The 142,766-nt window shown below is 33.4% G+C and overlaps 3 protein-coding genes and 1 long non-coding RNA gene across 4 annotated transcripts; 2 read left to right on the plus strand and 2 right to left on the minus strand.

Annotated features, from left to right (window-relative positions):
* Window positions 1-46,191: 46,191 nt before the first annotated feature.
* Window positions 46,192-54,987, plus strand: LOC123545572 (uncharacterized). Its single transcript, XM_045331899.2, has 2 exons — window positions 46,192-47,044; window positions 53,883-54,987. The coding sequence occupies exons 1-2, from the start codon at window positions 46,363-46,365 to the stop codon at window positions 54,410-54,412; spliced, it is 1,212 nt and encodes a 403-aa protein (XP_045187834.2). The 5' UTR covers window positions 46,192-46,362; the 3' UTR covers window positions 54,413-54,987.
* Window positions 54,988-62,335: 7,348 nt separating this feature from the next.
* LOC128555226 (uncharacterized) lies at window positions 62,336-68,229 on the minus strand. Its single transcript, XR_008369890.1, has 3 exons — window positions 66,764-68,229; window positions 65,206-65,328; window positions 62,336-63,285 (listed from the first exon to the last, which is right to left on the minus strand). It is a non-coding gene; the product is annotated as an uncharacterized LOC128555226 (long non-coding RNA).
* Window positions 68,230-68,365: 136 nt separating this feature from the next.
* On the minus strand, window positions 68,366-100,474 carry LOC123537242 (uncharacterized). The gene is made up of 9 exons (XM_045320899.2): window positions 99,534-100,474; window positions 90,582-90,619; window positions 89,912-90,112; window positions 85,001-85,141; window positions 84,512-84,677; window positions 82,502-82,765; window positions 71,822-71,877; window positions 71,196-71,417; window positions 68,366-69,760 (listed from the first exon to the last, which is right to left on the minus strand). The coding sequence occupies exons 1-9, from the start codon at window positions 100,111-100,113 to the stop codon at window positions 69,578-69,580; spliced, it is 1,851 nt and encodes a 616-aa protein (XP_045176834.2). The 5' UTR covers window positions 100,114-100,474; the 3' UTR covers window positions 68,366-69,577.
* A 745-nt stretch (window positions 100,475-101,219) lies between these two features.
* LOC123566456 (uncharacterized) lies at window positions 101,220-108,968 on the plus strand. The gene is made up of 4 exons (XM_053548033.1): window positions 101,220-103,998; window positions 105,136-105,370; window positions 105,776-105,988; window positions 107,600-108,968. Exons 1-4 carry the CDS (start codon window positions 103,963-103,965, stop codon window positions 107,827-107,829), a joined length of 714 nt encoding a protein of 237 aa, XP_053404008.1. The 5' UTR covers window positions 101,220-103,962; the 3' UTR covers window positions 107,830-108,968.
* Window positions 108,969-142,766: the final 33,798 nt, after the last annotated feature.

Here is a 142,766-nt window from a genome sequence, read left to right on the forward strand (position 1 = left end):
AATAACATGATGGAGATTTCCCTATGAAACATTTCTGTGTAATAATTTTGAAATCAACACAATTTTCTTGAAAACATTATTTCAAGTAAAATACATTTTAATAAACTTTCAATAAAATCATATCAAGAAATAGAAATTTTTATATGCGCAACCGAGATAATATTTCACAATTTTCACTCTAAATCATTTCCTAGGTAAATGTTTATGAAATGAGTAACCGCTGCATTGTTTCAAAAACCCCAGTAAAAACATTCCAAAAGAAAAGGTATTATAACATCATGACAGCAGACGGGTTGGGCTATAAGCTATTCAAGAGTTACATTTGGCCATACATGGCTGTAGACGATTCCTTATAATGGGTGTCTTCACCAGACTTTACAATGAAATATGTAAATTGCATGCCACAGGGCTAACATATATCAACATCCGGCGTATGTTCGTTCTGTTTTATTTTCCGTAATATAAAAAGTCTAAAACATAATAAGGATGAAATTAGCAATCGTGATCAAATAAAGATAAAATAATACAAAACTTGCACAAATAATAACTCACGCGCTATGTAAAGAAATACAAACTATAAATATTAACGATATTTCAAAATATACCTTACCACAGCGACTGGTGAATTAATTGAAGTAATCGAATTATTTTTATTTGGGTTCTACGGCGCACTAACACAGTATAGGAAGAATTCTAAATGGTTTTTATTAAGTTTTCTCTGGCTTTTACCGTCTTACTCGTAAGTGTACATTAACTTTTCTGAGGGCAGAATGAATTTGGCGGTAAAAAGAGCTAAGAGATTAAAAAGAACACACCAGTGTATTTCTTTCTCTCATTCATTACCGTAAGACAACCAAGAAGATTGGTCATACATGACAAGAATTCACAAACACTGTACGGACAAGTACATGGATGAAATGCCTCAGAAATCTCGGTTAATATTCGTGATATAACGTACATTACCGAGGATATCCGATTCAATTAAACAGCAGACGATACAAGCATAATAAAACCGGGTGCTGTCGGAAATTTGGTTTCGCGAGGGAAAAGTATTAGTTTCCCGCTCAGAAAATGACTTAATGCACGGCGCACGTCACTATAAAGTTTAAAACAGTACATAAAATGTTACGACCCGTGACATACACATTATAATTTCTACATGTTTTCTATGTTTATATTTAAGCTTATCTATATTCGTCACCGGTAAATGATTTGGGCGGATATATATATGTTAGCAATTTCATTGGAAAAATCCTGCAAGATACAGAGGACGCTCCGCTTCAAGAATCTTCCTTACTTCTTTACTGTTCCAGATGTAAAGCACCAATGCACGACACTCTTATCCAAATGTTAGTTACTTTAATTAAAGGAGCAGGGTATCGAACTAAAACCCTGGTTTCGTAGTTAGACAATGGAGCACTGTGTCCGCTCTAAGTTTGGTTTGTCTGCATTTAAATTTATTTGTATAGTCGCCAATAGTAATTCTTCGGAATGACTCTTTAGCGTGTGGTATGTAAAACACACAAACAAACAAATGACCATTCAATATAAATGACAAATTGCAAAATAAAAAAATGTTATGCAATTTGAATTACAAAACAATAAAGTGACTGGAATCTTCATTTTTAAAGACAATACCAATCTGTTGTGAGAAAATGAATCTCAGTACTGTATATATCTGCAGTGAGCAGTTCTAAGAAATTGCAGGCCCTTTACATCTATTCAGCAACCACTTACTAAGTATTAAAATGATAAGAGTAACGTTCCAATATACTTTCATTTTGAATCGTGAACTGCAGACCAGTTTGCAGTTCGCAATTCGAATCGGGGACTAGCCAGCAGTTTGCAATTCTTATGGAGGGGAGGGAGTGCAGACTCATATCCCCTACTTAATAACCACTAACTTAGTACTTAAATTATAAGGAAAACGTTCACATATACTTTCATTTTGAATCGTAAACTACAGACCTGTTTGCAGTTCGCAATTCGAATCGTGAACTGCAAACTGCGAACTACAGAGCAGTTTGCAATTCGCAATTCGAATCGGAAACTGAAAACCGCAGACTAGCCGTGCCTGCAATTCTAATCGAGGCAGAGGGAATGCAGGCCCTTAACCTCTATTTAGCAAGCACAAACTAAGTACGTAAATTATAAGAGTAGCTTTCCAATAAACTTTCACTTTGAATCGTGAACTGCAGACCAGTTTGCAGTTCGCAATTCGAAACGTAAACTGCGAACTGCAGACCAGTTTGCAGTTCGCAATTCGAATTGGAAACTAAGAACCGCTGACTAGCCTCAAGTTTGCCATTGTAATTGAGAGAGAGGGCGTGCATACCTATAACCTCAATCTAGCCACCGCTTACTAAGTACTTGAAATATAGTAGTAACATTCCTTGTACTTTTATTTTGAATCGTGAACTGCAGACCAATTTGCAGTTTGCAGTTCGAACCGTGAAAAGCGAACTTCGAACTGCAGACCAGTTTGCAGTTCGCAATTCGAATCGTGAACGAACTTCAAACTGCAAACCTGTTTGCAGTTCGCAATTCGAATAAAAAAAACCGCAGACTAGCCGGCACTTTGCAATTCTAATGGGGGGTAGGGAGTGCAGACCCTTAACCTCTATTTAGCAAGCATTAACTTAGTATTGAAATTATTAGCGTAACTTTCCAATAAACTTTCATTTTGAATCGTGAACTGCAGACCAGTTTGCAGTTCGCAATTCGAATCGTGAACTGCGAACTGCAGACCAGTTTGCAGTTCGCAATTCGAATTGGAAAATGAGAATCGCTGATCAGCCTCATGTTTGTAATGAAGAGGAAGGGAGTGCACATCTATAACCTCAATCTAGCCACCGCTTACTAAGTACTTGAACTATAGTAGTAAAATTCCTTTTACTTTTATTTTGAATCGTGAACTGCAGACCAATTTGAAGTTCGCATTTCGAACCGTGAACTGCGAACTTCGAACTGCAGACCAGTTTGCAGTTCGCAATTCGAATCGCGAACTGCAAACTTCGAACTGCAGACCAGTTTGCAGTTCGCAGTTCGAATGAAAAACTAAAATCCGCAGACTAGCCGGCACTTTGCAATTCTATTGGAGGGAAGGGAGTGCAGACCCTTAACCTCTATTTAGCAAGCACTAACTTAGTACATAATTATTAGAGTAACATTCCAATAAACTTATATTTTGAGTCGTGAACTGCAGACCAGTTTGCAGTTCGAAATTCGAATCGTGAACTGCGAACTGCAGACCGCTCTGCAGTTCGCAATTCGAACCGGAAACTAAGAACTGCAGACTAGCCGGCAGTTTGCAATTCTAATAGAGACTGCGGGGAAGTGCAGACACGTAAACATTTTTAGCAACCATTTTCTAGGTATTAAAAGGTTAGCGTAGCGTTCCAATATACTTTATTCTGTATCGTGAACGCAGACCAGTTTTCAGACCAATCTGCAATTTGCAATTCGATTCCAAAGCTATGGGCTTCGAATTGTGAATTGCATTCTAGTCCGCAGTTTGCAAGGCATTGCTGATCAGTCTGCACTTTGAAATTTGCAATCGTAAACTGCGGATCAGTTTGAAATTCGCAATTTGAATCGCGGACTGAGAACTGCGAATTGCAGAGCAGTTTACAGTTCGCAAATGGAAACGCGAAATGCGAACTGCAAACTGCAGACCAACTTAACTCAAATTATGATTTTTCATGTTCGGGCCTCTTTTACCTTAACCATTTACAGATTGACCTCAAAATCAAAAGGGTCATCTACTTTGCATGACCAGTCTTCCTATGAAGTTTCAACTCGAGTGGTTCCCAAATTATTGATCGGAAATGGTTTTCCATGTTCAGGCCCCTGTGAACTTAACCTTTGATATAGTAGTCCTTAAAACAACAGGGGGCGTCGACTTTATTAGCCCTGCCACCCTATGAAGTTTGAAGGTTCTAGGTCAGATGGTTCTTTAGTTATTGATCGGAAATGTATTGTGACGTACGGAAGGACGGACGGACAGGGCAAAACAATATGTTTCCCTCAGTTGGCTCTTGTGCTCTTTGACTTCTGACAGTGACCTTTACCTATGTTTATGACAATGGGTAGGGTAAGAGACATTGTCTCATTATGGAATACATTTGTGCTAAGTAATACTAGTAGTAGATGCCTACAGTGTTGACAGAGTTATGGATCATATAGACAAAATTGACCTTCGAGCTCCAAGTCTAACTTTGACCTTTGAGCTAAGAATCTCGGTGATGAGCACGATACATTGTCTTATTATGGGGTACATTCGTAATTTTAAATGGTCTTTACGATTTGTCGACCGGACAGAGAAAAGCCCTGTAGACGTTTGACTTCCAAGCGTGACTTTGCCCTTTCAGGTAAATATCTGGGTTTCAGGCACGACACGTTGTCCCATACAGGGAAATATTTGTACATCTGATTTTTTAAATCCTTTTTTGAATGATAAAAAACCTATTGATCTTTGATTTCTAACTGTGACATTGTGGCCTTTAAGCTAGGGTTTTGTTTTTGGTGTTTTGCTTGATTCGACTGATTATGGGGAGCATTTATGCCATGTAATACTGTAAGTCCTTAATTGATGACAGAGTTATTGATAATACAGAAATAAAAAACCTATCGCCCTTTGACCTCCAACTGTAACCTTTACCTCTATGCTAAGGATCAGTGTTTTAAGTATGATACATTATCTTATCATAGGATACATATGTGCAAGGTAATATCAAAATCGCTGAAAGGATCGTTGAGTTACAGACTGGACAGGGAAAAACACTTGTTGATCTTTTACTTCCTAGTGTGACATTGACCTTTCGGCTAAGGCCCGGCTTTTGCATCTGGCATGTTGTCTCGATCAGGGGAATATTTGTGCCAAGTAATACTTAAGTCCATTTTTCATGACAAAGTTATGGACCGGACAGGATAAAAAAACCTCTTGACCCTTGATCTCAAGGTGAGACCTTGAAATTTAAGTAAGTGATGGCGTAATGTCGTTTATCCGGAAAACGTAGAATGAAGCCTGGATTCGGCGTACGGAAATGAAAATCATTTTATAAATCAATCGAAACCTGTGAGTAATTTTATTACAATGGCACTGTTTCTATGTTTCTTAAGTCAAAATATGATGTAAAACACGTAAGACACGTTAAATAATTCAAAACAAGTCAAATGGTTTATCGCGGCCAGAAATTTGTACAAACCGGACAGAAGTTGCGAAATTGTCATTTGTGCAGGAAAGAAGCGTTTACCATAATGTTCAGTACTGGACAGGTATAGTGACCATGCACGGACACAGCCAATTTTCTCAGAGGGGGTCCGATCCCCTGCCCCGCCCCCCCCCCCCCCCACCACCACCCTGGAAATTTTGAAATTTAGCACTTCATTTTTTGCATTCTGGGACAGTTTTATGGACTAACCTGTTAAATTTGGGAAAATGATAAAATCAATCTTTCTTGAAGGTAAAATTCTTAGTTTCTTTTAGATAAATAATATGAATTATGTCGGGTTCGTATGTAGCAGCCCCCCCCCCCCCTGGATCCGCGCATGGTGACATATTATGCGTTCTGTTTATGCAGGTAAACTTGTGTTTGGTTAAATTTCAACAGAGCACAATTGTCTGAACAGTGTACAAACTCATTACTGTTTTTCAGGCAAGGGTGGAAAAAAGTGGTAGACAATGAAAGCAGTAACATTTTTATTTAAAAAAAAAAATAAACAATGAGACAAACATTTCCAACATCTTTGGACGGTTCAAAAATCCCATGTTAAACATACGATAAAGCCCGAAACGCGTGAAAATGTTCCGAATGTAAATCGGGTGAAGTAAGCGCTCTATGTATTTAGTTAGATTATGCGTCTAGATTGATTAAACTGGGCGAGTCTACTTACTTATTACTTGAGGATGAAAAAAACGTGTTTTTTAAATGTTGCTCTTAAACAAGGGTGGCGGTTGAACTACGAAAAGTACAACAACAGTTAATTCACAACAAATCGTACGGTATGTTTTATAATCAGTAGAAGCTAGTCGTATTTACGCTTATGAGACCTGTTTTACCCACAAGTAAAGAATTCACAGGTCCATCATGAAATATTTTCCCTAGCGCGCATATACTTGTCCTATTCAATATGATCGCGGCCTCATCGGCCGCGATCAATAATGTCTTGAAATCAGCGTGAAATCTCCGGTTAACTTTAGTCATGGTTGAATATCTCGAAAGTAAGCACACGGACCCATACATTTTATTTCACCAAATTATAGGCCATGTCTTTATTTACAACTGTGAGAAGTTTCATCAAAATCTAAATTTCTAATACAGATGCTGGTTGGGCTTAGAGGATTAACAATCAAAAATTACCATACCCGACAAGCCGATTTAGTAAGGCTATAATAAACAAATGTTAAAAAATATAATGGAAATTGTAACAAAACCGGCTAATAACCTACATGCTATTCTGTAATAAATAGACCTTGAACTATTTTGCGCGCGCACAATGTTTGGTTATTACATTTATACACTGAAAGTAAAGTTTTTTTCAATGAAAGTCTATATGAAACTCATGTCGTGACCCCTTTCACTGGAGGATATTTAGAAAGTCAAATGCTGCGGCGTTGCACACAGTGGTAATTTATGTGTGAAGAAAATGCCTCTCCGCCAAACGTTAGTTGAAGTAATTTGTTTAAGAATCGAATTAATAAGGTTTTAAACAAGGTTAATCATAGAATTACCCTCGTTTGTCGTCTTTATGCGTAGAAATATATCACCCAGGCCGTCGACCATCGTGATATATTTATTTGCATAAGAACTCAAAACTCGAGTTATTCTACGATTAACCTAATTGAATTTGATACTTTATTATTTCTTTTTCATACAAAAACTAAGATTCTCTTGAACATTAAATGAGTGGAAACATTTTCTCATTACTCAGTCTTCTTCATTTTTGCTGGAGCTTGAATACTGATGTGAGTACCATCCAGTACTCCTACTATATGAGGAATTCCTACAGGAGTAAAAACTAGGATACAAGTGAAAGTTGAGTCATATAATTATTGGAAAATTTGGTATTGAGATATAGTTTCAATTTCATTAAAGCTTTAGGGCCGTAAAGGTTTGTTTGAAATATGTTTATATGTTTCACATATATTATATGTCTAAAAAAGACGTTAACTATTATCAGTATACAATGATGCAAAGATCATAGTGAATGGATTCGAATAACAAAATGCAGTATATTGCAGCCATGTGGTGACTCAATTTCATAAAATCATGCTATTTGTGGGAAAAGCTTCATACTTGGTAAAAATGTTACTGGGTATTATCTATTTAACAAAACGAAAGGAAATTGCTGTAATATCCAAGATGGCTATTTTAAACATGGCCACCAAAGTCCAATATTCCTACATTTCTAGAAAAAAACAACAAAAAAAACAGAATACTTAATATTTACACAGTATGATATTTAGGGCTGCATTCATGAACCCAACCATCATTATACTGCAAATTAAGAACATATTGATTATGAAAAAGATAGATTATAAAGACACAAAACAATCTTAAACAGCATATTTCAGCCACAGGCTACACAGGCTATAAGTTTTTCAGCCGTTGCCATAATAACGATCTCATTGGCAAATAGCTCTACATAGCATTACTGCCTTTCAGATATAGTTCCCTTTTCAAGAGCATGTTCAAAATATAAAGACTTTAAACATCAAACCATACTTTTCTTCATATCGCAAATCTACTGTTTTCATTTAGCAAGCGCACATAGGGTTTGACCACAAACTATTATAACTACAGGTGTGTTTCCGGTGTGTGTGCAGTAATCTTTGTTATCAAATTAACAACATGTCATAACACTATTTTTTATGTACAGGTCACCATTTAAATTCACCCATTACTTCTTACTATTTAATGGGATTTTCATGACCATAGTTTCAATGCCATATATTAAAAAGCCATGAAATAAGTATATTAAAACCCCGGTAAAATATACATTGTTAAAATGACTTTTATGGCCATGAAAAGCTGCTTAAAATAAACCATTAAAATAAGTTAATTGGCTCCTTAAAACTCCATGAAAATTTTTAATTGGCATGAAATTAATGTGCCATTAAAAAATACCCCTTAATTCCACATTAATTAGTAAATACTAATTGGGCTATTAATATTTTAATACTCTGTTGATGGGCGTTAATAATTAAAACTTGATAAATGGTCTCATTTAATATGTCAGATTTAATTTTAATGAGTTCGTAATATTTTAATGGTATATCAAAATAAGGGCCATGAAAATTTTCCATCAGATTTAGACATCTTAAGATAATCAACTTCATATCGATATTTCCCGTATTGATTTAAACTACGTATTACTACACATGTAATAGTGTCTATACATATGTACTGTTTTGTAAAATACTAGAAGAATATTTGATTCTTCTTTTTTCTCTCATTATTTTATAATGTAAACACATGTAATAGCCTCGTACAAACATTTGTCATATTGTGTCCTCATTCTGCCATATGTTCATGTGAAATGAGAAAATAAATGGATATGGTATTGTATTGTGTTGTACTGAGAAGGGTTTAAAAGTACCGGTTTAATAGATCAAGTGACCATGTGGGTAGTTTTAACTGTTCAACATTTTTATCTTGACAATCATTCTGACCAATTTTATTGGTACAGACATTAGGCGTAAGGTGTATTCAAAAAGCAACTGTTGATGACAATGTCAGCGCACAATGGGCGATCACAATTTAGCTCTCCTTCAGTACTTTGTGCTTAGGTGCATGCACTTAAACAGCTAAGAGCAAATGTTTGAGGGATTGCATCAGAAATAGCTCCCCCTAATCAAGCGTACCACACTCTTTGATTCATTGAAACGAAGAAGCCATTGATCTGCCCATGCCCCAAATGAATTTAAATTAGACTGTAAATCTTCACAATCATGTGTACTGTTCAATTCTCCATAAACCTTAGTTTCTACTCAAGAATTGGAACATTTAAAAATCTAAACTGGTCTGAACACATTTCATAATGTAAATTCCTTTCATCTGAACAGGAAAAACAAAAAACAGAAAAAGTGGCATGCATCAGTACGTATTTACCCTTACCAAAATAATGTAGATTGATGTTATCAAATAAATCAAAATGTTTTCATCCGACTTTCATTGAAATAAATCCGATTTCTTGTAGGAACACAATCTGACAAACATTTGAAAAAGGTGGCGTAACTGCATCAAGGGGAAATGACTTCAATGCAACTAAATATAACATCATGATATACTATAGACGATTTGTGCGTTGTATGTATTTATTATGATTGAAGTCCTATTTTAGAACAATTAGGGACTGGAATTATAAGCATTCAATGGGACGAGTGCAAGCCAAAAAATAAATCTGCTTCTGAAAATATACGAATCACATTTTACAGAATGTAGGCTTTAATGGGCATCACATTGCTGTTGAGGGCCATTAATTTTACTCTTAAATGAAATTTTACAATACCTTAACATTTAATGGGCATTAAATCGAAGTTAAGGGCCATGAATTATCCTATTAAATGCAAAATTTAGAGAATTTTATTATTTTTAAAAAAACATTAACATTTTAGCTACCAAATCAAATTTTAACGGCATGATTCATGGTCAAAAATGGGTGTTTTAATGTTATTTTAACATGTAACCCATTAATATTGTAAAACCTGTTTAATAAAGTGATGCAAGAATTAATGGGGTTAATTAACAGTTTTTCCTATTTTATGGATATTACTTGGTTTTGAACCATGTTTAATGGTATGTGCATCCAGTAGTGATATGATCTGAAGATTTTTGGAGGTATTTTCAGTTGGGGGCTGTAAGGTTTCATATATCTATTCTTTGTATATAACACATAAAGTAATGCTTGGAATGTTGTATGGGTGGCTGCATTCTAGGTAATGCATTAGTATGTATACTCATGTTTAAAGCAATATATACCTTATATTCAAATCATTCTATACATATTTTGTTAGTAGTATAGATTATGAGGGTACCAGTACACTTTAACCCCAAATTGACCCTAACCCTCAGTCCAAAGTGACCAATGCTGACTAATTCAAAAACCACTACTGTGTAAACAATTGGTTTTTGAAAAAGTACTGAAAAAAATATATTTAACTTTCAGAATATCTTAAAAACCTTTACCAAAACTTTACACACGGACTGAAAAACAATTTACAGAATAGTTTTTAACTCTTTTTATTAAAGTTAACTTATAATTGTTTGTTCATTTTGTTTTCCATTGTTAACTTTTAGTATGTTATACAATAAATCATGAATGTTTATACCATCTTGTAACTTTTTAATAAAAAATAAACAATAATAACCACATAATACACTTGTATTTTCTTGATATTGTATTTTATTGTATTTTACATCCGGAATGTAATTGATTACTTCTTTTGGCGGAGGAAGTCCATATGGATCAAAGTACAAAGTACTATGAAGAAAACCCTTGGTTTGATCAAAGAATATTTTATTTACATAACAAACCCAGTGTGTTCCAGACCAAACAGTCATTTGAATTGATTATTCCACACTTGTTTATTATTGATGTTTTTGGTAGATTATTTCTACTAAATACACCTCTAAAGTTCTTAATTTTCAATTGTTTTGCCCATTGTTCAATTTCAAAGCTAGAGATTGGTTTGTTTATAAATTTTGTTTTTTTTTAACAGTAGGAATTCGTCTGTAAGGTCTTCTTTGAGAATATATTTGTATACCTTTACCACTTAATAGGGATGTAATCAAAGGTATCCCTAGACTAGCCGCCAGCACACCTAGAAACCCTACGTCTTGTTTTTGTTTTTGTGTTAATTCAATTACTCCAGATCCCACTAATTGTTTTCTTTGATTAGGTGTAATATATGGTGATATCATATTTCTCTTATCATTAGCTACCGAAATCATACCATTTCCAAGTAACTTACTGACACCAGTACTGGCAAGACCAGAAAGAGCACCAACGCCTAACGGCCCTAATAATTTTGGAGCTATTTTTGCAGCTACCGGAAGTACTGTCCGACTGAACAAACCAGCCAAAGCTCCCAAAAATCCGCCATTTTGACCTTGACTGGACATTTGTTTCTTCGAAATTGTAATTTCTAACCCCTTCTTATTTCTAATAGACTTTTCAGTCTGATTAATCTGTGTTTTTGTTAAAAGTAAAGGGAAGTTTCCACGTAATTGTTCATGTTTTCAAGTATATGGGATCTTGTTGTTATAGGCTTGTGCTAATTTTTTTTTTCTGTCCGTCTGTTAAATTTACTTTATATTTAATATAATTTGATGTAATTATATATTATATATATATATATTTTATTTAAACAATAACAAGTTCATTTCTAACAGTATTTATTTAACTGTTTCTTTATACAATACAATTGCGTAAACACGGATATTAGCTGCTGGCGGAATATTTAATTCTGAGTTAAAATGAACAAATTTAATCTATTTAAGAGACTCCCAGTGGTTTTATTAATTTGTTTATAAGAATAATTAAGAACATCATCATAAATTCTTGATATACTTTCATATTCCGTTTCGGGATAAAAAAAAACACCATTACCAACTTCAAGACGGCAAGATTCCAACGTACAATTATTATTTGCTGCATATATTACTCTGTTGTGTATCCGTTGATTGTGTTATCATTTCTCTTAGGTATTTCCACCTTGCATTTGTATATCTTTCAGAAATTAAATTAAGTCCATAATCATTGAAAATTAAACGCTGAACCCACAAAATTAATTTAGTTACAATTACCCTACCTGCATCAGCAGCATTAGCTCTGTGAATTAATTCATCATCATTAGCTATTTGGGGTGTTATTTGTATTTGACTTGGTGGTAGCATGTTTTGTTCCAAACCCTGAAAAAAACGAATAATTATTTAACGGAATTTTAGCATTTACATTATTAGCACCCTTGATTAATACCTTTCTAAAAGCAAAACCTTTATTATATCCAGCTTGGTCATCCCTACTTTCAGCACTAGCGGTATTATCTAAATAAATAAATTCATTTGTTCCAGTTGATTCTGCATAATCCTTAGATAGTTCAACTAAATTTTTTACATTTATTATCTTGTATAAATTATTACAATCATAAACAATTTTTCCATTTTGTTTAACTATTAGCTGATCAATTATTGAAGCTGCATTATTAATTAAAGCAATTTGATCTCCATCAGCATAATTATCATCATTAGCAAGTTTATTAACTTTAAAACTTACTTCAAAATAACCATTAAACCAATCAAAATATGAACTTCTATCATTAATTGTAAAATGATATCCGCATTTTTGTTGTTTAACATTATTTCCCAGGACAGATATTAAAGCTGTATCTAATTGAATAGGAGTTAGTTCGTATCTTTCACAAGACTGTTTTTTTTCTAAACATATATATTATATATTATTTTATTTTTTATAGATTAATCCGTTAATACGTTTACGCTGAACTGAAGCCCCAGACCCTGATAATATTTTATTCAGTTTTATTAATATCCTCCTCCTCATTATTTGAATTTGCTTTTTGTAATTCCTTAGCAATTAAATTACCAACAGCAGTTTTGTAACACCAGTACGAGCGTCCACAGCGGGTTTTTTAAAACTTATGATTTTTTCTGTAATTTTATTAGCAGCTAAATTCCCGACTTCCGTTCCAATCTTTTTTGTTCCACTTTCAAGCGCGGATTTTCCTGCAGTTTCGAGGGCTTTTTTTCCAGCAAAGCTAATTAAAGATGCAACAGAAGATGAAAACAATTTTGTTAAAGTGTCAAAGATACCTGTACCAGAGATAGAATCTCCGGAGACCACAGGTCTACCTTGTATAATTTCTTCTCCAGTTTGAGTATCAACATAAATAAATATTCCTTTATTTTTATCATAAAGTTTTTTATACATTACATTAAACTAAATTTTATAATTTCAGAATTTATATTTCTTTTAAAATTAGTGTAAAACTTGTTTCAACCTCATTAAGATTAATAATTCTACCAAATACAACTGTAATATATATTCTAATTGAATTTATAACATTTTTATTAAGTTCAAAATATCCGACTCTGTTTGGCTCTTTTGTAAACGGATAAGCTCTTGTTAAATCTACAGTACTTAAAGCATAGATAATATCACAAAAATTACCATCAACGAGTGAATTATCAATAAGATCACAATGAATGTAAATTGTATTCACAGAGTTAGTTATATTTTGTGTTGTAGTTCCCCATTCGGTATTTCTCAAAGCTTTTTTCTCAAATCCAAGCAATGTATGAAAATTTGACATTCTTAAATCCAATATAAAATTATCATGAATTGAAATTAATATCTTAAAACTACTTAAATCAAATTCTAAACTTATTGGAGCAATGTCTGATTTATTAAATTCAAAATCACCATTACTTATTAGTGTTTCTCTGATATAATTATTAATGTCTCTATAACTGTAAGAACCATTTGTAAATATGATATCTTTCCAATCTTTACCATTATTATAACGAATTCTTTTATTATCGTATTCATCACAAATATTATGCCAAGAGTAAGTCATAGTGTTAATACTATCCAAACAAACAACGTAAGTTTTGTTTTTATCTAAAATTAAAGAACGACTGAATCTGACTGTAAAATCGCTTGGAGTATTTTTATTACCGTTTTTAACTGCTTCAGAACGTAATACTATTTTTGTTCCACTTATATATTCAAAAAAAATACTTTTATATAACATTTCATGTTGTTCTGGTAACAATTTATTCATTTTTAATAGTTCATCAATTATGCTAATACCTTCATTTTTTAGTTCTTCATTATTATTTCAAGCTTCAGTTGAACCACAAATAAGTTCTAAGTTACTAACCAGTTCTTCTGAATTGCATGGACAAACGTTATAACCTTGACTGCCGGAGGCATTGATGGAATCACCCCTAATTACTTTTTTAAATTTCATAGATCTTTTATTGATAGGTAATCCTGATTTTTCTTTGAATTTTTCCTAGAAAGTATTGAATGATTTTTATTACTGTTATATCTTTTATTAATCAAATCAATTAAATCATTATATACCTTAACGTTAATTACTTCTTTTCCAGTTCTTTGATCCTTAGCAATCAATTTGTTTTGACTATAAAGTTTATTTAAGTCAATAATTAAATTACCATATTGTCCATTCGGTGAAACTTTATACTTTGTCTTTGGTCCTTTAAGAAAACTTTGTTTTTGATTATGATGTCTTATTCCTTTTCCCACATATTTTTCTGTCACAAGAATATCATGGAGCGTTTTTCTATATGCTTTTAAATTTTCCTTTTTGGCTATAATTGCTTCTCTCTGCTTTAGATCGAGATTTGTGGGGTTTTTCATTCTCTTTATTGTGCCAGAATCTTGGCCTATTTTTTTTATATCCTCCGTTGCATTTTCTATGATATACTCTAACTTTTTCCTAGTAATTTCTGGATCTTTAGATTTGCTGTAAAAAAAGTTAAATACTTTTTGTGGTGTGTTATATTTTTCATCTAAAAGTTCTAAATCAACATCTTTATTATAATTAACTTTAAATTCTTTTGACCTTGCCCCAAATTCTTCTTTTGATTCTTTTGACCTTGCCACCAATTCTTTTTCATAATCTTCCAGTGTTTTTTCAACTTCCTCTTCAGTAGGTTCTTTGCTTATTTCCCTGTATTTTTATATTCTCTCGCCAGTTCTTCAGGAGATCATGTAATTGGTTGCGGCTCTTGGAATAGCTGCGGTAAACCTTGATATGTGTGTATGTTTTTTATTTCATCACCGAGCGACTCTAATTGCTCTTTAATTCCAGGTAATGCTTTTAACTGGCTTGATAATTGTTCTTTTTGACCTTCTATTCCTTCTGTAATTGGTTTATAAATTTCAGTATACATTTCTCGATCAGTAGCTTTTCTGATTTATTTTTCTCTCATTATTTCATCTCTCTTAGCTATTACCTTTTGCCCGACTAAGTTTTTTCTTATTCTTATTTCATTAAGTTTTGATTGCATTTATATAATAATGTAAGATAATGTAAGATAATGTAATGTTATTATATAATGGAAATTCCTAATTATGATACAAAAACGATAAATCTAATAACTTTAAGCAATTTTATCCTTTTATGCCAGATTCATGTTTTAGAATGTTAACATGTGGATCTTCCGGATCAGAAAAACAAATACATTAATGCATATGCTTCGAAAACCTTCTATATTTTATGATAAATTATACCTATATGTTAAAAACCTAGAACAATTTAAATATCAGGATTTAATTATTTTTTTAAATAAATTGCAAAAATAATTAAAGTAGATCCAAATGAAATACTTTAATATTCGGCTGATCCCAGCCAAATTGAACCTTGCGATAGTCTTGAACCAGAAAAACAAAAAGTAGTAATATTTGATGATTTTATTTGTGAAGAAAAAAGGTTCAAAATGAAATAACAAAATATTTTATTCAAGGACTTCACAAAAACTGTTCTGTTATTTATTTCAGCCAGTCTTACTTTAAAACACCAAAAGATATCCGAATTAACTGTTCACACTATATTTTATTTGAAAGTCCAGGTAAAAGAGAAAATGATATGATTTGTAATGAACGAAATATAGATTACAACTCTTTTGCTAATGCAACAAAACAAAAATATGATTTCTTATATGTTGACAAACCAAGGAAGCTTGTAAGAAAAAACTTTACAGGAATTATATAATTATTATATAATGGGAGTTTTTAATGATGTAAAACAAATAAGTGAACCTGACAGTATAAGTAAAGTTAAATTTGATACTGATTTAAGCGATTATGCCACTAGAAAACAATTCAAAAAGCTTAAAAAGGACATGGAATCGTATCTTCATAAAAATAAAGAACTTGATAACACAATGAACAGAGCATTAGATATGGGAGGTAATGAAATAATCAACCTAGGAAATCCAGATAGACCAGTGATGCAGTTTCAAGACGGTTTGTGTTTAAAAAAATTCAAAGTGTAGTAGAAGACTATAAACTTGAAGATATCAAAGGTATAAAACAGACACTAGAAGCAGAAGTAAAGAATATTGAAGAATAAGAAAAAGATTTTAAAAACAATTCATTATTAATAGTTGAATTACAAGGTAAAATTGAAAAAGAAATGAAAGCTATGGTTGACTCTATTAAAGAACTTGAAGAGAAATCTGATTTGACAGATATTCAGATGAAAGAAGTATTCTGAACCAATTTTGAAATAATATACAATCAAGTTCAGGAATTAAAAGATAGTATGATTAAACATAAAGAACTAAAAGACAAGATTATTGAAGCTGAGAAAAAGTTACAAAATATGTATCAGTTAGAAATTAGAACACAAATAAATAAACTAAATACTGAAATGGTAAAAATCAATCAAGATTTGTTGGATACATTTTCAAATAAATTTGCAGAATATAAATCTGAACTTGAAAATGCAGCTTCACAAAGAGGTGATGATCATGACACAGCGTAAGATAACCTTAAAAAAGAGTTTAATTATAACATAGAAAATTTTAAGAAACAACTTCGGATCTTGATTAGTACTGTTGACACACGTCACGATTAAAAGTACGCAGTCTTAAATACACTTACAGAAATATTACAAAAAGATACAGCGCAGCTTAATGCTAAAGTTGAAAAAAATAAAAATGAACTGAACTTTGTAGCTGAAAAATCAGTTAAACAAGGAGAATCAATTACTGCTAATGCCAAAGCAATTTCAACTAATGCTGAAACAATTACCATTAATGCAGAAGAAAGTACAAAAGTAAAAAATGTTTTCTTAAAACAAGAAACACGATTAGCTAGAACAAAAAATACTGTTGACAATTTTTCTGTTTCTGAACGTGCTACAACAAAACGAGTTGATGATTTAGCTGAAGTAATTCTTGAACATGAAAATAAATATAAAGCAATAGAAGAAGAACTAGAAAAAGTAAGACGTGAAGTATTTCTCTTTGAATATTATAATAGCAGACAACTACATGTAAAGGGTTATTATCTTAAAGGAATAAAATATGATTTTAAAGATTACAACAAAAGTTATTAAATGAAATGATTTTTTTTTTTTTTTTTTTTTTTTGCATTATTTGGAATACGAGCTAATAAGATTACAGATTATCAAAGTTTTATTAAAACAAATCAAAAACAAGCCGAATATCCAGGGAAAAAAAGGAAAAGAGTGGAACTCAAATCCAACAAGATTGGGATTACATAATCGAAATAAATATTATCATTAGCAACTCTGATAAAAATTTGATTCGTTTTTATTTTTCCTGAGAGGGTGTTCATACAAACGGATATGAGAATATAACATCTGAGATTAAAAATACAACACTGGTTTTTAAGAAAAAATTGAAATTAATTTAAACAAAGAAATGACATTTTTTTATTATTCCAAATTCAGACATATTGATAATAGGTAGTAAAGATTATGCTGAATTTACTATAGAACCAGGAAGTTATGTCAGAGTCTATTTGGTTAATTAATTAATTTCCATTTTTTATATAATGGGAATATTTAATAACAGAAATGAAAAAGTAAGTAAAATAGAAAAGCAAATAATAAGAAAATCTCCTTTGTTTTTAACATCTGCAACAGAACATGTTGCTGGATTATTTCAATGGAAAGTTCGTAATGCTAGTCCTGGTTTAGTTTAAAATGGTAATAATGTAACAATTAAACAAAATTGCATCTTAATTTTTCTTATAGATACAATTAAATTAGATAAAGGAGAAGTAAAATTAGAATTAAAAAACAAAGAAAATAAGATTTTTCAAAGTTACAATGCCAAAAATAACAGAAAAAATGAATCTATTTCCATTAATAATGCTGATCATTTTAAAATGAATGATGTAATTTATATAGATGGTTTAAACGTTAAAAATATTCAATTAACAATTTATGGTTCTGTGTAACCGTAAGCTAATGTATCAATACCATTATCAAGAATATATCTTTTATCGTCATAACATGATAAAGATGTTTTATTAATAACATAACTAGAAATATTGTGCTTATCAGAACGAATAGCTTTAAAAGTATGGTTAGTTTTGGTTGAATTAAATAAGGTATCTTTGTAATTTTCATGAACTTTTGTTTTCTTTACAACATGTTTTTTAATTCCTTTACATTTTTAATATTATTTTCGTTTTCTAATAAATATGAATACATTTTACTTCTTAATCCGACAAATTCAACAATGAGAATGCCGGCAGCTTCATCTTTAAATTTTCCAAATACTTTTTTATTATCTTCAAAATAAAACTCTGAATTTGGGTTGTAATCACTATTATCAAACAGGACTGAATCTTCATAAAAATCCTGATATGCGTCTTCAGTATTTATTTCATAACATAATGAATCAGTGTCAGTGAATAAAAGCTTTGCTGAACCTTCATACTTTTCCTTAATGTAATTATAATGAAAATCATACATTAAATATTTTGATAAATCTAGAATGCACATTCCGACATAACAAGGTCTGTTTAATAACAAACTTTCTTTTATTCTATGTATACCAAACAAATTCTTATTAAACATTGTTGCACTAACAAATTAAGGTTTCTTTTTATATTTTAATAAAAGATTTTCATCATGTGTTAATTTAATATTGATTCTTTTACGTAAATTCTCCATCGTCTTACCAAATACACTGTTGTTCATGAGTTTAAAAATGTCTTTTTCGAAAGAATTATTTGCTTTAGATCTTTTTCGAGTATTAAAATCAATACCCATTTTTAAACAAGGACTTTCACCAAATGTTAATACTCTATGTATTTTTGTTACTTTTAACCCTAATTGTGCATATAGTTCAAGATTTTTAAAATGAACAACATAGTTTTGTTTTTTCATTAAAGTTGGAACCATTTTTTTTACATTAATTTTTCCTATTTCAAATTCTTCTTTAATATTTTTACTATAATTTGAAAGCCATTGATCTGGTATTTTAATTTTTTCAGGAGCTAAAGGATAATCATTGTGAAAATCATGTAATTCTTTTGGATATTCAAGATCACATTCAATTATAAAGTAAGTTTTACCTTTTGCAATTAATTTCTTATATTGTTTTTCGGTGACCCATTTAAAATTTCCAGAGGGTAAAGGTCGATACATGGCCCAACCGTAAAGATTATTGGCGTCGAGGTACATAATGTATTTAGATTCTAATTCAGGATCATAATCTTTCATATATTTATTGTTTGCTTTACTATAACGATTAGCTATATAACTAATTCCACCTCTCAGTCCCTTTTCAATAAAAAAATACATATCAATATCAGTTATTAAATCCAGATATATTCCGGTAATTTTTAACATTGCATCCCAAGCTAACCCAGGACTACTAAAGTAATGACAAGGGCCAAGTTTATAATATTCCAAACACAACCTTCTAAAATTTTCAAATACATCAGCTAAAAGTAATACGTCAGTTTTTAAATATAAATCATGATATTCTCCCATTGTTTTAATTTTAAATTTATTCCAAACATTTTTAGCATGCTCATATTCATTGTCAGATATATGTGTTTCGTTTAAAATTGAATAAAACTCTTCTTTAGGAGGTATTTTTTTGTTTCTTTAAATTTATTAAATGAATCCATGTAATCATATGGAAAATACCTTTTGTTTTTAATAAATCAACGTTATTACTATCAAATTCTTGTGATGTGTACTAAAATTCTGGAATATTTTTACTAAGTTATCTAATGATTGAGACATAAATTGAAAACTACCTATAAAAATCAAATCACTTACCATAAATGCCATATATCTTTCCATATTGTTAGGAATTGCGATAATTTCTTTTTTACATTTTCCTATTTGTTGCATAATAAAATGACCAGCATATCCTCTTAAATTATGAATTTTGTGTGTTAATCTAAAATTAATATTACAGTCTTGATGAGCACTTCCTCTAAATTTTCCCGTTATATGACAGTGATCTCTTACTCTAGTTTCATTTTCCTTATATTCTTTTCCACAAATATGACAAAACTTTTGTTTTTTAAATAAAGCTTCATCTTTTTTAGACATTCTCAAATCTTTGTTAAGGTTTTCATTAAATATTTTCTTACAACACTCTTCTTCCTCAAGCATTTTTTCAATAAACTTATAAACTGCATTAGGACCTGTGTAAACTTCTGTTGGTTTAGTATAGTGAGAATCATAACAACAAACAACTTTATAACCGTAACCATAATCTATATGTTTTTGATATGGCTCAGTAAATGAAGATTCCGGTGATGGTAAAGCAGTTGAAACTTGCTTAGTTACTGATTCAAAATCAGCATAAATTACAAAAGGTACGGCTAAACCTTTATGATAATTTTTAAAATGTATTTTACTTCCCTCTTTTGGCATTTTTACAGCTTGAACACCATTAATAGCTAATCAATTTGGAATATGTTCATTTAATATTCTTTTTTGTGAAAAATTTTGTAAACATGATTTGCAAAAAAATGTTTTTTATGTTGATATTTTGTTTTTTCTAAACATTAATCTATTTAAGTCTTTTATCCAAACATAATGTTGGACTACAATCCTTGAGGACTTACAGTCGTCATCAGTTATTTCATTATTACTGATTAACAACATGTCACAGTGTTCTTCATATTGATATTTTGAAATGTACAATGGATAAACATTATTATCTTCATAACCAAATATATTAAAAGAAATATCATGTTGAGTTTTTCTATATGCTTTTTGTAATTTGAAACTCTTTGAGGGTTTTCTTTAACAGGAAGTTTGTAAGCCAAATGACGCCATCTAAAACATTCATTATCATCATTCTTTATATTTAGCAATCCTTTCCTTGAATTCTGCAATTGCTTTGGTAATTCTAAATAACTTGAAGCAGCTAATGGATTATACTTATATTTATTTATATAATGAGCATCAACTGACTCTATTATCCAGCCACTTCCTTCTGAAATCCAATTACCAATCCTATTTATTATTTCATCAAAAGCTTGACGTAAAGTGTTTTTTATTAATTTGTTTATAAAAATAATTAAAGCTTTTGATTGAAAATAAGCTGATTTATATATTGTATCTGTTTGACTCATTTTCGCAAAAGTTATTTTAAAAACAACATTTATTTTTATACCTTTTAAAGTTTTAAGTTCAGATTTAAGAATATCAAAGGAGTCTTCTATAGTTAAATATAATTGATTTTTTGGATCTTCTCTATATGTAATTTCAATTTCAAATTTCTTAATATATTGATTTAAACTCTCAATTTCTCTAACAGGCATCTACATATTATATTTAGAAAAAAAATCGCTAAGCAAAAAAAAAAAAAAAAAAACCAAAAAAAAAAAATAAAGTTTAAGAAGAGATAAAATATTTTAATTTATACTTTCTCCCATTTGTTTTCGATTTTCCACTTTTTACCCGGTTTTTCCCTTCGCAGCACATTTTTATTAACCCAGAATTAATTAAAATCAAGGTCTTGAGATGCTGCGTAAGTGCTTCTATATGTTTTTTCTTCATTAGTGCCACAATCGGTTACAATAACTTTTTTAGGATTGTTTCGATGATTATTTGGTCTGGGGCAATCACATAATCTTACATTATTTTCCTCTTCTAACATTGAACAACCACAACTCCATTTAAATAAATTCTTTTTTAAAAGATACGGATCTATAACATTTTATGATTTATCAATCACATGTTGTTTTATATTCATAGCTAACTATTTGATCAAGTTTTGACTTAATAACGTTTCTTCTTTTTAGTACTTTTTTATATGAACTTTTATAGGAGTTGGAGATAATTTTGGCATAATCATTCTATCTACCTTTCCATTAACCATCTATTATATATACTTATAGAAAAAAGTCTTTAAAAACGCACTTAAAGAAATTATATTGTTTTGAGAATTTGTTTTTATTATCTATATCTTTTGAATACGTTTCTGAGGTTATTTTATCTAAATTGTTATCAATTGTTAATATTTTTATGTTGTTTTTAGCCATTCGACCTAACCATTCTTCATGTAATTTATGTAATGTTTTTAAATAATCTAAACTAACTTTGTTTTCTTCCGTTCTGTTTCTTTTTTGAAGTCTTTTAAGGCATATTTCTGGGTCGGTTATAACATAAACTAATCCATCAATTGGGTTTTTCCGTATGTTTTTATAATATGATCAGTTAAGAAAAGATTATATAACGCCCATTCGGGGTCATTTATAACGCCGTTGTCGTGATATTGTTTTGTAAAAACGTTACTGTTGGTTAAATAACATCGTTCGAGGACAGAAACACCATCAAACTGTCTAGCAGAAGATAACATTTTTATATGACTGTTTAAAGTTGCTAGTTGGAAAGGAAATGAATATTTGGAAGGTTCTTGGGAAGCAAGTTCAAATAGGTTATATGAATTATGACTTGGGTCCATAACATTTTGCCATTCATGGATTGGTTCTGGAATTATATTAAAATTAGGATTAGAATATCTAACAAGAGCTGTCGGAGGACAGCAACGCTCGACTATTCAACAGCCTTGTCAATTGAATTAATACAAAAGTTGAAAAAGGGGCATAATTTTGTAAAATGCAAAGTAGAGGTATTGAACCTCTGTACTGCATGTCATATCATGACAGTGAACAAGTGTGTGAAGTTTCGATCCTTTCCAAAAGTGTGGATACTGAGATACCAGCTTACATACAAAAACTTAACCAAAAACTGCTAAGTCAAAAAAAGAGTTATGGGACTTGCTTAGTGCATGTCAGATCATGACAGTGAACAAGTATGTGAAGTTTCAATCCATTCCCATTATTAAGTACTGAGATACCAGCTTACATACAAAACCTTAACCAAAAATTTCTAAGTCGAAAAAGGGGCATAATTTTGTAAACAAGTAAAATAGAGTTATGGAACCTGTGCAATGTAGGTCAGTTTATCACAGTGAATAAGTGTGTGAAGTTTCAATCCATTCCCACAAGTGGTTACTGAGATACCAGCTTACATACAAAACCTTAACTAAAAATTTCTAAGTCGAAAAAGGGGCATAATTTTGAAGAAAAAAAAGAGCAGAGTTATGGGACTTGCTTAGTGCATGTCAGATCATGACAGTGAACATGTATGTGAAGTTTCAATCCATTCCCATTAGTAAGTACTGAGATACCAGCTTACATACAAAACCTTAACCAAAAATTTCTAAGACGAAAAAGGGGCATAATTTTGTAAAAAAGCAAAATAGAGTTATGGAACCTGTGCAGTGTAGGTCAGTTTATCACAGTGAATAAGTGTGTGAAGTTTCAATCCATTCCCACAAGTGGTTATTGAGATACCAGCTTACATACAAAACCTTAACCAAATCGGGACGCGGACGCCGAAGCGGACGCGGACGCCGACGCATGGGCGAGTCCAATAGCTCTACTATTGTATGAATAGTCGAGCTAAAAACGTGCCTTTTCCTGATGCAATATTACCTTCAACTGATATAATTTTTCTCATTTATATATAATATACTTATAGAAACAAATCTTTAAAAACACACTTAAAAATCAGCAATCTAAATTTAATATAACTCTTCATTTTTATTTCTGTATCCGTTAAGTTTAAATTCCTTCATATACGTTTCAAAAGGCATTGAATAGTTTTTTTCTTTCTGCATTTCTAACAGTATTGTAAAAATATCTTGATTAATTTTATTTGAATCTTCTTTATTTACTTTTCCGATCCGTGCTTTTGTTATTAGTTGTTTTATTTTGTGATGATGTAATTTTAAAATAGCTTTTTTTTGTCTCCAACTTTTAGTCTATTAATAAATATAGTAATTACTGATGGAACAGCGCCAGCAACTGCTACAAATATAGGAATAGCTGGAACAAGTGCTAATGCAGCTGAGCAACCAAAAATACCTGCTGTAATTTGTAATCCTGTTTTTACTCTTCCACAAAATTTATAACTTTTTCTGTAAGCAGTAGCAAGTTTAGTCAAGTGAATAATTAATTGATCTATTGTTTCTATTCCGTTAGAAATTAGATTTTTATTACTCATTTATATAATATATTTTTTTAATTTAAATTTCTTCCGGTTCACTAAACGGAATCCAACTATTAAAGTTTTCAATATAACATTTCCTCTTTACTAAAGCTTGTTTTTTCTTATAGTCTCGTCTGATAACTTTTTCTATTGTAAAAACCTTTTGTTTAGTAGGTAAAAGTTCTTGCTCATAAAATGAACACTGAATTATTTCATTATTCAAATCTTTTATAGTGTATGTTCTGGGATTTGTATTATTAATTCCATAAATTATAAATATCTCCTCTGTCCAGTTTGGTGTATATCCTTTTTCAAAATGTCGTTTAAGATTGCTTAAGCAAACCCGATCACCAATTTTAAATTTTGGTTTACTCTTTGGTATCTTTAAATTACCATATAAATTAAAGTAAACAGTACCTTTATTTAAGTTTTTACTGGCTTCAGTCGGTGTCATTTTTTTACTAGAATGTTTCGTTTTGTTATATTTATCAACCATTTTCTGTAAATTGTCTTAATAAGTGTATGTATTATTTGCTGTAAAATATTTCCACATTATTCTTTTTAAACTTCTATTAAATCTTTCGATTACTACAGCTTTTCCTTCATTAAACGTATAATACATGTTAATCATATTTTTATTTAATAATGATTCAAACTTTTTATTATAAATTTTTTTCCTTCATCTACCTATAAATTTGTAGGTGTTCTACCATTTAAAATTATTTTTTCAAATGCTACTGTAACAGATTCTCCAGTTTTATTCTTTAATGGAATAACCCAAGCATATTTGCTACACACGTCAATAACGGTTAACAAGTATTCTACAACTTTATTATATTTTTAAAAAGCTTGCATATCAACTAAATCAGCAGACCAAGTATCATCAATATCATTAACTATCACTCTTCGTTTAATAAATTTTCGTTTAATTGGTTTATGTAATTCTACTGCTAATTTATCACTCCATGTTATTTCGGCGGTCTATTTGAGTAAGCTTTTAGTTCCTGAGGACTTACGTTCAAGTAAATACTCTACCCCCTTTTCCCGTTTTTTGACTTTTGTTTTTTGTCCAAGTCCAAGTTTGTATTTCATTTTAGTTGCTGGTTTGCAATTGTTACTCCAAATGTTTTTGATTGAGTTTTATTTAATTTGGAAAGCATTTGCCTGTCACATATACCTTTTTGACACCACTGCCGTAGCAAAAGTCATGGGTCTTGCATACTGCGTCCAGTTCATTAACAGGAGGTCCGTTATCCAAAGTTATATCCTGGGAGTGTTAAACCTTTCTTAGGTAATAAAGGTAAGATTGCTTTATGAATATCTAAATTACCCCCTGTACTTTTAATAAACTTTGATTTCATCCTTCCACAAGATGAACAGGCAGCCATTGTCATTTTTCTCCCGTTTTTTGCTGTAACATAACGAGGATTTATATTATCAGTAAATCTTTTTTCTTTCAAACAATATATTTTATTCTGTAAACTCATCTATATGATATGTATTTAAAACTTTTTATTTTTATTGGGTTCAAAACCTGTTGGGTTTTTTAATTCTGGACCTTGTTCCCAGGGACTTACGTCCATCAAACCGGAGGTTATTTTTAATTGACCAAACCGAAAGTTTCTTTAATTGACCAGCATTGGTCAGTTTTAATCAAATGTTAAGGTCAAAATGGGGTCAAACTGTTTTGTTAGCGCTATATATAATACTACTCATGTTGCATTCTGTGTTGGAATTTGATATGTAAGCAGGTTACAAATGATGCACCCCATGGAAATATTCAGTTTCCTGATCTCAATAAATGTAAGCTTTTATCTGTTGAGGTACGATTGTCACTGAGAACGAATGGCTCATCCGGGCTGTCTGTAGCATTTGTCGACCAAACTTCTCACATAAGCATATTCTCTATCACGAAAATAAATCGTCGTCTCGGATTTGTAATTCCAGTTGCAGTTAATTAAAAAAACTATTGTGCCAACCTGAAATAAAATTTGCACGTATTAAAGGGTATATAAATGGACTTTTGCAGTTAACAGATACAGAGAGTTATAATTATTATCTATTAACGCTATAAATGATGTGAAAAAAAAATATTACGAATGAAATGACGTGTGGGCAGGGATGACATCATATAAGTGTACTCATTTCGTTGCGAAAAGAAAATAGATATACAAGTTATTTAAAGACACTGATTCTGGTATGCCTGGTATGTGGCCTATGGAGATAATAAGGTCTGCGTATTGGCGATAAGGGCCAATACACAAGTCAGGACCATTGGTAGACTTGCTTCTGTTTAACATAATAAGCTACTGTATAGCTACTGTGCAGTAAATAAATTGCAGGTGATATTTCTCACCTTTATAGCAAATCAGTTCTCACCTTTATAACGATTTTAGAAAGCTTGATTAAATTAGGGCTAAATAAACAAAGTGATAAGATACAACAGTGTTTTATCATATTTTAATAAAGTAAGTTTTTTAACAGTTACATCTCATTATTGCTGTTTTTTATTATCAAAAACATAAAAAATGCATTCAGGCACATAGCTTTTAGAAGTAATAAATTATTGTGCATTTTGAACAATGATATATCTTTATTGCTGGATTTTATTATACATAAAAGAAAGTTAACATTATTTAGACAACACAAGAGGAATTAAGCATTTTTAATATATAACATCCTTCTGCCTATATACCTTCTTTATCTATTAAAAATGCAACTGAACGCTTCTTTAATTTCTAATAAAATTCAGCAATTATCTTTTTTTTTTCGTTTTTATTTTGTTACTTTTGATAAAAAGATCATAATCATTGAATAAACAAACTTGTAATTTCTCTTATTAAGTTTTGAATAATTATTTTATAGTGAGAAATGCTTTGCTATAAGAGTTATAATTTAATTGGCCAGGACATTACTCAACATGACTGAGCAATCAAAATTAGTATCTTATCAATTAAAATATTTTTGTGTACATGCTGAAAAAAGACTAAAAATAACAACAGAATTTCAATTAATAAAATGCAAAACACAGGAAATAACCAATTTACCTGTAGGCAATAAAATTTATGATTCTCTGACAATAATTAGGCTACATGTCAAGTCTACAGGGGTTTTATTGACCTTTATCAGACTGGACCAGACAGGATCTTGTATATTGGGGATTAAAAAGTCTGGTATTTGGTGGGGGGGTGGGGGTCACTTATATAGGAGATTTTCATTGCCTTTAAAGTGTTTCATGGTTATCTTAGGCTAAAATCTATCTCCTACATTATATTTTATTTATTTATTTGGGTTTTACGGCGCACTTACACAGTATAGGTTATATGGCGCCAAACAGGACTACAAATTTTGGTTTCATATCTCATTTACATCGAAATATAAAAAAATAACAGAATATCAATATAATAAACATTATTTCGGATAAGTGTTACCGAATATTCGATACTATCAGTTCATCAAGGCTATCTTTCAAATTGAGGTTTGGTCATATAACGAACATCAGAATAGGAATTTTTGTTTCTCACTATTTAATAATATCATATCAAGAAAAACAGATGACACCGTCAGGAATCGAACCCGGACCGCCTCGGCAATAAAGAGGTTTTTCGCTGTCGTTACCAATAACGCTGAGGAGGGTTTGGTGTTCAGTGCGCATCAAATATACAAACGCTTTATAAAAAGTAGCTAAACAACTAATTCTCATGTGTTTCTGTTTCTGTCAGTACTTAAGTTTTATAGCATTAATTTTCACAGATCTAAAAAAAAGATTGCCGAACGATCTGGAGGCAAATGCCTTTAATGCCTGCTTTGGTATTCTTTTAATGTTTCGATTAAAAAGTGCGTTATCTTTTTCTCATTTTAGACCCAAGATTGCACACAGTTACTGTTAACATAAACTAATCTAATTGTGCCAGATGTTTAATCACCCTTTAAAGTTCATTGTGTATTACAATATTGCCTAGGGATAAGCAATATCTGGCCAGTGTTGTTTCAAGCTGGGTCATAAAAAATATGAGCCGCGCCATGAGAAAACCAACATAGTGCATTTACGATCCGCGCAGTCTGACCAGGATCCATGCCATAGCGCTGTCTCGTATGTAAGGATCTGTGACGTCACTGACAATGTCTGCTATCTAAAAATAGAACAGGTCTCAATGTGCGGACAAACAATCAGTGCTTCCCTGTATATTAGCATCAGTAATTCACATATTTTGCATTTATCTCCTCGTGTATTTTAAAATTGATGCATATCAAACTAATGTGTTTCAATTTCTATATACTACGCCTAAATACTGAACAGTTGTTCCAATGCAAAGAAATTCTTAAAAATGTTGACAGCACAGTTTTGAATTTTTAAAATCCACGTCAGTAATAACACATCGAGTCGTCATCAGTATATGAAAGGATGATGTTGTTCTACTATTTTTTTACACATTTCCAGTTACGGTCATTTATCAATATAATTATATCTATTTGCTATTTACCTCATTCGCAAGTGCACTATTCTGCGTATTTTGCAAAATGTAAATATATGACATCACATGATCACATCCTAGTAATCCGATTGAAATTTCGAAATGTCATGAACAATATGTATAACTGAAAGTAAGCAATATTTCACAACTTAGATCTATAGTTCTTCATTAAAACAATTAACATCTCTGTGAAATGCATCAGTATAATGATATGTTACAAATGACACCTTAGTGTGACATGTAGATATTTGACTTTTAGCAATGATATTTAGATGTGATCTGATAAAACATGGTGCTAATTTAATTCAACACCATACATTTCTACCTACGTCCTGTCATATATTTTTTCAGTTATGAAGTATTTAATGGACCACGCTTTCAAGCACCTCATTGAGGCTCAGCGCGGTGTTGTGTGAACCAAATGTATGGAAAGAAGCACATGTGTTAATGATTGTGCTGATATATGCTTTGAAAATCATGAATCAAAATTATAATCTTGCACTTACTTTTTCGACCGCCGGTGTTTCTAATCTGAAAATATTGTATATTTGTGATAAAGACTTTAAGCCAGCCCTTCTGATGCTATACTTTATTGATGTAATTTGCAGAATATTGAGTAATTTGTATGCAATGTACTCTACTTTTATTATTTTTTTATTTGAACACATCTTTTTAATGGCCACGGTCTAAGGAAACGCTCAAATAATATATCTGTATATTTCCTACGTTTATTTCAACATATATGCTTATTGATTCCTTTATTTAGCAGGTTTTTCAAGGAATTTTGTGCAGGCAAAGTGAATTTTCCGTATTTTACTTTTTAAATTCTCTTCGAAGTTTACTGAAAGGTTAATATAAAAGTTTAGTATATATACGTTATATATAAACAAATGTCCCTTGTCCGCAATCCGCGCGTTGCATTATGGTATCTCTGCGGTGTGTTCTATTTATAGAATACGAGAGAGCGCTATTCGCTTTCAAAGAGAAACCGTTAGCGAACAGCATGGATTCTGGTTTTCTCATGGTGCGGCTCATATGTTAATGGATGGATCCGTGCTGTCAATCAAACTAATTGTTATCATTGATATTGACCAATAAGATAACGCGGATTATTCAGTGCCCTTACCTTGTTGCTAACCAGCCATTGCTTCCCACAAGCTTTCACTTAGAAACCGTTACTGACTTATTCTTTTAAGTTTGATACATTTTTTTTTCGAAGAAAGTGGTGTTGAGGTGTACGTTAGGAATATGTAATGCCGACGAGCGGTACCCGGAAAGGCTAGAAGGGGGAAGATTTATTTTTTCCGTAAACCAAAGGCCGATTTAGAAAAATGTAAGCGTTGAACGTTAAACGGATCAATAAGCAATCTGCTCAAATGTAATTCTAATAAACTTTATATTGAAACTGCTGTGTGTGTCACTAATGTGCATGGTATAATATGATAGCATACGTAATACATCATGAATCGTCTCTCTCTCTCTTTACTCATTTGTCTGTGATCGGAATTTTAATATGAATTTGCTCACTTTATGTTAATTTAGGCCGATCGCAGAATTATTCAGTTCAAGACATTAAATATATAAGTCATAAATGTATATCTTATTTCATATAAAAGTAACAGTTAACCTTCTTCAGCAATATATTCTCGCAATTGAAAGTATGATCTATATTTTCGCATTTGACTGTATGTTATCTATACTACATAAAATGTTGAATTAAGCGACGGGGTGTTGAATTCTCCATGTGAGGAAGCCATCCAGCTTGCTTACGGAAGGTCGGTGGGGCTACGCAGGTGCCCGCTCGTGATGAAATAATGCACGGAGGGGCACCTGGGGTGTTCCTCCACCAACAAAGCTGGAAAATTGCTATAGGACCTATAATTATGTCCATGTTACACTAAAGCCAACAAAAACACAAAAAAACGACCCAGCCGGACATTAGCAGACCAGGATCAAATTTATCGGTTACTAACTCGCGAAATTCGAGTAAGAATAAAAAATGCGAGTAGAAAGTCATGGCACTAGAATATTTTTGCGTTCATGCTCAAAAATTGTGGAATTTGCTCAAACTAGCCTTCTCTCTTTAAAAAAACTCCTTTGGGGTAGTTGATTTATTATATCATTTATTTTCATAAGTAAAATATCAACACACGTGTTTGGTGTTATATTCTACGGAATGTCATATTTTTTACTGTATAAAACAGGAATAGATAAGTTGACATTTTTTTCTATAATTATTTGAATATGCAGAAAAAAAAGAGTAATTTATACATGCATTTGATTTTTACAATGGCGATGATCCACAAAAGTGTTTATCACTACAAAGAAATAGGGATGAATGATCTTTTTTTCTGAATCGGATATTTAGATTGAATGTAAAAGTAAATCGGAAACGCGCAATATTAGCATTCAGTTTGCTTCATGTGCAAGTTCGAAAACATGCAAAACGTTTGACATTTGAAATGGCCGGAGAATATAATTTTCACTACATATATTGATTGCATGGATTAGTGTTTATAATGATATAAAGTTATTGCTTAATCAATCCTAATTGCTTGTATTGACAAATCGAAAAAATAAACAAACGAGAAGAAAGGATGAATATTCGAGGTCTTTCATTTTATATTTGAGATGGTCCGCGAATGTTTATTTTTCAATTTTTGACGCGCAAGAATAAAGAATTAATTATTCCATGCCTTTGATTTTCCACTTGAATGTGTTTTACTACAAGAAATGCATCTTTTTCTATCAATATTAAAAAGCATCGATTCCAGAGTTTGGCATATATGATCTTTCTTTAAAAATGCAAATTGGTCATATTATGAATATTAGAATAAGTTATTCTGTCTACACATTTTTTATAAAAAGAATGCTAAGCCAAGCAAAAGTCTAATATAGAATATGAATGAAAAATTTAGTAAGAAGCAACTTATTCTTTTGCAAATATCGGGACTGGATTCTTTGTCTGTATACACTGAATGCAAACATTCTGAAAACACGAAGGAATATATATTGTACATTGTAGAAAGTTCTAAACGTGGAAGAAAGGATGAATTAATCAATGTCGTTGATTTTTATACGCCCGGACAATGCGCATAAAGATATGACGCCGGCGTCCATCTGTCCGTTAGCTTTTTCTGCGACCGCTCTGTAACTCTTGAACCCCTTCACGGATTTCGAAGAAATCTTGACACAAATGTTCACCATATCGAGACAACGTTTTTATATCTCGCTTCATATCAAGGTCATACATAGAGGTCAAAAGTTATATGATATTGTTTCGCGTCCGCTCTGTAACTACTCTTGAACTGCTTGAAGGATTTAAAGAAACTTGGTATAAATGTCAACAACATCGAGACGACGTGAAGAGCGCATGTTTCGGATTGCTCGCTTCAAGATCAAGGTCACGCTTGTGCTTTAATAAAGGCAACTGAAATGCACATTTCATTTCAAAGTGAATATAGATTTTCAAAAGCTCTACCATAATGTATATAAAGACAGCAATGTATCTTTAACTCATGAATCTTTGCTGCAATTTTAACCTAACAGTGTCATTTACCACTAGCAAAACTTGGTGAACAGAATTTCCTTTTAATAATTGCTCTAACCTTTTAATGACTAGACCATTATCGTTTGTATTTTTGCAAAACATTTCTAAGTATGATTATATACACATTTCTGAATCTCGTATTTCCGACACATACAGCAAATTCATGGAGTTGTATACCAAGCATATACGGGAAATAAACGTCCCGGGAAATATACGGAGTTGTGTACGAAGAATATACGAGAAATGTAAGTCCCGTATTTTCGAAATATACAAATTATTCATATCCCGTATTTCCAGAATATACGGGAAATATACGGGGTTGTATACGAAGAATATACGGGAAATATAAGTCCCGTATTTTTGAAATATACAAATTATTCATATCCTGTATTTCCAGAATATACGGAAAATATACGGGTTGTATACAAAGAATATACGGAAAATATCAGTCTCGTATTTTCGAAATATACAAATTATTTAAATCCCGTATTTTAGGCATATACGGACAATATACGGAGTTGTAAACGAAGAATATACGGGAAATATAAGTCCCGTATTTTCGAAATATACAAGTTATTTATATCCCGTATTTCCAGAATATACGGGAAATATACGAGGTTGTATACGAAACATATACGGGAAATATACGTCCCGTATTTTCGTAATATACGGGTTAATTTATTCCCGTACACCAGACAAATACGGTAAATATGAAGTGTTGTATACGATCAGAATAACCCTTTTTTTTTAAAATTCCCGTATTTCAATAATATACGGGGTATCGTATGTCAAGAATTCCGTATTTCATAGTAAACGGAAATCCGTATTTTACTAGTATACGGACTTTTAAATATACAAGTCCCGTACACGCCCGTATTTTAGTTTTCTCGTATGTCTTCCCGTATATTGGTAATATACGGAATCCCGTACACTCCCGTATATTAACTCTTTTTTCGCAGTGTAATTTGACTAAATTCTAATTAAATATAGAAATAACGCGGTCAAATGGTTTAAAATATTTGAACTCTGGTTAGATATGGTTTGAAAACCAACCATTAAAAATATTCATCATCAAAATTGTACGTTCTGCCGTTATTGACAGAACAAGGGCAAAAAAAAAAAAAAAGGTCATGAACCGTTGAGCGTACCGATTGCGTCCCAGAGGGTCATATAAAGTGTTAAATAAATAAACTATTTACAAGTTGCATTGCACATGAGTTTTATTAACGTAAACAGCAACAATGAACTCTGTAAACAATTTGACATTTTTTTAATTCCTCTAAAACAAAATCAACGTGAATAGATCTACAGCTATTTTTCCAGTAAAACATATAACTGATCAGTAGAATGTTTACTTTCAGTGTCACATTTGCATTAAACTTGGCATTGTCTTAGAGAAAACAACTTTAAGTTATCCGCTTCATGATTAAAACAAACTCCCTGGTATCTGTTTAATAAACTTTTCTTAAAGGAAAGTGCGACCAAAATTGCGAAGAAAAGTGGAAATGCCATAACTATTTACCGCGCCTGGTGTCGAGCTAATTTTTTTGTTTCTGAAATTGTATATTTTAGGAATCTTGTCTTATCAGCAAAATTTCAGCTTGACACAACATTGTGTGAAAACGGTAAAAATCGTGGACATCAAGTAGGTTTCACTCGTACAAATCAAATTTATAAATTGTTTTTGTATTTCTCAAGAGATTTTATCATTCTAATTATGAAGGGGAGCATTTTTCCTATCTTATCATATATCCGACTCGTCCAAATCGTAAAGATGTACCAGAACGTCATATTAAAAGCACTGACATCCAGATTTTGGCTAAAAATGTTCTTATATACTTGTGAATCTGAAACTGAAACAGAATCATGGAAGTAAAATTTACATAAACAACAACAACAAAGAAGAAGAAGATGGTGATGATAATAATAATAATAATAATAATAATAACAACAACAACAACAACAACAATAATAATAATGATGATGACAATAATAATAATAATAATAAGAAGAAATTGTTTACGAATCGGATCGAAAAATCCGTCCCGATGGCAACTGCGCGAGGCTTGTATAAATATAATATAATGGTTATTGAAAACTAGGAAAATTACATGTATTATCAAAACCTGTCATATTTGACAAATCATGCGCAAAGTGATAAAATACAATTACTTTTATGCCGCCTACTATGAAAATTTCAAAACTTCAAGACCCTCATTTGATGATGGGAGTCAGGACCCGCCTTTTTAGGTTTTGTCCAATGACAGGTTATCAGCAGTTTTGGTCCAATGACCATGGTAGGGGCTGACTTCGCATTTCAAGACCACGTGATTTAAGAGGCGAAGCGATCGAGCGTTTCAGCGACTGGTCAGTTATATGCAAACTATACTGAACAGCAAAAGAAACTATCCAGATGTGTAACGGGTATATTTTGAAATTGAAAATTAATTTTTCAGATTCGAATTGTTTCTTCATACCAAAATTAAACTTGGAGATCTTCCCGTGATAAAGTTTTAAAAATCAATCAACCGTGAAGTCAGTAGTCCCACAATAGCTGTTTGAAAGGCTTTATCTTCTGCGCGTCAGTTGCATCGTAACATCCCAATTGGGTGCTCGCGCTAAATTTGATTCAGTCTTACCGTGCAACCAACAATATTTTTTAAACTTTATGCTGATTTTTGAGTTAGCCAATTATCAATAATTCCAATGATAATAAAATTTAACAAAGAAAATTGTTAATTACCGGCGCACGTGAATGTCGGCCATTGTGGGACTACTGACTTCACGGTTGATTGTTGTTTTTTTTTAAATTTACACGTGAAGTTCTTCAAGTGTGATGTGATATGAAAAACACAAGTGATTTATAAATTAAAGTTTAGTTTTGAAAAAAAAAACCCAGTTATAAAACTGGATAGTTTCTTTTGCTGTTCAGTATATGTATTATACTAACTGTTAACAAAATAAAAGTAAAATATGATTTATTGACGGAACTCGAATACATAAAATGTGTGCTGTATTTTTTGCAAAAACATTATTATATTTCATTATTTTAATCATGTATATGATGATATTATTAAGTAAAAAAAAAGGATGAATTGTGTTTTAATACCATACCTTTTCATTTTACTTTTTAAAGGATTATTACATATGACCATTTGTTTAGTAAGAAAAGCATGTTAAGAATGTCTTGAGTGTTTTCTGGTGTCTGTCTTATAATTATTGAAAATAAATTCAATTCAGTCTTGTCAATTTTATTGAGACTGAATCTAGATAATAATCTGTTAATCATTTGCTTGAGATGTGCGCAAACTGAAATTGAATTGTAAAGAGAAACGTGACATTTACAAACCTAATTGTTTTTTACTGACAGAACAAACCGAGCGCATTTTTCATATTATAAAATGAACCATTACTTTATGTTACTTATTGCTCAAACAAAAAATCCGTATATAGATGAAACACTATTTGTTGATTCTATCTCATTATGTTAAATTCTTTTAACAAAGATTGCATGTTTATGACAAAATCATTTACCCTGTTTTAGCACAAATGTATATAAATATAAGATTACTTTAGTTTAATCATATTTTATTGCTCTCTGTTTCAATATTACACACAATATTACATACATTTTTAACACACAACAAAAAACAAAATGGTTGGGCTACGAGTTATTTCAACATCAGCATACAGCCCTTCCCATAGAAAAAGATCTTATAATATTCTATTCAACAGACTAAATGTGAGCAAGTTACTTGAGAGAGAAAAAAACACCAGAAAGATTACAATAATCAAGAGAGAGAGAGAGAGAGAGAGAGAGAGAGAGAGAGAGAGAGAGAGAGAGAAGAAAACATCAAAGAATACATTTCTGTAATGGAGCTATTATTTTGATTCATGAAGCTGCCTCTGCATCCCGACCGTACCCCCCAAAAAACCATGCTTGATACAAATCCATATTTTGTTCAAGCAAAGAAAAACATAAATAGACAGTTTCATTCATAGCAAAATGTATATAAATTTTCACGTTATTAAATTTATTGTACTTACTTAAACCGATTTGATTGTTGAATAAAAGTTTGTACTGCTAAAAAAATAATACCATTTTCTTCTTCAGTTAGTTCTACTTTTCCAAAGAGTAATATATTTGTGTTTAAAGGATGGAATTGTCTTGTTGATTGAAATAAACGAAGTCTTTCCTCAGAGTATCTTTTACATATAAAAAAAAATAATGTTCTGCATTTTCTTCTCCGCATCAACATTCGCAAAAAGGGTCATTTCGTAAGTGGTTGTTGTAAAGATCGTAGTTAAGAATGCTACATTTATTTCTTAAGCGAGCATGATAAACTGCATATTCTCTTTCTCGAATAAGATAATACTTTGGTACGGTGTGAGCCTTAAATAATTCTTTCAATTTTGCTTTGAAAATGTTTAAAGAGGATGATTCTCTAATTGAATCTAGTTGAATTCTAGTTCATTCCATAACTTAACTGATGATGGTATTACAGATTTTGAAAATATTTCTGTTCGACGTGCTACAGTCACAAAGTTGTCATTATTGCGAAAATTATATGGCGCTGTTTCGTTAACTAAAGGTGGGATAAGGTCATTTAAGTAGATTGGTTGTGTTCCGTGCCTTCCTTTATACATTAAAATTAGTTTCTGTATTTTACGCCGATCGGATAAAGAGACCCAGCCTATTTCTTTTAATAAATTGTGTATTGAAACTGAGCGAGTTAAACCTGTCACTATTCTGGCCGCCTCATATTGTAGTTTTTCAAGTGTTTCTTGTTCATAATGTGTACAGCTATCCCAAACAACTGATGCATATTCAAGTATTGGTCTCATATAAGAAATGTATATTTGCTGAAGAGTTTTTCTAGTTACTTTAAATTTTAATGCTCTCATTGATCCTAATACTTTAGATGCAGATTTAACAATATCTGATATTTGTGTATAAGATTACTTTAACTGGTATTACCGTTTTCATTATTAGGGTGATTTCAGATATTGTCTGCCAATAAACCGAATTATTGAGTTTTCATCTAACCCTTGGTTTATTCATATTATTTTCATAAATCATTACTTTAATATTATTATTCATTTATCATTATTAATTCCTTCTACATTCACTGAATGATTTTTTTTTCAATTCCATTGCACACACTTTTCACGGTCTAGCTGGAATCCCTGGTGTGCTAATTGCACTTCAGTTAGTGTGGGAAATGATTTCATGACGGGATAATAAGCATAAAAATCAGCGTCCTTCTTGCTCTTTTTTCACTAACATTACTATTAGTATCCATTCTCATACATCAGAGGCTCGACAAAATCCTGAGGAATCATGTCATACTTGGAAGCATTTTTAAATTCAATAAAATCGTTATTATACTGTTTATGTTGAAGGAATGAATAATTGTACAACTTTCCCGATAATACCCAGATGAATTAATACTGATATTTATAACTTATTCAAGATTTTTAATTTAATTTAGATGATAACATTAGCAGTCTTCCTTTATCTCGCGAGATCAAACCGAGAGCGTGATTACATGGTATTGCAGTGATATGATAGAAGACATGGATTTATAATAGACATTATTCTTAAATAAAATAATATCACAAAAAGGGGTGGGTGCGTGTGGTAATTAACAGCTTGTTTGTATATTTGTTATTAAGAGGTATTGAATTTATCTTGAGACAGTTTAAAGTTTTCATATATAAAATAAAAATTCTTCTTTGACGGATAAAATTCAGATACTAAACTTGCTACACTTTCTAAAGGAAACCTTTGGGAAATGTCTCGTCGTTAAATAAATGTGTCGTTGTCAAATAGAAAATCGAGAAAGGTTAGAAACGTAGATCGCGCTTTAAGCTACTCGTATTAATTAGATCAGTTAAATAATTGTGTTTTGCAACAAAGTATGACAGAACAAAACATTCTTCAGAACGCAGACAAGGCTATTGTGCGCGTGCAATCATTAAAGCTATAGCTATTACGTACGCACGCGATCGCTAGTGTGGTTAAGATTAATTCATGCGCACACGAAATAACAACCGCGTGCACACGTATAGGCTAATAAGTGCGCACGTAAAATGTTCTGTTAGATCACACAAAGACTAATGCTTAAAAAAATAAAATATATCTTATATGTCAATTCTGTCAATTGTGATCAAATCAACAGACACTTATTAAGATACGTCCAGCACTTAATAATCCAGGCACTTGTTAAAAATGCAGATAGTTTGAATTTCCGGTGACAGATTGTCGGTGTTCTAGGAAGATCAATCTTATCTTACCACCTACTGCGAAACCAGACAGTCTTGTCATCTTGTAAAAAATTAACAGTTGCATTTCTGTTTTAATTGATCCAGTAATCTAGCAAGTTTTGTTATTTTCACAAATCGAACTCTGAATTATTCAGAAAAGTATCTAAAATTATGTTAAATTTTAAAATGTTTCATTGATTTTTTTTTTCAATATTGATGCATTTGGCTAGTACGCATAAGTCGAAAACTACAAGAATAAACTCGTTATGATCACTATAATTTGTTTTTAATTTCATCAGATTCGCAGTCGATAGAGATAATAAAGAACCCTGCTTTTATTAGTTTCAGTGTTCAAAATTACATATTCGTGTTTGTTCACTATTGCCATTTGCGACAGAATGACAATCCACAACTCACTCGGTCAAAATCCCCTCCCCCGCGCAATATTATCAAGACCCGTTTTGATTCTGTTAAACAAAATCTCTAAAAATTATTATTGTAAACCTAAAAAGTTACAATATTTGATATGATCAACACAGATTTTTCAACGGAATGAAATGAAAATTTGGATACAATTAAAAAAAATAGAGATGATCTTATTGCGAAGAGGAATTTTGTTGGAGGAAGTGGGGTAGGTGGGGTGCTGATGGTGGTTGGTTTCGTCCGTATTCCCTTGCGAAAAAAAATTTGATCTGTTATTCACCCGGATAAAAATGTTTTGATCTTACATTTAAAGCAAAAAAATCTCTTTATTTTATGTTTTACGAATTCTACCCATTTTGTTGTTTTCAACTAGTATGAGATTAAATGTAATTTTTTTTTACATACGTAATCACCACAAAATGCTTCGTAGATACCTATTAGTTTTATTATTATATGTTTATATCGTAAAAGTCCTTGTTTTATTATTTCCTTAATTTTATTTGATTATATCTTTCTATTTGTGCATCAGTAATGAATATTTGATTGATATCTAAAAATAAGTTTCAGATCTCATTTAGTAGCACTATGAATACTATTAAATAGAACGATACTGTGTGACTATTAAATCTATTCTATGATTTCATTAAGTTAATTTGAGATACCTTATAATACATTTCATGATATTCTTAAATGAGTTATTGTGTTTTACAATCGATTTCATTATATAATTTAAAAGTAAAAATCGTACAATGACATTACTGACATTTAAAGGTCAAATACTAAGGAAAATGAACATTTTAATTTCTTTTAAAAAGCACAGAAACTATTTCATTTTATTGGAAAATGAAAGTTGGTATGTAGAAATTCGAAATAAATCGCAGTATATGTACAATTATTTTTCTATGAAGTATGAAGAAAGTTAAAAAGACCTGGGGGTCATTCTGTCGATTCATTGAAATTTCAACATAATACACATACATTTCTTTGAGTTCCAAAGACCTTCTGTAAATTTTGACCTGCCAATCTTCATTATTTAGTGTCTTGCAGAAGTCTATGCACTGGCTATGAAAAAAATTGCCAACTCACTTTCCCTTAGTAATGGAACTTTAAATGTCATCAAGGAATTGAACTCATTGTATCAGGACGAAGCCTCAATGGACTACGATGAAGACCTAACGAGCAAGCTACAAAAATCTTCAACATTGGACAAAACTCAAGCACATAACTATAAATAAAACTCTGGTGTTAAATGAAGCGTTGCAAAATTTTCAGTACTTCTCGAACTTAACATTCGTCACAATTAAATGCAGTTCACTAAACATGTATTTATGTATGTAATTTGTTCAAATAAAAGTTGAACACCCCTTCAATTAGTCTGAACAAACTTTTGCACCAATGCCTAATTTGCTGTCAATGGCAGGTATAAATTTTGTTAAATTACCGCTTAAAAGTTTCAAATGACGATCAACCATTCCCTGCTGTGCGTCTGCTGCCTGACAAAGTTTTCTATAATATCCTCATGTCGAGACAAACTTTTCTGTAATTTTAAAAGTAGATAATATTATAAAATTATTATTATTTTATAATTAAGAAAAAATAAGTTTCCAAACGTGGTTTATCGTAGAATAACCCGAGTTCTGAGTTCTTATGCGTAAGAATATATCACAAAGGCCGTAGGCCTGGGTGATATATTGTTTCGCATAAGAACGAAAAACTCGGGTTTTTCTACGATAAATCACACTTGGGAAATACTTATTTCGATTCTAACTCGACATTCTAGTATCAACAATGTTAGAAAAAATGGTAAATACTTTTTACGACCGTGCTACGCACCTGAATCGGATGATGTCATTGCACGCGAGTGATTTATTGCAGAATAACCCGAGATAGATTTTGCTCTACATGTATGTATGTTATTTACTGGTCGTGTTAGAATTATATGTATACGGTACACGTCGTTTGGTAAAGTATTTTACCATTAGATATTTATTTAAATCTAGAAAAGCCTCATCAAATATATCATTAACTTTGCTAAATATATAAACTTACTTTGTATGAAGAGTTGCAATTAGATGTCGTATACAGTCAAACTCGCTTTAAACGAGCTCATCCGGATCTGGAAATTATGTTCGTATAAAACAAAATTCGTATTAATACATGTACGACTCACCGGATATTTTGTCCGAGCAAGTTGGGCAGTATCACCGGTATCATCGGTGAATATATTCCGATATATGGAAGTAATAAATAGTTTTAAACTGATTAAGTTAATTTATTCAGATAATATTGATATTACTAACAAAAGTCATACTTAAACATGTAAAACTGTATGCATCTAAATCTTAATGTGCGGTCGAGGTCCAGAGCGCCAAATTACCTCCACCGCCAACATGGTTTCTATTTCGGAGTTTGTTCTATATAATCATTCTTAGAAGGATAAGAGTTTGTATATTTTGTAAGACACGGCCTACCTGTCCCGACAATAGAACGTCAATAATGTGTTTGAAATAATTTACACCGCTTTAAACATTGACCTGTCAACTAATTAAATTGTTGTGTATTGACATGATACACAAAGGACCGAGTATTTGTTTTTGATTAAGTGTGAACTACTCAATTGTCCTATTTACATGCGGAACATTATTGACAATATTATTATTTTCAACACATTTTTTTTACTTCAATTAAATATCGGAACTGTACAGTTTCAAACTATTAAATAGTCAAGCGTAATACATTGTAAGGGCGAAATGGCCGCGGACTTCTAACATTAATTCATATCAAAAGCTAGGAAATTATAACATATAAGCTAATTGGGACTTCCAAAATGTGTTCGTATTTACCGATTATTCGTAAGAAGCGAGTTCGCAATTACCGAAATAGTTTTACAAGAGAAATAGAAGGACTCGACCGGGAAATCCGATTTTTGTTCGTTTTATCTAAAAATTCGTATTAAGTTGACTCAACTCTAGTTACATTCATATGTTTAAAACACTTCCGGTATCTACCTAAGTTTGGCTGCAGCATTGACTGCCAAAGAGCCTATCATGTGAACATGTGTCACACTATCAGTGGTCGTTTATTAAAACCTAGAAAAGAAGCAACCTTTTCCAGACTACTGATGCGACATCGACATCTGTGGATAGGGATTCCGACACAAATACTTGGTAGAATGTGCGTGCACACGTAGATTTATACGCAATTTCTATACGTGAATGTGTAATATGTAGGTACATGTTAATATGGATGTGCACGTGTAAATTAATGCGTGCATTCATTATGACAAGTGCATGTATATATACACACGCAGGTGCTAGCATTTACATTTTTACGAGTGCATGTATAAAATATACATGTTGACGTGCACGCATATTTTCAAACATGCACTTATATCATGTTATATTTCGAAATATACGAGCAAGCAAACCAAACTTTTGACCCCATACATAACCAAGCACTGTTGAAAACGGGAAGCAAATATTTTTCTAAAATCCGTTTGCGACAATACTTGGACGTTAATTGAGAAATATTATACATTTTTTATCTCGTTTAATCGTTTCAATCACGATACATATTGTATCATGAGACTAGCGTATTGTTACACCCCTAGCAAGCGCCCAGTAGCCCATGATTCCTAGATTTTGGGCTGGGCCACTACATTGTTGGAGAAAATGAACATATACCTAATGTTAAACATTGATTTTTGACAGTCTGGGCCCCTAAATAGAGATAGCTAGTTTATATCCCTGTTACAGATGCTCTAAAGGAATAACCCCCTCATTAATATTTTTTGTACACAAAAATAGTTTCTGAAAGGTCCAAAAAAAAATATGCCTTACAGTATAACTAAATTGTAGTCATACAGGGTATCTTAAATACTGTATGATTTTTAAGACAGGAAAGTGTGCAGTTTGGTAATTATAAAGTTGTTCAAAGTGAAAGTACCATGTATTTGAATGGGACTAAAATTACATTTTCATTTTTTTTATTGGATTGGTGCGTAATCTCTCTATAAATCTACATCTACATCTACGGAATACTCCCAACAATCAATTTCTAATCATATCTGGGAGGTTGGGGCAGGGAAATCTTCAAATAAATTAAATAAATGTAGCAGCAAAAATGCAGTTAGCTGCTGTCACTTTTGCAGAAAAACCTGAAAAAATGTAAGTGTCATAATCTAGGACATTGTCTTTAATACATGTACCCTATAAATCTTTATCACTTAAATTTTATGTCAAAAGCACAATTGATTTGTCATATATACAATTACAAGTGTTCAAAACACAAATTTCATCTTGTAATCAAAACTAGCAGAAAGGTAGTGGTTGTCATTTATCATCAGGAAGTATGTACCAGAAGACAGCGAGTCAAAATTTATAAAGAGGTCTCAATTTGCCCATTATCTGGACTATCATTGGACCTTATAATAAGATGAAATGCCCCCTTGTGCAGGACATTGGAATATGTTTAAAAATAGCTCGCTTTAATAATTGGAAAACCCTTGAACAGCGCCACCTATCGAGTGTAACATAATGTACATGTGTAGTAATTAAATTCGCGCCATAAGTCACATGGTCTATTGTTTACAATTTTCCGTCTTCAAGAACTTCAAATTTATACACATTAAAATTAAAAAAAAGGCAGTGGCTACGATTACGGTACCGTAATCCTAGCCTCCAATTCTAGGATAACGGAAGTTCCGTATTCCTAGACAACCCTCTGAGGATATGCTAGGATTACGGAAGTATTTAATGATGTTGTAAACTTATTATTTCACTTAAAATAGCGATTTTTAATGTCTATCGTATTATTTCGTGCCACGTTTTCATTATCGTAGTTTCGTGATTTCGCGTCATCATCGTACTATCGAGTATCGTGGTTTAGATCAACACATTCAAAGTCGATGGCCCTAACGGAATTCCGTACTTTTATGGTGACTTTCACGATTTGTCATTTTGTTTCCTTTGAGTCAATTTTTAAGCAAAATGAATTTATAATTGATAGAAATATATTTGACAAGCAATAATAAATGACGGGAAGGGGTCCTTTGTAGGTTGAAGAGATGGAAAGCGGGGCGCGAGGGGGTGTGGAGGAGGGGGGGTGGGGTGTGGAGTAGGGGTCGACATTGCTTTCCGTTAAATTTATACACATCTTCTAGAAAGATAAGTTTTATTTCTTTTATTTAAACATAATTATATACAATAAAAAGTCCGTCAATTCAAAATATACTAATAAATTCAATGGAATTATTCTATCCGTTCAACCGGATCTAGTGAACGCCGTTGATCAGTACAGTATATACATGCACCTGTTTTGGTTAAAGTCAGATTTGGTCTGATTTTTAAATTTCCCCGCAATATCTTAGCAGAAAGAATAATACAGATTAATTCCCTGTTTGAAAAGGACTACTGACGAAATCATGGCACTTAGAACTTCTGTTTGACCAATTTGTCGCGTGTCAACCAATATAATTTACTGTTTTGTCCGAAGAGTCATACTTCTTTGCTTTGTCGCATGTTCGAAGTTTTAACGATCTTGCAAATAACGCTCTTTATCTTTTTTCTGTATTTAATGTCTTTCTTTATGGTACAAATACTTTTTCAATGTTATCTCTTTCTATTTGTTATTTTCTCAGCGCCTTTCAGTTTGTATAATTTTTACAGCTGAACAGACAGATGAGTTGGAAGTTTAAACTGTAGGGAACCCCACCACATCTCTTAATTTGATTAGACTTAGGCGGACAAAATTCTTCCAGACTCATCATTCGTTTATGAAAAAAGACGGATTTAGTAAATATTGAAGTTGTACATAAAAAGTTAAACATAAACGAGATCATAAATAAATAATAGTGTAAGTGTTTTCATCAGTCATAGAGACACAATTTTATATCTTGTTTATTTTTTTTAATTTCATTTTCTTTTTAAGAATAACTTCCCTTACTTGTTACTATAAATAACGTATATTAATGTAACTTTTTTATAATTGATCGTCAGGGAAAAACCAAGTCCACTTTTCTGTGGTACAACATAGATGTTAGTTTCAAATTTTAGTTGTATTTTAAGGTATCATTTTAAGGTATCTTTACCTGATAAGGAGTTTTTTGTGGACTTAGAATTTTAACGAAAGAATTCCAATAATTACTACACAACCACAGATTGCAGATGCACGTGCTAGTGTATATTTGCTATGATGGGCGTATATTGTGCCATTCTGGCACTCTTGTTATAAATAAATAGGACCAAGGGTTCTTCTTTTAGTTTGTGAGCATTACCAAGCTTGTGACCTTTCGCTGCGGGGGCATCCGTGTTTGTGATACATTTCTAGTCTTTATCAGATACATGCTAATGTCAAATTCATTTCATTTAAGGATGGATAATCATCATTTTAGACATTATTTTTCATTTATGTTGACATTTGTTTCAACTGTAGTTATAACAAAATCAAAGGTGGAATTTTGTCCGCCTTAAAATGTTTATCAAATTGAGTGTGGGGAGGCGATAAGATTCAGAAGATTGCTTCCTTCTATCAACTTTGCGACGTGTAAAGTAACAACTGGCACCTTAATTCATGGACTCCTACATATGCAGGTGACAAATTTTACTTGACATACATGTTGTACATTTACGCAAATATTTTCGGGTCCTTCAAGATCCGTACTCATGATACACGTGCAATAGGGATTTGGTTCACACCACTTAAGTTCTATTTTGGGATAGTATTTACTCATATGTTTTTGAAGCATATATATCCATGACGAGTAATTCATATTGAACTCAATTCTTGTTTTTGTTACGTCCTTGTATTCTACATAGAGACCTGCATTCTTTTTCAGACATTCGCATAAAGCACAGTCTAAATCTACCAAATAATAATCGTCTCTCAAATTTATATACATGTTCATGTACACAAATGTATGAATCGTCATTTTGGAATATGTAGGGATTATTAATAACATTTTTTTTTTCATTTTAAATGTGTTTTGTCTATGTTGTGACTTTTACTTTATATATATGGCAAGAATGGCTTTTTGAAGTGCTTTTCAAGATGGAACAGAGTGATCTACTTAGTGACTTTTATACATGTTAAAAGTGGTAGAAAGACCACATGTGATCTTCTCCCGTAATTGGTAAAGTGGGAGAAATCCACCCGTGGGACCTCCCATGGGTTAGCAAAAACCCCATGGGAGGAAAAAATACTCCCATGGGAGGACCCACTTTGAAAACCTCCCATGAATTCATTCTTTAACACATAAAGAAGAAAACGACCAATTATTACTCTATGGGATTAGAGCTATCGTTTAATGTCAAAAAATCAGAGAAAAGTCAAAGGCAAAAGGTAGCTGAGTTTGCGAAAATTCCGGATTTGCAAACTAAATCCGGAGACTGTTAAAAGAAGAATGTGACAAAATTTGTGCATATATCAAAGCACGCTCGGACAAGATTGTACATGTCTGGCCTGCGTACAAAGTGAAGACTGGGACAAATATTGTGTTTGTGGTTATTGCTAAAGAAAAGGTAACACTAGATCTGTCTTGGAAATATGAAGTTAGAATTGTTAATCAGTATGCAGCTGAAAGTAAAAGCATGATGTACTGTAAAGACAGTAGTCCACTTCCATCAGCTGTTTCAAGAACGATTGGCGAAATAATTGACAAGAACTCACTTCTATTGATGCAGAATCATGCATATATTTCTGTTATTTCGGCCTCTTCGGTGATATCTAAAGGATATGGAACTAGCAATCATTGTATTATTGCAAAACCGTGTATAGTTTTGTCCGTCCTGGCAAAACACTATATACCGATAAATGAGGAACCGTTTCCAACAGAATTACATGGGATACCAGTTGATGTAAGAGAATGTGAATTTGAATTATGTGGGCGTTCTGCTAAAACTTTTCACGACAAAGTAAAGATGGGTTGTAAAATATCGTCTACATTCCTTCCGCAAAAGCATGGAACACTTGGCGGATTCGTTGAGCATCCAGAGTACGGGCTTTGTGGAATCACATGTGCTCATGTTGTGCTGAGTGATGATTTGAAATTTGAACTTAAAGCAAAAGCGAACGTTAAGGAAAATGAAATGAGCTGTTGTGAAATATTTCAGCCTTTTAATGATCCTCAGAAACAAAATGTAATTGGAAAACAAGTTGAAGTAACATATAAAGAAGGTGGGAACGGTACAGCAGGGGTAGACCTTGCCTTGTTTAAATTGCATCAACGTCAACCCACAGACAGAACCTTCCCTGATTGTAAGAGTGCGAGCAGTAAGTAAAATAAATAACAAGTATGATATTTTAAAGTAAGCGCCACTGGCACCTGATCAGAAAGAAGATGCCTCCGCAGGTGTAACTGGTACACCCTAACCATAATTATTCTATAGAAAGCCATGATCATGGATGGAAAAGTGCACTAACCCATTTCAATCATACATTTCTCACCTAAAATGCGCAGTTCAGTGAATGTGTACCCAGCATATTGAACAAACGGTAATTTATCTTCCATCGTGCACCAGTCACATTGTCTAAATATTTCATATTGCAGAGACACTCCAAATATCTTATGCTTTCGTCAACGTTACAGAAAGAAACGTGCGTGAACTTCCACAGCGTACACGTGTAGCTAAATGAAGACTGAAACTTGCGTGAACCTCCGTAGCGTACACGTGAAGTTAAACGACGACTGACTCACATCAGCCAGTCAGAATGGTAATTTGTAAGCTAGACCGGAACCTCTCCAGGGAAGTTCAACCAAGTCTTTTGTGTAACATTGAAAAAGCTATAAATTAAGCGTTGTTTCTCTAGGATAAGAAATATTTAACTGATGTGGTCAGTACACAATGACAGATAAATTATCACTTGTCCAATATCCATAGTTCACATTTACCGTATGGGTAGTGTATACTAGTTACACGTACGGAGGTATTTTCTTTCTGATCTGGTGCCAGGGGAAAGCGCAGTCAAAAACATTCAAAATGATACATGACACATACAACAGATTTGTTTTTTTTCAATGTAAGACAGAAATATCTACCAAAGAATAAACGGTAGTTATTATGTTTATAAGTTAAAGATATTATTATTTTACATGTTAACAAACAGCTTTTTACATTTTAACTACATTTACCGAATTTACAATTTAAATTGTAATTAAAGTTACCATATTGCATTTGTCTGTAAATACTTTAAATTAAAATGTCTTAAATATAATCTGAACTGGTATCTAATTTTACAATTTACGCCCTACATACTGTGTGTTTCATTAATTCTGAGGTCTTTATCTTTATGTCTGGTTTTATTTTTATTCAGCACAAATGTTCATATATACTTAGCAAAATTTTCAATGACACCTTTCTGAAAGCCACACAAGATTGATGACATGCAAGTTTGGCTTTAAATTTTGTAATTTTTCGGAGAAAAAAACTGGCCTTCAACCTAACGTTCACTTTAATGAATTATACGTGCATTTTATGACAAATCACTGCACGATTTTCGCAAGGCCAAATCAACATTTCTAAATCTCAATTTTAATTTCATGACAAAACTTAGAAAATTATCACAACATTTCGTAACGCCCCTGCTCTTTGGTCTTATAAAGTAGCTTGACAAATAGTTATTGTCTTTCCATTGAAAATATGAATATACATAGCATGGCTTGTCTTTATTATTTGTCATAATGACATCAATGCTTAACAAAATTTATCAAAACGTAAATGAAAGATGCGTTATATAGTAATATTTTGTACGTATTGAATAAATTGATGCAGCCAATATTATACGGAGTCTAGTTAGAAGTTTGTTTCAGAACACATGTTCTTGCATACCAGACGGGGATTTCCGGTATCTTTACCGGTGCTGGAAAAATCCATCTTACACCCATGGATGTAAGATGACTCTCGTTCTGTAAATGACGTATAACGAACTACATATAAGATAAGATAAGATAAGATAAGAAATTTATTTATTATAGTGACATGTGTAACATCAATGATATGATACATACAAACAAGAAACATGAAATTTACACCCGGCCCAATGGACCTATATGTCACCTTGTTTATAACGTAAATATATTTACAATTTTCAAAATTATTTGTACATGAATATCTAAGAATGGCGATTATAAAATTTGTAACAATCGTAGAATAAAACAATGAAATGAAGCTCCCATATGAATAAAGACTTAATTAAATGAATTTTAGTTAACCGTCAGTGATATGGATCAATAAGGCTTAGTATTAGGATAATCAATAGAAAAATGTAGTGTACTTAATTTAAATGAGAAGTTTTATCTGATGAAGTAATACTAGACAGAATATATTTATAGCATTGTTGTAACACCAACGTTAAATTGCAAAAGCGGCTTTCTATATTAAATTATGTCTCTCATCCTTAACTATAGCTATATTACAGTTTATGATTGTAATGATTATTACAAAGCGTACTACCATACATACATGTGCGATTAACTATTTCATTATATGTGTACAATTATCACAAACAGCAACCTTATACGAAACGAAAAGACATATGAATGAGATGTGAAATTGAACTGTTAAAATATATTGTAACAGAAGTGTTGGTCTTCAAACGAAACAAAAATTCAAAAAGAACACTACTAGTTTACAATTACAAGATAAGGTATGGAGTATATCTGGACTATATCTACAGAATTCAAGTCCCTTAATTTTACATGATAATCATAAACTAGTGGATATTTATAAGTTTGCATTTTAACGATATAATAAACTTCTTCGTATTAGGAATGCTTTAACAATATATTTTGCTACTTTTCTAGTAAATGACTGCATTAATTAATAAACGTACTAGATCAGTCTCAGATAAATTGTTCTGTGACGTGTTTATATCATTAAATATATTATTTCTCAAGGTTGTGTATTTATCACAAGATACCAGAAAATGAGTTTCACTTTCAATCTGGTTATTGTCACAAAACAGACACAGTCTTTCCTCCAGACGTTCACCGACGAAACGGCCGGTTCCAATCCTTAAAGGGAGGATTCCTAAACGAAATTGGCACAACAGCGAACGCTCGTACTTTTTTAAGTTCAGTGTTACTCCTCTTTTTTAAACGAGGAATATGAACAGGCGATAAGTTCGTAGCTTATTCACATTTATGATGTCATTTTGCCGTCTGATGTTGTACTTTGTCTTTAAACAATCATTCACAGTTGTTAAGTTAACAGTAGTTTTTGTCGTAAATTCATGATTTAGATGTAAGTAGTTCATAATTGTTTTCACGTCACTGGACCAATTGTTCGTACACCGTTCATAATCGTAGTTAAACACTTTCTTTGTGATTCGGTCGTTGCCCATTTTTTGTAAGCGGTTCCAAAAACGTAGGGTACATAGCTTCCGCTTCTCAGCCGTTGGTAGCCACCCTGAGTCACCGTACATAGCCAGAATTGGAGCGAAGCGGTGGACCCCAAAGAAATACCTTAAATCACGATGCTGAATGTTGTCAATGCTTTGAAACTGCTTAAATCCCCATGTTGAAGCCCCATATACTCTAGAATTGGCACAACACAACTGTTATATAGTTTGTCATATGCATTAAAGCCGACATCTTTCAAGTTGTGTATTTTACTTATCACGGAACCCAGTGCTCGACCTGCTCCTTTTGCCAAGGTTTCACAGTATACAGAAAATGAGTTTTTCTCATCAACGATTACGCCTAAATATTTGTAGTGTTCCACCGTTTCCAATATAATATCACCAACCCTGAACACGTAATCAGTACGACGTGTGCGCCCTTGCCGGAAGTGAACACATTTGGACTTGTTTGTATTTATAAGGACGCGCCATTTCTTGCACCATGAGTGAACCACGTCTAACATTGATTGCAGTTTCTCTTCAGAGTCCGATATAAGAACTATATCATCTGCGTATAGCAGTATCGAAACGTTAACGTTTCCCATATTTAGTCCGAGTTCAAGTTCATTGATTTCTTGCACTAAATCGTTGGCGAACACCGCTCAGAGTGTCGGCGATAACGTGCATCATTGTTTTAGGCCAGAGGCACAATCAAACCAGTCTGTTAACGTGTAACTTTTTGGCAGGTCCTTACTAGAAATTTTTACACAGGCTGAAGAACTAGCATATATGCTTTTAATCGATTCATAATTTTTTCCATCTATGTTGTGCAACAGCAATTTATATAACGTCTGCCAGAAGATTGCTATGCTCTAGGTGTGACGTCACTCTTTTATTGATAAATGACGTGTATAGTTTGTTCACACATGAAAGAAGACTAATACCTCTATAGTTCAATGGCACTCTTTTGTCAGTTGAAGGGTCTTTCAATATGGGAAAGGTAATCGATTTACGCCATACCGAGGGGATAATACTGCAATCGAATATCAACTGAAATAGTCTCTGTAATACAGTAATTACAGTGGGGAACTTTAAAACGTCGTAAGGTATGCGATCAAATCCCTGAGAAGAACCATTCTTTGCGTTCATAATTATACCCGTAATCTCCTCTATTGAAATATTTCTATTCATGATCGCATTGGGTGTATATAATGGATCTTCGAGTCTTTGCTCAAGTAACACTTTATGATTTAAACACTGTCTATAATGATTCTCGTCAAAACCGCACGTGTCCTCGCTGTTATAGATTTTCTCAAAATCATGCTTCCACCTGTTCAAAACAGATTGTTCATTTCTGATTATTTCACCATTTTCATCGACTATTTCTAATGGTATTGAGTTATCTTCCCTTGGGCCGAGTTTCTTTATTTTTCGCCAAAAGTCATTTGGATTTGAGGTGGATATTTCTTCTATATCTAGCGCCTGTGTATATCTATATGTTCTCTCGGATTAGCTCAACAGCTTATCGAAATCATTTCTAGCACTTATGTATTCCCTATGTAGTCTCTGTCTGTTTCTGTTATTTTTCTCACAATTCAATTTTTTTTTTCTTTGACACACATGGCGTTCCATAAAACTTGTAATTCTTCTGTCCAATACGGTTTTAAATGTTTTCGCCCTTTTTTTAGACCGATGGCTGACATTGATTGTTGGAATCTTCTCAGACATTTCATTCAAAATGACCTCACACAAATTGTCGTACAAAGTGTCTATTTGTTCTTGTGTTTCTCTACAGCGATCTATTCTTTCAATAATGTTCAATATGACATTTCTTGCTATATCACTTTCCATAAAGTCACTTGGAATGCGTTTTAAATTAAAACGCTTTTGGTCATTCCCTGCACTATCTGAGTTCACGTTTTTGGGGGACGGTAAATTATCTAATCCATAGTCTATTTCAGTAATCAATACAGAGTGATCAGGTACACGCGACCGTGCACCAATTAATCCGTGAAGATTGAACTGATCAATGATCTCTTGCATGGTTATAACGGCAAACGATCTATATCTTTCGAATGTATCTTGAGGAACACACAGGTAGTCGACGATCGCTCGGCCCCGGGGGGAAATAGAGGTCCAATTATCCTGCGTAACTGTAAAGCGCCATTCAGAACACAAAATTTAGCTTCGTTTAAGAACTCTATGAATGAGTGTCCATGCTGATTACATGTAACAGTATTGTCTAGAATTTTACGTTCCGGCACTGAGTCAAAATATTCCATTACATCCCTTAGGTTCCCTATTCTGGCATTGAAGTCAGCCCCTATGAACATGTGGTCGCTTTTGTCATAGGTGTATATCAGTGATAAAAGATGTGCAAAGAAACCTTGACTATCACGGCCCCAAACGGAGTTCTCCGGAGGCAGGTAACATGAGAATACAATCAGCTCAGAGTCGGTTTCGCGGTGCGTAAGTTTAAGTGCTAAAATTCCGTCGTAAATTCGGTCTATCACATTAATTTCAAATGTTTCCGTAACCCAGTTTTTAACAAAATTCCCACTCCATCCGACGCTTTAGGTGCCCGCATTAAAATGTGCGAGTTTCAAGATTCCAGTGGGTCGATGCACGTCCTAGTTGTTTCCATTTTGGTCTTGAGAGGGTTGGGGTGTATTTCCTGGAATAGCTTGGTTCACTTGTTGGTTACTTTTCTGTATGCGCCCGTTCGCATCCACACGTAAATCATGCCGCTGTGGTAATTGACGTAACAGAGTTCGTGCATTCATTTCTATAATCCGTTCTGCATGTGATTTGCAACTTTATATATATATACCGTACTGTATTGATCAGAATATATATGTAGAAGATTTGTGTAATAATTTATATTTATTTAAAAAACGGAATAAAAATTCAGTACCTTGACATTTCCAATCGGTTCCCGAGAGTATATTTCTTGATTCAAATCACGTTATTTTATCGAAAAATCATAACGTTACGCTGTAACTGATAAAACAAAACCGGAACTAAACATTGTTGTTTGTTTTGAAACGTCATGACGTCTTTCCTGTTTATGGACGTTTGTGTCCCGCGCTTTGTTTAAATACACTACCATAAGAAATAGTTCTAAAAAGAAAGCGGTTCGATTCGTCTTATTTTTATTATTATTTCTTGAAATCGGTATGCAAGAAAAAGATTCTGTCACTGGTTATAGGTATATATGGAAATATCCGGCTCTCGGGTAACTGTTTAGGCGGTAACTCGACAGAGAGCCTCATTATTTCCTAAACAGTTACCCTCGAGGCCGGATATTCCTATCTGCATCTACAACCAGTGAAACAATCTTATAAGACTCATGGTGTAGAAATTCTTCTGATTACATGTAAAGTTAATAATATAGTCTGAGATCAATATTGTATGTATGAAAATCCTTGGAAAGCATAGAATGCAACTAAGCAAATTGGTAGCGGGCTGAGTCAGTTTCTGAGAGGCAATGGAATGTAAAACACCACTCACTCTCCCTATCACTGGCCTAAGCGGAACACTATTACATAGATATTGAATGGACTCTATGATTCCAGAGGACTGGAAAGTTAACAAAATAACCATATTTAAGATATCAATGACTATATTTAAGGATATATGCGAAGCTTAAGGGCAGCCAATAAAACGACATATCATATAGCTTCAAACAATTGTAATTTCTATTTAATTTAGTTAAAGATAACGTACAAATGTATATGGTATAATTGTCATCAATTGCGAATTGTTTTTACAGCAATCAAATACGAATCTGGTAACGTGTGGGGACAATCAGGAATTCCTTCTGATCAAAGAAAAGTACTGAAGTATGGCTTCGTCACAGGGTTTACATACGGAAATATTCAGTTCGAAAATGCAGTTGTCCGAGAGATGGATTTCCACAGTAAAATAGAGGTAAATAAAGGAGCGGAAAAGTATACAACAACATTATATAAACAATATCATATAAAATCAGATGACAAGAAACTTAAGTTTAGTGAACTGGGAGACTCGGGGGCGCTTGTGTTCATGAAAGAAGGCCTTGATGAGGAAAGCGAATTGAGATGCATAGGGATGGTGGTAGGAGTGTTTAGCGACGATACATGTGCAGTTACACCTGTTACTGCTATACTGAAAGAACTACATGTCAACCACCTCAAAATGTTCTTACCGAATATCACTTGGGAAAAAATAGAAAACCGTTTCAGAAAAATGGAAGAGCGATTAATGAATATTGAAAAGCTGGTTGAAAAAGCATTGGCTAATCGCAATAATCAATCTCAGTAGTAAAGTTACGGAAAATGTTGAACAGTGTTGCAAGCGGATGACATTTATCAGACATTGAAAAATGATGTTATATTGTAAGATAGAGTTGTGTCAATGTGAATACACTTGTGATTTTTTAGGAAGTTTTACACTTTGAAATAATTATTTAGCAAGGACAACAAGTTCACTCTAAATTATTTTGTTACCTTTTCAAATTATCCCGCCTATAATTAGCATTGTTAAAACCACGATGTATTTTCTATTGCTCGTAACTAAATCGAATTAAGCAGTGTATGTTAATTACGATTTGATGCTTTAGACCGATTACATGTATATTGTAATTAGTGAATAATTCGGCAAAGGTACGCTTTATTGATTTTGACAATTTGGATTACTCCCTGGCAATATAAATTTGGGATATTTTTATCCCCCTGAAGTTAAAAATAATAAAGTCGCACTGTCCGTCTTTGCACGAGTGTATCCGAGTGTCTGTGTAAATTCTTGTCCGGACTGTAATACTGCTATCCACAAAGAAATTTTAAGTTAATCTAGCACAATTAAAATGTTCACCATAATAAGACGACGTGTCATGAGCACGATTAGGATCCTAGCTCCAAAATTAAAGCCACACTTAGTGGTCAAAAGTTAACAAGGCCTATATCCGAGCATAATTCTGCCTTCTAATCCATGAAGGGATTACAAAATAACTTGGCATAAATGTTTACCATAATGGGTTATGTACAGGTCCAAGACCCCTAGTCCAAAGGTCAAGATCACACTAAGAGTCAAAGTTTAACTTGGCCTGGTTCTTGTCTGGTCCATAATTTTGCTATTTATCAAGGGATTTGTGAATACTTTGACACAAATGATAAAGAGGTGCTTTGCGCGTTTGACCCGGGTCTCTTAGGGTCAAGATCACGAAATGATCCTAGCCTAAACTAATCTGAGATATTTTGCGCAGACAGCTGTAGCATTTTTTTTTTGCACGCTTTGGTGTCTTTTTTTACTAAAAGTGTCAGGTCATTTCTTTTAATTTTCTAAAATAAATTTTTCAACATTTTGTCTATTGATTGTTATTAAGATTGCGAATCGTATTTATGTGGTACAGCAATTATTCTATAAAATAATTATACTGGTATATTATAGAAAAACAGGGATCAATATCCAACAGGGAATGCCGCGTTCCAAAAACACAGCATCCCTAAATTGAACTCCCAGAACACAGATGTGCATAAGACCAACACACACGCGCATGCAAAGCAAACGTATGAGGACAAAATAAACAAATGAAATAAAACGTGGGGCACCACCTTGTAACGGTTAGAGGGAAAACACCACCTGAAGATTAAAACCGGATTTTTGCGTGCACCTAACCTCACTCTTACCACTACTATGTTCCAAAGTCACGGGACAATGTAAACAAAATAATCCCTGTCAGGTGACCCCTAACACACGGTAACAGACGGCATTGCATGTAAATCATAAAATGTTCTTTTACATTTAAAAGCAAGCCTTAACAGCCGAACCGCATGTATCCAGTGCCTTTGCAGAAGAACAGCAATCGAGAGAAAATACCTTAAACGGCACGGGAAAACAGGTCAGAAGACAGTTCAGTCCCGATAGGATTTATAAACTGCCAATCATAGAGTTCCACTCCCCGAACCACCACCTATCCACGTGGCCATACACTATGAAAGAGGATAACTTTGCGTCCAAATGTGTCTCTAAACAGTTAGGTCAGAACCTTTTTTGGACAAAACGTTCTATAATTTTACAAAATACAGAGGGAAAACCATCATTATCCGAAAGCTTACCAAGCTTGTAAACCACATTCTATAACAAATCGGGTTTTAAAATACCTTCATGTAGAAGTGTCCTTAAATTACTTCTTAATTTTAAAAGCAAAACTGAATTATGGTTATAAAATTTGAAAAAAAATATATTCACGCAATGTGTAATAATTGTAGCCTTGCTGAAGAAGTTTATATATATAATTTATAATTAAAAAACGATTAAATACTGTAGCCGGAGCTTTCAACATTCCGGCCTTCTTCAGCGGCGTTCATTTAACAATGTTTACAGCACGCTTTACTATTTTTATGCTGGATAGTGAAAATAAGCACATCTGAGGAAGCTGGAGCGATCACTGGAGTGTTTAATGACTCCAATGTGGATGAAGGTTTTGGACAATAGCTTATGTTTGTTTGTTTGTGTTGGGCTTAACGCCGTTTTTCAACAGGATTTTTGTCATGTAACGGCAGGCAGTAATTCCAGTACATACCTGTTCTCCGCAGGTAACTGCCAACTTCCCCACATGAATCAGAGGTGGAGGATGAACGATTTTAGACTCAATGTCGTTTATCAAAGTCACGGAGAACATACGCCGCGCTCGAGGATCTAACTCAAGACCCCGAGATCTGTAGATCAACGTTCTACGTACCGAGCTAAGCTGATGTTTGTGTCAAAAGCTGATGTTTGTGTCAAAAGAATTAAGTAATAAGAGAGATAAAAATACAGTTATCAAAACATTTAATAAGTATATTTCTAAGCAAGAGGGGGCATAATTCATGAATTATTGGTGCAAATGCGCCTTTCATATGATATGGGTGATGGTTTGTATCAACTACTTTATGTTTGAATCACCGTTATATGATATGAATGATGATGCCGAGCTACTATTCTAAGTTTGAATCAAATCATCTGTGTAATAACAGAGATGCTGAAAATGCAACAACATTAACCTTAAATTTTAAAAATTCCAACTTTAAAAGCTGGGAAAAAATCCAACTCCTAAAACTGGAAAAGGAATCAATTGAATTTAGATTTTTTTTTAAATCATTTTAAACTGACTAAAAACATCGTTATTCACTATTCATGTTAAAGGGTGTTTATTGATCTTGTTTATATCTGTTTACAATAAATCTGAGTTGCTATTTTTGTGAAAATGTCCAATCGGATTTTTACAGCTTTTTAAATTATTTTTATTATACCAGATTTATAAAGCGCCCTTTTCATTATCAATTTCACGTTCAAAGACGCTTTACATAGTTCAAATGCAGCCACACAGGGCGCATAAGTCATCCTCTACTAGTACAGACACAGAGCGATCTGACCAGAGGGACAAAGTGAGACAAAGCCCCCAAGACAGCGAGATCAGAAATCAGATACAGGCTTGTCCGGCTAACTTAGCCTAGCTCGTTGCGAATAGACAGTCTGGTTCTTTAACGTGCTCAGTGTATAGCACTGATACACGCAAGGATTGCCTGGGTTCCTGACCAGAACATCTCTAGTTGGGTTGGAAGCACTGAAAAGGGTTTCTGAATATTCCCGAGTAGCTGCCGGGGATCAAACCTCCGACCTCAGGATCGGAAGGCCAGTGTGCAAAACACTAGGCTATCCGTCCACCATAAATGGGATTTTTTTATTTACCATAGTATGGATCTCAAACCCAGACAAAAAGACAGTAAAACACAAAAGTAACACAAATATGCCTTTAAGTTTGTTATAAAAAAGAATATTGTTTTTCCGCCTAGAAAATAATCCAGCCCGCCAAAATATTGGAAAAATGTCCGATTGGATTTTCAAAAATTCCAATCGGACGCCATATATCCGATTGGAAATTGGAAAATTTAAATCCAATTTTTAAATCATGTTTTTGTACATAAGAAAAACTATATCATTTATTGCTCCTTGGCCCTTAAACCACCACCCAAACTAAAACAGAAGTTTCTAAGTCACTTAGAAATGGTAGTGAAGTTTGCCCAAATCCTGGTTTTGCAAAGATATCCTGGTGGCTGTTGATAGCAGAATGTTAGAATAGCAGAATAGCAGAATAATTCCAGCAGAATGGCAGAATAAGAATAGCAGAATAACTCAAGAATAGCAGAATGGCTCCAGCAGAGTATCTCCAGGCGGTCCTTGGGTACGAGGTGGTGTCAGAAATTCCTGTCAAGGTTATTACCCTTTGTACTTTTTATTATGCTATGTTTGGAATAAGTAATGCTCCCTTTAAACCTGGTACGATTCCACACCATGATTAGTGTTACCAAGTTGTATCCCTTAATAGATGTGGTAACACGTGAAGGTCACGAAACTAGTGTTCCGTGGAAACGTATGTTTCACTCAAACAGAATTTCCACCTCGGCCTCTGATGGCAAAACTTGTTTTACCATAGACCGACAGTTGCCGGGTTATGTACCGATATGGAAAATCAAAAGAGAAAAACACATTTGAAAAGCATTTTTATTTGGTTAAAATGGCATTTCAGTAACTGATATGTAAACCAAGAGAATTTATATTTTGTTATACTTTCCGGGTAAAACATAGAATAATCCTTTAAACATTTCAGATGAAAATTACCTTAAGTTCCAAAAATGGAGACAAAAAAATAATATAAATACCCTTAGGAAAACAGCAACATGTACTTTATATAATTTTGCTATTTTCCGCTCATATTACTGGTCTTACAAAATTTCCAGAGCCTCACTTCTAAAATAGATTTTTCTTTAAATTTAAAAAAGAAAATACTTTTTTGACAGTGATGTATATATGAAAGAGACTGTTGTATTTACAATACAGCATTGTCATAAAACGCCATTCAAATTTCAAAACTGTTAAGGACACTGTAAGTAGCGAACTATTCTGCCATTCTGCTAGAGTTATTCTGCTATTCTACTAGAGTAATTTTGCTAAGTTATTCTGCAATGCTGACATTCTGCTGGAGTTAATCTGTCATTCTGCTGGAGAATTCTGCTATTCCTATTCTGCCATTCTGCTGGAGTTATTCTGTTGTTCGGCCATTCTGCTGGAGTTATTCTGGTATTCTGTCATTCTGCTGGAGTTATTCTGCTATTCTGCCATCCAGCTGGAGTCATTCTGCTGTTCTGCTATTCTATTGGAGCTTTTCTACTGAAACTATTCTGCTATTCTGCTTGAGTTATTCTGCTATATATTCTGCTGTTCTGCCATTCTGCTGGAGTTATTCTGCTATTCTGATGTTCTGCCATTTTGCTGGAGTTATTCTGCTATTCTGATAGTCTGCTAACTTCACACTATTTACCTGAGCTATATTATTTGAATGAACAAAAAGGAACAACTTGTAAATATAGCGGTCAACATGTTCACTGGAATCTTACAATGACTAATAATAGAAAAGAAGAAGCGCTTACATTGAGTTATGATAAAAGTAGAAGCTTTGTTTGGTTTATTTTTCACACCGACAATTACAGGTCATATGGCGACTTTTCAGCTTTTGATGGTGGTAGGAAATCCCAGGTTAACCCCGAGTATTAATTACGGGCGGACAACTGGATAGACCACCGGCTTTTTTGTAAGCATCGTGAGTATTTAATGTTGTAATTTTGATAAGAATGACCAATTGACACTGATTCCTGTTTAATTACAGTATGTAACTTACTGTTACAAATCATTTTATATCATATGAACATACTGAACTAGCAGGCGAAAACGTATTTTTATACCCTCACCAAACATGTTTGCGGGGTATTATAGGAGTCAGTTTTGTCGCGTCGCGTCCTGTCCCGTCCCGTCGCGTACCGTCGCGTCCCGAAATCTATTATCTCGGTTATTACTAAATGGATTTGATTCAAACTTAAAATAGTTGTTCCACCGCATCACCCACATCATGTGACATAAGGTGCCTAACTCTGACATCATTTTTTTATGAATTATGTCCCCTTTTTACTTTAAATTTAAGGTTGATTTTAAGGTATTTTCACTACACTTCGGTTATTACAAAACGGATTTGATTCAAACTTAAAAAAGATGTTCCACCTTATCACCCACATCATGTGACACAAGGTTCATAACTATGACACCAATTTTTCATGAATTATGCCCCTTTTTACTTAGAATGTAAGGTTAATTTTGATGTATATTCACTGTATCTCAGTTACTACTGAATGGATTTTATTTAAACTTAAAATAGATGTTCCACCTCATCATCCACATCATGTGACACAAGGTGCATAATTCTGGCACCAATGTTTCTTGAATTATGTCCCTATTTACGTAGAAGTTAAGGTTAATTTTGATGTATTTTCACTAAATCTCATTCTGGTTGGCTTAGAGCCAAAGGGAAGTAACCTATTTTAACTTTTGTATTGAGTTTCTTTCCCGTAAATTACAGGAATTAGTCTATTTCTAAAAATCCTATTTTTAGATTTTCAATATTTTAGGTATTTTTCTAACTTTTTTATTATCAATCCTATGCAAAAAGTAAATACATTTTTCTGTGGTAACATGGGTCGGTAAGACAATTTTTGTATTCACTTTAAAATTTAGTGTATCTCTAATATTAGATATTTTTAAATTTATCTCATCTCTCATCCAGGACAGATAATTATACTAGTATTACTAATATGTGGAAGCCCAGGAAGAAGTACTCCAAAGACGAGTAAACTTCTTTTTAAGTATTAAGCTTTTTTGACATTTTTATATTATTCTAAGTATTTTTAAGATATCTTATGGTTGCAATTCTTCTGTGACAAGACCGCATGGTGAGGGTATGAGTCACTCCTGTGACAGTTCTAGTTTTAATTGGCTCAGTCTTGTTATATTTTTTGGTCCTTTGGAGTCCATTCAGCATATGTGTATTAAAGTTCCACTTCAGTCGGTGCTGGGTGGCGTGAGAGGTGTTGCAGATTTCTTCTTATACTTCTCCTGGACAGACTCAATCAAACCGACCTCGAGTCTGCTATTATTCTTCTTGGTTTCATAATTTGCTTCCAAATGATATTTTTACAAATTTTATCACCTTATAATATAAATCGACATTACTCCTCAAAGTGTCAGTGAAATACAAGGAATAGGAAAAAATCACACTATTCGTCTTAGCTACAGACGCCACATAAGATCACTTTAAAGAAAAGTCTTTAATTAAATGAACGTTATATCATTTAGAACTGATAGTGCATCTTCACAATTATTATAAAGTTGTAACGGTATGTATAAAAATATGAAAAGATCCTTTGAAAGCCTAGAATACAACTGAGCAACTGCAGATTCCGTTTGATAGAGTCTGTCCATTTTAGGTAAGGGAAATGTACATCACCCATCTGCCCCCTTTCCCTCCCCACACAGTTTTCCCCACTACTGTCTTAAATCAAGCAGAACCTCGCATGCTTTCTTTTGAAGCTTATATACGTAAGACGAGATGACAAAAAGTCTTCACATTTTAATCGTTCTTAAAACGTTACCAAACGGATGTTCCAATCAATTATATCTATGTTACTATTTATTTTTGTTGTGTTCAAGATAATAGATCATAGTTTAATTGTTGAGTGAAATACCTTCTTGCCCTATTGGTATTATTTCAAACACAAGTTGGCATGCACCTGGTTCGAACCACCGAGCTTGCATTAGCTGGTTTGATGGCTTCTGTCATGAAAGTCTTCTACATTCCAAACCAGGTTTCGAACCTATATAGGTAACTGGGTAAGTGATTCGAGGCCAAGAACTTTTACCACTCGATCACGGAGGCTTCTTTTTAGGGTTTTTCTTTTTCTTTAACCTGCAGCCTAATGGCGGCAAGCGATTCTGCCTTTGCGACCAGTGTAAACCAAGATCAGCTTGCATGGTCTGCACTGATCGCTATACAGTCAGTAAATCTTCAATAAACACCCGTTCGAATAATACATGCTACTGTCCAAATGGAACGATGGACCATTCAATTTTAAAACTTTTGCAGGCTACGGGTTAAAATTTCAAGTATACAAATATTTCATTATTGCTTCCTGTAGAATTATAGCACTGAATAGAATGAAACATCATGGGAAAGAAAATAGTGTGAATCATTACTTTCTCAGTATATTTTCATTTCGACTGGTCAAAAAACGTTCAGTAACAATCAGCCGGAGAAATTTTAAAAAAAGTCCGGACGTTATAACAAGACATAAGTTCATTTTTTCTGATGTATGTCGATATATCAAGAAATAAGTGTTGTTGCACTTGAACGTTTCTTGGTACATATATACGACTTTGAGCAATATAATCCTTCAATTTTGATTGGAAGAATTTGACACGTAATGGTATCTTCGCCTGCATACATGCGCACGCAAATATTATTTTTAGATATAATTGACCGAAAATGTAAAAGACAAAGACTTATCTTTGAATATTATTGTTCTTGCAATACATAATTCATGATGCATAGAATGATATTTCACTTATTGATACTTTAATACATACAGAATCAATTTTTGTTTATAAACCTTTAATAACCAGTAGTATAAATATGCACGACGTAAGACTCTCCTTTAGATACCAATCATTTGGTGTTGGTCGACTTTTTAATTGTATTTATAATGCATATAGAAATCCATATGTACTTAAACTAAAGTCCTGCTATTTGCCTCCTTTTCGAAAGAAATTTGATGAATTATGAATAACAAAGTAATATGCTGAAACTTAAAGAATGGATTGTTCTTATGGAAATATTAATGTAAATGTGAACTTTATTAACTGCTTGGGCGGTCCTCTTAAATATCCCTTGTAACAAGAAATGCAATATACTCTCACTTAGGCTAGATACTTATTACCGGCTATTTCTGTGTATGATTGTTACCTTCAGGTCCTTTAAACGGTTCAGTACATGAGAGAATATACCATTTGCAGCCTATTAAAAAGTAGGGTTAGGAAATCGTCGAAGTCCATTAAATGATCATTAAACAGTTTCAACGATTAGTGGAATTAGACTTTACGTCAGCGCAATACCTGAATAAATCATACTAGTTAACTTGTTATGTGCATAACATATTTGCTCTTGACTGTGGGTTTAAGCACTGTAACTACAGCACAGAAGCTGGCCAGTCTTCAGTTAATAAACATTAATACAGCGATATTTATCGTGAAAGAAGATGTCTCGGTGTCCGCTCCTGAAAAAAAAAGTACAAAAAATTATAAATTCAATAATTTCTAAAGATATGATGTACAACATTAAAATAAAAGCACTAGAGTAATTCATATTCAAGAAAGATAAATTTCTTCAAATTGCTCAGTCTTGTTGTTCGTTGTAAGATTCTTTCATTAGTTGTGAATTTGGCTTAAGGGTAAGTGAACAGTTACCCGAGAAGGAGATGCTTCGAATAACATAATGTACACCCAACCAGTGATAGAATATTATTCTTAAATGCAATATTCAATAGTTTATTGTGAAAAAAATATAATCAACAGCACTTTTTTCTTACAGTAGCGTCCGTAAACAGGAAATGCGTCATAATGTTACAAAATTTAGAACAATGTATAAGGTCCAGTGTGTGCAGCGAAACGTTTTCCTTTTCAAAGAGAAACTATCAAGTTATTTTTATCTTTTTTTATGCCAAAAATTCAACATTTAATTACTTTTATCAAGAAACCACTACATACGATGTATATGTAGTTTGTTAGACGTAATGTACAGCATCGGGTGTAAAATGTAGTTTTTCAGCATCAAACTTCCGTCCAGTATGCACGATCGTATGTTTAGCTTTAGGAAAGGAGTAGTTCATTTTAGAAATGTCCATGTTGGAAACATCTCAGTTGTAAATGAAACTGTATATTGCAAGTCAAAGGATTCGATTAACAGGCAAAGCAAATTACTTGTCCTTACGTTTCTTGGTCCTTTGTCCCTTTAAATATGAAACATACAACTAAGAAAAAAATGAAATAACGGGCTAGCATTTAATATACATGTATATATGTATATATGTATACATATAATGGTATATATGTATTTAATATACTTTATGTGTTTGACAAAAATGTAAATTTCTTAGCCGGTCGAATTTCTGTTTAAACAAATATTTGCTTGTATTAAGATAACCATCTATTTATTTGTGAATGTTTGAAACATTTTGACGTAGTTTTTGTATAATGTAACGCCAGCGGATTATCTAATCAGTCTTACAGGATTCCGTGCGAATACCAAAAATATGACAGCAAGGAACTATATTACCTCAAGCTGTTAAAGTGCCTCGCTATTCTCAAGTAAATACAAACAGGCAGAAAACAAATAATGAGTACCGTATTGTATTGTGAATTCTGTATTATACATATGCTCAGACTATTTTCATCAATATTACTCGGTTCTATGGATAGTTAAAACAGAAAGAAAGGTTTAATTTAAGAATGAACAAACAGACGTATAGATTCTTCGTTCTAACATAAATTTACAAATTCCTGACATTTTTTTTTTCTTATTCATTTTAAACATTTTATTACGAATTCATGTCAATCAACTTCATATATAAAGGAAGTGCGGCCAGAATCTAGCTTGCGTGAACAAAGCATGATCTCATGTCATTCCAATGGCGAAATTAAAGAAACTATTCCAATTTAAAATAGCATCTGTACCGACGCCGTAAAATTTGAATTTGTTTGATACTTTCTAGAAAATGGATGTATATAACAAAATGGCGGCCGTTACAACAGTAACTTTATTGGAAATGTTGCATTCAACTCTTGTTGGATTTACCGGTCTTGGATCGGATAAAACTAAGCGCGTCTCGGGTGATCTAGGTCTGTCAAAGTCAGTCCACTCAAGTCGAATATCACAGCTCAAGCTTCTGTTACAGGTACACTTCATATTCAAATTTTAACTTGAATAGAACAGTAGTTACCCAGACTATGGTTTTATCATTTACCATTTAATCAGAGAGCACTTGCGGCGCCCATAGATCGAAATCGCAACACTTCAAATCATAATCGAACAGGCGCATTGGATAAGGAAAAAAGTATTGCTGTTAGATAATTAAACCGTTTAAAATCATTGTATGCTATCACTTAACTTTCAGTCAGACTTTAACAGACATTCTCACCATAATGATATGTATGTTTATAAACTTAATTGTATGCCTCTGAATTTGCACCGCCTTCTTCTTCAGCGTTATCCAACATCTCCAAACATTCTTTCCCAAACTTCAGAATTTGCTTGAATGCCGCTAGAATTGAATTCATATGTAGATCTATACTATTTAATTAGTTTTCGTAATGATATTTGAAATAAACAAACAAAGCATAGTGAAACTTTTGTATATCTTTCAATGTACTTTCAATCAAGAAAATATCCCTTCTCAAAACTTCATCTTTTCCTTCAAGTTGTTAGGCAGAAGATGATGCATCTCGTTATACTCTTTTTGGTAGAATGTTACGCTCAAAAGAATCTGAAACAGGTTTGCTACCGGGGTATCTATTTTTGATTAAATAGGTGAAAAAGTAAACTCGCTACTGAAAGACTGTAGAGACCACATTTTCTACCTTTATACAATTTGTACCTATATAGACTATATATCGAGTTTTGATATTAGATCTTAGATCAAAAAGTAGTAACAGCTATATCTCCCCTCTGTTATGGATAGTGAAAGTGTTGATCGGATCCAAATTGGAAGGCCCAAACTATGATCTTCTGTTGTGACTTTGACCTTGAACCGATATGGCTGATGTAATTGCTCCGAACATTGTCTTGATGAGGTGATTAGTTTCATGAACATCCTTCAAAGGATTTAGGAGATAAAGAGCGGACACAAAATGGAAGTTTCAAACCATTGACACAGAGTTGTGACCTTGACCTTCAGTTCAGTTTGACTGACCCATACGTTGTACAAATTGTCTTGATGAGGTGATCATATAACTCACGTCTCATGAAAATTCCTTGAAGGGGTTTTGGAGCTACAAAGCAGACAAAAAATGGAAGGCTCAAACTTTTGACACTGAGTTGCGACCTTGAACTTGAGCCGTTGTGATTGATTCATAAGTGCTGCATATTGTCTAGACAAGGTGATCATTCGATCCAATATTCATAACAATCCTTCAAGGGGTTTAAGTTGATCGTTAGAGTCTAGACTAGACGGATGCCATTCCTATAACACCCATCACTCCTGGCGAGGGATTATAAAATAGATATGTGTGACTCACTAGGTTAACCGAAATATATCATTTACACCATTGAAGCCACATTTTCGGCCTGAGCTTTCTGTCAAAGTAGCTTTCTGATAATATGGTTTTTTTTCCTATAAATTCCAGGACTGATGATGTTTGAGACTGGATCATCTGAACTAAGTCATTTGATTTAAACACAGAAACATTGTACCCACACTAGAGGCCTGAACTTCAGAACCATTTGTCAGTATGTTTACATAGTTTTAAACGTGGTTATCTGAACTCTCAATCTAGGTCATTAAGTTAAATCATACAAAAACAAACGCTGTTAACACTTTAGAGGGCACTGTGTCGGGTGAATGATACAGGGCCTTCGGGATCCTCTCATTGTGTCATATCATATTACAGCAGAATTAATTACATAATCATTCATTGTGATTCAAAATATAAGTGTGCAAGTGTACGACATTTATATCTAGGATGGAAAAGTCTTATTACCTATGATCAGAGCATCAACCGGAAGATCCGTATTATTTTCATCAACGTAGTTAACTACTGGATATATCAATGTCTGACTCTTTAGAGAAAACATTGCCATGAGTTTCTCTTTGCAATCTCGTACGCTGTTGTCTTCAAAGACCTTTCTTTTATCTACCCTCACAGATTCACTGACTTTATCGCATTTCGTCAATATGAAAACGGTCTTGATACCTAAAAATAAATGATGCGTTGTAACATTCATTTCAGCTAAGATATTTTTACGGATGAAAAAGGGTTACCTTTCCTCGAAAAACTTTTAAAATCTTGACTAAAGTACTAGATCTTACTACGGTAAAGTTTAATGACAAGTTCATCATCTTGAAAAGCCAGGTTTCCTGTATCAATATTTGTTCAACCAATTAGAGTATTAAATTAAGACTTCCTGTATCTTTGTTTTTGTTTTTTACATCTGTGTTTCACTTATTCCATTCGTATTACATTTGTGCGTTGTATACATTTCCGTGTTGAATGTTGTATGGGTTACTTGTCTTTGAATGCTTGATTGTGTTGTTGTTTTCAGGGAAATATAACCGTTTTCCTTGGATCAAAGCTAAGATTTTCAAGTTAAGCATTTTGTATTTTTAATTTTACTTTAAAGCTTTAAAAACCAGGTCATCTGAACGTGACACTCTATTGGTTGTCCTCAATTTCTGTTTTAGCGTATAAGGAGATGAATTTAGAATGACTGTTTTATCCCCGAACGGGTATCATTTTATCACTTAGTCTTATTTTTCAGTGTTCTTGTCATAGGTTAACTTTCATTTGTTCATTTGGGTTTAAAAGTGGAGAAAGTTAATACGATACTTAAGACATATTACTGCATTATGAAATGCTGTCTGTTCTAATTAACAGTGCGGAGACATATATCTATTACAGGAAGATGAAAGGCATCTTAAGATCGTATCAACTTCTTTATGACTCAATAAAAGAGCGTACTGCAATTTAAAAATCCTCAAAAGGTATCGCTCTGTGAAAAAAAAATGACTTAACAAACAAATTTGACTGGAAGTTCTGACGTTGGATGTGATAAGATAATATGTCTTAAGGTTTCGAAGTAAGCCTTGAGAAACAAAAATCAAACAACACCAAGTCATAGAAAGAAAGAGTTGTTTGACATGAAAATTGAACAGCATGTAAAACATGTATATTACTTTACGAACAAGTGTTAGTATATTGATATAAACATTGAATTCCGGAAAATGACTACCTAAACGAGCTCCACTTCCGGATAGTTAAACGCCTTTAAAAACTCACCACTTTCATAGAACAGTTACACATGTTCGTTTTGATGCATTTGCAATAGCGTGCGAGTGGAGAAAGTTCGCATAACAAGGTGGAACACAGTTTTCAGCAATCGTTTATCTTTATTTCTTTACAAATGGTATTCATTTTCAAAGGGAGACAACTTTTTCCGATTATTTTAAGTAATCGTCAAGAAAAAGTTGTCTCCCTTTGAAAATGAGTGCCATTTGTAAAGAAATATCTGTGCTGAAAAAATATTTATCAACGAGTCATTGAATATAAATATATATATATATCAGTCTAAAGTTTCAAAAAACATTGAAAGGCATAAGCACTTACAATCTGAAATGTACTGAAAATACACAAGCATCTGCCCTACCAGTACTTACTGGAGCTTTTTACTGTTTCATACTTTCAGTCGATTAGCCGAAACGGAACGTATGTGCTTATTACAAACAAATGCCAAGTGTATGTGTATTTTTGTAATGTTTTTGTTGTTGCTGCTGTTTTTGTGTGTGTGTTTTTTTTTTTTTTTTTTAGTTTTTTATTTGTTTGTTTATTTCTTTCTTCCTTTTTGTTAATTCTGATGTCTTTAATCCCCTTCATATGTTGTATAAGCCATTATCTTTACAGGAGATAATATAAGCATGTTACAAAATGCAACTTCAATATGAGTTTCCTATTTTACCAAATGTCATATGCTGGATTATGAATTTGTTGATTTGTTGACTTATGTAATTTGATAAAGAGCACTATTATGGTAATTTTCAAAAACCATCTATACCAGATATGTTCTTAACTACCAATCACCTACCCTTTTAACAGGATGGAGCATTTACGCTCATCATCGTAGAACAATAACATGTGCTTTCAACAAAATATGATAAACATAAAGAAAAGTTTCTCTTTTATTATAAATTCAAACTCACATTGTTAAAAGAATTTTAAAAGTTGTACTGCAGTCAGAACTACAGAAAATAATATATTTACCTTTTCCTTCAACGTCGGTCATTACCTTCATTGCTGTGTCTTTAAGTGTATCTAATAATCCTTCCTTAATAGATTCACAATCGAAAATAAAACAGACACAGTGTATCTTATCGCTTTTGTTTGGAGGCATAAGGGAATCCTTTGATTTTTTCTCAGTTCCATTCAATATCTAAATTATGTAAGAAAAATCTTAATATTAGACATAGGACACAATCATTCTTATTGTGGCCAAGTAGCTTGTTCAAGTTGTACAATTTTTAACCGGGGTTTAAGACAAAGTTTAGTTATATAAAGGGCTTATATATTATAACAGCACCTTGATCTGCTATTTTGTATTCGGCTCTTAGACTAGTGGATTTTACAAGGCTTTGATCCCTCGCGTCGCTTGAGCTGTGGTCCACGATGTCAAGATACTGCTTAAATGACCTTTTTATTATATACATGTAGCAGCTACAATTCATGATTTTTTTTATCTCAACATATATTATACAAACAGTTAATTTGTAAATACATATTTTTACACATTAAAAGTAAATTATTCTATATTTTAAGAACTAAAAGACAAAACCGGTTATATACTTGGTAATTGTTTGGCACGTGTCCATCCAAAATGAAGTTTACATCCTGCCTTGTTATGCCTCCTTTGTCTTGAAAACCGGGGCTGTCTCCAAAATAAACGTTACTATTGTCGAGAAGTTTGTGATTAACCTCATACATTTTAAACTGAAAAAAGCATTGAAGTACAGAGGAAATATATTTGATTTTATTGCACTCTGATTAGTAGAATGCTCTGGCTGTATATCTTTCTTGTATCAGCTATAATATTATACTTCCTCACAGTCACTGCAAATTTAATGTTGTATGAAGTAAATTCTTAACCCTTTATGATAGAGTAAGGAAGAATGTTGTTATGAAGGTGAAACAAATGTGATCAGTGAGAAAGGAGATAATTCATAATTTTATTAACTTTAATTTATAGTCAATCTTCTAAAATATCGGCATTAAACATACTATACGTACAGTAATGTTTATCTCTATTCTAAAAATGCAAATGATACCAAAGTATTAGATATAGATCCACAATGAAATATAAACAGAAATTCTGTGCTACATAAAACACATAACTGTATTTCAACTGTAAACAAGAGGACCATGATGGTCCTGAATCGCTCACCTGTCCCCACATGAACTGAGTATGACGCCGTTTTTATTATTATTTGACACAGTGAGCTAGTTTTTAAGCTTATGTGACCTAGTTCTAAACTTGACCTAGATATCATCAAGATAAAAATTCTGACCAATTTTCATGAAGATCCATTGAAAAATATGGCCTCTAGAGAGGTCACAAGGTTTTTCTATTTTAAGACCTAGTGACCTAGTTTTTCGACCGCAGTTGACCTGGTTTCAATCTTGACCTAGATATCATCAAGATAAACAGTCAGACCAATTTTCATACAGATCCCATGAAAATATGGCCTCTAGAGAGGTCACAAGTTTTTCAATTATTTGATCTACTGACCTAGTTTTTGATCGCATGTGACCAAGTTTCAAATTTGACCTAGATATCACCAAGATGAACATTCTGACTAATTTTCATGCAGATCCCATGAAAATATGGCCTCTACAGAGGTCACAAGGTTTTTCTATTATTTGACCTACGACCTTGTTTTGGACCGCGAGTGACCCAGTTTCAAACCTGACCTGGATATCTTCAAGGTAAACAATCTGACCAATTTTCATGAAGATCCATTGAAAAATATGGCCCCTAAGGAGGTCACAAGAATTTTCTATTTTTAGACCTACTGACCTAGATTTTGATCGCACATAATTCAGCTTCGAACCTGACCTAGTTATCATCAAGAGTGGTCAGAAGCAAAAGTTTACGCACGCACGGACGCACAGACGCACGCACGGACGACGGACGACGGACGCTGCGCGATCACAAAAGCTCACTTTGTCACTATGTGACAGGTGAGCTAAAAAGTTGAGGATACTTTCTAGTGTCCTTGTATTAAGTTACATTTTTAATCACTTCAGAGGAATCAAAAGCATTGGTTTAAATATTTCAGGAAAAGAAACAAACAGACGTTTAAACGCTGTCTTGTGGGTATAATATACACTAACACTCGTTTGGTGGCCATACAAAGACATACCGTACCATTTTAGTAGAGGAACAGTTTTTGAGATTACTACCCGACGAGTAACTCCCAGCTACTGTGAACGCAATATCATCTGTGAGTGCCGATGTCAATGAATCAATAAAGCTTGATTTTCCAGAGTTTGCAGGTCCAACTAATAGAACACGCAGTTTTCTGTCTTGAAGTTTTGTCAGTTCATGCTGTAATTCTTTCAGTACTTCTTCCTTTGCTTTAGAGTCGTTCTGCAGAAATTCGCATCAATTTTTGAAATGTAAATATGACGAGCTTTATACCTAGCTATCCAGAAGAAATGAATTCTATGCCTTATAACACTGACAGATATTTTACGTTTTCAAAGCATAGTAAACGATAATATACAAAGAAAAACGTATATGATACGGCCATGCACGTAATGAAGATATCTCCAGACAGTTTTGTTTTATATCTATAAATAAAGCCGACAGTTGACATTGCAGAGCAGAAACATACAAGAAGGAGATAGGTAATGTTAATACTTTGAACTTAAATGAACATTTAAGAATGAATTACTATTATATGATTGTCACATTTTAATACACCTTTTCTGTTACTGTAAAACAAATGAAATTATTAGACCACAATATTTTTTTTTATTTTTTTTAATTACCAAATTAGGAAGTTTTGTCACTCTCTTTTCCCATTCACTGGACATTTTCACCAAGCCTGAATGAAACAAAGATAAGGTTATTGATCAATTTCAAATGCTGTACATATAATATATATTCATGTATTGATATTTTCTTAACAAAACAAAATGTCTATTTTGTAAGAATTCTCAATCACATGCAAGGACTTATGTTTAGATATGTAATAAATAGTTTCTTACAACGTCGACATTACTTCCTGTTCAACAGGCTTCGCGACATTAACATTGTAACGTCATACACTGAACTGCCGACAGGTGAAACCACTTTGTAATTTTTGTCATTAAATTCTGTTGAAAACGTAATCAATATGAATATTGACCAATGTTGATAACAGAAAGTATCATTATGCCTTATTATAACCTTTAACTGAGAAAGTTTATGTCCTTAAAGAAACCGTGGTGATTGTGACATTTCATGCCGCGTAATGTTGTTGTCCGACACACTTCAGCATATATTTTAAATGTTATGATTCTATCCAGTAACACAACATTTCTACGAATATATCAACCTGCTCGTAAGAAGAAGCCTTTTTTTGGCATTTTTATCTCTTCTGCATTACATACAAATCCTAATCGGACGTTAAACGTTTTATCCTTGATTCGAATTGTGATGATGGAAACAAACTCTTACGACTGAAGAGCGTAACAGAATTTTAGAGGACAGAATTTTAATGACGATCCCATTTGCCTGAAGAGAGATTCTAATCCGCGCCGCACGAATGATAATCAAATGTTCATACCACTGAGCCAGAGTGACGCAATTGTTTGAGATTGTTTTTGTTTTTTTTCTGAACGTATGGCTATAAGTAAGTGACCGTAACACTTCCCCTCTTCAAAGGGTTATCATTTATGATGACGTGAATGCCATTTTGGCACAGAAAGTGCTATTTTAGACTCTAGATAAAGTCTATATCTTGGACAAGCACCAATCTTACGACTGAAGAGCCTAACAGAAATTGAAGAATATATAATTTTATTATGGAAATCCCATGTGCTTGAGGCAGGATTCAAACCCGGGTCGCACGGACGGAAATCTAATGCTAAAACTACTGAGCCAAAGAGTCCACTCCCAGACGCAGTTGTCAGAGATTAGTTTTAAACTTACAAGCTGTGTAAGCGATTGTAACACTTTCCCTTTTCAAGAAAGTGATCACTATTTCATGATGACGTGAATTCCATTTTGGCGTAGAAATAGCCATCTAGGCAATAGAGAAAGTCCGTATCCCGGACGAGTAACGACTTCTTGCCGTAACAGAAATTGAAAAGTATAGATGTTTTTGCCGCACGGGTTCAGTGATCTAACTTCTAGTTAAAATAACTTTAACTTAACATTTTTAAAACATCTATGTAAGTAATTCATGAAGAATATCTGAATGAAAGAATGCGTATGTCTAGAGTTGGATTTGGACACATGACAACCTGAACACTAACTTGGCACTTTGAGCTAACTAGGCAGTAAGTGAAAACACTATACTAACAGGTAGTCACTGAAACAATACACTTTACTGAGCATAATTTCCAACTGGCAACCGCATTTAGGAATGTATTTCAAATAGATTTCAAGGTACGAATGTCATTTTACCACTATGATAAAATATTGTAAGGACTTACCCCCTGGGTAGTTGCACATCCTTAATATTACCGGTCAGGATACCGATCTATTAAGTAATAACTGGTATTTGCACATCAACATCTCACCTGATAAAGCATGCAAATAAAAGTGTATGTTGGGATTAACACCAGATGCGTTGAAGTGTATACCTGGGACAACCTCTTTGGATGCGTCGATATTGGACAATCTCTGTAGATGCGTCAATATATATATCATATACCTTGGGAAAACCCTATCTAGTCAGGATATCGGACCATAATGATAACCGATATACATACATCACCATCAGTTAAGATGAAGTGCATATATACAGGTACAGCTTTCTGGTTTACATCAATACCTTCAAATTATCACAGGAACTCGGATGAACGGTTAGAAAATAGTAGCTCTTTAATATGGCGACGTCACAATAATCGTATAACGCTTACATAACACAAAAGTACGTTCCAGAAGTTGACAATACGGCATCGTAGAAATGATATTACATCGTAGAAATAAATACATCGTCATAGATTAACAATGGAGGACCTAGGCCTATGCAATGAGATCTTCTTCAGTCAAAGCAGTTATATATACATCAGTACAAAACATATTAATATGTGGATATAGACCAATGCATCTATTTGGTTCTGCCATAACGTGGTAATTCAGACTAGGCATACTGCAAGGTTCGGTTTTACATGGTCTTGTATTTACTTGATAATATTGTTGTTGTTGTGGTTCTGTAAGGCTAAAAGTGCCTATTCTATGAATTTGACTTTCTGCTCTTTAAAATAAAGTTAAGACTGCCTAATAAGTGTTTCTTTTACCTTGCTAAAGAGCTGTTAATGTATTTCTGAATAGACAAATATATTTCTTGATAGAAATGACTCGTCTGTAAGTTTTACTTCTCAAGGTTTTACGGGTGAGAAGAAGATACCGACTGAACGCAGACACCCGTATATATAGCCTTCGGAGTGCCAATGGCAACGGCTTTGACCAATGAAAATCCTGGCTTAAGGCATTGGACCCCTAATAGTAATGTTTAAAAAATAGAATTTGCTTGGTATATTCTTAAAGTTGACCATGTTTCGCACTGTGTTGTAAATTTTAAACAACTTTTACCGTGTCGTTTTTTGTCATTTTTGTATAATTTATGGTATTTCCTCAAGCTCAAGTAGAGACAAATTTCAATGTGATGGCCACTATCTAAAACATTTGCAGAGAATTCAATACAGCATTAATTTTGATAAAAGAAACATCAAACAATTATAAAACACAAAATAAAACTGCAAATATAGTTTTGTTCTAGTGTGCCTCAAGTAAACAGACTTAATGAGACAAAATTCTAACTCCAACATTGAAAAATTAAGGTCGAATTCAATGGGTCTGTTTTGAATTTTGCTCACTTTATCCAAAAATAATCTTGGGGCAGAAGCAAAACCTACCTGCATTTCTTCCACATAATGTAATCTAAAGAATGGAGGCAAAATAGAAAACTTTTACCACATGTAACTCAGTATTTTTAAAGATGTCTAACTCTACCCCTCCTGATTCATGGGTAAATTCACTTTGAACAGCAAGAAATCGCTTATAAACTGAAAAATTTACCTTTTTGTACAATACATCCATAATTAGTCTTGAAAGAAGTAAAATCTTACTAGAAAAAAGGAAAATATGGAAAACAAAATTTTGGTCCCAGTGGGGCTTGAACCTACGCACCCCCCCCCCCCCCACCCCCCATGAAAATTGCAGTCAAAGTAGGTTTGTGGTATGAATTGAATACTCTTCAAGACGGAGGAACTCTATTACGGGTCCAATACCTTAAGACTAGGTACTGTGATACGCCCAAAGCAAAATTTAATAATGAGAACAATAAAAGTGCATTACATTTCAGGCTCGAGTACTACACGCATGGCTTAAAAGAAAATTATACATGATATACATTATGAAATAACATACTGACAAAAAGCCGGAGCATTATACGCTGAGAGTAGTGATACATGCAGACGAAATTTGTTACGCTAACAATATATAGTACATACATAGTAAAATGTTAAAACTGATGTGAAATATCCGGCTTACATCAGGCTTTAAGTTATTTAAGCATAAATATGAATCCCATAAAGTTTCATTCATAACAAAGATACATTCACTAAAAGCCGGACCCTAAAAAATGTAGAAGTAGTCCAAAGTTCCATGTCCGCCATGTTTAAATACCGTAAATGGCACAAGGCAGCATCGTCAGAAATGTTCCAATACGTCTGTAGATAGTCATGATGTGGTAAAAATCTATCCCTTTTCATGTCGGGGAGTAATTAATTTATTCGCTAAAAGAACCATCTGTCTCCTGGACTTATTACGGCAAGAGTAACGTATCCTAATGTAGAGTACTCTCTCACAAGGAGAAATGTCAACAACGATGACATTCTAATTTTTATGAAGAATCTTTGTAGGAAACAGTCCATGAGAAGGAAAGTTACTTAGGTATGACGTATATAAACACTTTAAATAATGAGAACAGTCCTTGTATTAAGTTAAATTACTCTAGTTCAGCAGTTACTTGAATGCTAATGCTTATTTGTCACATAATTCCATGACGTTCATTTTGTAAGGGGGAATTCCATTACAATATATACATTTGTACAAGATACAAATTTCATATTTGAAAACATGAACAAATAGTACCTATTGTTTATGTAAACATAAATTAACAAATCTATGTGTATGAACATTACTACACTCATATACATTTATAATCGGTCACCTAGGATTTTCATGTATTTCTTTAAGAATACACTGAAAATAAAACAATATAGTATACACTCAATCTATTCAAAAATTTAATAACAATATGGGCAGTTTCATTTCATTAGAACATGTGAGATTTGGTAAAGATAACAATGTGAACAACAACACTCACACTTTTCAAAGTCACACTTTCCTTTCTCTTTATCAAATAAATATCATTTAGGGGTTGCTCAAAAGAAGAATTCGACGTTTGCCACGGCAATTGAGTCTATATAATCTCAAAAAGACACCATTAACAAGTGGCAGAATATCGCACTAGGCGTCATTCAGAGATATATCTTTTTCGATGCGTAGCCGCTTTCAGGCAGTTATTAATGCGAACAGCGAACATACGGGATATTAATTGAAAGTGTGACTTCGGAAAGTGTGTGTTGTTATTCAAACTTTTGTTGTTACCATTGATAGTATACTTTATTGTTTTATTTTTAACGTATTCTTAAAGAAACATATGCAAATCATAAGTGACCGATTATAAATATCTATGAGTGTATGCATTATGTTCAAAATAGTATACTTTGTATATATGCATAGCTGAAATACAGAGTAAATTTGTATTACCACTAAAGTACTGGTGTTATTTAAAAAAAAAACGATTGTTACTGCATGACATAATAACTGAATATAATACTCTTTATTGAATGACAGTTATCAGATATCTTTAAGCTTTACAAGATGCTGATGGCTTTACCATATTTTGAAAATGGGGATGCATACACAATACTTGACAGAGTTACATACTTAAGCAGAGGGCTACCATAAACGAAAAATTCTGTAAAATATTACAAGTATTATAATAAACATAAATTTGATAATATATATTTCTAGCATTGGTGTACAACGAGAGGATTTATCCAGCACAAATGAATAAATTACAATTTAAAGAAATGGAACTGTTCTAAAAACAGAGTTAACAACACTCATGTTACTGAAGAACTGGCTCATGATTCAAATGACTGTATTTTCAGTGAGGATTGTAGGTTAATGCGCTTATGCGTTGCATTCCAAGTAAACAGTTAGTTAGTAATGATTTTAATTAGAAACTTAACAACCATTTAATAACTTATTGATAAAATACTTTCAGCAAATTTAGTTTTGACAGTAGAACATTAAATTTTACAGGCAGTACTTGGTTTACATTAACTGAATTTTCGTTCTTTCTTATCAAGAGGTAATATAAATATGTTACATTTCAAAGAACTTGTGGTAATATAAATGAAATGTAAATGTTATGAAATATAGATTTCAAACATGATAAGTGATTTTCAAATTCGCTATGTCGATTTTATAAAAGTGGCATTTGACTTTAGGGACTATTTAAATTTAACAGTTTTGATATATTGAGCCGTATAATGAGTCGTAATTTTGACAAGCTAAACGATCTGAGGCTGTTGGTGCTATTGTGTGGTTTTCATAAAAAAACAAAAAGACTTATGACGAAACATATAACGAAATTCATCCCCACCCCGTAAAAATATACGAGATAATAATGATCTATTTAAATTTTATTAAGTATGTGCTTCAACGTATAACAATTTTAAGAGAATCCGTTTTGTCCGAATAATGAAACAGTGACACACGTGTAAGAGGGAGTTCTCCAGAGAGCCATTTGATAATTAAGACATTTTCACAATAAAGTAGGGGTTTTAGTTTGCACTTAAATTATTTTGAAATGGATAAGTCAGTGTCTTGCCTCTTGCGTAGACCTATGTTGTAGGGAAAGTTGCAGGAAATCCTGTATTATTAATGTTAAATTACAGCGTGAATGAGTCATACCATAATTTATCAAAAGCAATGTCTCCCCATTTTGTCTCGTATGCTCTTTGTCTGGACAATACCTGAAATTAACGAAGATATTTCATTTGGGCTTAACGTCGCACCAGCACCGTAAACTGTAAAACTCCAAACTAGCTAATGCCAGCACTTCAAAAAAGCAGCTGTAAAAGTTATTAGTTATTGCTTGAATAGCAAAGTATTTCATGCAAATGAAATATGACATTATCTTTAAAAATGTACTTTACGTAATCACCTATAGAGGACTTGTGAAAATTAAGAACAGGAAGAACGTTTCATGCCAAAAGAATAAGAGACCCTTCAATTTGACAAATTCTATTAAGTATGATATGCTTTAGACCGAAACCAGACAAATTGTGCTCATAATTGGTGCCAGCTTAACAAAACAGTTTTTAAATTGACAATGTAAATTCATGTCCCATTCAGATCAGATCACGCGGAAAACTCACTTTCAGTTTTTCCTTGAAGGAAAGGCATTGCATTGCGAGCAAAACCTCCGAATACTGTATAATTCTGACTCGGAGTAATTGTAGTTTTATTTCTTTAGCGGAATTTCGCCGAGTCACTTCGAGTCATTACTTGACGGAAATCCGAGTCGAAATTATACAGGTAGCCATAAATGATAGTGGTATTTTATGGCTACCTCTGGTTGCAGTAGAGACAGTATTTGTTCTTTTGTTGTTGTTGTTGTTGTTGTCGTTGTTGTTGATAATGATTAAAACTTAATGTTTTATGTGCTTTCTTTTGTATGTTCTAGAGAAAGATGATAAAGGCCAGACTAACCTTAGTAGATATGTTACAACAATGTAGCATTTATTAAGTTAAAGAAAGCCCGTTCCTTTGCCCTTTTTCTTTCTTTTTTATATATAGTCGCTGCCGAGCTTAGTACTGTGTATGCAATAAACCAACTATGTAGTATATTGTATGTATGACAATTCCCTTTTACTTATGCACTTTTTTAAAGGTTTGTGCCTATATGTGCTATGCAAGTAAGTATTTTTTTTCATCATTAACCATGTCGTTCTTAACAACTGCTATGCAATTTATGTTTTAATATACCTCTTTACTTTTAGCTGCTTTTAAAATTAATTTTGTTAATTTCTCTTTTCTGTTGTTTGCCGGGAAATAGCTCATGAGCTTATGTTTTTGATATACTATATCCGACGTAAAATAAGGCTTCTTGTATCCTGTATCTTGTATCTTGGCGACCCAGAGTCTATTATAATTAACAATTAATATGTCATTATTAGGGACATTTTGTCTTAGTTTTTATGCATAACCGCTTATGTACGACATATTACGTGTCACGTGCTATCAGTTACCTCTTACATGTTCCGTATTACTTCTTAGGTGTTATATCTTGTGTGTTACGTATTAAAAGTTAGAGTTGCCTAGTTCTCAATAGGGAAACAAAATTGGCGGACGTTAACGATTACTGCGTGTGGCACTTTACCCATTTTGGTGATCACTAGAGCTAAAACTAGAAAAAAAAAACCTTAAACGACTTCTGCTATGAAAAGCATGATGGATCTTGATCAGACCTGGTCTGTACCATCACTATAAGGTCATTTCCAAATTTGTTTCAAAACGCGCAATGGTCCCCTTGTAGGGTCCTCTAGAACTAAACACAGAAATACCTTTAAACATTTTTTTCATGAAGTCTTTTGCTGAATTTTCATCAAACTTTGTCTGTGGTTTAAACACGGGGCATTTGATCCCTTTCTGAAACTCTTAGAGACAGAAATAGAAATACCTTTAAACAACATTTTTCTGATGATCACTTGTTTACCATCATAGTAAACATATGTAGGCAAGAATATATAGGTAGGACAAGGTCTTTAGCTCAGTCATGGCGTTTTCTTTTGGCATAAAGATTTGTTACGTTTCGCATGCAATTCCATATTTTGTCAAAAATGTTTGATATATAACTTCGAAACTTTGAACAGGTGCTTACCATCATGGCCACACATTGCCATATAGTGCAAGATATATCCAGATCCACAAATACACGTATATCGTTTGTCTTATCTATTTTGTTTCCTTTTGTCCAAACATCTTAATATTTTCAACCCATACTGCCATCAATTCTTCGAACAGTCGAGTGCGTTGTAAACAGACAGCTTTTGTTACTTGTTGTTTTATGGGAGTCCTAAAATTGTTCTTATCCGTACGTCTGTCCGAATATATGTCACGTATATCTCAAAAAGTATTTAAACAAGAATCATCAGACCTAGGATTGTTATTAAACATGTAAAGTTGTACATCTGGTATTGTGGTTTGAGTTTACAAAACCAGACCATGACTTAGTTAAAATATACTTATTGTAAGAGGAAGTCGGGGTTTGGCTGTTCCTTAAAATAGAGGATTGCTTAAACTGGTGCTATAGGACATATACAGCATTATGTATTTCATTACTGCCAATAAACAGACTCGATAAAACCTATTTGTTATTTCCTAGTGATTTATTTCAGTTTGCTGTCTTGAAGCATTATTTATCTCATTACTGCCAATAAACAGACAAAATATTTATTTTTATAAGTATAAGTCCTTAGACATAAGATGAAATACATAATTCCTTATACGTTTGACATAAGATTAAATACCTTATGCCGAATACCTTAGACATAACATTAAGATGAAATACCTAATGCAAAATTATGTACATTTTATATATGCAAGAGCTCATAAATTATACCTAAGTAGGAATTCGCAGTTCGCGCCGCACTAAGGACTGATGTATTCTTCCAGCGTATTTATAACTTCACCAGTATTAAAAACTATTTAACACCTTACATCAACATTTAAAAACAAAACATATATCACTTCGGCAGTTCAGTGTCCCTTTTTCAACCAAACAATTCGATGAAAATATTCTAAGCCCAAGATAAATTTACATACAGTTTCCCTGAGGCAAAGAAATTGATTGAAACGTCATAGAAATAAAATCGCTTAATGTAATTATATAATTGTCTCGGAGTAAGTCAAGTGCCTTGGTTTATTGAACGAGTTTCTAAATAAGCTTAGCTTGCTACTCAATCCTTGATTTGTGTAAATGTATGTTTGCTGTATATCTGCTGAAAATAAATATTGTTTAAACCAAGTGCCTTGGCAACCTAAGCCGTCAATGAGGGTAATGTATTCTGCTAACTGGATTTCATCTCAAGTCGCTCCAATGATTTCCTCCGGGTGACGTCGAATAGCGAAATTCATCGAGGGAAAAAGACTCAAGAAACTTAAACTGATATGTACTTATATTTCAAAAACTTAGTCAAACCACACCACACCCTACTGACCCAAATGTTTCTCCCCAAAATAGATTTTTGTTTTTCGTAATACAGGCATAAAAAAAACTAAACTTTAAGACGACAGGTCCTTCCTTAAATAATACGTTTTCACAACTTCACCTGCAATCTTACTCAGTCAATCTGAATTTTGTAGTTAACCCGTGATGCAGTTACAAAAATGTTTCGGTTTTTGCGCATAACCTGTACGTATAAAACTGCGTCAAGGATTCGACTGTTTGGTTCAAATCCCGCCAAAGGCAATAAGGATTATTCTTAAAAAAACCTATGCTCTTTATTTGTAACAGTAGTCACCTTTATCATCGTAAGATTGGGGCTCGTCCGAAAACGGCTCTTTCTATTCCAAAATTGCTTACACGTTATCATACATGATGACTTCTTTAAAGACGGGAAGTGTTACATTCGCTAACGCATATCCTGCACGTTTTAAGTAAATTTATGACAACTGCGTCAAGAAGTCTACTCTTTGGGTCAGTGATTTAAGCATTCGACTAGCACTCGAGAGACCCAAGCATCCCGCTACAGGCTGCTGCAATTAGTTGTCATAAATGCAATACTCTTTTATTTGCAACGGCAAAACTTTGGAAGATGGGGGCTCATTCAGGATACGGACTATATTTCGTTTCCAACATGGCACTTATGCCAAAATGGCTTACGCGTCATCGTAATGATTACTCCTTTGAAGAGGCGCATAGCCTTTACGTTTACAGCCAATCTCAGACAACTGTGTCAAGAAGTCGTCCCATTAGCTCAGTGGGTAGAGCATTTGACTAACGTACGAGCGATCCGGGTTCGAATTCCGCCATAGGCAAATGAAACTTTTTCTCATAAATGCTATGCCTTTTGATAAGTTATGGCTAAAAGTCGTAGGATTTTACAGTGTCAGTTCCAAACATAAAAGGAGAGTGAGCTGTCTGTTAGAAGTAAATCTTATATATTTAATACGAAAGAGCCGTCTTTTTAAGCTCAACACACATTTTTATGGAAACAGAATACTCTTTCCTTGGCCAGGACTGACATAAAGGAAATAACTTATATGTACTTTGTTGCGTGTCAATATGGTTAAACAGGTATAACGAAAGAAACATTTTGAAAAAGTTAATTTGTGATCGTTACGATCTTCTTATTTAATGTCTTCTGTTTTACCTTTATGTTCGCTGAAGCGGGTATGCATCAACTTGTACGTTCCATGCACAGCTTGCAGCGCCAGTCTATCAATTTCGACGTCATTTTCCTCCTCATTTACGTAATTGACAACCGGAAAAACGTGTGTCAGAGGTACTCCATAGAAATCAGCTACTCTTTTTGCAGCGTCCCTAGCTTTGGAACATTTGTAGACATGGTCAACATTTCCAGATACAAGTGGGCATAACTCATCAATTTTTGTTGCTATTACAGCTATCGGTAAACCTATACAAACCATAAGTTTAATGATATGAATATGTGTAAATTAAGGTATCGGATCCATATTAGTAATGTTTAAAAATTGCATTATTTTAAAACATGTTTTAGATATCCATAACCGGGACACATACATCAGTAGCACTACCAAAAACGTGCTTGAAGGTTTTTGAGCATCTTATTTTTATTTCAAACGTTATATGACCAAAAATTTAGCATATTACTTAAACATTTGATTAACAAGAACACAATTTTAAGAATATTAACTTTACATTCGAATTTCTTTGTGAACGAACACATTTAGAATACGGATGGGTACGAAGGTACTAGCTTTCGAGGTTTATTATATGAATTCTGCGAAAAATCAGGTCAAAACAAACCGACTGATACTAACAAAAATCATTAATGTAGTACCTAAAAACGAGCAATAGCACAAGTTACACGCGATACTTACTTATTCACAGTTATTTACAATAAGTGAACAGACGCTTTGTAAAGGGAGTAAACTCTAAGAGAAGCTAGTGCATATATTGATGGGGGGCAGTACGTTATGGGTTGGAAACTGATACAGCTAAACATACCATGGATTACGTTGTATCTATAATGTGACAAGAAGAGGTTATTATGGAAGAAACACGTCCCTGGCGATGAATTGCCTTGTTTGCACACGATTTTTCTCTTGTTTATAAATGGGCGTGTCTAGTGAAAAAAGTAGTTTTTATGCAAGAATATTTTTAAACAAATGAATATTAACCAGACCTCTTGAATGAAAGGAATATGTTAAAATAATATACAGCCTTTCATATTTCGCCGAACCATAACCCTTACATCGAACAGGGCATACGTATATGCCTTATATATGAACAAAATGCAAAAGATCGCATTACAAGTGTAGCAAATATTTGCTTTCGGGTACTTTGATTTCATAATACTACGTTTTACCAAATTTCAAAGGTTCATACTAGTTAAATGTACATTTCATCACTGTTATCCGATCAAAACTTCCATTATAAAAAGGGCACATTAAAGAAGCTTGTAAAATTTCATTTGGTTGACCATTACACGATCATGGCAGACCAGCGGAGGTAAAATTGCAAACCACAATTTTCTACTGAAATTTGAAGAATTCTAGAGCTTATACAATTTTAGTATGTAAGAAACAAATTATCAACGGAAACTGAAAAATGAGTATTACAAATCAAACTGCCAGATTTCTTTTTCAAAATGGCCGTAATCTAGCTATATTCCCAATAATATCAGTTACTATCATCTACATTCATTCATTCCACATAACATTTCAATATAACTTCATAAAAGATGCAAAATATTGTTAATTATTCAAAGTGAAGACTCATAAAATATTGCAGCAAATAATGGCTGTTTAAAAATAGTTCAAACAAAGAAAATGCACAAAATTACGTACTTCCAAAATAAAAGCTATTAATTTTGCGCGGTAACTGACACGTAACGTTATGACTTCAATGACGTCATTTTAAGGCAACAATGAATATGTTTCTGTGGCAATTTATTCATTATTAATCATTTATAAACCATTATGCATCAGATCGGAGACAGGTCCATGATCTTTTTACAGAAAAATATATATACAAACACATTTAGTTTGTTGTAAACATCGTCATAAATCGTCACCTTAGCTTCCAGTTGGACATGCGCAAACTTAAATATTAAGGTAACCTACCTCCTTAAACTATTATTTCCTGCTTTGTCATTATTACTGGTTTAAAACACTGTTACCTTTATCATTAATTATCTCTTTGATTGCTTTGATGTGACTGTGAAGTGTGCTCGTGAGTGTATCAAAGTTTGTATTGCCGGAAACGAAGCAAACAAGGTGAATTTCGTCATTTAATGTTGCATTTGTTCGTAGATCACTCTTGGATGGCCCTGCTTTATCCTTAAACTAGGCAATTAATTAATACAATAACTTAGAGTGATGAAGTAGTATTTCCAAAGACAGCAAATGCATACATGAAAATAAGTTGATTGTAATTATTGTTATGTAATTTAGTGCACAACACGATTGCCGGACCAGCACTGTTTGGTCATCTCTCAAACAACAGAATATGTTATATTTACAACAATATTAGCAAAATCGACAAAACGTTTCAGGATAACTCTGACAATTCTTATGCTTTAATTACAGTGTAAATGACTGAAAGAATTATTAGAAAGTACCAAATCAGTCGTTATGTGAATAATGTATATATCCGTCAAGATATTTACTTTATAATCAGCTGATAACTCGCCACTAAGCAGATGCCGAAGCTCTCCGTCAAGACCTCTCACATCTTCAAATCCTCGAATGTCAGTTATTCGTATCTTTAATTTTGTACCATTTCCTGATTTAAGGTCGTAGTGTTCTACCTTAAAACATAACAAACTTTTTAAAATCAATGGTATTCTTATCACTCAGTTGTTCACTCTGTTGTTCTGCACTGAGGTATTTTGAGGGTTTTTTGCTAAAACATAAATTGAGATGTAAATAAAACTTTGTTGCTTTGAACAAGTAAAACAATTATTTTTTGTGAATATTATGACCGCCAGTTCTGAACTTACTACATGCAGGAGTGAAATGTGTCATATTTTTCCTTGGTGATTCTTTTTTTAGCTGAACGAATACAAATAGATGTATAAATATGTTTAAATGTATCCAATGAGGTGTATTCCTACCTACTATAACAATATGTGCAAGTTTAGTAAACTAGTGCCAGGTTAGCTCAGATCGCTTTCAAATGTAAGAGTTGCTTTTAAAGCTTAAACAACATTGTATCCCGAAATGATTGGGGGTTGGGGTAAGAAAAGGGGTTACATGGCCGAGTAGTCTGATATGTTTTAGGCGAATCTTAACTTGTATTTTACAATTGCAGTTCACAAGTCCTGCATATCTATTTACAAAAGTCGCTCATTAGCTTTGCACTACCTAAGAAACTCGGACAGCTTTGAAGAGCAAATTCGTCTTTTCGACAAATCGTCCCCTACTACCCCTAATGTAAAATGCATATTATAGCATCTGACTACTTTTAGTTTCGACGACTAACTTTTTAGTTCACCAGAACATAGAGTTCTTAACATGAACTTTTCTCATCTTCCATCCTTGCAAAATATCTATTTAAGTTAAAACCAGTTCCTATAATGTTTCTAATGTTGTCTTCTATTCTAACTGTTGAAACAATTTTATTCCATGCAAAACTTTGGGTGCCGTGACGAATGAAAATGAAAATTCCTTTTTTTTTGTCATAAACTGGTTGTCAATTTCAAAAGTATTTTCATACAAATGCTCCTTGTGGAAACCTCTAACATCAATGTACAAGCTGCCGTCACGGCGGGGCATCTAAGACAGAGTTGTTAAGGTCACTGACTTCAAACACTTGGTTCTCATCGATGAGGATTCGAGCCTCACTTGGGGCGTTAAATACTTCATGTGAGGAAGCCATCCTGCTAGCTTACGGAAGGCCGGTGGTTTTAACCAGGGGCCTGCTCGTGAATAGATTAGACATTTTGTTAAGTTAAACTTTCTTATCAAAAAACTGTTTGGCTGAAATTTCCCACAAATGTTCTTATAACAATGTGCCGTTCAATACTTTTTTGACAAGCACTTATAACAAAATGTCTACTCTATACAAGTTGGTGCTTTTTGCCGAATCAGTATTAATTATGGTAATCTCAAAAACAGCAAAATAGTTAGAACAATAAAATTGTTTAATTCCGTAACCAACGTATAAAATTTACGCTACGTTGGTTACAATATAAGGTAGATGACCACTGAATAAGAAATCAGGTTGCCGAATATACTACATATCCTGCATAATATCCTGCAAAATAACACAGTGGACCGTCGCGAAACCCCGCAGTGCCAGGTCGATTTAAACGCACTTTACAAATACACAAAAGCCGTAAAGCATTGATCATTAACAGGAACATTTGAGACTCGTTAAAATATTTTTGCGAATAATTGTTGTTGTTTCAAATTAGTTGGATATAAATAAATGCACAAAATCACGCACTTCAAGACAAAAGCCATTTAGTATGTGCGGTAAAACTGTGGGGAAATGGACACCGGATATAGCTCAGAAAGTGATAAATAAACAGGCAAATGTGCAGTTGTTTTTATTCACCAGAGGTAAGATCTTGCTGTGTTAACGCTTATCTACCGTATCCACAAATGAAATCAGTGTTTGAACTAATAGCCGAATGCTAAAAATGGACTATGGTGTGTTGTTTAATGCTTACGATTTAGCAGCGCATGAAAACTTTTACTAAAAATCTGAGATGATAAAAAAATCAAAATTCGCAGAATGCCGACAAATATTGTTATGTTTAAGAGATATTTCAAATAAATTAAAATTCTGAATCGTACGATTTTACAAGCTATATTTATAAGCTAAACTATTTTTATTGTAAGATCTGGCAATGTACATTTTAATGTTTTAAAAATATGCCCTTAGAAATGTTTACAATACTGTACTAGGGATAGCTGTATTATGTACTGAGGATAGTTTCCAAGTTGACAAATGTGTACCGGGGATAGCATGTAAAATGCCTGGACAAAAACCCTGTATTCTGACTGATAGTAACACTGTTCATGTACAATATTTTTTTTCAAACTTCTTTGTTTACTCTAGTCTTTAGAACAATTTACCTTACGTACGTCTAACACTAGTATCCAAATGATGTGCAAGTGGTAGCAAGACATATCACATTTTACCAGAGGCGGATAGATCAATATATTGCCGATTGTAATTGTTTGATCTCTGTTATCCGTAGCATAACTTTTCTGTGAATTTCGGATCAAGATATCAACTACACGTTATCTTGAGGGGCCTCGGTGACCGAGTGGTTAAGGCCGCCGACTTCAAACTACTTGCCCCTCATCGGTATGGGCTCGAGCCTCAATCGGGGCATTGAATTCTTCATGTGGGGAAGCCATCCAGCTGGCGTACGGAAGGTCGGTGGTTCTACTCAGGTGCCTGCTCGTAATGAAATAATGCACGATGGGACACCTGGTGTTTTCTTCCACCGTCAAAGCTGGAAGGTCGCGATATAACCTATAATTGTATTTCTAATTTAATCTAAGTAACAATTAATTTGATCCAGGCTCTTCAAAATCAACGTCTAAAAGCTAGTTGCTTAAATATCAGAATTGTACGCAATATATAGTCTCTCTCATAATTTCTCTGTTCTAAGTAACAAGAGACCAAACCGCACAGCACGGTCTTGGAAAAGGCGTCAAGTGTACCAGATTAGATCTCAATATCTCATTCCTAACTGATGACCTTTGTGTGCAAAACGCGCCTACGTGATTTACAAAGCTACATCATATATAGTAAACACCACGTCAATTCTAAGGCCATTCGCATTATGTTTTAGTCCGTCGATAAATCAGATTTAAACTTTATACCATATTCTACGGTGCCCCTAAAGTGACATGTTACACACATTTTTTCCAATTAGGTAATGTGAGACTTTTTTTATTTCGTTTAAACGAAATAAAAAATAGTCTCACATTACCTTATTGGTAAAAAAGTGTGTAACATGTCACTTTAGGGGCACCGTAATATTCAAATATTTGCGACTCGAAAGTTGAGGCTTGTCAAAACACACACTATGGTTAACAAATCTATACTCTTGAACTCAATATTGTTTACCTATTCTTAACTGGTTTGTAAAAAAGGATACTTATTTTTGTGGACAAAATCTATTTAGATTGAATTGCAAATTGCACATTAGAAACTAAGGGATGTAACTGAACCCCATATGCTAATGCAAAATCTACTCAATTTGACCAACCATTGCAAGTACTGCTCTGGAAGGCCGAACAGTTAGACAAGTGGATGAAAAGACAGGTGAGTATACCGAGAGGTCAGAGTGAAACTGTTTTAAGTACATTCAGATTTTTTAAAAAATCACTTTTGCTCTCATCCCTCGATATGGACAATGGTGAAATGATATCCCCATGACTTTACGTAGAGGTAAAAAGTCGTAATCATTATCGCAGTCTTATTATTCAAAATGCCTCGTTACTATCCTCAGTCCACTTAATAGATATCCCCTGTGTAGTTATTTATTTGCTTCGACTATCCCCAGTACACTTTCAGGTCATCAAAACGTATAAATACCCCCGTACCAACAAAACATATCGTATTGATATTTTACACAATACTGGACAATGAAGTTATAATAAAATTGCTCGATTTCGTTTTAATTTTTTATTTTCTATTTGTTTTTTTTTTATGTTTGAAATCCTACCACATTACTGAACATTTATAAGCGGTCATGCAACTTTCAGCGAGAATTGTGCCATTATATGCGAGCGAAGAAACAGTTCCATCATAGTTGTATATTTCATATGATCAAGCTATTCGAAACTCTTCGAGTTTGATAAATATATCACCATTAAATACAAAAAAATGGTAAAAGTTTTACCGTGTGCAAAAATAAAACGTGTATTGATTGATCACTTTCTGGGCTATATCCGGTGTCCGTTTCCCCACAGTGGGTCATGACAGAAAGGATCATAACGAATATGACGTCATTTTATCGCAACAACGTTTTTCTGGCGTTTCTGGTGTAATTTATTTATCATTTCGGCATGATTAAATTATTTAAAATCAAACTGGAGAAGGCTAATTTAATTATTCAGTAAAATAAATATATCCCACATTCAGCGTTCGGTTAGACATGTGTAAATTTCATGGTTTTCAGTTTCTTTAAGCATAAGCCATTTAGTTACTGATAAATGCAGTTTTACATATTGTTCCTGAAATTATAAAACAAACACTTAAAACTGACGTTCTAGAAACGATATATAATCAAGATTAACCGTGATTATTCACAAGTAAGTGATCCGAACATTTTTAATATTTCTTGATATTTTAGCTTTGAACATGCGCTTTTTGTTTTACAAGTCGTACTTAATCTGGTTGAATGTATAAAGATTGTCGTAAAAAATACAATGATGAAGAACATTTAGGCAAATAAAACAATCTTATTTGAAACATGGAGTTACTTTGCTATTTTTATACGGTCAGATAAAAATAATAAATCATACCTTTGTTTCTATAGTCATTTATTTCGAGATCGAAGTAGACTAATTGACTAAACATTTACATCCAAAATAACATAGCTAATACTTACCTTATTTGTAACACTTGTTTGTTCAGCTCTTGCTACGGCAGGATGTATAACCGTTCCAGAAAAAACTGATGCTAGAGTGTTGTAGAAGCTAGATTTACCAGAACCAATCACTCCAACAAGTAGTATATTGTACTGTTCTACATTAAGCCCTGGTTGTTCCATTCCTATGAGCTCCTTTTTCATATTATTGCAGTCTTCATCCTTATTAAAAAAATTAACAAGTGCTCTTTAATAATTTCAAAGTCGCCATCAAGTAGGGTTTAAAGCTGTTTTCATTTAACAGCATTAATATGAATGTCAAAATGTTAGCCAAAGACCCAAACATGTTTTCAATTACTTTTCATTTTACCACCTCGAGAGATCAAGAGCGGGAACAATTTGAGACTAAATAATTCCTTAAATTGGTGAAATATATGCAAACTTTAGAAATGTTTAAGAACATTATTTTCATTTTCTCACCTTCAAACCTTCAAAATAAGTTTGGGCAATTCTGGTGGACTGCTCTGTCTGTGTGAAGAATATTGTCTAATTTTTTGTTCTGTATGAAATCTATCTTTTATCTATTGTTCATAATAGTACTGCAATCAACATTGGGGCTAAAATATTATACCATAAAAAAGACTTAGAAAAATACTGTTTTACTCTTAAAACGTTGTTCTGTGACTATTACCTCTGGTTTTCTTTTCCAGTTGACCGTTAATTCGTCATCTAGAATTGAATATAATATATAATTCAACAATTTTGCAGAGTGGGCTTGTAGTTCATTGCTTAATTTTCTTTAATACATTGTAACTTTTATGATAATACATATGTACTGATTTAGAATCTGATTCGCAATATCTTCTCTGAAATCGATATGGTGGTTATTTGAATTTAGAACATTGCACGACAAACAAAACGAGGGCTACCTGTTCAAATTACGATCAACATAACTGCTGGAACTTCTTATTAATATTTTAATAGGAGGCATGAAGGTTAATCCTATAGATAACTCTGTTTTTCGATAACAGAATATGAACGTGTTTGTAAAACTTTTAATTTTTTATGGTCATTTGTTGCATTTATTAATTATAATTTGGTTTTCATGTGACATAACTTGTCACCTGCACTTTGCGTTCTTCATCGGAGAACGCTGGTCTTGATTTTTGTGCACTGTTTTATTCTGTTCTTGTATAATTAAACTGAAGTTGGTAGAAAACTCGACAGGCCTTTTATTAATAAAACATCGGTACGAAAGTATCGAAAACCAACCAGTAAATCTTGGCTGATCATTTCAACTTTTGTGGTTGAACTAATTCAAACATAAACTTTTTGGTTTGGAGCAATTAGTATGGAAGGAATCAAACACAGAAAAATGTACTAGAAATATCACTACGCATTTTTGAAATATTGCATCTGAAATTCTGAAGTAACCTCAAACACGTTTTGTGACCACTGCTGTGGACCATGTATTGTTAAACTAGAGGTATATTACGACATGTATGTTTTCTCTGAATATCTTTGAAATTCATTGCGAAATCAGTTTAAAGACGTACCTATGAGATTTATACAGACAAGGACGGACAATTTTAACCAGCGGAGAGAATTATCTTAAACTTTGCATAATCATAGAGCATCATAATTATTAGAAACAAGTTGATGGGAAAAAATAGGTGTCCACGCGTTACGTTTTGAGTTATTTCACCTGAATGCGAGGTATTTGCTCTTTAAGGTCATTTTCAAGAGCACATAACTCAAAATCAAGCTAACGGATACCTTATATAAATTAGTCCCCTACTGGTTGAAAACCAGTTTCGGGGACTACAGGAATGCGCTTTTCCGTCATTCCGTCCGTCCGTCCGTCCGTCTGTCCGCAATTTCATGTCCGGTCCATAACTCTGTCATCCATGAAGGGATTTTAATATTACTTGGCACAAATGTTCCCCATGATGAGACAACGTGTCATGCGCAAAACCCGGACACAAAGGTCAAGGTCACAATTGGAGGTAAAATTTTTAAGTTTTGTAAGGTACTATAAACGTACATATTTTCGTTTCGCGAGGTAAAATTTTCATGAATTTGAATTTTGACTATATAAGTGAGGTTTAATATTCGCGGAATTGCAAAAATGATATTTTGCTTGAATTAAAATTATACTAATAGTGAATATTTACGCGAGGATTAATTTTCGCGAGATGTAGGGCCTCGCGAATACAGCGAAAATGCTTGACAGTAAGTGCGAGGTTGGCATGCTGTTTATCTAATATTAGGTTACTGATAATTCCAAGTCGATCCCCCTATTTTTAACTGTTTTTCTGTCTGTCTTGTATTTTGTGTTGCGTATGTTGTCTTATTTGTTAGCGATTTTTTTTCTGCTCCTCATCCCCACCCACCATCGCCCCCATCCTTTCCCCATGCAGTTGCACTTCCTCTCCCCTTTACCATGTGTTAGTTTTCTTGTCCCCCACCCCGTCCCCCTTTATTTTGGCTGCCGATACCCTATGGCGGAACACGATTGTTTTTTCTGCTTACATGTGTGCTCGTCTGTCTAAAGCAGTATCTACAGTGTTGCTGTATTTTACTTGACTCTTTATCTATGCTAGTTAGTTGGCTGTTGTTGTTTGTGATAATTTTACTACATGAATGTCTATGCAATTGTGGTTTAAACTTAGTAATCCCTTTATATATTCATCCATGTTTTACTTTCCCCTTCAACCTCCTCCCCCGTCACAATTTCTACTACTTACCCCATCCTCCCCATCTATCTATACTTTGCATAAAATTTTAATGTGCTTGATGGATTTTTTAAGCAACCCGTCAGTAACATTTTTTTCGTTGCGGCTTCTTCTTGTTTTGGCCTACTTTGCAAAAGCGTGGTTCTGATGCTGTGTTTTTAGTGCTATGCACTTCTGAAATAGAAAATCCGCCCTTACCTATTGTCTTTTGTAAGTTACTATCTTTGTTAAAAACATGGGCGTGTCAAAATTCAGAACATAGATGTCACAATTCAGAACAAAGAATTATATCAAAATTTATAAAGACACATCCTGTTATGCATATTTACCTAAAGATTACATGTATAAACACAAATAGAAATTCATTGCGAAATCAGTTTAAAGACGCATCTGAGAGATTTATACAGACACGGATGGAAAATAGCGGAGAGAATTTTCTTAAAGTTTGCATAATCATAGAGCATCATAATTATTAGAAACAAGTTTTTGGGAAAAAATAGGTGTCCCCGTGTTACGTTTTGAGTTATTTCACCTGAATGCGAGGTATTTGCTCATTTAGATCATTTTCAAGGGCAGATAACTCAAAATCAAGCTAACGGATACGGTAATCTTATTTTAATAGATATTATTTTGCTATTACATTTCAAGTCATTATGCAAAGATTTTAACCATTTTATCCAACAGAATGTTTGCTGTGTTTCAGTGAGTAAACATACTGCATTTTTCTTGAAAAAAAGGCATAATTTGAAGAATTTTTCTATTTGTTTGCGTAAGCGACAATAGAGTAAAATCCGTCTCATAGAAATTCTGCAAACTTTAAGTTTGTACAGTTGCAAGAAATAAAGTAACACACACTATTCGAAATCAAATAAAGTGTAACTAACCATTACCTTGAGTTATCTGCCCAAGAAAATGACCTAAAAGAGCAAAACACTCAAAAAGAAGCACAGGGACCCCCAATCTATTTTGCATACATTTGTTTCTAATAGTTATGATGCTCTATTATCATGCAAAGTTCAAGAAAATTTTCTCTGCTAAATAGAATTTTTCTTCTTTGCCTATATAGAAACCAACAGATACGTCTTTAAGGTTCTGAGATAAGGTCAGTAACGGTTATATTACATTTCTAACCCCGCCGTTCTCTCACCTCTTTTAGTGTATATTGCATCAATTTGCTGAGCTATTTTCGGTTATGTTATAACAAGTTAGCTTAAAGACCATTTTACTTGCACTGTTTAATGATGAACTTTCTAAAATAATGAAACATGTTACGGACACTTTGATTAAATAATGGAAGTTTTCTAAATTCCAATGTGGTTCTGTTCAAAATATTAGACAGAGTACTTAGTAGGTTTTAAAGTGACATGCCTTTCTAATATATTTTATAACACTATCTTTATTCAGTATTAGTCGAAATATTAATGGGAATATCTAAACCAGTTTAATCTTAAGATAATTGTGCATGCTAAAAGCGTAAGGTCATTTATCTGAAAAACTTAGAATAACACCTAGACTCGGCATACGAAAAATCATTTCATGGCTTTATATAAAGATATCAAAACGTTAGGCACGTTTAATATTTTCCAAATTTTGTCTTAATATCAGCATAAAACATCTCTTCAATCTTGAGCAAATATCTCAAAAACTAGCACACGGACTTACACATTTTATTCACCTATTTTGAATTTATTCACTGCTGTGAGACATCATTCAAATCTACACTGTAGAAAAATCAAAGGCCTAAAGGGCCTGAGAGTCGGCTAATGATTGATGTACTGGTAGTATAGTCTACCAATTTAGGTTTGTTTTTAGTTTTTTTTCCAACTAAACAGAGATTTTGTTACAATAAATGAAATGAACATTCAATCGATGCCTAGTAAAACTTTGATTGACATTATACAAGTATTTAAACCCAATATATTTCTCTAAAATTGAATAGTGGTTCGCAGAAACAAATATGTTGAAAGTACAAACTACAATTTGATAGCTGACACTAAGATACTGCCAATGACTATAGATATTTTTCCAGTGAACATTTGCCTCCGGCATTGCCAAAAGAGGCAATTATTGGCTGGTATATATTCGCACATGATAAAATTTGAATATAACAATTTATATATTAAAATATTACAGCGTGGATTGCCACATACAATTTGTAACGGATGGACGAAAGAACTGTTTAGATATTTTACAGATAACGGGCCTGGCGATAACCGTGTCATACATTAGGTATTGTTCAATAATATTAGAAGTGATGTGAATTTAAAGTATACTTACTTTTGCATTTAGAGATATGTAAATATTGCTGAGTGTCAAAATATAGTGTCACGAATGTTTACACTGACATGAAAATTGCGCATTCGAAACTAAGGGAAGTTACTCGGATTAGCTACCAATCTCGGAAAGATAACCGATATTAATAAATGCAGTTTGTTTTTAGTTAAAACCACCATTTATTCTATTTCAAACCTGTTAACCTCTTCAAAACCATGTCAGTAATCCCCAAGTCAATACACTTCCAAATATCCATTTTGATTCATGTAGACAGACCGGCCCAGATTGAGCTGAAAAATGTTTCAGCCATTTTTACGTGGTCGGTAGCAGGGTGGGTGTTGGGAGGGGTTTCCTTCCTCGCTTTGAATTGCAGTCAGATTTGGGCATTGTGGCAGGTAGTAAAAGGGCAAATGTATCAAACTGTAAAGTGAAAATATGGGGGAAGGGTATGGGAGGATACCCCCTCTTATAAGTAGGGTTTGGGGTATCACCACAAGAAATATTTGAATATGTAGACTCTTAGTGCGATTTCTAACTTAAAATTTTATGTTTCAATTTCTAAATAGTACCTAGATTCTTGTTAGTATTACAATATCCAAAGTATGAATGATTGTCACATCATTTTTACTTTCAGATCATGCCTCAGGTCTAGAATATGAGTCTGATATAGATTCTATGTATGTGTTATAAAAATAAATTCTAGAATCATTTCTGTTACAATAATATCTATCATGTTTGTTACTTGAATGTTAAAATTTCATAACACAGCTCGATATTTACCCAAAATATTATATCCGGATACGATTACACTTTCCTAAATCTCCAGTTTCAACAATATGTTTTACAAATTCTGATGATACGAAGACAGCTTAGCAGCAATTGGCAGTATCTGATATTGAAGTTAAAGGTGAAATTACCTCTTATTTAAATCATTTCATAAAAAAAGTTGTTTCTCTTCGTCAAAGCAGTCTACTTTCGATTTCGAAAACTACAAGAAAATACGATTTAATGTTTCGCGGATTTGTTTATTTCTCGAATAAAAAGAAATAAAATCACTTTTAAAATCATTAGTAATTAAACAAACCAATAAGAGCTTCTTCTACCGATTATTTATCCGCTTACTGACTGCAAAATTCAACCCACGCAAAGTCGTAGAAGCGTTGTTATAAACAGGTCACGCGTGTTTGCCGACAAGTGCCCAGAATGTAATTAGGATTCATCCGCGAAGTCTCGCGGAAGAATTAACGTACTGCACATATCTTTTTCGGATCATTTAAAGCTGTCATAATTTAATTTCATCGATGTGGTAAACTCTTTTGTAAGAGACATTCATCGATGTGGTAAACTCTTTGGTAAGAGACATTCCAATGCTTTCAGAGGTACCCGACTCAATAAAATACTAGCAGTATGTTCTGGAACTATATTTTGTCTTTCGCTGGATGTTACGTAAGCTTGGTAAGCCTGCGCAATTCATAAAACACACAGCGCAATAAATTTGTTATTTGAGCAATGATTTTAAAGATTATTTTTTGAAACGGACAGGGTAACAAATGGATAATTTGGCTAATAAGTTAATATGCAGTTTTTATTTGAATTTGTGAACATCATATTTGCTATTTTGTGACAAAATGGCATAAAATTAGTCACCATAATCATATTCGCAAATGTATTACCAAATCCCGCAGAATCGTTTATGCTTAATGAGTGACCGCGGAAGAAAATACGTGGCTTATTCGAGTATTACACAATAACAAGTCATAAATTTGACAGATTACTTCGTATATTGGTCATAGCAAATGGGATTGACATAACTGAACTTCATCCGATCAATGAACTCTCTGAAATTAAAGACAGTCTAATGGAACTACATCATTTCGCTGTGTTGTGAGGAACAAATTAAAACAGTGATTAATTCTGCATCGCAGGAATTTGTAATCGACCGTGCATAACTACCTAACTTGAGAATACTCTGTTATCAATGTAGTACAAATGAGATAAAGAACAATCCTTCCAAATGTTGGTCGACGAAAACCAACTACTTCAGTAATCTGAGGGATACATTCCGATATAACTTTTTATTATGTCTTTATCAGATATGACAATAAAAATGTAGTCCAAAGTGGTTAATATATTACGAATGGCTGAAGAGAAAGGCATTGCTATGTTTGACTGGAATGCATTATACATTCCCTTAACTGACGTGATTAAATCCTTCGATACTAAGAATAAAGATAGCTTACCTGTCCACCCCATGCAGTGATATTAAATCTGTCGTACTTTGGAATGGTAATCCTGACAAGGTAATTTAGTGTAAGAGGTTTCATAAAATACCACAATGCTTATCGACTAAATACATTCTAAGTATGCGAATTATGTTCACGCACTTTGATGGTGTTCACCAACGCACTCACAGATGGGATAAAAATGATTAAGATTCGCTTTACAAACTCAGATTCGAATGTACACCTGGTATTAGACACTATTAGAAAAGGAATAAACATTTCATTTTGTTCATCATTTTGAGGAGTCTCACGGGTATTACTTTTCAAAAGCTATCAATGTGAATAATAAATACGCTGGTTGAATGAAAGTAACTTTTAAGAAAAAGCAAGATGTCATTTTCGCACATGGCTTAATTTTGTTACTAGTCTTCTTAAACTAGTAAACATTGTACTAGTTATTGACTTTTATTATGTCTCCCACCACACAGTGGTGTGGGAGACATATTGATTTACTCCAGTGTGTGTGTGTGTGTGTGTGTGTGTGTGTGTGTGTCTGTCTGTTTTTCTGTCACAAACATTTCCCATCCGATCTTCACTAAACTTGAACAAAATGTGTCTGACCATAAGACCATGGCCAAATTCGATAACTAGCCAAATCGGCCCAGGCACTTCGGAATTATGGCCCTTAAATTACCGAAAAATCCTCGGAACGTATGCGCTTTCGTGCACCCAAACCGTACATGTACTACGTTTATTAGTAGTATAGGGTACGTTTTGGGTGCACGAAAGCGCATGCACAAGTAGTATAGGGTACATTTTAGGTCCAAGAAAGCGCAGACTGACTTACTATTTAGATGATTAGGCAGTTGTGGGAGACATGCGCTTTTCTCAAAAGCATCTCTAGTTATTCTTTAAAACAATTATGATAAATTTGTTAGAGTAAGTATCTTACAAAAGACTTTAAATGAATGTGATGGAAAAAATTCCATCAAATTGCGAGGGTCCTGCAAAAAGCTCTGTCCCTAAAGGGCTTCCATTGTTGTATCCTAAGCATTCATAAAACGCTTCATTGTACTTGAATGGTGTGTCAAATAGCAAACGCTATCCGTTTATTACGTGCACATTGCTTTAAAACTAAATGTGTGGGTTTTTTTTCAAATTGAAATACATGCGGTCATATACACTGACATATTCATTTGTCACATTGTAAAATAGACGAAAAGACTGAAACGAATACCACATTAGGCTTGACATAGATTCAAAGCAAATACCGTATCCGATAAGCTGTGTGCAGGCCATTTCCATGTTCACAGTTTTAAGCAGGGCTAAATCTTTTAAAGCTAGAAATTTAACTGTCGAAGATAATGTTCGTTCTGGTAGGCCTAAAACCTCTGTTACCAAGAAATACATCGCTGTTGTAAAGCTGTGGTCGAACAGGATGCGCAACTGTCGGTGAAAGATATAGCCAGTTGTACTCGCATATCAAAAGTCGGTGTGCAAACAATTCTGTAAAAGCGTTTGGACCTGAGAAAAGTTTGCACAAGGTTGGTACATCATTAGCTTAGGAGCAAAACAAACAACGCTTTAAATGTGCCGGAAACTTCGAAAACATACCAAGGCTGTGATAGTCCGGTTATTTCTAACGTAATAATTAGGCAATGGAAGCAAAAGATCAAGACGCCCCTATAATGTCAAGAGAACCGAAAGTTTGATAATGATGTTGTACGCAATTTTCTTCAATCCTAGTGTGCAAGTCTTTCAAGTGCCTTGTGCATCTAATCATACAGTCACTGATCGATTCTACATGAACTCTGTATTAAAAAAGTGAAAAAGTTAATAGGAGACGCCCAAACAAAGAATGGTCAAAAGTCCATCTTATACACGGTGCCTCTTCTTAGGGTCTCCGAGGTTTTTAAATATTTTTTGCTTCTGGAAATGTAGAAAAACCATCAACTTGATTCACCAGACCTGAGTTCCAGTGATTTCTTTGCTATTTCTAAGGCTCAAGAAAATGCTTTCGTGAAAGTCCAGAAGTTCTCTTGGCAGCGCCATTTATTAGTGCCGAAAAAGAATATTAATCTGCTTTTCACGAATGGGAAAAATGTTACAAAAATGTGTTTCGATAAATGCGGAATACTTTAAAGGTTTGTACTAAAAATGATCTTGATAAAACGTAGCAGTTAAAAAAAATTAATCCGAAACCAGGTCAGGGGCAAAACTCCGTTAAGAGTCTAAATTGTCCCAAGAAATTGAAGATTGCATTGAACTTGACCAAAGGTATCTATCAACCCCAGCCTCTCCATATCATGTGTGAAAAAAACTTGATAAGAGAGACAAAGAACGGAATCTATTGCTCGAAACAAATCTCATCATTGCTACATAAATTATTTAACATATATCGATATAACTCACCAATGACTTGGTACACTTCAACACATGTAACTATTAATTTTCCCGAATTGATATCGTTTGTCTTGTTTTTTGTTTTGCCACGTTTATTTGTTGTTTCTTCGTCATATGCTCGTCCTACTTTCATCGACCCGTTCAGATGCATGCAGTCGTCTGAAGTTTCCGGCTGTGCGTTATCGTTCTTTTTGAATACTTGAAGGTAGTATTTTTTCTTAGAGCCTCCGCCGAATGTTGGACCAAAGCTTGCATCACATGTTATAGCTTTATGAGTTTTGTCCTTTTTGATTGGCAGAAATTTGCATTTTGCCCCTGGACTTTCATCCTTGTAAAACAAGAAAGCACCATCATCTTGTTTTGTCTGATTGTCAGTTGAAGTCCAGCTTTTGGAGGTATAGCCACCAAATAAGGTGTTGAACTTTCCATATAATAGGGTCACGGTTGGGCCCTTTGCGTCACATTTTAAATGAAAATTGTCTACATCTACTGTTTTTGATGCGCTGTAGAGCAAATTGAAAGATTTTCTATTTGAACCGCCGCTTATTTTTTCTCCTATTTCCGTCAGTAAAAGTATTGTATCACTCATAATTTCATTGAGACTTCAATTGGTTAAACGCACGAAACTTACTGATTCTTAATAATTTGTCTTTTTATTATCTGACATATGGAGATAAAAATAGTTCACATGCTTCTTGATATGTCCTGTTATAAAACTGTCGAAAATAAATTTTCTAACAAAGGTATTGAAAACAGTAATTACAAAATCTGCGTTTTAATGTAAGAGGCACAATTAGACTTCCGATTCGGGAAGTATTTACTTTTTTATTATGATACCAATTCAGAATCTATAACAGACGAAAAAGCTTTAGCATATATCGTCATTAAAACATACATACATGCATGCGATTTGATGGAGTTTATCTCCAAACAAACAATCTGAAGTCATATGTTTAAACCTGTAAATTGAATTACTTTCTTAACGGACAGAACGTTCTTTATCACTCCTCAAAATATTTTGTTATCAGCGATTTGATTGGAAGGTACTGCCATGCCATTTTTTCTACAACCAATAGGTATGTTCACAACAATCAGAACAATTGATAAGGATCGGAGTATATGTCTACTATAAGTAATATACGATCAGTTCGAAAATTAGTGCTTGAGTGAGATTAGGATTTAAAGTGAGTTTTTCATTATAACAGCTCAAAAACATTTTTCTATTACTTATTAAAGAAGATGGGTAATTCAGGGAGTAGTGAAAACAATACCCTTAAAAGGACTAACTCAGAAAGAAGTAGTAAAAGATTGAAAACACAAACGAAGCCACGTGGGATAAAAAAGGCAAGTTTCAAGCCTTTGATAAATAAGTTATCTTCCATTAAAACTATTTTATCTGGCAGTTTTTACGCTGTCCTTGCTTAAAATGTCGGAGAAAAATGATGTTTTATTTTCCAGGCAATGGATGATGGAACAGAAAATTGTGCAGATATTGAACAGAAGAAGAACATTGACCATAAGCGCACACAACCGACTGCATCTGAAACAGAAAATACAAAGCATCTAACAAAAGACAAAGATGCAACGGAAAAAGAATGTTTATTAAACCTTCAAGCAAGTTTTCTGTACAGTTTTATTTTTGCTTTATACATTTTGCAACTGGCTAAAACAAATTATCTTTTGGCCTTTATCTGCAGTATCTATGACATATATACTCGATATTTCGTCATAAATAATGCCATTTTGTCTTTAAATCGTTTAACTTTGTAATTTCCCACAAAGTTGTTAATTCTGTAAATGGATGTTATTGCTATCACGCAACGAATATTGTTTTATTTTCACCTAGTTTTCATGGCAATTCAATGTCAGGTCACCAAGAAGTTAAAATCATGTCATTCAGTATTGTGCATAGTTCGGTGAGATATTTTGATAACTAATTTTATGCACATTCTTTTGATTGAGCGACAAATACGTTATTTAATAAACGGAGAACTTGTGTTTATCATTTCCAAACTTTGCAATATTGTAACATTCTCAGAACAGCTTTCAAGTCAATATGACATGGTTTTGTCTGTTGCATAGTATCTTCTAAAACGCATAAATTCCAGTAATATAATCCAGTTAAAAGAGTGATAGCTGTCTATAATTACTTTCAGATACTAATGAATATAAGTGTAATTACATCGAGGCGATAGACCCGGAACGAAATTATACAATTGTCGACTTTTTCATAGGTTGATATCAGGATTTATCAACCCGAAAAGGGTTATATTCACTGAACCTATGAAAAAGTTAATAATTGTTTTATTACATGAATAAATGTATAGTCAGTCTTGTTATTACAATTGTATCTTTAATAAAGAATAAGGAATATATTTAGACTAAATCAGGTTGATATTGGTTTTCCAAGCACCTACTTCGATCTATTTTTATTTTCGTACTATCTATAACCCAAGATAAGTTGATCAGAAGAAGATGTGATTGTATCTAAAGTCATATCGTTCCCCTGACATTTATGGGTAAGTTTTTCAATATAATAGACATAAGTCAGATCACACGCTTGTAAGTTTAGTCAATATATATAAGCTGATGAAATGATGTAAAATACTCTTATTTTCGAGTGTGAACATGCCCAACCGGAAGCAGATGTTGGCAAATGTGAGAAAATATTTACAGCAAACCATACATGTTAGCATATTCATTCTTCTAAAGTATTATATTCATCTTTTCCCGTATTCGATGCTGAATAGTCAAATTATGTGAAAATAAGTATTAATGACTAAAGGAACGCTGTAAAACATTATGTTGATAAAATGACGTCACTGGCGATCCATGTCAATAGACGGGCAAAATTGTAACCTTTGATCGCGAATTCACATTTTTACATTCATTTTCATTTTATTAGCTTTACACAATCACTATTTGCTGTAGTTTGATGAATTTTGCGGTCTGAACTGTGACCAAAACAGCCTTTGAAAGAGTTGAAAGTAAGAAAGTGATTTTGAGGACCACTTTCAGAGATAGGCAAGTGCCCAAAGGGACGTATTTTGTTGTTCCTCCGGTGTCCGCCTGTCCGTTAGCTATTTCGTGTCCGCTCTATAACACCTGAACCCCTTGAAGGATTTCAAATAAATTTGACACAAATGTTTACGGAACCGAGTTCAGTGCGCATGTTTTGGATGTCTCGCTTCAAGGTCAAGCAAGGTAAGACTTAGAAGTCAAAGTTCATATATGAACTTGCTTTGTTTATATTGCTCTCGGAGGTCATCTATGACTTTGATTAGTGTATATTGCTCCGGCAATGCAGTGCCCTCCGTGGCCGAGTGGTTAAGGTTACTGACTAATAATCACTTGCCCATCATAGTTGTGGGTTCGAGCCTCACTCGGGGCGTTGCGGCCTTCATGTGAGTAAGCCATCCAGCTGGCTTACTGGCTAACGGAAGGTCGGTGGTTCTACGCATGTGCCAGCTGGTGATGAAATAATGCACGAAGTGGGTGCCTTGGGCCTTCCTCCACCATCAAAGCTGGAATGTGACCTATAATTGTGTCGGTGCGAGGTTAACGTACCCCATCCACATCAACCCCAACAAAAAATTGTTTTGCAATGCAGTGCTCTTGATTTAATTCGGCAGATCACTTTTTTGTTCACTTACAATAAAAAGTTTTTGAATAACCTACCTTTAATTTTACTATAAAGAGCTTTATATATATTCATATATATAAAGCTCTATATATTTCATTATTGGTCGCAGGGACCACTTTACTGCGGAACAACACGGATGGTACCTTCAATTTTTATGTGTATTTTTACATACCTTTATCTAGTAAGGATTCTTTTGTGGACTTAGAATTTCTTTTGGAATTTCTTCCCTTTGTTGTTCCTGTCCTTTGGGCTTCAACAGTCAAGTTCTTTCAAAGTTGCTCTCATACTCTGATGTAACCATTCGGACGTATATTGCCCCGCTTGGCGGAGCTCTTGTTACCTTTTGCCCCTATAAAATTTCATATGAGGGCTGTGGTATTTGTAAAAAAACAGACATCGGAAAGCTTAGGGTCAGGAATCCTAAAGGTTAACGTCAGCTGGGTCAAAAATTATAGTAGTGCTGGTTAGCTTCTAAATTTTATTTAAGTGGAACAATTTTAAGTATATGTTTAGATAAATACTGTTAGAAATATATGACTGTTAGAAATATATGGTTTTGAAGCTACATTAAACGAGACACTGGAGCCGTCGAAAGATTCTTTTTTTTCTTCAATTACATAGATAAATGTCAGACAGCTTATACATAGACACTCATTATTTTTGTTAACACATAACCCGTGTCACAAAACGTCCATAAAATGTATTGCATCAAATTCTTCTTGCGTTTCTTTTTCAGGTATCACTAATGAAAGTGCTAATGATACTTCACTTTCTGCAGACTACTATTCTAAACAGATGGAAGACTCGGCGGATAAATTGAAACGGATACTTGTAAACCCATTATATCAATAGTTTTATGAAATTGATATGTATACCATGTAAACCTAATTAACACATAAAACTTAAATTATAACACACCGATATTATTCCCTATTAAACAAAGAAGACTGAAATTGTGTGGTTTTATGCATTCTAACATGGCTTGATTTCCAGTTAAACATAGAAGCAAGTCAAGCCCTGTATACTCTGCGATAAACAATGGTTGAGGCGCGGACCGGTAAGACGGCATAATGATGTCAATTATGACATCAAATTGCCACATGACGTTCGATATATTACTTTTTGCTTAAATGAAGTCTAGCATAATATTTATTAAAATATATCAATGAGCATGTCAGAATGAAAACACTCATTATTTATATAAAACTTATTGAAAGTCAGTTTAGCAAATGCCCTATAATATAGACCGTTTCAAAAGCATTGGCAATGCGTAGATTCTTTTGCCAATGTACTTCAGATTTTCATTCGGTCTGATACTAATAATTAGTCATTCAAAATACAATTCTGAGAGTGAGTAATTGGCATTTGAATAGCCATAGTCATTTCTGTTATGTGTTAGCATTAAAATAACTTTACAGCTTTATCGTGCGAGGACTTATGCTAGATTATGCCCGTTTAATACTATATGTTCATGTTTGTTAAAGACGTATGCTAACTTATTATCAAGGTAAGCGGGAAGTTATTCTCGTTTCTTTATCAGATAGTAAAAGTTAGCTAGTTTCTGAGACGGACGGGGACGTCTTTATTTTTAAATGTCCAAACAATCAAACAATGGATTTAGTCTTAATTTAGGGTAAGCGAAATAAACCCATTCCATTTGATTACTTATATTTGCTCTCATGTGATGCAAACTGATACATACAAGCTTAAAAACTGTAAGCACTATATTAAAGTTGTTACCAATATATTTCGTTTTAACATGAAGCAATCTTATTTATATATCAATTTATTTAGCTATTTACTTATTTAAATCAGTACCAACAAATTCAGGCTGAAACGATTATATTTATATAAAAGACATAAATTATGTTTACTTTTTAATTATTGACATGTTACTTGTTTACAGGAGTTTCCAGAAAATAATGCAAAAATGTTTCTCGAAAAAAATGTAATGCATGTTTTTTTCAGAAACCGTATGAACCTATCGAAAAAGCACTTAAAGATTCTTTCACAGATGTACGTGGTGCAATCAGCAATTGTCTCAAACAATTTGGTAAAAATGATTTGTTCACTTGTATTCAACATGAAAAGCTTGTCCCTGAAAAACATCTAGATGTTGAGAAAGACAATGTCACTCAAAAGAGAAACTCGGATAACAAAGTGAAACGCCCACAGCAAATGGTAGATGAGAAGGATCAACAAAGTAATATATTAAAGCATGAAATTCTACATAACAAACCAATAAACGCAATTGGTAACATAAAACTTTTCGTTATAATGTAAAGACAGCAAATTAAATGTCATTACTTTGCCACAATTTTGTGATGGGTTTTCATTTCAACGAAAATGCGACAATATACCCTTTTCACTTCTCGTTGATTCAAAATTTTACTTCACATAATCGATGTCTATAATACACTCAATATTAGCCCCATTAATTAGAGTATTGTTTAGAAAATTGTAATATACAAACTTTTAGTAAGACATCGTCGGCAACATTAATAACATCGAAGGCATAATAAATAACAAAGAACTAAAACGTACTTTTGAATAGTTTTGTTATCAACATTCTGTTAACATTATTACTGTGTCTTATTCTTACTTCCAGCTCCTCTCCAATTATTTTATAAACATGAGGGTAAGACGATTGAAGAGATAGAGAAAGGCATTAAAACTATATTGGTTAATAAGTTTGGAGCTATTGACTTCACAAACTGCCAAAAAGCAAGCGACATTGATGGTAAAACTTTACTGATTATACCGTATATCGTCACATCGAGAGTAGCTGCCGACGCAGAAAATGCTATAGAGGATATTCCAAGTAAATATATTCATAGTGTTACTGATATACAAATGCCAGAATATGGTGTTTGGTACATAAAACACTGTCTTTAACTATCTATAATAATTCTACGTTTCGCACTGGCTCAACTATTTGTCTTTAATATATGATTGTTTATCAAGTTTTGTGATTTGACGACGGTAATATTAAACATTAGACTTCATGTTAGTACTCGCCTATGTCTTATTTGTGTATATAAAAAGAGAAAAATAATGTTTGAATGTTTATCCAAATTGTTTGAATTGATATTGAATTGACTTTTTTCGACTATTATCTTTTACACGTTATCTTTCATTATTCCTACAAAGTTTGAACAAAGTCAGACTAAAACTATCATTGTAGTAATACAAAAGTGAAACTGAAACATATGAAGCAAAGGGTAGATATACAAGAGGGCCATAATAGCCCTAAGTCTCTCACCTGAAATTTACTGTTTGACCTTGATATAATATAAGCTAAACAATTTGAGTAAAGTTAAGAAAGGACCTAATAATGATGCTACAGACCAAGTTGACGAAGATCCACCGAGCATTTTACGAAAGAAGTCGTTACGGGTATTCTATTTTCAGCTCTGTAGGACCCTAACAGGGGCAAAGCTAAACCAAGTGAACATACTTGATAAAATTTATCATTTATTTAATTAATATTTATAATTTATTTAATATTCATACCAGTATGTTACTTACCAAATTTTATGTAATTCTAACAAGATTATTCGAGATAAGTATTGAAACCTGTATGACAAATTCACATGTGGCTCAAATTTCTTTGCTGAAGTTTCCAAAACAAATCAATGAGTTGATCATGGTAAAGATTATACAAGATAACTCCTAAAATCCAAATGGTCCAAATTTCTATGCTGTAACTTCAAAAAGAATAAAGAAGGTCAATAGGTCACAGTCATGACTAGTCAAGATAAAATCGTACCAAGCATTATATTTGTGGTCCAAATTCCTTTACCACTGCTTCAAATTCAAAACTATGCAAAACAAGGGACCGCCAGGGCTTGGCCTATATTGACCCCTGGGATCTTGGTAGAGAACCACTTGAGCATGCCATAACCTTTGGGCCTTATGTTTTCAGAGAAGAATTTCTTGGAGGGTCCTATATAAGCAAGTGTAAAAACTGTTGACCCAGGGGCGAAGTCAGTTCTGACCCCAGGATAATGATTTCAACAAACTTGATAGCTGTCTACTAAATATACTAAATGCCAAATATCTAAGCCTAATGGTCTGGGCCTAATGGTTCCGGACAAGAAGATTTTAAAAGACTTTTCCTATATATGTCAATTTAAACAAGAGACCCTACCCCATCCCCAGAGCGTGGCATAAATTGACCCAAGGGTCATAATTTAAACAGTGAGAACCACCAGAGCATGTCAGAAGTAAATATTTAAGCTCTTAGCCTGATGGTTTGAGGCAATTGTTTTAAAGTTTTCTTCCTCTATTCATGTCTGTTTAAACCATCTCTCTCTCTCTCTCTCTCTCCCCCCCCCCCCCCCCCCCCCCCCCCCTTCTCCCTCTCTCTCTCTCTCTCTCTCTCTCGCTCTCTCTCAGTACCAGATTAATAGTGTATTACTCTTGTTTTCAGATCCTGAAAATACTGCTCTTTTACTCATACATAATAAGGAGGCTCATGCTTTACCAACGCAGAAAAGTTCTTTAACTCTGACTGACCAAAAGTTCAAGAATCTACGTAGAATCATTGACCTCGCCTTTACGACAGGAAATGGATTTTATCACTGCGACATGAATTCTCGTGGTATTGATTCACTCTGTTCATGTTGTAGACCGACTCCACGAAATGAAGTTAGACTGTAGATTGTTAAAAGATCATATAGACGCAAAGATTGCAGTTGTAAAATAACATAAAATCATTAGGTAAAAACATTTCTCCATAGCAAAAAGCAACAGAAACTACTATTCTGAAATATACTTTTCCATAACAGGCAATGCAGTAATGACATTTATGACATAATGATATGTTATTCAACAGAGAACGGCAATAATATTATTTTATTATAATATAGTTATTTTTTTTCTGTTCTGTTCATACATATGTAAATCATGCCAAATAAAGCACATGCTGAAAAAAGCCCCAATGTTAAATGTATGCGTTAGAGGCACGGTAATCAGAAGAAAATGAATCCTTATGATTCCAAGTAAACATCTTTCCTTACTGATTTTCATTTAACGCTCAATAAATTCATTTCGATCCTAAAAATGTTTAATATCGGCTACTGACTGTAATTGAGCTCCCGGTAATTTTTAAAAGCAGTTTGGCAGGTGAGAAGAATTCAGTCTCTACCGTAAAGGAACTTAAATTCCGTAAGAATTTACAAAAACATTCGAATCTCAGGATGTTCGAGTTTTGCCGATAATTAAGGCAAACATACATATCTTCATTTACACTACGCAGAAATTTGTAAATGTAATATGAAAGAAACAAAACAAAACTAGATAAATATATAAATATATATTTTTAGCCGTTTGCAATTGTACTAAAGGATAGATATATTTTCATTCTCTCTAAAAGGAAAGAAAACTTCAGCAAATTATTAATATTTCACAATACATCTAGTTGTCGATAGACGGACATAAAGTGTTATGCACAAATAATTTATTTAAACTTCATTTTGAAAATTAACTATTCATAAGACTAACAATCAATTGAAAACTATCAAACTGTTTACAAAGGTAATTCGTGAGGACTCAATCTTTGCGCTTTATTTTCACTCGTGCTCTGATTTACCATTATTTCAATAGTTTTGCTTACAGCGTCAAATTTTGAAAACAACTCAAATTTTTATTCCAAACAGCAGAGAATTATCTGAACTTAGAATAGTGTTTTTAATAATGTAAACTGTTGTCTCATTATATTATTTTCTATGTATATATTTTATGTTGCATAGGTTAATACATGAAACAGTTAACTTTCGTTGTCAGTCTTTAACTCTCCGTCAACAATGTCAATGATGAGCCAGCCTAAATGGCTCACTAAGCTTTCTTATACAAATGTCTCGCTTACATTACAAATCCAACGTAACTTAGTCCTCCATGAATATCTCTCTTCCAGACGTGTCTTAGATTAGTCACACGCAGATAATGCATTTTGCAGATGGGCCGTCCGTGGAGGATGCATTTTTGCGTATGACCCATCTACAGATGACGCATTTCCAGGTTATTTAGTGTTTTTTTGTTTTTTTTTTTTTTTTTTTTTTTTTTTTTTTTTGTTGTTGTAGTTTATGATTTGGCTGTAATGTTAGATTTATTCTTGTTTAGGTTCTGCCATATGTTTTTGGTATTTTAAGTGCACACTGCGAAATAATTGTAACTCATTAGGCACTGTACTGTGTTTGATTATTAGTCAAGAGACCAACTGGAAATATTTATTTAAAGTCGAAAGCGAAAACTAACAAAAGAAGATATTCCAGCTATGAACTAAATCTACAGCTACAACCGTCGCATCATCATCTGTTCTTACATGTGTCACATAATTTATTTGTTTTACTTATCCGGGCCGGCGTAGTTAAAGCGCAAAGAGTAGACAACGAGTATATCATAGATGTTAAATCTGCCAGTGTTGAGTTGAAACTCTCAGGTGATAATTATTCATTTAAAAGGCTTATTTCACTTATGGGTGAAAAGGGGTACTGCAAAAGACAAAAGCAATTGACTTTAGAACATCTGCTTCTCAACAGTCGCAAAAATGTTTTGCTTATATGGTCGATTGTAATTATTAACATAATTGTTTTATTTACTTCCATCTCAGTGGGTATGTGTTTTAAAACACGAGTGAAGGAATGGGTAGCTTGTGTAAATGTTTGATATTCTTCCAGGCACTTTCGAGAATGAGTTGTCCAGCTGTCTGGTAAACTGTAAAACCCCTAGATGACAGGCCAGGTACCCTATTAACCAATGGGGATAACATCAGTTACTGTAGACCTATTGAAATTACTTCGATATGTCACGCGTGTTTTACTATTTTGCCGAAGTACTTAAAGCATTTTGTATAAAAATATTGTATAGAGTGTCAAGTGAGAAACAAATTGTAACACATGTTTTTCGGTAAAGATATGCATATTCGCATCAAAATACAGAATGTATTTGAAGAGGTGAAAGTATATATATAGTGCTTTGGAATTATAGTCTGTCCCACCCAATTTTGGACCTCAGATAATTTATTTATACTGTATATAAAATTGTCAAAAAATGACATCGTTAATACCAGACGGTTAATATCTGTAGGCACATTTTTTTATTGTTTTGAAAAAAAAAGTAAAATGAAATTAAAAATCAAGATGTTATGCTTTTTCCCATAGACTTGCATTGTAAAATGACGCGACGTCCATTTCAAGATGGCGGCGCCCATACAAACGCCATTTAGGAGTTTGCTCACAGTTAGCGACGTCAGGTGTATTTATTGTTGAATAACAGACAGGGAAAATTAAAACAAACTTTATCCAAAACTTGTAGTATTTTGTTGTACAGAAGACCTGAATTAACATTTTACTTCAAATTAAAGTTATTTCCGTTTCAGGTTTTCAGCTTTTTTTCTGAAAATGTGTTTGTACTTACTTGATAGCATTGACGTAAATTAAATACATGTCTCAAGTCAAGTGCGTATCATTGTTTCAGCCGTAGATATCATAATAGAAGTGGGGACAGCGGAGATGCGCGCAACCCATTTAACTAATTTTCATTATTGGTAACTGTAGTTTATAATCGTATCAAAGGTTCGGATGATAATAGTTTGTTGTTTTTAAATAGCATGAATACGTGATTGTGTACTGACTGGTGCTCGCTATTTTTATTGACTCTACGATCAACTTTTGAAGGTAAAACATTATTCCTCAATGCAATTAATGATTTAAAATATACATATTTCTATTTGAGACAACCGCCTATTTAAGGGACTACGTTAAACAAATTAATAATTGCCTTTATTCTTTATAATAACATGATACCAGTTTTTTTCAATTCAATCCTTGCGTCTTTATTTCTCATGCTCGGCCGTTCAGTGAAATCCAAATTGGCATGTTAAAACATTTTTGTGCTATTGATAGGCAAGGTAGACCTATAGACAAAATAAAAATTTGAGCCGCGCCATGGGAAATCCAACATTTGCGACCAGCATCCACACAATCTTGTCAACTGCCTACTGCAATTAGAGAAACCGTTAGCGAACAGCATGGATCCTGACCAAATTGTGCGGATGCTGGTCGCAAATGCACCATGTTGGTTTTCTCATGGCGCGGCTCATATGACCTTTTGAAGGTTTTTTTTGTTCTTCAGCTAGATCAAAGAAGCATGTTCAAGCGCGTCAGTTACTTTCATTTTCGATGATATAAACACGTGTTTTGTGGGGGTTTCTTTCACCAAGAAGTACGTATACGAAACATTTATTTCTATTACAAACGGGACGGTACTTAGCTATATTGAAAATTCAACCAAAAACACGTTGAACGCAGAACAACAACAACAACAACAACAAATAAAAACAACAAAAAAACACAGTTATTCCTTAAAATATGATTGTAGCAATTCAAACTTTATATAGATATTCAGTCGAAAAATTCGTACTTGCAGGAACTTTACCGTACTGTGTATAACTAGCTTATTAAATACATCTACCAATCAAGCTCATTATAAAAATATACTCTGGCAGAACGGTATCAATTGCCACAACTTGTAACTAATGTCACTGCGGTCATATAAGCCGTGATATAGTCACATGCCAAATGAATTTTCATTGTAAGCCTGTCATACGGAACAGGCCCGGATAAAGAACCTTTTGACGGATGAGGGGTGGGTGCGGGGGACCAGTCTAGAAGGTGTGTGGGGGGTATGAAATGGTGTCCCCTGGTGCATTTATTAGTAGGTGTACTTCACCTATTTTAGTGGGGTCAGGGGGGCTCTCCCCTGGAAATCTTTGAAATAAGGGCATAAAATGGCATAAAATGGTTGCTTCCGGTGCAGTTTTTGGTCTAATATAGATATAATAATGGAAGGGTTAATCCTTACTCCTCTCTTGATGGGGGGGGGGAGGGGGTGGGGGGAGAGGTCTGGGGGCTCTCCCCTTGAAAAGTTTGAAATACAGGTATAAAATGGTGGCCTTTGGTGCGTTTCTTGGTACAAATTTTGAGAAAAAATTATTCCTTTACCAAAATAGTAGGGTGCATCTTTGACAAGTAATATGAGTAGGCCTATAGGTCACTTCTCTGCCAACTGAAGGAGGGGTATGGGGGGGGGGAGCACGGACCCCCTCGATCCGGTCCTGGATTCTGGCCTGCGGAATCTCATGAAACTTCAGAACTTATGTTGACAGCGATAAATCTACATTTGTTTGTTTTCGTGTTGTTGATTATATGCTTGGTTTTACGTCACACTGACACAATTCAGGTTATAAATTAATGGCGACTTTCCGACAATCAGCTACACTTTACAGGTAAGAAGTCAAAATTTCAAATTCATGAATATAACGCACCTTCCGTAACCGGTAACGTCAAGGTTGTTTGTTTTGTCGGTAATAGAAAAATCCCTTTTTACACGTTTTCATTTAAAGTAGCTGTATCGATATGTTATAAAGGAAACAAATTAACTTTTTTTTCTAAGATTTAAGTCTGGGTTCAAACTTAAAGCAAACTGAATCATACCCACCTTTGATTTAAATTTTATCCACGTAGTCAGACTGGCACAGTCGACAGCTAATTTGCTTTATCTTCTTTAAATTCGGGACTCAGTTAGCTTCAATATTCACTTAACTAATTATTGTTGGGGTAGCTATGCGTAAAAGAGCCTACATGTGCCGCCTGTGTACTTGATTGCTCGATGTCATATATTGTATGACATAATTGGAATTTAGAATTTAAAAAGTTATTACGTTATGGCGAGCTTCTTTAATGTGTAGAAGGCTATATTCTAAGAGGCTGAAGCAGTTGACGTCTTTGTATCGTACATATTCTTTCTGGATTATGCATTTGGAAAATACGCTGATTAAAGACATTGTTTCAAATGCATAGTTCAGTTATTTGCCTGAAATTATTCGAAAGACTGCCGCAGATTGACTGGATCAATTTTCGGATGATGGATAGTCAGTGTAACAACAAAGAAAAATATCAAACAGGGAATGCCACGCACCAAAAGCGTAAACTTCTGACTTTGAAAATTGTGCATTGAACTGGACATCGTTTGGAAGGATTTAAGGATAAATAGAATAATGATTTAAGGATTTATAACTGGATAGACTTTATAATGGCCGGATTCTTTCGTGCAAAGTAAGTTTTTTTTCTAATTTTCATTTTTACTTTTTTCAAAATTTCGTTTGTATACTAAATTGTAAACTAAATTGTAAACTCTGTTTCAAACCCATTATGTTTCTTACGGGAGGAAAAATAGCCAAGTGTAAAAAGTAAGTGTGAAACGTCACCAAGGTATAACTCGTGAAATTTCCCGAAAATCTCCAGAATAGAGAATATTTGGCAATAACGACCAGAAATAAACAACAGCGAATTCCCATAGAGAAACTGAAATTTAGTCACACGGGAAAACCAGATGATTGTTTCAAACATCCTTGAAATTCTCGAGGGTGATTTTTTTTATTCATAAAAAACATGTTTTATGTTCTTTGATCCTGTTTCATTTCTTTATATCGGCCCAAAGTTGAGGTCCAAAATTAGTTGGGACGGATTATAGGTGAAACATATTATGTGAAGTAGATCTCTAGATGAGTTTATTTAACAGGTGAAGTGAAAAGATCAATTCTATGGACACAAAAGCCGGAAACTCATAGAAAGTTTTCCCCTTAAACTGTTTCATTCTTGGAAAAAATGCAAAAATAAAATCAAAACAACTGTTTTTCATTAAACCATTTATGTTCTGGTTACTGTGAAAACGATGAGGCAATTCCCCAACTTCCTTTTATTTAGAAACATTAGGTGTGTGTGCCAAACATGTATCTTGAAAATATAAGAAAAGGTCCTTTATCTTCATACTTGCAAATTTTAAAGGCATACAATCAAAGTTTCATACCAAATAAGTATTTAAAAAAACATTTAGTTCTCTTTTAAAGCTACGAACAAAATATTTTTAAATGATACAGTCGACTCTAGTATGTAGAAAAACGCCACTTGTGATTGCGCTCCAGACAATATATAGTTGGCGAATTCATGGATGTTTTTGTAAAAGGGAGACAATAAGATTTTGATATATAATTCAACAATTAGCATTGTAAGGTGCAGTTATTTTTGTTTCCTCTGTTTGATCTCGGTTTCTGATAGTTATATCTAAAATATATATTTTAAAATTTCTTGGTTAACGCCACTTTTGCTGGAAAAACAGGAATATGTATTTGATGTCAAACCATGATTTTCTTTTCACTTCTGTGTCAAAATTTGTTCAAGTATTTACAGCTTTTGTACAAAACAAAACATTCACAGGTTCCTACCGTTTTTAAGCTATTTTCTATTTTCATGCTTTGAAAGAAAACAGGTATCTTATATATTTTGGTATCTCAAGCTTTTGCACAGCAACCTCACTGTTGATATTTGATACTTACATATTGTCTTTGCTTTCTTATTCAAGAAGATATATAAAGAAATCCTGTTTATTAGAAATAAACTTGAAAATGTGACTTTGGTGTTTTTTCAAACGAAAACGAGGCAGCGACTTTGAAAGGTCACCTTACAGTTTGCAGCAATAGTAGTTAAGAGCGATCTAGTTGAAATCCTACGACAGCAGTTCAAAACACCTCACACTAGGTAAAATGAAACTGCTCAAATGTGCAAAATGTAAATGAAAATGGGATAACAAATGTGGCCTAGTTTTTTAACCCAAATGATTCAAATTTAAATTTGACCTAAGGATCATCCAGATAAACATTTTGATCAGCTTTATTGAATTAAGGGTCATACATTTGGCCTCTAGAATTTTAAGAAACGTTCCTTTGATTTCAATGATGACCTAGTGTTTGATCCCATATAACCCATCTTCAAACTTGGCCTTGGAATCAGCAAGATGAACATGCTTACCAAGTTTCATGAAAAAATGTCCGTCAATATGGCCTCAAAAGTATTAACAATCTTTTCATTTGATTTGAGTGGGCGACCTAGTTTTTGACCTCGCATGGCCTGGTTTAAATCTAAACCTAAGAATCATCAAGAAAAGCATTCTGACGAAACTTCGTGATGATGATTTCATGAATAAATGAATATGTCTTAATAAGCTTTTCTTTTGTTTGAGTGGTGACCTAGGTTTGAATTCCATATGGCCCTGATTTAATTTTTACCAAGGAATCATCAAGATAAACATTCTGACCAAGTTTCATGAAGATAGATATTTAAATGTGATCTATAGGTGTTTACAAGCTCTTTCTTTGATTTGACCTTGTGTCGTAATTTTTGACCTCACATGACCCAGTTTCTAACCTGGCCTAAAGAGAGTCAAGATACAAATTATGTGCAAGTTGTATAAAATGAAAGCAGAAATGAAACTTCTTTATAGCTGAAAGGGCTTAAATAAACTATTTTGCCCCTTTCAGGTCCAGTAACTTTAAAAACAAGGACATCTAGTCCCATTTTAGAATGTCACCGAGATCTTATTGTGACTTACGTTGTGTGTAAGAGTGGTTAAAATCAAATGTAAATTGCCACTTTTATCACAGGAAAAAATACGTTTTGGCTCTTTCAAGGGCCAATCTCGGACTGTGACTTGAGGACCTATGATTAGATCTGACGGATTCATCATGGAATCTAGGATCTATTGTTGTTTAAGATATTGTGCAAATTCGTATAAAATCAAACTATAAATGAAGTCTCTATATGGCTGCAATGCAAAAATAGCAAAATTGTTCGACAGTTTTCGAAAGGAACCAAAATGTTATTCCAATACAAGTTATTTGGAGGTTTATAATTGACTGCAAAATGATGTTCATGAAAACATAAATACGAGTGACGAAAATGGATGACGGATGACGGATAAATGACGAACGCATGAGCTTGGCTTGTCACTACGGGATAGGTGAGCCAGTCGAAATATATCACAGAATTATCTGAGCACATTTACTAGCACATAACTTTTACTGTCTGTAATAACCATTTTATGAATCATAGTTAGCTTACATATACATGCACCTATGCCTACATAAAACCTAACCCATTTTAGACTTGGAAAGGAAAAAGATGTGTACTGAGGAAGCTGTACATGGGTATAGCACATACAGTCAAATACTTATTTTTTGGGTCCTCTTAAATTTGTTATAAAAAAATGATTTAAAACATCTCATAATAAAACGCTTTATAAAAATAATACAAACAGCTTTTTTTTTAGTTTCTCGCTTGCCAACTAAAACTTATCAGCCCAATATACATATATTGTGATGGGTCAAAAATTAGTATATATATGTTCACATATCTAAATCACACTAAACGTTTGATTTACTGCTTTGTAAACAACAGAACGCACAAACTTGTACTAAATGAATCGCTGTACATAAAAGGTATAGAATTCTGAAAAGATAAGGTGGTTGATTGAAAAGTAGATGTATGACGTTTCATCACAACGTATGCAAGTGAGCAACGTGTTGAAAAATACATATACCTTATGTGATAATTTGAGATGTCTTGACAAACGTTGATAATCGGGCGTTGTTACTTGTTATCATCTTATCATATTAATCATTATTAGCAAGTGTAAACAGTTTCACTTAATGAAAGACATGTTATCTATAAATTATTTTCATATACTTTCATCGTAGGTGTTCAAGGAAACTTCAGTCAATTTAATTGAAAAAATTAGAACAAGTAAAATATATGAACTGCAGTGTAGCGAAACAACAGTTTTTTATTTCCCACAAGGCAGACATAGATTACTTTTTAAACTTCTCTTACACATGTTTGCACTTATTGATAAGGCAGTATAACATTTCTGCTGTCAAAACGTAAAGGTAGTACTGAAAGTTCGGATAAAAAATAAACCTTGGTTTTTCAAACTTTTATAAAATACTTATAAAACTCGGCACATAAAAGCGACAGGGTTGTGAACGTGATTTTATGCTCGACTGCTTTGAAAGAAATTGGACATCATACAAGTTTTCTTAATGAGAGTCTATGGAAAATCACAATTTTCATAACATTTGTGCGTATAGAAAAAATTTCTACAATGAAGATTTTAATGAAACTTCTCACAGTTCTAGATAGACATATGGGCAATAATTCTGTGGAAAAAAGTATATGTTCATATGCTTGTTTTCAAGGTATTAACCAAGGATTAAAGTCATCCGAACATTTTAAGTTGATATTAAGACATTATCTTGAATTATTTTAGATGTTTAAGTATCATATTTTAACTTTAGAAAGATAGTTATGTTGCCATTGTAGTATATTTACTCACGGGTTGTCATTGCTTTTTAAAATGAATTTCATTTCCGTACTCCAAATTCAGGCTTTATTCTACGTTAGCCGGGTATATGATGTTACACTATCACATCCGGTTTATCAAACATGCAGAACTTCCTCAACTACAAGGATAGAAATAGGTTCTGTCTATATTATTCAAGTACAGAAAGCAGTGTCATATGTTCATAAATTGTTTGCTTTGTTTATGTCATAAAATAATCGCTTTTAAAAATATTAATTTGTTTTATAAAGTTTTGATCAATCTATATTGTATAAAATATGTTCCTTTTTAGAATAATATGTAAGGTAAAAATGCAAACAAAATTATCACTGCACACATGTTATACAAAACCAAAATGTTGATATCGATACCATGTCTCTTTACAGTAATGATATACCGTGCGCATTGTGTTTTTATGGTCTTATCTCCCGAGCTAGTTCTTAGTCAAATGAGTCAATTATCAGACTGGATTTCAAAATAAAATGTCTATATCAGGTTATCAATGATTGCAGTTTCACGGACATTTCCCAAAATCCTGTTCTCAAACCCAAACTTGAATAACGCCTTGGGCTTTGGTACCGAACAAATCGTGTAATGTATTCCTAAATGAGTCAAAATAACGATTGTTAGCGTTGCAAAATTTTAAGAACTAAGAACTATTACACATTTTTATCTAAAAGCAAGTCATTGACATAATTCATATACTTGTTTGTTTGAACAAACAAACCTTTCTTTGAATTTAAACAGTATCCAATTGTACAAGTATTCATTACGAATACAAGGTGTCACGTACTAATAAAAAACGTTCAAACTAACAAACAACGTGTTGTCTTCTCTGAAATGTATCAATTACATGACAATCAGATTGTCTAATTGATAAATTACCCTGTGTATTGAAGTAATCCTGTGAAATGGTTGACCACAACTTAGCTTACGAATTCGGTTTTATCTAGGCCCTCTGTAGATCTATATCTTTAGCACACTAGCTGACTATCAATCCGTCTGTTTGTGCATACTCTGTTTTGCTTTATGAAGATGCAGACTTTTTCTAAAGCAATGCCGTTCATTTTACATTGATAGATTCCTCTTCCATCAAAAAACGCCAAATCAAATATGCCTCCTAGATTCTGGAATGCCTGGACAGTAAGGACAGACGAACTTGTAAAATTGGGCAAAGCATGACTTTCTTTATTATGGATAAGCATAAGAACAGTGTTCGCTGGATCTGTATAAAAAAGCAAAACAGCATGTGTCTATTTCTTTTCCCAGAATGTTCGTTTAATATAGAATCTTCTATATTTATTCAAATAAAAATAATAAAGCTCTGTATGAAATGTGTACGAAGATATTTCTCATCAAAGAACAAGCAATTTCAATATGAAAAGCGAGGTTAAGTAATCAAAGATAGTATCTGTTGAAAGAAGGAATGTTATTTGTACTTTTTTCTACTTACTTCTATTTCAAGGTTACCTCTTTCAAAATTTCTGCATATTCTTTCGAATGCGAGTAAAATGTGACTATAAAATGTATGTTATAAAATTAACATATAGATATAGATATGGGATGTCATTGACGAGATACGCATACGTGAACAGCAATAACAAAAATAAAAACTCACTGTTGACGTCTTTTATAGCGTACGCTGCGTCTGTTACTAACCTAGATGTAATGATACACAGGACAATTACCATCTTTTCCCAATCTATGTCTTTGAGTTCATTGCATTTGAAAAAATTTGCATTTTTCAGCTTCTTCATTAACAATTCTGTAAAGTGCACTTCTATAGCATTTATCGTATTCCCGCTATGTGAACTGAAAAGCTGCACCATTACTGAAAAAAAATCATCAACGCAGAATTCATCAATTGTCTATGTCGGCGCAAAGGTTGTCGCAGGTCCTGCATGTAATGACACTGCGACCTTGGTAAGGTATTGTCCGAAATTGGTCGAGACTTAATAAAAGACTTTATGTCCATATAATAATGTCATAACATTAATCATCCTTTGAAAAAGTAGAGTGAAATGTATTTTTGAAGCAAATTACGCATTCGCTACACTTAAATGATCAAGGTGTTTACCCCTACATAAAGCCCGTGGACTTATTACTGAATATCGTTTTTAGAATCACGAACGTTATAATAACACTACCCTTCACATGAACCATTTTATCAATGATCACATTACAACTTGGTTGAACGATATAAAGGGTGAGTACATATTTTATGACTAACAGTGTGAGAAAGAGAAACGGTTATATATAATCAACCTAATCCAATGATTATCCTAGCATTGATCTAAATTATTTCACGCGTAGGTGTAAGCTAATGGACCCGTAGTGTACCTCCTTTTTGAAAAGTATTCAATTTCTACCACAAATCTACTTTTACTAATTTTGCAGGAGGGCGTAGGTTGAAAACCCACTAGGATTCGACTTTTAATGTTATTTCTTTTATCTAGACATATTTCCAGTTACAATGTACATGCGGTAAAAAACTTAATTTTGCCTTTACTCTTAACATGTTGTGGAAGAAATTATAGGTAGGTTTTGCTTCTACCCCATGCTTAAGTTTGAGAGTAGAGAGCAAAATCTAAATCAGGCTCACAGGACTCGGTCATAGTTTCTAAGTGTTGGAAATAATTTTCTGTCCGATTAGATTCTTTTACTTCAGGCTCTTCGATAAAAATGGTAACGACCGTTATACTTTGTGTTTTATAATTGTTAACCATCACTTTAAGGATTTTTTTTATCAAAAATTATTGATATAATGAATTCACCGTGATTGTTTTGTACAGAGGTTATCACTATGATTTTTTTCTCTATTTGAGCATGTTTTGCTTGAGGAAATGTCATAAATTATACAAAATTTTGAGAGAAAAAAAAGACACGGTAAATGTTGTTTAACAATTGCAACACAGTTCAAAACAACATTAACTTTAAGACTGTATCAAGTTAATGCAATTTTTGAAACACTATAATTACAGGTTAACTACTTTTACCCTCCATTATTCCGCAAGAAATCTCCATATTTGATTGACGCCAAATCTATATCCCTGGGGGTGGGGGTGGTATCATGAACCTAAAAATAGTTTAAAGATGCTGTCGAAGTGGCCTCGCCTATTCTGGTTTTACCTTCTAGCTCACCTTAGCATTGTTTTGGTGAAATATCGCGATCAGTTAAATTTAATGTGAGTCGTCTGTCCAGTTTTAAGATGTACGTGTAAATCAATTAAATTTTCATTTCTATAGCCTTTATCGTATTTCCGGAAATATATATATTTTATCAAAACGTAGTAAATGTACAGCCCCATATTTTCTCAAGATGGCCTCTGTGACTGAGTGGTTAAGGTCACTTGCTTCAAATTACTCCCCCACCCCCATCGTTGTGGGTTCGAGCCTAAGTCGGACTTTGAATGAATTCTTCAAGTGAGGAAGCCATCCAGCTGACTTACGGAAGGCCGCTGGTCCTACCCTGGTGTCCGCTCATGATTAAATAATGCAAGGAGGGGCAACTGGGGTCTTCCCCCACTATCAAAGCTGAAAAGGTGCCATATGACATATAATTGTGTCGATGCGTCGTTAAATCCAACAAAATAAATAAATAAATAACATTATTTCTCAAAGGCACAGATGATTAAATATTACCCCTGAAATATTTATGGATATTCTATACATCGTCATTCTGACTAAAGGCGACCTGTTGAACGCTGGTGTAGGAGAAGGCAAATAGGTATTTGAAAACAACACTTTAAAAGAAAACAAAGACAAACTCAAAAAGATGTTTGGCTTCAGACAAAGTAAAATGTTCCCAGTTGTAGACTATATACATGAAGATACAGTGGTACCTGAGAGCGACGCGTTACTTTTAGGTAAGCAGTAGTAAAACAAGTTTAAAATAACTGAATTAAAACTACGTATTATATTTACTTTTTCGAAGCAGTAATTTTGTTCATAGTTAAAAGGTAACAAACAGCTTTACTGTTTATTCTGAACATTACGCGCTCTCTGAAAACTGAAAGTTTGTCCACATTAACGTATAAATACAAATGACATGCATAAATTGATTTCATGTAATGATCTGTTTCTCGTTCAGCTTGAAATCTATTTCAGCGGCATTCAGGGAAATTCTGAAACTTGGAAAAGAGAATCTTGAGGTTTTGGATTTTAAAGATACTGATGACAGTGATAATGAAAAAAATGGATCAGAGGATTTCTAGACAAACAAAGCCAACAGGGACACATTCAAACGTTTTTAATTGTAATCATGAAAAGACAATGACATATGTCATTTAAGACTATACCTTTGGAGTATCACGAATAACAACATGACTTTAGATCCGAAATATAGGGATTTTAACCAGGCACTATGTTCCCTACCAATACAGCGATTTGATCAGCAACTTTTTTTAAATAGGCGTGTTTCACGTATAAAATTGCGAATATTTATATTCCAACTGTATTTGTGAAATGTTAATGATACTTCTTTCATTTTGCGATCAAAAACAAGCAAGATTTTTTTATACAAAATAAGCACACAAATTTGTTATTCTGGTCCAATTGGTTAGGACCGTTAACATTTAAAAGTAAAATCTGTTCGTTCATTACAATGCTTTAAATCATCAAAATGTTACATTTTTATATCAGATATGTTTCTGTTTTATATCTATATCTACATGCCTTTGCATTTTCAATGTATTCCAGTGTAGGATGCATTATGTTCTGTATATACATGTATTTTCTTCTTGGGAAGGCCTCGTGAGAGATAAGCATCTGATTCAGCTGAATGAGCCACCCTCATAACTGAAAAAAAAAACCCACATACTTACTTACTTATAAGCGTTCTTTATACGTATATTATAATTTTTTAAAAAAAATTCTACATAATAGAACTTTCAGTGTTTTTATAATTCACAATCGAACGTTATTCTCTACGTTCACATAAGTGTTTAGCAAATGAAAGTTTTAAAGGGAAATTTGTCTCTAACCAAGTTATCTGATGAAGTGTACTTTTATATTCTATTGAAATTAGATCGTTATGCGCAACTTAGGCAGTTTTCACGTGTTGGAATTCGATTGACAGAAATTTATCTAAAGGATATACCAAGGGAAACTAACAATGAAATAGATCCAGCTGAAAATGTTAAAAATATCTATAATGAAAATAAATAATGTTGAGAGAGACTAGGAGCATTATTCAAAAATAATTAGATTAACCTTGTTACATATTTCTGGAATACGATCTAAACATATTCTGTTTACGCATATTTATGATCAAAGTTTCATTGTCTTAAAAATGTGTATGTGTATAGGAAAATCAAATAATTAAATAAATGAATAGATTTATTGTTATATGCTCCCGTCTTTACTAGTAAATCACCTTTCATGAAAATACACTCGGCAAAAGTTCTAACTCCACACTTTTGAAACATAGATAATTTTCTTGCTATAGCCGGTTATATACCTATTTGTCGTCTGCTAAGTACCTACAGATAATCAATATTATTTTAAACAAATACCCTCTCCTTCATTGATTTCAACCGTGCACGTTCATAACGTGCTTTTCATGTTTAAATAACTACCGGTCGCTCTTAACAGTCCAAAATATGTGCATATGAAAATGCTCCTCGCAATCTCCATGAACTACAAAATGCTGTTGTAAGAACATGGAATGTCGTTCCACAGGGGCGTATCCGACTATTCATTCGATTCATGCGTTCCAAGTCTACAGCCGTTATTAATGTTGTAAGAGGGCCACAGTGGTGTGGGAGACATATTGATTTACTCCAGTCTGTGTGACTGTGTGTCTGTGTGTGTGTGTCTGTCTGTCACAAAGCTTGTCCGCACTCTAAGTCGAACATTTCTCATCCGTCTTCACCTAACTTAAACAAAATGTGTTTGACCATAAGACCTCGGCCAAGTTTAATAACTTGCAAAATTCGCCTAGGCATTTTTGAATTATGATTGGGTCCACTCATCAAAGCCATCGTTTTTAAATGGGGTCCACTTATCAAAGCCATCGAGAGAAACTATATATTTTTCAATGGAGCAGTTGTGGGAGACATGCGCTTTTCTCAAAAGCATCTCTAGTTTTCAGTTGATCTTCATGAAAGTAAATCAGGATGATTACCTAGATAAAATCTAGGCTGAGGTCGAATATTGGTCATCTTAGGCCGAAAACTTGGTCACTAGGTCAAATCAAAGAAAAACCATTTTGTATGCGATAGAGGCTGTATTTTTCAGTTGATCCACATGAAACTAAGTCAAAAGTATTGCCTTGATAAAATTTAGATCGAGTTTGAAAATGGGTCATCTGGGGTTAAAATTTAGGTTACTATGTCAAATCAAAGAAAAACATTTTGTATGCGATAGAGGCTGTATTTCTTTTTAATTGATCTTCATGAAATTAAGTCAGAATGGTTGCCTTGATAAAATCTAGGTTGGCTTTGAATATGGTTCATCTTGGTCATCTTGGTTCTAAAAGTAAGTCACTAGGTCAAATCAAAGCAAAAACTTGTGTATGCGATATAGGCTGTATTTTTCGATTGATCTTCATGAAATTTATTATGACTAATTGTATTGAAAAGTCTAGGTCTAATTTTAATATGGGTTATCTGGGGTCCAAAACAAGGTCACTAGGTCAAGTCAATGATAAACATTGTGTATGCGATAGAGGCGGTTTTTTCGTTTGATCCTCATGAAATTAAGTCAGAATGGTTGCCTTGATGAAATCCAGTTCGAGTTGGAATTTGGGTCATTTGGGATTAAAAAGTAAGTCACTAGGTCAAATTGAAGAAAAACCTTGTGTATTTGATAAAGGCTGTATTTTTAATCAAATTGGTCAAAATAATTGCCCTGATAAAATCTAGGTCAAGTTTGAATATTAGCCATCTAGGGTCATAAAGTAGGTCACTATGTTATATCAAAGAAATCTTTTGTCTAAGCCTAATGAAAATTGGCCAGAATATGTTTTTCAATGAAATCACTAGGTCAAACATGTTTACACTATTATGGTGTGTTTCTCAGGTAAGCAACCTAGGGCCATCTTGGCCCTCTTGTTTAAGTTTAGAGGGGAATGATTTCGTCAAAATAAATGCTATATAATAAAGTCAAAGGTTTTGTTTATGAATTATTTGTGAGTATGACTTGGTGGAATTACAGATAATGAATAAACCCTATTTAAAAGATAACTCACAGCCTTATCCGTATCATTGTTAAAACAAGTGGAAATATTCTCGGTTGTAGAATGACAATACTTTGTTTTACTGGTACCGTCGGCTGCACAGTGTAACAAGCAGTAGCGTAGAACGGAGTGAAGTCTAGAGCGTGCAAATACATTTATGCTGTCTCAAAGAATATAACATTATATGTATATATTGTTTATCACATCGGTATTTAATGTATACTATAAGAAAGACATCTACTTTAACAGGTAGTTACGCATGTATGGTAAATCTTGAACCGACATAATGGAACGTAAAAGAAAGCTTATGTCAATGTTGTTAATTTTCAAAAGATTACATTAAAATAACAGAATATTTGCTCGTGAAATAATATTGTGTCAACTGCAGATAAAAAGCAGGCGTATACAATACAATCTATTTGACTGAATGATGAAAATACGTAAATTTACATACAACTTTGAACAATTTTGTTTAAACCGTCATTTTAGAAATATCTTATTGTGCGCAAAATGTCATTACATATTTGATTTTCCAAAAGACTCCAATTCTAAAATGTTTGTCCAGTTTTAGTTAGTCCCAGCAACTACTAAATGAACCACCTTACAGTCTTATTGGCTGAATTGTCTATTTCTTTTGAACAAATCAATTTTTTTTTGTGGAATAAGAAATGATTAAAACGTGCGGAACTACGGTTTACACTTGTATACCGAGATGCAGTTGGTAGTTTTACATTGTAATATTTTATTCCAGGATGCCATTTAATTACAGGAGATAGAGACAAACACATAATACTGTAACAGCAGCATACTTTATTTACCAACAGAAATTGAAATCCAAATCAAGAATAAGTAAAGATTTTTCATATTTCCAACGAAAACTCCATTAACGTGTTTTGAATTCCAATAATCATTGTTTAAATGGAGTTGAAAGAAACCTAATATTGAAGATATCAATAATATGCTTTACTTTTTTATTCAAACATGTACTTACTTAGTGAAAAAAAATGGCATAGGATAATTTCGACAAATCATTAGTTTAACTATTTGGATCAAAATATGGCTTTTATGCATATTTAAATATCCTTGATAACACTGAAAACAAGTTTAATGGAGTCAAATTGCATTTTGACATATGAAACAACTGGAATCTACATTGTATAATGTTATAACATCGAGGATAAATTTAAAATATCATTTTCCTTTGCATTCTCTACATGTATTGTGTATAATATCATAAGCTTCATAACGTACGATTTTCTGCTTAAAAAGTTATTATATTTATTTTTCAATTTTTAGCTGAACCAATTAGTTCTACTATATCTTCAAAACGTCAATTGAATATTAATTTGACTGTTGTTGTCAAAATTACTTGCGTCTTGAAAATGTTTGTTTTATGAAGTAACAAACTCCATCCAAGGTAATGTCGTTCATTTCACACTGGCAGATGCCTTTTTCCAATACAATTTTACAAACTCCAGGTACAATTTACTACTTAGGGCTTTGACTGGCCAGTAAGAACAAAATTGCTTGCTTGCTTCGAATTTGCATAGCTTTCTTTCATATGGAAAAGCAACAGTGCTGTATTTCCTGCAGGACTTAAATATAAAACTTATATGTATAGTATATAAGACGAAAACGATCCAATAAATAAAAACAATATTTTACTGTCCGAAGCGCGTCAGCGCTGAGGAACGTCCAGTATTTTACATATTGGATCGTTTGAGGCTTATATCTTTTTCAAAACATTGTGATTATGGCATAACCAATAAAGAAGTACACATATAAACCTTTGACGTAAAATATTCATAAATTAATTGGGTTTTATTCACTTTACAGTGTTTGATAACAGTTGCTATATGATCACGAAATACTCTGTTGATCCTCCTAACAAATTTCGCACGTTTTTTTTTTATAATGCACGATTGCGTTTTTCTCGTGTTTCTCGCTTTCGTAATACTGGATTTTCGTTAGCCTTGGATTTTTGTGTTGCCATTAGTTATGTTAACACGTGTACGGAATAAGCAGAAGTATTCTCATGAGTACCGGTGCGAGGAAAGAAAATCGTGACATTTTGGAAAGAAATACTGGAATCTTTAAATCATGCTAAGGATAAAGTGCTTTTGTTCTTTTAGAGTAAAATGAAACACTTTCTTGGTGTTTAAATTTTCAAGGGTATAGCGGATATAGATAATGTTTTATTGAATCGGTTAGCTGATGTAGACATGTGCACTAAATGAGAAAATGGGTTGTTTGCTTACTAGATTGGCAACATGCTGTTTATGTGATTTATTAGTTCAATGACACTTTTTGCTTGGTTGTACATGAATTTAGCGCAAGAAGACTTACAGAACAGACACTTTTAATGTATTATCGGATACAGCTTCGTTAACTGGTTAACACACGGCGCATAGCAAGACGAAAGCTCAACACTAAGGAAAATTTGCTTTCAATATGAATTGTATTTGTGCATCCGAAACTGGTCTTATTTAAGTTATAATCGTAATGGGTGACAGTGCCTAAGGGGAAATATATTTAATGCGGTCTTGAGTACGCAAAAATGTATTTGATATCGATATTTTCAACGTCAGTATTTCACCCGAAAACATAAAATGAAATAGTAGAATATATACGAGTGCAAAATTAAAAAATATTACAATAAAACTAAGGTTCATGTAAGAACATGTGTTTAAACTAAGGTACCTTATTTATTTCTTTTTTCCAATAAGCAGGCCATCTCACAGAATTGAAGGGACTGGCCTCCAGATTGTTCGACAAATTTTTTTTTTCTAGATATCAGGAAATTAATGCTTTATTTCTAACAAATGCCTCGTAACGCTTTACTCCAGGTAAATTGTCTCGATTATAAATATGTATATTTTGAAGTCATGATTCATTTATTCCTCTTTTAATTTTCATTTTGTTCATAGATCATTGTAACATCCTTGGAATCACTTTTCTCTGTAAGTATGGATACCCTATGCTATATTTTTGCTATGTCGCTATAAATATTTCATTGGCACGTATTTATGATCATTACATATAGGTTTATAATTTAAGAGGTGCATTTTAGAAGTAACATTTATAAGCCAGGGTAAATAGATCTACTATCAAGGATTTACTTATTTGGAGAACTGAAAGATTGTTCTTTTTTTGTGCGATTCTACAGAATGGTAACCTAAATCAGGCAGTCTATTACATTATATTATCTATTTCTTTACTTCCCACTGTGGCTGCATAGACTCTATATCATATTTATGAAGTATCAATTCATGTAATGAAGTAAACTTAAGGTAGTTCTGTAGAATTTGATTAAACTCTGATTTTTCAAAACTTCAGAATATACCTAGAAAATTCAGCAAATAAAAAAGAAGATAGAGTCCTGTGCTTGATTTTTTGCTAGATTGCTTTGAAAAAATTAGACCTCATGCACTATTTCATAATGATAGTCTATGGGAAAATCATAACTTTAATAACATTTTCGCAAATAGAATTTTTTCTACAATGTAGATTTTGATGAAACTACCCATGGTTGTTAATAAGCATATGGACTATAATTTGATAAAATAAAATTTATAGGTCCCTGTCCTTATGTTTGAGATATTTGACCATGATTAAAGTGAACCGGACATTTCACGCTAATTTTAACATATTATTTTAATTTTTTAACGTGTCGTATGTTTTACTATCATATTTTGACTTTAGAAATATAGCAACAGTGCCATTGTAATAAAGTTACACACAGGTTTCAAAAGGATTTAAAATTACCAAGACAACACATTCTTTACTAGTTTCGACCTTTATGTCTTCGTCAGAAATAACAACGTATAATACAAACGACGTTACGTCCGTTTGGACGCGAACGTCAATGTGACAAAAAGCGCAAATATAGAATATATTTCTATTAATGTACATACAGATACGGATCATAATGATACGGCGGGTATTTATCGAAAACATATGAAGCAGAGAAAAAATAAAACCCAACATACCTACATGACAAATTTTGAAGTATACATGTGAAGCATAAGCGAGAATTAACGATAGATAACTGAATACATACAGTAGAAAATACGCTGGTGTTCATGCCAGATGGGTGCACGGTATTTAACCGGTGAGTCCAGGACGTTTCACGTTATAACCTATCTAAATCATTATCAACAATGTCAGTTGGTAAAAAGCTGAAATCATCTAAACTGTGATGAGTACTGTTGAAATGTGCAGCCACACTACTAGCATATGCAGGATCGCTGAAATTGTTAATGTCAATTTATGACTGTTCATACGTTTAGAAACTTGTTTTCGTGTTTGACCCACATATTGCATGTTGCACTTTTTACAAGTTATGACATAAATGACATTTGATGATGTGCAGTCTGTATTAAACCTAAGTTTATACATAGAAGAATTAGAAGAACTAACGAATTCATCAGTTTCTACTATATTGCTACAATGTGTACATCTAGGTCGGTAGCATTTGCTGGAACGGACGCTGATGGGGTTAGGGGACATTGCAGAATATCTAGACTTTACAAGAAAGTATTTAAGATTTTTACCACGTTTGTATGCTAACACGGGTCTAGAGGAATGCAACTGTTGGACTGAGACATTTGGCGATAGTTTAAATAAATCCCAGTATCTATGTAGGATACTGCCAATATTAGGGAAGGAGGGATTATATTCAGTAACAAAAGGCACAGTATCACCCTGAGCAGAGTTGTTTTTGTATTCCAGAGCTTCGTCTTGTGTAACATTATGCATCTTGTTAAACGCAGCATCTATTACATTGTCTGGGTAATTTCTGGATTTGAAAAATTCACGTAGAGTGTCCAGAGATTTAGCAAATTGATTATCGTCAGATATAATACGACGATATCGCTTAGCCTGACTGTAGGGAATACCGTCTTTACAAGTGTTTGGATGATTAGAGGAGTAGAGAAGGTACTGATGGATGTTAGTATTTTTAACATGCACATTGGTGCATATGTTATTACTGGTATCTTTCGTAAGATCAACATCCAGGAATGACACATGTTTCGTTGAAATTTCATACTTGAATTTAATAGAGCTATTTAATTCATTAAGGGCTTTAACAAAGTTATTCAATTCGTCTAGTGAATGATCCCAGATCATGAAAACATCATCAAGAAGTCGAAGCCACAATGTAGGTTTCAATTAATTCATAAATTGATTTTCATTTCCGTAGGCTGAATCAAGGCTTTATTCTACGTTTTTCGGATAAGCAACGATAAGCCATCACTTCAGGTTTTTCAAATGTGCTGAACTACTTTAAGGCTGATTAATGAAAACATACTGACCTGAATAAAATAATGTGACATCTGATAACTGTAATAAGGTATTGTGGCTGCTAAAAAGCATTTCTGAGCACAGATCGCAAGGACGTGAATTCGATCTCTGCTTTGTTGGGGATTATGTTCTTCCGGACTATTCGAAACAGACACTGTGCCTGACTTCATTCGTTTTCCACCTCTAATTCATGCGGTGAGACAAGCAGTTAGTTGCAGAGAACAAGTCTGTACTCGCACAAAATCCAGGAGCACTTGTAAGGTTTACTGTCCGTCTATACATAACAGAACTTCTGTTAAACCCACTTCAAACAAACAAACATATTGGGCCAACATGATATTGCGTGTAGTAAGTAGAAACATATTTATAGCTCGATATCTATATTTGAATGAGAGTTCGCATACTGCTTAATAAATTTACACATTTCAGGTACATATTGCGTGATGTTCGCCTTCTATCATTTCTCTTTAAGGTAAGAAACTGTGCAATATAAATGGTGACGTGTATGTATATCAAATGAATCAAAACGCCCAAAGTCCTTTCCAAGCGAAGATGACTAAAAAGGTAACATTTAAGCTCTAAAGTCTGTTGCTTTTTATATTCAATGTATGTATTGTTACAAAGTGGTCTATAATAAAGCGTAGCAAATTTATCAAATTTCAAAGATTGCTTGGTTTAACATTCTTCCAATGTCGTTTCCATTTCTACATATACATATAACATAATACACAACAGCTATTTTAAGTGCATTTATGTAAATAAACTGAACAGCAAATGAAACTATCGCGTTTTATAATAGGGTTATCTTTTATTAAAAAGAAAACTTTAATTCATAAATCACTTGTGATTTTTTTTCAAATCATGTTACACTTGCAGAACTTCAAGTGCAAATTTAAGAAAAAAACAATCAGTCAACCGTGAAGTCAATAGTCCCACAATAGCCATTATGCACGAAATTCAATTACGCCTGTGATTAACGATTTTCTTTGTGATATTCAATTGTCATTGGAAATATTGATAATGGACTAATTCGAAATGCATCATAAAGTTTAAAAAATATCAATTCTGTTGGTTGGACCTCACGATTGAATCTAATTCAGCTCGAGCGCCCAATAGGGATATTACAATGCAACTGACGCGCAGAAGGAATAGCCTTTCAAACGGCTATAGTTGGACTACTGATTTCAGGTTGATTGATTGTTGAGGCCACAAGTCTACAAGACTTCAATTCGGTGGATACTTTGAAACAAACGCGTGTAAACATATTTTATTATTTGAATTCTTTGTATTGTTCAAGTCAGACAAATGGTTGTGTTATACATTAGTTTGAAATTAACTTCTCTATGAAACCGATACATAAACTTTACTGAAATGGTTTATTGAATTCCGAGTCTATAGAAATTAGAGGTAGGTAAAAATATGTATAGTAAAGTTTAATAAAACATTTAAATGTTTTCAGTAAACAAAACTTTTTAATACCCCGCCACGAGTGGTGGGAGAGGGGTTATAGGAATTGTCTCCGTCCGTATCTCCTCAACCCCTTGAAGCATTTTCATGAAACTTAGGTCAAATGATCACCTCATCAAGACAATGTGCAGATCTCATGAGTCAGCCATGTCTGCTCAATGTCAAGGTCGCAACTCAAGGCCACAGGTTTTAGCCTTCCATTTCGTGTCCGCTCTGTATCTCCTACGGCTTGAAGGATTTTGTATAAAACTTAGGTCAAATAATCACCTCATCAAGAGAATATGCAGAACTTATGAGTCAGCCATGCCGGCTCAAGGTCACGTTCAAAACTTAGGGTTAAAAGTTTGAGCCTTCCATTTGGTGTCCACTCTTTATATTCCAAATCCCTGGAAGGAATTTCATGCAACTTTGATCACTTTATCAAGACAATGTGCAGAACTTATGAGTCAGCCATGTTGGCTCAAGGTCAAGGTCACAACTCAGGGTCGAAGATTTGACCCTTCCATTTTGTGTCCGCTCTGTATCACCTAATCCCTCAAGGTCAAGGTCACAAACGTTTGAGCCTTCAGTTTTGTGTCAACTCTTCTAAACTCCTTAAATGATTTCCATTAAACTCAAATAATTATCACACCAAGAACTCATGATTGAGCATTGTCAATTCAAGGTCAAGATCACAACTCAAGGTCAAATGTTTGAACTCCATAACCCCTTGAAGTATTTTCATGAACATTTGGTCAAATGATCACCTCATCAAGATGATGTGCAGGATTTATGAGCCAGTCATGTCAGTTCAAGGTCAAGGTCACAGCTCAAGGTTAAATGTTAAATAAAAACCTCCACCTCTGATTCATGTGGGGAAGTTGGCAGTTACTTGCGGAGAACAGGTTTGTACTGGTACAGAATCCAGGAACACTGGTTAGGTTAACTGCCCGCCGTTACATAACTGAAATACTGTTGAAAAACGGCGTTAAGCCCAAAACAAACAAAAACAAAATTACCCTGTCACTATCCATAACAGTGAGATTCAGCTGTCAGCTGTCTTACAGCTGCCTTTATTTTATCCGCTCACTATGATAAACAAGTTTATGTACATTATAAGAGAAGTTTATGATTATTTTGGAATTATTTCAAATTAACATTCTTTTCGTAGCATTGATCTACAGAAAAAGTAGCGTTGCAAGCTTAATCAATCTTCCTTCATAAAAATCTTACTTGCAATGACGATTGTATTACTTTTGATGAATTATGCAAGGCATCAATATCTATAACACCCAAGGCCAATGTTGTCAAAATACATTTTGAACAGTTTGAAATGAGAAAATTTAATAGTTTTGGTTAATAATGAAATATCGTGAAGTTTGGCATGATCTTGGTATTTGGGTTTTGACTTTAGGCCAGGACACAAAGATTCTTACTGATTTAAATACATTTCGGAGAAAATTTTCAAATACGTTGAAAAAAGATTTGTCACCTTTTTGAATATCAGCACATCAAAGAAAAAACTATTCTCAATCGATATGTAACAGACAAATATTCGGTAAATATTTTCAACGATGTACATAAAATACTTTAAACGTAAAATGTCATTAAGATATATCTATAATTCCTTTGAATTTTAACATAGAAAATAAGTTACTTTTTTGAACGTCAAATCAATGGGTTTGATATGTAACTCCTTAAACAACAGTTGAAAACTGATCACAGGAAACAAACACGTTATTATTATTACAAATTTATGAGAGGTAGTGGACGTATAAATTTGGTCTTGTTCATGCGTCCGTCCGAAGTTCGTGACGCGCCTAGCTCAAAAAGTATTTGTTATAAATTGATGAAACCGTGCATGAGTCTTTATCATGATTTGAAACTTGCGCACCTCCTATCTTTCCTCTGGCTCTGCCCCCTATTTTTAGAGTTATGGCCCCTGAAATAGTCAAAAGTGCCCATGTTCACCTTGTGACACGCCTGGCTGGAAAAATGTTTGATATGGATTCATGAAACCTTGCATGAGTCTTAATCATGATAATAACTTGTGCACCTCCTATTTTTCATTTTGGTCTGCCCCCTAGTTTTAGAGTTAGTACTCCTGAAATAGGCAAAAAGGCAAATTTTTACCTTGTGACGTACCTAGCTCAAAAAGTATTTCATATAAATTGATTAAACCTTGTATGAGTCTGTATCATCATATGAACTTGTGCATCTCCTATTTTGTGTCTGGCTACGTCCCCTTTTTTAGAGTTTTGGCCTCTAAAATAGTCCGGAATGCACATTGACACCTTGTGAAGTGCATAGCTCAAAAAGTATATCATATAAATTGATTTAAATTTGTATGAGTCTTTGTCATGATATGAATCTGCAGCACCTCCTATTTTTTGCCTGGCTTTGCCCCCTATTTGCAGAGTTATGGTCCCTAAAATATTCAAATATGCTCATATTCACCTTTGACGCACCTATCTCAAAAAGTATTTAATATAAATAGTTGAAAACTTGCATACGTCTTTATCATGATATAAAATTGCACTCCTCTTTTTTTTTTGGCCGGTTCCACCCCCAATTTTTAAAGTTATGGCCCTTGAAACATTAAATAAAATGCACATTTTCACCTAATTATGTGCCTAGCTCAAATGTTTTTAATGTAAATTCATGAAACCTTGTCTGAGTCTTTGTCATGATGTGACCTTTCACACTTGGCATTCTTCTTAAGAATCTTTGCGCTTATTACAGAGTTATGGCCTTTGAATATGCCAAATTGTAGATTTTTTTTTGTTGTTTTTGATGCTCATAGCTCAAAACTATATGGCCTAGAATAAATTCTTTTCATAAAAAGTTTGTTTAGGCTAAACTCTGCAAACATTTGAATTATTGCTCCTTATTTGTGACAAATGTACTAATGGGGGACACACCCTATGTCCTACAGACACATTCTAGTTTCCATAGAGTGCAGTCTATCAAAGTTATTGAGAAGTCTATTCAAAACTGCTTAAAGATGTTCGAGGTTAGGCATTTTGTTTCCTACTATATAGAACTTTCAAAGGCTTTGAAAATGGGTAATTATTTTTGAAGGTGAGTGCATAGATTGGTTTGTTTCTGTACGCCTTTGTTGTTCTTTGGATCTTAGACTAGTAATTATTCAATTAATGGATGCGATTTTGATAATGAGTAATAAGCCTTGAATACCTATCATAATTATTCTTTTTATGCGTTGGCATTAAAATAATTACCAATATCTTTTACATCAAACGAATCTTGTTCTTAGGGGTAATGTTAGGATGATGTCCATCCATACGATCAATTACACATTGATTGAAGACTTAAGACATCAATACATGTTGTGGGAGCAGAAAATATCAGAAAATAGAAGTAAAATAGTTCCTGAGAATAACGGGAACTACATTATATCAATGTCCAAACGATTGATTTGCTCCTAATTTAGGGTTTGTCAAATAAACACATTCCATTCAACTTAGACCTGCTCTTCTTTGCTCTTATTTGATCAAAACTGATACCTACCAACGTCTTAAAGTTGCTGTCGAATTATCGTCGTTTTAATGCGAAGCCATTTTTGTAACTTATCTATTTATTTCTAAAAAAAACAACAGTTTGGGCTAAAACGTTTACTTTTATCAACATGTTATTTGTTTGCAGAAGATTTCGAAGAATAATGAAAAAATATTTCACGAAAATTGTAATTCACTTTTCCTTCAGGAATAATTGGAACTTCTCCAAAAAGCGCTTAAAGTTTCTTTCACAGATGTAAGTGGTGCGATCAGCAATTGTCTCAAACAATTTGGCAAACATGATTTGTTCACCTTTTTTCACCATGAAAAACACGTGCCTGGAAAACATGTAGATGTTTGGAAAGACGATTGAATTCAAAACAGAAAAGTGGAAGACAAAGTGAAACGCCCACAGCAAATGGTAGATGAGAAGGGTCAACAAACCAGTAATTAAAATTAAATAGTGAACTTCAACAAAACAGACCAGTAAACGAAACTGGTAACATAAAAGTTTTCGTTATAGTGTAAAGCCTGCAAATTATATGTACTTATGTTTCTCTAAACTGGTGATCATGCTAACGCATAAGCGACAATGTCATACCTTTAACTGTATTTCGTTTAAGTAGGTCTCCATTTTCACTTCACCTAAATTCCAGACTTGAATTCACATAATCGGTGTTTCATGATACACCAAGAGTATGAGTTATTACATTACGAGTCCTTTTAGTAAGACATCGTCGGCAATAGCAATAACATTACATAAAAAACTAAACCGTAATGCTGCCTGTTTTTTTGTTATTAACACTCCGTTGAAATAATTATTTGCGTTTTCTTACATTCAACTCCTCTCCAGTTATTTTATAAGCATTCAGGTATCACGATTAAAGTGATAGAGGAAGGCATTAAAACTATATTTGTTAATAAGTTAGGACCTATTGATTTCAAAAACTTCCAAAAGACAAGCGACATTGATGATTAAGTTACTGATTGTAACGTATATCGTCACATCCAGATTAGCTGCCGACGCAGAAAACGCTATAAAAGGATATTCCAAGTAAAAACACTATAGTGTTACCAATATGCAAATGCCAGTATACGGAGATTGGCTTTTTGGGCTTATCTTAATTTAAAACACGGTCTATGACTGTCTGCTGTAAATTCATGTTTCGCACATGTTCAAATGTTTGCCTCAAACATATAATATTGTCTATCAAGTTTGGAGATTTGACGGCGTTAATATTCAGCATTAGACTTCATGTTAGTACTCGCCCGTGTCTTATTAATAATGGTTATCAAAATTATTTGTATTGTTCAACGTTTTTGACCTGAGTTGTGGATACGTTACCTTTAATTGTGCCTAGAATAATCCACGAAAGTGCACCTTGGATCTTCCTCCGGAAAGTCGCCATATGGCCTATAATTGTGTCGGTGTGACGTTAAACCCAACAAAATAAATGAATAAAAATAGAAATGGAGCGGAATTCATATGTTTTAAGTAGCTTGTTTTATTAAATATTTCTTTGTTTGTTTGTACTATTTTGATTGATGTATATCTTTTTATCAAAATTTGTTAATTTAGATATAGTTCTCATGTTTGTACATACAATTTGTGGAAATAAATACAGTTTAAACCAATAAATACAAAGTTTGAACAAAGTCCGATTAAAACAATATGAGCAGTTTTACAAAAGTGAAACTAACAGAAATGAAGCATAGGGTAGATATATAGACTGCAAACTATTCAGTCAATATGTTTCCGATCATATGTTGAAGATAGGAAAGTTTTCTTGTAAAATCATAATTATTTGTGGTGGATGAAAGTTCTTGTATATTATGGTTTCGCTAAACAAAGAAATTAACTTCGAATAAACACAACGTACATAAATTTGTATATTAATTTTTATTTAGTCTACTTTAAATTTCGAGCGAATTAAAGGTCAACAAATATATGGCTCTCTCTGTCTGCCTTTCTCTCTCCGTATCAAACTTATAGTGCTTATACATGTTTTCAGATCCTGGAAATACAGATTTTAGTTGAGAATTTGTTTCAACTTTTTTCTCTACTGTGAAATCATTAATATTCGCGGGGGACTAATTTTCGTTGATTTCGTGGATGAGTCATTCCACGAAATTTAATCCCAACGAACAAGTAGACTTCCCATTTCTTTAATATTTAAAAGTTGAAATCATTGAATTCATATCCCCATAAAATTGCTGTTTTAACCAAACCACGAAATTTCATGCCCACGAAATTAAATGATTTTACAGTATAATGTAATGTATATCTCATCATTTGCATAAGACCACAATGTGAATGTAAATCATTCAAATGTCAAATATCTGAAGAAAAAAAATTGTAATTAAATGATATCATATTTGCCTCATCGACTCTTTTGAAGAAGTCCTTGATAGAATGCAAATGACTTTACCGAGAGTCATGGTATATGGTGACATCGTAAATATATCCATCACATCCTGCAAAATGAGCAAAGTAGCATTGCTAAAGAAGTTTATTTGTAATATATTGATTACGTTCACTGAAATCTCAACATGACTATACGCTCTGGCAAACCAAAGTAATTGAGAAAAATATAGCCCATAAGATGTACCCCGAGGTATATCTCCATTCAAACTGGTCATATTTACAATACTAGAAAACCGCATTCCCAAATCTGAAGTAAATGTTGTTCAATAAAAAGGAAAGGGCTTGACAAAGTTCGTTACTGGTCACAGATGATGTTGATAGCTTTGAAATATGTGTGGTGTTGTAGTGGTATATGAGCTTGAATTAGCGATAAGACGAACTTTATACGGTTATTTATGCATTTTTAGAATCCAGCATATGGTTTGATGTTGCAGGGCCGGGGAAAGTTTTCTCACTAACAGATGAAAAAATAATTACAGGTTGTGTGATAAACCCTTCTCTTCAACGCTATCTATTTTCATATTTGTCTGACATAACAGTTTCTATTTTTGCCTGCGCTTCACAGAAATGTTTATATTATTAGTCAGACCACTAGACTTTTGTCACAACTATTTCATTTATACTAAATGTTTTTAGAGCAGAGTGCAAATTTGAGCGTGCCAGTTCACATACTTTGGTCAATTAAGCTCTAAATTAAGAAACATGTTGTATGTAGCAAATTTAAAGAATTTCTCCTTTGATCATTTTAAAGATTCTCCAACATTGTAACTGCACACTTATTCAAATGGACTAAAGTCAAATGATTTTTGTACAGCATCCATGGCCGCAAATTGAAAGAAATAACTTCAGGAAATCTTGTTGAGGCACACATAATTGTCACGTTACTGGTTCTCTGCCATAGCTTTAGGCAAGGGAAAACACAGTCTACTGTAACTTTACTGATAGGTTCAACGAATGCTGGTATTGGCTAGGATGTGCCTTGAGTATTTTTCATTAGGTCTATCTACCATTTGACATGTATGACAAAATAAATATTAGTGTGTCTTTATATCCGTAAAAGAGGCCTAGAAATTAGTTTGATATCATTGTTTTTAAATGGTTGACAATAAACAGCTATAAACAGCTATAGAAATATATATAATAGTCCCACTGCACCTGATATAAGTAACTTAGTTTGCCGTATTCAGTTGCCAGTATTTGCTAATTATATATTCACTGTTTTGAATTAAAGTAAACTTGTTTCTGCTCTTCTTATCCATGAAGGCGTTCTTACGAATGATATTTTAGCTACCACCGAACCAACATATTTCATCATTTTCATCATCTGTCAGTAATCACAAAATACGGTATGACATCAGTGTTTATTCTTACATAAATTCTTAATCAACCTTTCTCCCTTTTAAACATTTTCTGGTCGTAAAACATCTGAATGACTAATAAATTCAGTGTCAGGATACTAACTTCTTTCCACATTGTAATCAAGGACATCCTGTCTGAAAGCAAGTGTCAGATCTGAAAATTATTACGATCTGGTTTGATTTCAACTTTTGATTTGAATAGAAAGAGAAATACTAGAATCACAGTCAAAAGCAATACGAGTCGTAACAGAAATAGCGTGCTGAATTTTAAGAACAAAATTATACAGCTATTGTATCGATAGCTCCGATGGTAGTACTTGAAATGTGCTACTTCATTACAAGTTTATAAAATATGGCGATGAATGCTTGACCAATAGCAAAACAAGTAAATAAAGAAAATCAAAGAAATATTACCAATAATACACATATTAACTAGCTAAATTCCTACAGACCTGTTATGTCTCATTTAGTGCACTGACTTGTATACATGTGTTTAACCACTCAATTATCCATTTATAATGCTCTTATTTAACCATTACTGCATGGACAAGTTGACTTAAATATGTAATATATAATGATTTTTTTCATCATACAATGTAAATGTTACCTATAAAGTGGCATGTAGTTTTGTGTTTGTCATTTCCATAATACCGAAAATGAAAAAAAAAACTTATTCTAACACGATCCGCAGCAGCTGCTATATAAACATATAGTGAAATCGCCTATACATGAATCTACGATAAAATATAGCTCTTACATTCCGCCCTACGATTGGAACATGACTGTGAGATTCTACTTTGCTTGCATAATATACAGTATAATACCGACTAAATATTCGACTTTTTCAGTGCTAGTAGTTATAAAAAGTGCATCAATTATTCTTAAACAAACAATTTCTAACTGATGAATTTATTTGTTTATATTTTTACCGTAAGAAAACGGTTTCAGCCCGGTAAGTTTCAACACCAGTGCATCTATGTCTGGTCGTGTGTGTACAAAATGTACAATTTCTGCGTTGTAGGCACCACAAATGTCAACTAGATTCTACTTTGACAGTAAATAAATCATAATTCATGTTCCAATCTTCCAGACTCAATTAAGTGTTAACGTGTTTATATGCCGCCGCAATGTTCAGTACCATCATGTAGGTGACGTGTACTATTTTTAGAAACTGCATATATAAACTCTGAATTAAGTATTTACCTCTGATTTCTATATCCGACCTTAGATATTATTAAAAATAACATTTTCACGGCAATAACTACTTAATAATTTAATTAAAATTTATTGAATATCGGAAAATTCCGTTTGATGCAACGCTTTCCATTCGTGGGGAGGTTTTTATAATAGCATATGGCCGGCCGAATGACATATCGCGGTAAAATGTAGTGCTGTAAAATGCCAAGAATGTGCGTGGTTAGAATCGAAATAATAAATATGTTCCAACAATTTTATCAGTTAATAAAATATGGGCAGTCGTTCGGATGCGAAAATTAAATCACTCGTGCTACGCACTCGTGATTTAATTATTACGCATCCGAAATCCTGTCCATATTTTATTAACTGATAAAATATAGGCACATATTTATTATTTCTTAATTATGCTGTAGTTATAAATAAATGTCTTAAGATATTAATTATGATGTTTCCTTTATTAAAACATCGAGTGTGTTTTTTTTATATGGAGTTATGCGCAGTTTCCCTAACTATATTCAGTCATGTAACTGTAGCCAGTGTTTCTGGCTAGTTTTTCACCATAAGTAACTCTCTACTTCCCTATATGATTCATGGGCGGAGGACAGAATTACACCTGACACAATGTCTAAAGTCATGGAAACCGTTCGCTTCGACAGAGGATAGAAATCACGATCTGGCGATCCTTAGATTTGCGCTTGCTTTACTGAGTAAAAATAAACTTAATAGTTATTGTACCCCCCGACAACAAAGTTGTTAGGGGGGTATACTGGTTTCAGGTTATCTGTCTGACTGTCTGTCTGTCCGTAGACAAAATCTTGTGCGCACCATCTCTCCTCATCCCCTTGACACAATTTAATGAAACTTCACACAAGTGATCAGTAACAACAGTAGTTGTGCATGGGGCATGTTAGGTTCTTTCAGAAAAAAAATGCAGAGTTATGGGACTTTGTTCATTGTTACTCCACTATATACATAGACACAATCTTGTGCGCACCATCTCTCCTCGTCCACTTGACACAATTTAATGAAACTTCACACAAGTGATCAGTAACAACAGTAGTTGTGCATGGGGCATGTTAGGTTCTTTCAGAAAAAAAATGCAGAGTTATGGGACTTTGTTCATTGTTACTCTACTATATACATAGACACAATCTTGTGCGCACCATCTCTCCTCATCCACTTGACACAATTTAATGAAACTTCACACAAGTGATCAGTAACAACAGTAGTTGTGCATTGGGCATGTTAGTTTCTTTCAACGACAAAATTGCAGAGTTATGGGACTTTGTTTCTTGTTAACATACTATGTACATAAAGTCTGCATATGCAGTCTTGTGTGCGCCTAATCTTCCGAACCCTTGCACACAATTTAATGAAACTTCACACAAGTGATCAGTACCAACCCTAGTTGTGCATGGTGCATGTTACACTTTTAGATAAATATTCTGCATAGTTATGGGACTTTGTTTTTTGTTACTAAACTGTATACATACAGTCTATATACATACAGTAAACATAATTATGCAATCTTGTGTGCGTCAAATTGCAATATACTGTGTCAGTGCATGCGGGGGGTACATTCATCACCTTTAGTGATAGCTCTAGTTTGATTTGGTTTATGTGAGAAATCTTATGTACTTATGCATAGCACATTTTCAGTCTGGTTTTTTTTTCTTTCCTTTCGCATTCATTTCTCCAAAAGTGTACACTATTCTTTGTATAGTCAGTTGAAAGCTTAAATTCATATGTTTTGCTGCGTGAATTTTTTTGGATTTAACGTTGAACCGGCACAATAATAGGTCATATGGCGATCAGCTTTGATGGTGGAGGAAGACCCAAGGTGCCCCTCCGTGCATTATTTCATCACGAGCGGGCACCTGGGTAGAACCACCGACCTTCAGTAAGCCAGCTTGATGGCTTCCTCACATGAAGAATTCAACGCCCCGAGTGAGGCTCGAACCCACATCGATGAGGGGCAAGTGATTTGAAGTCAGCGACCTTAATCACTCGGCCACGGAGGCCCCTTTGCTGGGTGAAAGACGCACCACCAATTTTGATATCTTCAATACGTTACAAGTATGTTTTCTTCAGTTTACTTATGACCTTTGATCTGTTGTAACCTTAAAATGACTTTGAAATGGCCCATGGATACCAAAGTACCACAACTATTTCTGCAGTTGACCGATTTTTAAAATCGCAGATATGTCGTCATATGTTGATGATGAATGTTCGACAAATAGTAAGAAAATGAAATTAAAGCAAATCAAAGAAATATTACACACAGTAACCAACTAAATTCCTACAGATCCGTTTTGTTTTGTTAAGTACACTGACTTTGTACACATTTAATGTGACCAACCTTTCGGAAGTTTTTCCAAATGTTTAGATTTCACCTTCATCGCAAGGACAAGTTACATAAATATGTACTATATAATGATTTTTCAACTGTATATGTAAATTTTACCTATAAAATGACTTGTATTTTCTGTGCATCGCCATTTCTATTGGTGCTCTATCTTTAAGTTGTTGAGTACATTGATGTTATTATACCCTTTACCTTAATTGTATGGTTTACTTAATTAATATGTCATTTTTGCGCTAATGTTAGACCCTTTCTCAGTGGGGATTTTATTTACATTGTGTTGTTTAACTTGTTAGAAATAGGGTAATTGAGAGGTTAACATGCCCTAGACGCGTTTAAACCACCAATTTTTTTTATATAGGTTACTGACCGTTCCTATTGTCAACTGGATTTTTCTCTGTCTTGTATTGTCTGTTGCTAATGTTTTCTTCTTTGTTGTAAGAGTTCTTTCCTCTTCCTCACTCCCCCTATTGTCCCCCTCATTTCCTCTTGCATTTGCGCTACTCTACTTTTTGCAGCCCTTTTACTTTGAGTTAGTTTTCGTACACCCCCCGCCCCACTTTATTTTGGCTGCTGGAAT

This window comes from Mercenaria mercenaria, chromosome 1 (genome assembly GCF_021730395.1).
Source record: "Mercenaria mercenaria strain notata chromosome 1, MADL_Memer_1, whole genome shotgun sequence".
Classification (NCBI taxonomy): Eukaryota; Metazoa; Mollusca; class Bivalvia; order Venerida; family Veneridae; genus Mercenaria; species Mercenaria mercenaria.

Excerpts from the sequence above, each read along its gene's own strand:
- LOC123545572 (XM_045331899.2), top strand. The coding sequence starts at position 46,363 with ATGATGTACTGTAAAGACAGTAGTCCACTTCCATCAGCTGTTTCAAGA. Across the intron at positions 47,045-53,882 it reads TGATTGTAAGAGTGCGAGCA|CAATCAAATACGAATCTGGT; the intron begins GTAAGTAAAATA and ends TTGTTTTTACAG.
- LOC123537242 (XM_045320899.2), bottom strand. The coding sequence starts at position 100,113 with ATGAGTGATACAATACTTTTACTGACGGAAATAGGAGAAAAAATAAGC. Across the intron at positions 90,620-99,533 it reads TGAAGTGTACCAAGTCATTG|ATGACGAATTAACGGTCAAC; the intron begins GTGAGTTATATC and ends ATTCAATTCTAG. Across the intron at positions 84,678-85,000 it reads AGTTATCAGCTGATTATAAA|TTTAAGGATAAAGCAGGGCC; the intron begins GTAAATATCTTG and ends TTAATTGCCTAG.
- LOC123566456 (XM_053548033.1), top strand. The coding sequence starts at position 103,963 with ATGGAAGACTCGGCGGATAAATTGAAACGGATACTT. Across the intron at positions 103,999-105,135 it reads ATAAATTGAAACGGATACTT|AAACCGTATGAACCTATCGA; the intron begins GTAAACCCATTA and ends TGTTTTTTTCAG. Across the intron at positions 105,371-105,775 it reads AGATGAGAAGGATCAACAAA|CTCCTCTCCAATTATTTTAT; the intron begins GTAATATATTAA and ends TCTTACTTCCAG.